Source organism: Macrosteles quadrilineatus, unplaced genomic scaffold, assembly GCF_028750875.1.
Source record: "Macrosteles quadrilineatus isolate MER2022 unplaced genomic scaffold, UCM_ALF_1.0 Scaffold_219__1_contigs__length_164744, whole genome shotgun sequence".
NCBI classification, from domain to species: Eukaryota; Metazoa; Arthropoda; class Insecta; order Hemiptera; family Cicadellidae; genus Macrosteles; species Macrosteles quadrilineatus.
In genome coordinates, this window is record NW_026542812.1 from 5,687 (window position 1) to 149,865 (window position 144,179).

General features: G+C 35.2%; 9 protein-coding genes, 1 long non-coding RNA gene and 2 pseudogenes across 10 annotated transcripts in view; 5 read left to right on the forward strand and 7 right to left on the reverse strand.

The window, feature by feature from the left end:
* The first annotated feature begins 661 nt into the window (after nucleotides 1-661).
* On the forward strand, nucleotides 662-10,521 carry LOC128982367 (uncharacterized; annotated as a pseudogene).
* A 322-nt stretch (nucleotides 10,522-10,843) lies between these two features.
* LOC128982369 (leupaxin-like) lies at nucleotides 10,844-11,281 on the reverse strand. The gene has a single exon (XM_054401327.1). The coding sequence runs from the start codon at nucleotides 11,251-11,253 to the stop codon at nucleotides 10,858-10,860; it is 396 nt and encodes a 131-aa protein (XP_054257302.1). The 5' UTR covers nucleotides 11,254-11,281; the 3' UTR covers nucleotides 10,844-10,857.
* A 558-nt stretch (nucleotides 11,282-11,839) lies between these two features.
* On the reverse strand, nucleotides 11,840-12,923 carry LOC128982365 (leupaxin-like). The gene has a single exon (XM_054401323.1). It carries the CDS (start codon nucleotides 12,835-12,837, stop codon nucleotides 11,890-11,892), a length of 948 nt encoding a protein of 315 aa, XP_054257298.1. The 5' UTR covers nucleotides 12,838-12,923; the 3' UTR covers nucleotides 11,840-11,889.
* A 4,593-nt stretch (nucleotides 12,924-17,516) lies between these two features.
* Nucleotides 17,517-23,983, reverse strand: LOC128982366 (28S ribosomal protein S17, mitochondrial-like). Its single transcript, XM_054401325.1, has 4 exons — nucleotides 23,861-23,983; nucleotides 22,209-22,367; nucleotides 19,685-19,878; nucleotides 17,517-17,730 (listed from the first exon to the last, which is right to left on the reverse strand). The coding sequence occupies exons 2-4, from the start codon at nucleotides 22,326-22,328 to the stop codon at nucleotides 17,562-17,564; spliced, it is 483 nt and encodes a 160-aa protein (XP_054257300.1). The 5' UTR covers nucleotides 22,329-22,367; nucleotides 23,861-23,983; the 3' UTR covers nucleotides 17,517-17,561.
* Nucleotides 23,984-26,182: 2,199 nt separating this feature from the next.
* Nucleotides 26,183-30,528, forward strand: LOC128982360 (tax1-binding protein 3 homolog). Its single transcript, XM_054401320.1, has 4 exons — nucleotides 26,183-26,548; nucleotides 27,131-27,259; nucleotides 28,689-28,766; nucleotides 30,118-30,528. The coding sequence occupies exons 1-4, from the start codon at nucleotides 26,492-26,494 to the stop codon at nucleotides 30,226-30,228; spliced, it is 375 nt and encodes a 124-aa protein (XP_054257295.1). The 5' UTR covers nucleotides 26,183-26,491; the 3' UTR covers nucleotides 30,229-30,528.
* A 1,633-nt stretch (nucleotides 30,529-32,161) lies between these two features.
* On the reverse strand, nucleotides 32,162-49,497 carry LOC128982368 (mutS protein homolog 5-like). Its single transcript, XM_054401326.1, has 17 exons — nucleotides 49,332-49,497; nucleotides 48,781-48,896; nucleotides 47,777-47,889; nucleotides 46,843-47,007; nucleotides 46,243-46,381; nucleotides 45,539-45,601; nucleotides 44,047-44,118; nucleotides 42,070-42,199; nucleotides 40,617-40,807; nucleotides 39,565-39,610; nucleotides 38,006-38,144; nucleotides 37,479-37,695; nucleotides 35,695-35,844; nucleotides 35,034-35,246; nucleotides 34,330-34,467; nucleotides 33,225-33,298; nucleotides 32,162-32,255 (listed from the first exon to the last, which is right to left on the reverse strand). The coding sequence occupies exons 1-17, from the start codon at nucleotides 49,495-49,497 to the stop codon at nucleotides 32,162-32,164; spliced, it is 2,226 nt and encodes a 741-aa protein (XP_054257301.1).
* An 8,393-nt stretch (nucleotides 49,498-57,890) lies between these two features.
* Nucleotides 57,891-63,326, reverse strand: LOC128982359 (uncharacterized). Its single transcript, XR_008489658.1, has 3 exons — nucleotides 63,239-63,326; nucleotides 62,411-62,549; nucleotides 57,891-57,959 (listed from the first exon to the last, which is right to left on the reverse strand). It is a non-coding gene; the product is annotated as an uncharacterized LOC128982359 (long non-coding RNA).
* A 5,850-nt stretch (nucleotides 63,327-69,176) lies between these two features.
* LOC128982363 (glucosidase 2 subunit beta-like) lies at nucleotides 69,177-96,732 on the forward strand. Its single transcript, XM_054401321.1, has 12 exons — nucleotides 69,177-69,308; nucleotides 69,543-69,755; nucleotides 71,168-71,340; nucleotides 72,478-72,552; nucleotides 80,190-80,338; nucleotides 84,552-84,630; nucleotides 90,136-90,252; nucleotides 90,738-90,785; nucleotides 91,534-91,684; nucleotides 92,170-92,360; nucleotides 93,610-93,750; nucleotides 96,039-96,732. The coding sequence occupies exons 1-12, from the start codon at nucleotides 69,212-69,214 to the stop codon at nucleotides 96,177-96,179; spliced, it is 1,575 nt and encodes a 524-aa protein (XP_054257296.1). The 5' UTR covers nucleotides 69,177-69,211; the 3' UTR covers nucleotides 96,180-96,732.
* A 1,209-nt stretch (nucleotides 96,733-97,941) lies between these two features.
* Nucleotides 97,942-110,149, reverse strand: LOC128982358 (GTPase HRas). The gene is made up of 7 exons (XM_054401319.1): nucleotides 109,945-110,149; nucleotides 107,918-107,966; nucleotides 107,423-107,451; nucleotides 105,637-105,721; nucleotides 103,036-103,178; nucleotides 102,056-102,216; nucleotides 97,942-101,399 (listed from the first exon to the last, which is right to left on the reverse strand). The coding sequence occupies exons 1-7, from the start codon at nucleotides 109,973-109,975 to the stop codon at nucleotides 101,328-101,330; spliced, it is 570 nt and encodes a 189-aa protein (XP_054257294.1). The 5' UTR covers nucleotides 109,976-110,149; the 3' UTR covers nucleotides 97,942-101,327.
* A 5,947-nt stretch (nucleotides 110,150-116,096) lies between these two features.
* LOC128982361 (E3 ubiquitin-protein ligase Topors-like) lies at nucleotides 116,097-134,465 on the forward strand (annotated as a pseudogene).
* A 102-nt stretch (nucleotides 134,466-134,567) lies between these two features.
* Nucleotides 134,568-139,661, reverse strand: LOC128982364 (probable dimethyladenosine transferase). Its single transcript, XM_054401322.1, has 6 exons — nucleotides 139,464-139,661; nucleotides 138,687-138,873; nucleotides 137,150-137,453; nucleotides 136,477-136,698; nucleotides 135,652-135,758; nucleotides 134,568-134,685 (listed from the first exon to the last, which is right to left on the reverse strand). The coding sequence occupies exons 1-6, from the start codon at nucleotides 139,519-139,521 to the stop codon at nucleotides 134,637-134,639; spliced, it is 927 nt and encodes a 308-aa protein (XP_054257297.1). The 5' UTR covers nucleotides 139,522-139,661; the 3' UTR covers nucleotides 134,568-134,636.
* A 590-nt stretch (nucleotides 139,662-140,251) lies between these two features.
* The window catches only part of LOC128982356 (non-lysosomal glucosylceramidase-like), a gene marked incomplete at its 3' end in the record, with an annotated part of 9,604 nt that continues 5,676 nt past the window's right edge, over nucleotides 140,252-144,179 (forward strand). The window contains exons 1-3 of the mRNA XM_054401318.1: nucleotides 140,252-140,365; nucleotides 143,264-143,415; nucleotides 144,135-144,179. The exon at nucleotides 144,135-144,179 is cut by the window's right edge and continues 44 nt beyond it. Of these exons, the coding sequence (XP_054257293.1) occupies nucleotides 143,282-143,415; nucleotides 144,135-144,179 (179 nt within the window). The remainder of the gene's footprint in view (nucleotides 140,366-143,263; nucleotides 143,416-144,134) is intronic.

Consider the following 144,179-nt stretch of genomic DNA (forward strand, 5'->3'; position numbering starts at 1 on the left):
AATTATCAACACAACATTAATTGTACCATCGCAATAAAATAACTATAAAACACTTTTTTGGGTAGACAGAGAAAATTAGTGCAACCTTTTTGGTATCCTTAATTTGTTTATTTTCTAATGCAAAAATACAATCACGAATTATAAAAACCAATTTTCACACAGCCGATCTATTGTCCTTTAATTTGTAAACTATTTCAAATAAATTAACAACTCTTTCAATTATTTTAGCATATGATTTAAAATATTCAAAATAATTACTACACCATTTAATCGAGATGAAACGCTTTCATGAGATTATAGCAACAGCTTGGGTATTCTCAATTTATTGTATGATAAAAAGAAATACAATTTTGAATTGTTAAACCCGATTATTTTACATAATCTATCTAGACCTATTGTCGTTTATAAGTTTATAAGCGACTCTCAAAACAAATCAACAAGATAGTGTAATTTTATTATTTTACAATAGGTTGAAAAAACATTTATTCAAAACCTACAACACACCATTAATCTGAATTTAAATCGTGATAAAACGTGTGAGACAATGAGCTCCACCTTTCGGCCTTCAGTCAAAACAAAATTAATTGGGTTTTTCCTGTGTCATCCATACCCAATAAACCAGCGTGGGCTACAAAGAAAACTGTTTACATTCGGTTTAAATCAAAGCCAAGTGTGTCGATGAATGGATTTGTTTGTCCACCAATGACAACATCTAGATCCAGATACTTGACCTAAGACCTCAGTATCCCACCGACCATGGAGTGCAACGGAGCTCTAGTGTTGTTACTGTGTTTAGCTGCGCACTGTACCGCATGTAAGTATTTTTATAATTTTATGTTTATAACAAATATAAACATTTGTATTAAGTTGTGGTGAAAAAATATTTGTTGAAACTTTGGTAAAAAAACTTTAAATTTGAAAAGTCTCATAATAGGAAACAATCATGGGTTTTGAACAGTTTTTTTTTTTTTTTTTTTTTATTAATTATTGTTGTACATCTTTAATTTTTATTGCAATGACCAGCAGTTTATCTAGTGTCCATTCAACAGCGGGATTATAATTATGCAATTGATGACTTGCTGTTTGTGTATGCTACAGTGTGATTGAGCCAACGGGTTACGTTTAATATAATTACAAAAATTGATAAAGTTGAAAAACAATTTTATTGTGATTGATTGAAAGGGTAGTCACAAAATTTAGTTTACAAAATGATTTTGAAGTGGTTTTAACAGTTTTGAGATTTGAGTTGAGTTATTCCTTTTTTATTGACACAGTAAAAAACTTCCTAAGTAAATAATCAATACTTTGTACGTTTTCCCAATTTTTTGCTACTATTTATCAAATGCAAATTAATAATGACAATGAACTATGTCGAATCAACATTCACTATGTAGCCCCTGAAATGATTAACTAGACTATTATATGTTCATACTTTCACGTAAACAGATCTTAAATTATACCGAACCAATAAAAAAACACTTATGTGAGAAGTGTAAGATACAAAATAATTTGTAGTTTTTCACACAAACGAGGTTTCTTTTTTTTATTATGTACACGGAAACACTCCATTAAAAAATCCGGTGTTAATAAATAATAAAACATAAAACCAAACCATAACTTTCAAAGTTACTAAATACATTTTTTAGACCAGGAACCTACAAAAAACCTAATTATACTCGTAGCTTATTCCCTAAATGGGAAATTCGCTAATAAAGTCTAGATAAGTAAAAAAAACCTAACAATTTGCACCTGTTGTGAATATATTTATTTATTGATACTATACGTTCTCTGTAGCTATTTCAAAATACTCCCATTTATTTGCTTTAGTTAAAAAATATTTAGATAAATATAAGTTAGTGCACTGAAAATCACACAGCTTTGTGATTTCAAATAGGCTAAACTTGCAAAATTATTATCCCTCAAAATAATTGTTTGTAACATTTTTTTCCAGTGACACGTTCAAATGAGTTACCTATGATTAAAAATGTAAAACTTTTTTCTTAGAAAATAAATCCAATAATTCATGTAATTTCATACTGTTGCATAAATAACGGATATAATCAACACACGATTTTACAAAAATTTTCTCAGGAAAGAGGGGACAAAATTATTCTATTCTATTCTAATGCTGTATTAAAATGCAAATATCACGATAGAGTCAATATGGTTTTGTTCCCAACTGTGTGTTTTAAAAGCTACAATCAACAAGAGCTGGTTAAAATAACAGTTTTGTATTATCAGTGACGATTGCCCACTGACTTATCTGCGCGTAAATATTAGTTTGGACCAAACGTCACCGGGAAATTCGATCTGTCGATCTCCAATTGGATTCCAAAAACATTTTCGTGGAATTTTTACGAAATACTACTTTTATTTACATCTGTCATAGCAAATTGATTGGTTACATAATCATTTTTATATGTACAAACTATTTCACCCACTAAGACTAGTTGTAAATGATTTATAGAATTCTATTGGTAAACAAAACGTATGTATTTGTAAGCCTTTGGTTGACATACTTATTATAATTTACAAATTGAAAATATATAAGCTCACAAAAAATGTTATATACTAAAAAAAGGTTGCAAAACTTATGAGATCCAGCTAGCTTGACCATGCTACTGGAACGAATTACACGCGGGTTGTGCCAAAAGAAAGGTTATTGGTCTTGTAGGTTTTATTTGGGGTTTTAAAATATTTAAGTTAATTGGGTCAAAAATGGAAATTAAGCTTTTCTTATGGAGATTTAACTTGGGTCTAATTCTATATATATTAATAGAAGGGAAAATATACGCATACTGTTAGAAAGATATTTGCCTGTAGATGTGCAGAATCCCTTTATATGAATTTAAAATTCAAAAGAAATTAACATTGGCCTTATGGGTTGCCATGATGGCGACGAAATAACAAAAAATATACACAGAAAATCAAAACAAATGGAAGAATACCGTATAGCGTGGGGTGAAAATAGAGAATTTTGCACAATATGTCTAAAATTATGATAAAATAAGCGAGAAATTATTAATAACCACTGAGTTTTTTACGTCTATATAGTAATATCCAGTTAACCACGATTTGTTTCTTTTATATGATAAGCCATGGAAAACAAAACATGCATGCAAGAGTTATGACTAATCAAAACAATGTTGATAAGCAAGCTGTAAACTCAGCTGTTTCCTGTGTGACAATGTTTATCTGTAATGCAGCTAATTAATCAACCTAGATTTAAGTACAAACACAAAATATAAAGTTATAATGCAATCCATGTGCAATAATAATACCGTACATCATTACAGTTTTTTATAAAGGTCATATCACTTTAGTTACTTACAAAAAAAGTTTTAGTCTAAAAATCTTCCTTTATTAGAAGATATTGAGTCATTATAGATTTATTTGGTATATTTGTAGGGTACACTCCTTTTTTACAAGGTTTAGGCATAGACTTGGAGTATGTTTTATCTATGGTTTAGGTTAGTTTATTATGAATATGTTTCCAATGCAATGTAAAATTGTCTACAGGAATCAAGATTATTAATATGAGCGTATTTTATTTAGCTCTATTTGTATATCATTTAACATCTACACATTTTGTTATTATGGGATCCCATCGATGTATAATAACTCTTATGTTATTATACATCGATGTGGGATCCAGCTGTTTCTGTAGTCAGTACCATTATTAGAAGCCCAATAATCAGAATCAGAGTTAGCTGGGGAAATACTATTTCAATATCAAATTACTATACAGGGTGTCCCGGAACTCTCTACCAATAATTTAGGGCATTGTTCATGGGCAAAAAACATTATATGTGAACGCATGTACTGCAACTAACCTCCAGCGGTCAGGTATCACTAAAGCGGCCATATCTCAGTTAACATTCGTCCAATCTTAAAATAGAAGGTGTCAATCGATTTTTAATCAAATTGCCTTGAAAAAGTTATTCTTGTAAAATTTTAGCAAAGTCAACGGTTTTTGAGTTATTAAGAAACAAAATTGTAAAAGGCCGCCATTTTGTTTTATGAATTTGGAAAATTGTCTCAATTGTAATGTAGCTTTGTCTTACGAACTGTAATAAATGTTTTGTGCAAAGTTTTAATTTTGTATGTTTAACCACCTTTTATAACAAAACTAGCAGAGTACCCGTCCTTCGTACGGGGTTGGCATATAAGTTTAAATTGCTTAATGCAGTTATACTCAAGCTTTGCGTTTGCAATGGGGGAGGACAAAGTTTGATAAAATTTGCTACTTTAAATTGACGGTATACTATGGTATTACACATCTACCATAGCCATAATGTTCTACCTCTTCACCTAAACAATAAAGAAAAATAAAGTATCACAAATTTAAAAAATCCCAAATTATTCATGACATTAAAAACATAAACATAACTGTAAACAATCCTACTTTGACAGTTCTCATTGCGTATCACAGTTGTTTGTTGCTGCTTAGTTCAAATAAGCTGTTTACATAAATGCAAAAAAATATATAGTGCTGCACCCTGTTGGTAAATCTTATAACTTTTTAATGCTTTTGTATATCATAGAACCAACTTTTTTAGTTGAAGCAGCTGACTAAATTCTTTAATTCCCTTTAAATATGAATACTCATAAGGTTAACATGGGGAACTAAAGAGCCACTGGGGCGGAGCCCGAAGGGATTTTTGAGATAAGAATATGCCTATATGTTAATCGGGAATGTGAGCTATCATCATGTCAAATTTCAGCCCAATCCATCCAGTGGTTTATGCGTGATTGACCTTCAAACACACAAACAAACACACAAACTTTCACATTTATAATATTAGTAAAATAAAATAAGATTAATAAGTGAATAAAACAAAATGGCGGCTGTTTGAGTAACTAAAGACTTTTTGGACAATTTAAATATGATATTTAGATATGTTTCTTACCCAGGAACAATGCTCTAAAATATTAGTAGAGAGTTCTGGGACACCCTGTATACAATCGTTATGTGAATAGTTAACATGTATAACAACTAATTGGGTTGGTAATATTTAATTTCTCTCTCTCTGTTAAATGCAGCATCAATATTTATGAATATTTAGGTTTAATAGTTAATGTTTTCTTGAATGTTGATCGATTGTGTAAACTTGAAGGGAAATCAGTAATATTGTGAAATTTAAATGAAGCAAGCTCCATGATCTTTTGATCATTGAACTCTTGATTTATTCTCTACCGTTATTGATACTGTATATCTTTTAATATTTAGAAAAAATATGGTGTTAACCTGTTGGTCAATTTTAAAAGAAAATTTTTAACAATGTAAAACACTAACTCAACCCCAGTTTTTTATTTTTCTCTCTATAAATCTTTTCTTTGAGATTTATCTTCTCCTCTGTTTAGAGACAAATGTTGATTATTTTGGCTTGATGGTGTTACTGTACCTACTAAACACATATATTTTATTCATGATAATCTAAGTATGTCAAGTTCAAGAACTGATAAACTAAGCTATTAAATAACTAAGCAGCTGTGTCTAAGGAACATGTCGGCCTTAGTCACTAACAAGACTACAAGATCGCGCCACTCATCCTACACTCATCCTTCACTCATATTTGGGTTAAAATACGCACATAGTGGCGTCCCCATCTTAAATAATTGATAATTGATATAATTGATATAATTGATAAAAAACTAAAAATATATATAGTTCAAGGTTTATGGCAGAGTCGAGATATGTCATTGAATGTTCATAAATATAACATTTTTGGTAAAGATGGCTTTATCTGTGTGGTATTTTGCTGTAGCAAAGATATTTTGCAAACAAATTTGTAAATTACGTGTTTTTAACCATTGAGAAGAAAGCAGTTGATTCTGTGCATGTACTGATTTTAAAGCACACATTTCTTTTTGAAATTTTAAGTTTTCTTTTTTGTTTTTAGCTGCAATTTTCTCAAAAGATGGAAAACTAGCGGACGAAGAACTTTTGGATAGATCAGAAGTCAATGATTTGCAGCAGAAAGTGGACACTCTTTCAACCGTTATTCTATCTAAAGACAACCAAGAAGACTCAAGTTCTTCCCAAGAGACTGAGTCAAGTGAAGAAATTAAAACCTTTTCAAACGGTACAAAAAGTTCAAGCTCTAGCAGTTCTAGCAGTTCAAGTTCAAGTTCAGAGAGTAACGAGAAAACAAAGGAAAAGAAAGTAGTAAAACGATCTCTAGATTCTACATCCGACTCTGTAAACTCTTTAGGACAAAATAATCAGACATTAAAAAATAACGAACAAGAAAAAAACACGACCTTACTTTCAGAGCCAGTTTCACCTGTAGAAGTAGAAAATCACAATGAAGATGATCCAGAACCGACTGTTGTTGCTGAAACAACCACACAGAACGATCCTGAACCTACCACAGAGCCTGAACAGAATGGCACAACGGAAACTGACCAAGCTGAAACTACAACAGAAACAGAGGCTAGCGAAACGACTGAGACAGCTGAAACCGAAACTCAACCAACCACTGAAACTGAATCTGAAACAACAGAGGTAAATCCTAGTACCACTCCTGAATCTTCTTCGACGACTGAAAGTGAAACATCAGAGAAAACACCTGAATCATCTTCAGAAGATGAAGATGAGGAACTTCCATATTACAGCCCAAGCAGCACTGCGACGCCTGAAGCTGCTACGCCAGAAAACAAAGAAAAATCAATGATAGAGTTTACAATGGACAAAGTGAACAAACTAAGCGACCAGATAAGGTTGGTTCTGATCACTTACAAAAAGGTCGGAGAAGTAGTAATTCCAGGGCAGAGCTTTTTTCCAGAGCCGATGACGATGCAAGACTTCAGGCAATCACTCTCGGTCGGCACGATGGATTTCAAAGACATGAAAGTTTACGGCCTTTCCAAATTTACGGTGGAACATATAAACACAGATGTGGACAGAATGCAGGTAAATCTTTTAACTAGTCAATCGTTATGTAAGCTATGTTGTTGCATAACTATATTTATGAAAAAGTTGTGGTTTGAGAACACTGTTGTTGCCCGAGAAACTTCTAGGGGAAAAATAACCATCGGGAAGTTTTGTTCAGTTACAACAAAGTTTGGTTGTAAACAGAGTTAAATCTTACGATACTTTATAATAACTTTATTCTCAGTTAAATTCTTGTAATTGATTAGGGTAAATGGCATAATCTTTCAATCAATAACCATGGCATATTTGAATCCTTAATTAGGCTGGGAAGTACGTGTTCAAGGTACAAGCAAGCCTCACGTTGGATTTCATACAATGTACCGTAAACACCTTCCCGGATTTTCTGCGTACAATATTTTTTGCCACAGTATTAACAAATAAATAAATGAACACGCAATATCTATACAAATAAATACAGAGTAAGTAAAACACAATCCATACGTACAATGGCAACACATTTTAAAATACACAATTCAAACTAAATTTTCAACCAAACTTTCAGGTCTATAAAGAGACCAGAATACTGCTACCACTATACTGCTAACTGTATAGTGTTGCAAAAATACCAAAACGTTAGCAATATTTCGATACAAAACGGGTGCCGGAATATTTTGAAATACTTAGATTTTTCTAGTTTCCCCCATGGTAAGTGAACAGTATACTAAAACCAATTCAGCAAAAAAGAACTAGTATTACCTAAATACTCCTTTTCAAGTAGATCTTACTTCACAAGAAGTGACTTTCAATTCATCAACTAAATTTGAACTTGTTTCTTAGGTATACATCCTCCTTCACATGAAGAGATTGGTGATTCTCGGCAATTACACTCTACGATCATTCTTCACCAGAGCGGCAGGACCGTTCAATGTCACTCTTCTCGATGTGGATTCGGAAGGCGTTGCTGAGATCCAAACAGCTGCTGAAGGATATCTAGAAGCCGCTGACTCTCAAATGGACATGATTACAAAGGACAATGAGAATAGACTTCAAAAACCTCGGCTTCTTGGTTCGTAGCATTTGCCATTGAAATTTAAAACTAGTACTGTCCACTGAAACTACTAGTATTGTTTTTTTTTTATTAAACTTGATTTAAGTTCTAAGATTTTTACTGTCAAGGTTAAAAACCCCTCCTTATATAGATTAACACAATTATTCTTTAAACTAAATTTATTGACTGTAACATCATGAAACTAAATTCACCACAACTCAAAACAAACTGAATCAAAACATAAACAAACAACAATAAAAATAAAATAAATAAATAACATATATTAATAAACATATGACTATTGCCAACATCTTCCATTTTTTCAAATTGTTTCTAATGTAAACTAAAAAGGTAAATTTAGTATTATGAAGAACTATAAATATTTTGTTTTGTTTACAAATACGCAGGTTACATTTTTTAATGATTTTTATGTTTCTTTTTGTTTAAGGAGTGTTCATACCTCGGTTCCTTCTTTAACATTGTTGTTTGTTGTAAAAAAATATATAATACTAGTACACCTCTGTTGCTCAATTTCGAGCAATTAATTGCAAACTACTACAGGTGTTATTTCAAAACGAATAACAGTCATAATTGACTTAAAAGAGTAAACTCAAAGATAATGTAATCAATCACTCCACTCCAGTTATCAAAATTGAAAACGAACGCTCTTGTGTGTATCATGTGTTTAGGCCCTACTATGAACAGCTATAATTAATACAAATTATTCGTCTGTTTAAGTAAACAATATCTTTTCTTCATAAGAAATACATTGGGATTTTGATGGCCTGTGGGGCAAAGCCCGAGGAATTTTATTACAGGAATTGGTGAAAGGGGGTTTCTATACAAAAAATACTTAATTTTGACACATCGTTTGTAAAAATCCGTCCATTATTAACGGAGGGGTAGTGTTTTGTAGAAATCGCCTTCACGTATCTGTATTATATATAAGGATAATCCGATAATCACTAACCAGTAATTATCAGCCTAAGAAATAGATAGCTTTATCCAGAACCAAACCATCTCCGAATTAAATCAGAAATTATTGAATTTAGAGGGAAATGCTCAAACCACTCGACTATGTCTCTTTATGCCTGCAATGAACTATATTCAGTGGCTTGTTTAACAACTACTTCTTGATTAAAAATGAATACCAACGCTTGGTAAGGTAAGGTGAATGAGACTCCCAAAACATAAATGAAGTTTTACTAAAGTGATTTGATTTACAGGTTCCATGTTCCAAGGAGCAGTCAGTGCGGTGGGGGACGCTCTGTTCAACAGCATCAAACCACAAATCCTCGAGAGAGTCAACTCAGTCATCAGAACCGACGTCAACAAGAAACTCAAAGAGTTCTCGACAAAGTTCATCAACAAAGTGAACCCCGTGGATTTAGCTTTCTCCGAGGGGCGAAGGTATTGCAAGAACGCCGGTTACGACCCGTATCACATCAACGATCACACCTTCTTACTTGGAGGTCTGGTGTACGTCAACATCACCGACTTCTGGGTGGAGGGGTTGTCCCGTTTCCACCGGGTCGGCAATCTGTCGCTATCCATGGATGCGGGAGTGATTGAAATCGGCATTCACGTAATGACAGGAAAACTCTCCGGGCAGTGTCAATGGAGCGGACAAACATTCGGAATAGTGAAAAGCGGCAAAACCAACTTCACCGTGGACCACCTACAAGTCAGGGCAATTGTGCACCAATCTCTGGACGTAAGGAAGAAACCACAACTGTTCGACTTGGACCTTGAACTGGGATGGGTAAAGGTCAAGATGAACGAACCGATGACACTCACCATGATGATCGAGGGAATAATAAACGCGTTCCCAAGACTGATACGGCACATAATAGTCGACACTCTGGAACAACCTTTGAAGGAGAAAATACAGGAAATTCTAGATAAAATCAACGTAGAATCAATCGTCGATGAAAACCTGCCTCGACTGGATACCTTCGGCTTGTGAGCTCAGAGATGTGATTAGTCAATTGATGTGATTGGTTCATTAATCTGTGTGTCAGTCAGGAAACTAACAATTATTGTCACTCGTTGAAATTGATTGTTGGGCAGAGAAACTAGAACAAGTTTGGTCTACATTGAACTAGTTTTTTTTTCTTGGACTTTATCCTGTAGTGGAACAGTTGGGTAATGTTTAAGTAAAAGATTACTAATCTAATGGTTTAGTCCAAGACTTAAAATGGTTATCTACATCTATCTTAATTAGGTTAATGTTAAATCAATTATTTAACCCACAATAATTTGTTATTAAATGTACACTAAAACCAAACCAAGTAACAGCAAGCTCAAACAAGTCAAAACAGTTAGAAAATATTGTTTTACATTTAAAATATAATGTAAAAGTATTCATTGCTTGTAAACTCTGTAATGTAGTCTCAAGTTTATTTTATTTAATTGACATATTTTTTACGTTAAAGGGAAAACCTGCAGTATTATAACAATGTTAGTAGTGGTTTTAAACAGAAGGGTTGAAAAACATAAATTATAAAAAGTGTATGGATAAACATTTGTGCTGTACAATTATGTTAAAGGTAAACCCCATTTTCATGTAACATGTCAAAATAAAGTATGATAAAATAGGTTGTTAACTAATGATTCTTATTCGTTAATCAAAAATATTGACTCTACAATAACCAATTTAAATTGTAATCTAAAACTCCTCAAAAAAGCTTGTGGTTAAAAAAAAAGTATCATTTAGAAAGGAAAAATTATATCTTTCTCAGGGTAGCTAGCTGAATGATCTCTTTTCAAAACAATTCCCAAGTCAGCCACATGGTTTTAATCAAACCAAAAACAAAATCATACAAAAAAATCATTTGGTTTTAATCATTCAAAATCATAGACAACGTTTTGGAACTAGTTAAGCACTATTTTGTTACAAATTTATTTTAAAAGTTGTTATTTACAATACCAGTTATCTCCTGCTACAATCTATACAGTAAGGTATGCCACGCTTCTCTACAAACTCCTTGGTTGAAATCGGGTTGCTGCACCTGCGACAGACAAAACAGCTGGGATGCCAGTGTCGGTCCAATGCTGTGTAGATTGTTTTGTCAATCAGCTGATTGCAGGCGGAGCACTTCTTACCGTAGAGTCTCTTGTAGTCGTCTGCACAGTGCGGCTTGCCTGCCACCACGTAGAACCCACTCTCCCTGATGGACGCTCCGCACTTGACACAGGTGAAGTGATCAACGTGCCAAGTTCGGCCCATTGCTGCCAACACGGTGTCCGTGATGGGTTTCTTGCAGAGAGAGCAGATCTCAAGTACGTCAGAAGCTTGGTAGATATCTGAACGTTGTTCGGTAGCCATTGCCTCTTCTGCTTTTACACAATACTTGAAATTTTTGTATTTCCTTATTTGATGGTTTCATAATTTTACACTTGTTACTATGGATTTTGCTTGTACAAGTTATGGGAATTTAACCGGTTAAAAGACTGCAACCACTGGACTAGCATAAAACCAGTCTTGACGTTATAGCTAAATGCTAGTGATGAATTCAAAACAGTGTTAGGTTGTAATAGTTTAGATTCAGTTGAACACATTCCTCACAGGTCATGAAGCTCAAGGTCCCCTGTCAATTACTATTTAAGTTTTAGTTAGAGAAACCATGTATTTACAAAGATTTATCTTACATTCGCTAAGAAATACATTTCATCAGGAAAACCCATTCACCTGAATTTTACCCTAAGCTTATTGGATAACTTGATAACTGTACAGTTTTTAAACACAATAATTTGTAGTGATTGTTAATTTTAAATGAGTGGTGACAGCTTTCTTTAAATATTCAAAGAGTAAAAAGCTCTAATTAAGTTCCAACTTGTACTAATTTTTTTTCTAATTTCTACTTGTGTCTACATTTTCAGAAGAAAAAAAAATATATAATTAGGTTCTCAATTAGATATAATAACCAATTTTACCCTTTCAAAAATTTTACAATAAATGAGCCTACACTCCACAACCCATACAGAAAGGCATCCCATTCTTCTCTGTGAACCCTTGCTGTGCGTTGATGGGTTTCTTGCATTTATTGCAGGAGAAGCACTGTTTGTGCCAATGCTTGTCCAAGGCAGTCAGGACTGTATCCTTTATCAGCTCTCCACATCCTGAGCACTTCTTCCTGAACAGTGCTGTGTAGTCCTTCTCACAATAAGCTTGGCCGTCCTTGGTGCTAAACTCTGCCTCGGTGATGGGCTTCTTGCAGTGAGCACAAACAAAGTGGTCTTTGTGCCAATGTTTACCGAGCGCTGTCAAAACCGTGTCCGTGATGGGTTTGTTGCAGTGAGCACACAAAGGGTTGGAGCCGGAAGCACAGTTTCCAGAAGGGAAGAGTTTTTTATGATCGTCTTCGCAATACGGCTTCTCGTCCTGGACGAAGAATGACGAACCGTTGAACGGTTTTTTGCAGTGAGTGCACACAAAATGTTCTTTATGCCAAGTTTTACCCATGGCCTGCGTTACGGTGTCCGCAATCGGTTTGTTGCACTGAGCGCAAATCGCTCCACTCGAGCCTCCTTTTTGAAACAAAGCTTTGTGGTCTGCCTCACAATAAGGTAGTCCGTTTTCTGTCAGGAACTTTGAGTCTTTGAACGGTTTTTTGCAGTGGGTGCAAACAAAGTGATCTTTATGCCACGTTTTCCCCATGGCTGTTACCACTGTGTCTTGGATGGGCGAGTTGCACTGTGCACACTGAGGTAGGTTCGGTGTTTGAAACAGGGCCTTCCAGTCTTTTTCACAGTACGGCTTTCCGTCTTCTTGTATGTACTTGGCATCTTTCAGGGGCTGTTTACAGTGAGCACACAAAAAATGCTCCTTATGCCAACTCTTGCCCAATGCAACTACCACTGCCTCGTTGATAGGTTTGTTGCAATGGGCACATATGTGTTTTGAAGACATTTTGACTGCGGCAACTAACTGGGTTTTCCAAATTTATAATACTTGAAATTTGTCTTGCACTAACTTGAATTCTGGTTTCCTGATTATTTCTGATTGGTTACCATGACAATGTTTTTACAAAAAATGGCAATAAACTTTCCTATTTCATAACACAGAAAAAAATAAAATTAAGAATTTTTGTTCATGAATTTACATTAGGTTATGTACTTTACATTGCAGTGCCTGATAATAACAATGGTCATACACCATCTTTGTGTTAATAGCATGGATAGAGTTCATTACATTAAACAAAAAAGTTTAGTTATTCTCCAAAATATAAAGTACATTTATTCATAAAGTTTAAGATTCATTGGAGTAAAAAATGTTTCTTTAGTTCTAATAGTTTACCATACACAAATTAAAATAGAAAAGTCTACTTCATATTAGTATCAAACATCAAAAGTTTTAAGACTAAACCACACACTTAATTTTAAACCCCTCTTAAAAATAAATTTAAAAGGCTTGGTGATAAAGAACCAGTTACTTTTAAAAGCTCAATAAGGCTACTGTCGTACTGAAAATAATTTTTAATCGGTTTCAGAACAAAACGCTGACCAACAAAGTAGTGGGCAGTTTAATTTTCCATTTATTACAGAATGAGCCTACATATTATTTATTTTCCACAAATTGTTCATGATCCAAATACTTTATATGCCCTACTTTTTTACTTTATACTTTTAATTGAAATGGCAACCATACAAAGGTAGGTAGGTATTTTAAGTATGAATGGAGTTGAGTGGTGCGATCTTGTAGTCTTGTCATTGACTAAGGCCGACATGTTCTTTGGATACAGCTGTTAATTAATAGCGCATAAAGCCAATGGCAACTAAGGGACCTACAGTTTATAGTGGAATACGAACCACATTTTTGCCTTATAATTTTACGAATTGGTCTAATTATCAGGATAGTACTGCGGATAGTCGTAGTAATCACTAGTGTGACGTTAATCCACACCATGGAGTATCGCATCCACAGATCATGACTAAATATCCACAATTAGTGACCTTCAAGTAGCTGGATATCAGGACGACGCCACGGTCCCAGTCAGAAATAATCATTTCAGAACGGGCTTTGATATCGTATCTCCGTACAAGCTAGTCATTCTACTTATGCCTTTCGAACATAAAAAATTAATATTTTTTATGTTTAAATTAAATCAATGAATTAAAACTCCTTTATGAATTAACTCTCTGGCAGTCGGTCGTCAGTTTTTAGCCGTGCACGTGCCTTAATGTTTTCGTGTCGTGTCCGTGTTATGTGTTGTATGTACTATTTATTAAACTTTGACGCAATGAAAATGAAGAAACCACGTATAAAATGTAAATATGTAAATAGATCAGATTAGTGTATGATGACTACGCACCCGACGATGGAGTTATCTCCGAAACGGCCGTAGTGCTCAATTAACAGGATTGCAAAGACTGTAAGTAACCTTTATAATTAACTCTCCTAAATCTTTTTCTAATTGATTTAAAAAGTTTGCACTTATATGGGCCTACTTTAGTGGGGAGGCAAATGTAGTAAAATATGTCAAATTCCAAAGTTGGCTCACCCCGAAAGGTAACCGGTGAACACTATGCTAGATGATATTGTATAGTAGTACAGATGATATTTTGACCGGTGTTCACTCTGTATGAGTGGGACTCTCTTATCTGGACGCCATTTTCCAAAATGGCAGATGTCAACGTTTGATCTTTGAATAACTCAAGCAAAAATGATCCGATTTTGATGAAATTTGGTATAAACGTTTAAACTTACATTTATTCGAATGAGTTCGAGAACCAGCATGATTGGACCATGGGAGCGGGGGTTTATGGGGGGTTTTATGGGGTAAAAATTGGATTTTCTTATTTTTTGCCCCCAAAGCACAACATTTTCCAATTTCTCTCTAAACCATTTTAAAGAACTTAAAAAAAGAAATAATTTAGTATATTAACGTTTTTTGTACCCTTATTGGTTACGGAGAAAATTAAAAAAAAGTGTTATTTAAAATTCCCATGTTATTTTTATGAAGGATATTGTCAACTCTTGTAGTTTGCTTGTTTATGGATATATTTTGATCAAACTTGGTAAACTTATTTATTTATACTAAACTATTAATATTAATATTCTACTAACATTCACACTTTATTAGCCTCCCTGTGGCAGCAAACCTAGGTACTCGTTAAACCTTATTTTATTTAAATTGAATTAATTGATATACAAATCAGGCAAATGGAAATTTACTTAGTCTGCAGGTTCGCTGTGACGGGGGTGTTTTATTCTTGACATTTCTTCCTAACCCTAGTGGTTCAGGAGATATAAGTATTTAAAGTTGGGGTTTCCTCCATGATAAATACATTGATCCGTTTTAACTGTCACCCTAATGCATTTTCTGTGCTATTCCGTTGCATTTCTTAAGAAGTGCAAAAACCTTGGAATTGGCATAATAACAAAGCTAGATTATCAGGCACATCTCAGATTCGCACGATGCGTTAAAATATTAAAATTATTGTTTTATTTAAGTGTTTTTCTCCATGAATTGTATTTTGGCGGCCATTTTGTGGGATCAAATCAAATTTTAATTTGCAGATTTAGTTTCCCCACCCTTTTAAACATTAAAAACGATATACTACACACTATATCTAGCAAAAAAAATGTTTTTAACTATTTTTCTCTGGGAGCGATTATTATTTTAATTTAAATACCATAATATCAGGTACTTAACCAAGTCGGATTTTGGTAGACTTTTTTGTTGTTGTGTGGAGGTATAAAAATAAAAGTAATGAAATCCGTCGAAAAACCTTTTGAAACAATTTTGTTGGACCTTCACTATATATATCTCTTTAATGGCCGGACTATTACAACTCCACAGACTTTTCAGGCCGTAGTTTATGTTTATCAATATTGCTCTTATTGCAAAAACTGGCATAGCAACTTGTTTTATGCAATTTCGGATCTTTTAGCTCTAGTATTTCTATATCTGGCTTGAGACGCTTCAATACATCCAAATTATTTACATCACTGTAAGACAAACGTTTATAGTAGCATTCCAACTCGATTGATTCCATCTTTGCCAACATTTGTGAGATTTTCATTAAATACAACAACTTGGTAAAATATGCATAAATCCCAGTTTGTTAGCTCCGAAACTTTACGCTTCACTGGCAATCTGGCAACAGGTATCAATGTCTGATCCATTTAAGAGATGTTTCATGTAATATTTGTTTTGTATAATTATGTATATTGAAATACCACCACTGAAATAATACACTAAACTGAAATACACAAAACTGAAATACACTAACTGAACAATCAAACTGAATCATTTTTATCACATAATTAAACAGATACAAAAATGAAACAATCATCTTCAATAATCATATGTCAGCGGTCAACAGCTGTTAAACATTACCAACTGAAACCCTGTGCCAAGTTGATTTTGCTTACTGATTCTCTTAAAATCAGCTGTCTCAATCTTCAATAATTATACACCAAATAAAAACTTTACTACGATACTTTTAATATTTTAACCCATCGTGCGAATCTGAGATGTGCCTGATAATCTAGCTTTGTTATTATATGCCAATTCAAAAGTTTTTGCACTCTTAAGAAATGCAACGGAATAGCACAGGAAATACATTAGAGTGACAGTTAAAACGGATCAATGTATTTATCATGGAGGAAACCCCAACTTTAAATACTTATATCTCCTGAACCACTAGGGTTAGGAAGAAATGTCAAGAATAAAACACCCCCGTCACAGCGAACCTGCAGACTAAGTAAATTTCCATTTGCCTGATTTGTATATCAATTAATTCAATTTAAATAAAATAAGGTTTAACGAGTACCTAGGTTTGCTGCCACAGGGAGGCTAATAAAGTGTGAATGTTAGTAGAATATTAATATTAATAGTTTAGTATAAATAAATAAGTTTACCAAGTTTGATCAAAATATATCCATAAACAAGCAAACTACAAGAGTTGACAATATCCTTCATAAAAATAACATGGGAATTTTAAATAACACTTTTTTTTAATTTTCTCCGTAACCAATAAGGGTACAAAAAACGTTAATATACTAAATTATTTCTTTTTTTAAGTTCTTTAAAATGGTTTAGAGAGAAATTGGAAAATGTTGTGCTTTGGGGGCAAAAAATAAGAAAATCCAATTTTTACACCATAAAACCCCCCATAAACCCCCTCTCCCGTGGTCCGATCATGCTGGTTCTCGAACTCATTCGAATAAATGTAAGTTTAAACGTTTATACCAAATTTCATCAAAGTCGGATCATTTTTGCTCGAGTAATTCAAAGATCAAACGTTGACATCCGCCATTTTGGAAAATGGCGTCCAGATAAGAGAGTCCCACTCATACAGAGTGAACACCGGTCAAAATATCATCTGTACTACTATACAATATCATCTAGCATAGTGTTCACCGGTTACCTTTCAGGGTGAGCCAACTTTGGAATTTTGGCCATTCGCCTCCCCACTACTTAAGAAATTGTTAAATGTGATAAAATGATGTTTTAAATTGTCTAAATGTTTTAAAACTTTCATATTTTATCAAACTTAATATCCAAGAAAGTAAGGTACTTCGTCTATTGATAGAGCAAATGTTTTCTACAAATGCAAAGGGTTATATGATTGAAGAGCAAATAACTACTAATAATTTATATTTACAAACTCTAACTATACAAAGATCTACTTGGCGTACGGCTGGTCATCGTCTTCAAACACGTGGTATTTCTTGTAGACAGGTTTGGCCGTAAAGTCCTTTTTACCCTCTTGCCATCCTCGAGGCGGAGCTTTTTCATAGTCAAATGCCGACTCTACCTCTCCAAACTGTTTTTGAGATTCCTTCATGTCGTCTCTGAAAAATATCAATGTTCCATTGATAAGTTCATTTTTAAACGTAATATGGTGATCACGTTAACAGGATCCCTGGTGTAAAATAGCTTTACTTAACCCTGTGAGTGCTATGCAACGATATATCATTGTTCACTAAAACCTCTAAGGGATATAGAGAGGAAGGTAATTTTAACAAAAAGTAGCAAAATGACCATTGGTGACCTGCATGTTTATAGGATACACTAACTAGCTAAAAGATTCGCCCAATCCGATGATTCAAGGTGTATGTCTAAACCAAGGATTATGAACACCTCACTATGCCCCAGTGGTTGTAGTATATTGCTACAAACACACAATCAACAATTATTTGCCACACGGGACGGGAATGGAACCCGAACAAATGAATGCCACAGGCCAAGTGACACATGACCTAGCCTTCTCGGCTTTCTTTGCTGGGAGAATATGGAGTAAAAATTTTTATTTGAGCTGACCTCAACAAGCGCTAATAGATAGCGCTACCGATGGCACTACAACCTAGTTGTTGACTGTTTTGATGATTTTTTTTCAGCTGAACCACGACAGTGATCATAAATTGTGCTACTGAGGCTTTACTAACAAACAGGGTTTTCCTAAAAAGTCTATTAATAACCTTATCAAACTAAATCAAGGTTTAATTCAATATTACGTTCTAAATAAGATGTCTTTTGATTTTAGAAGATTTAAGTTTCAAATAATGCTATCAAAACATTGCAATTTATAAGAAAACGTAAACAACAACAAACACAGTGTTATTTAATGTTTACTGCAAATACTAAGACTTTGCTTTGTTTATTTGTTATTTACTTTCTATTATTCCAAATTAGGCTGATTAAAAAAATAGTGAGAACAACGCAGTTACAATTCAAGAACAGCTAATGGAATTAAAAGGCAAAAAAGTCTTACAAAATAAAAATATGAATTATTGGCCTAGCAACTCAAAGGGTTAAGCATTTCCACTAATAAAATACTAACGTTACATTATAGCCGTGATTAAATCATCGGCAGCTGTTCTAGTGCCGTGGTTCAAGTGTGGTACTGGTGCTTTTGTCCTAAAGGTTTTGTTTTCAATCTTGCCAATCGATCATCAACGGCTTTAAGCTAAACCGACCATAAGGCTATTACCATAACTTAACATGTTAAAAAATAGGAGAAATGAAGAATTGGTCTTTCAGGTGACATATTTTTCTCTGCAATGGAAAACTCCATCCACTAAATACCACAAAATAAAAAAATCAACTGTAAAAAAGGTAGGCCTACTCTTTGGTAATGGGATAGAGACTATGGATGCTTAAGTAAACGTCCCATTTATGTGGACCAGCTGTAGCCAGAATTTTTGCTCAAAGAGTCCTCTATAGTTGATCTATTTTAACTATATTATAGTTGAATGATCTTCTTGCAGTTTTTCTATTGTCAAAATGATATTTTCTCCCTTAGGTTTCAAGTCTAGTTGATATGGAGTGAAAAGTTGCTGTAGCATAAAGTTGTTCATTTAGTTTGACACGGTTTAAAAGTTGGTGTGTACAACACAAATCAACAATAGCTAGCCCACAATCTGTGGTGTTTAGGTGCAGCTAACTCATTTGCATTTATTTTCATCCCTATGCAAAAGCCTTATCAAGAAAATGGGATGTCTACTTTCAAGCTATGGCCAAAAGTATGTCCTTTAATATTATTTTGTTTAATACATTGCAGTGTTTAGCTTGCAATGTATATAAGCAGTTTTCATAGGTTCTATCATATATGAACTAACTCGCTAGTTAGAGATAGGTAATTATGTGTGTGGTGGCTGCACTGTCAACAGTGTCAACATCTGATGTCAGCGGCCACTGCTCAACCCTCAGTCTCAGTCTACTATGATCAGTGTGGTAAGCAATAAGTCTAAGTTATTGTCTATGCTTAGTTCCGTATATAATAGGTTCACAGCTTGATCGGCTCACCTGTATTGGTCGAAGACCACCTTCTTGCCTGTGATTGGATCAGTAACGTCTCCAAGAGGGAATACAACTTTCTTGACTCTATGTTGTATCATTGTTGTTATCTTTTCTGGTAACTTCTCCAGCAAGACAATGTCTCCTACTTTACTTACTTTGTTAGTATCTTGAGCATAAACAAGTTCGACATTTTTGAAATACTGAAACAAAGGAATACAATACGGTATTCTTGATTCTGGTAAAATATGGTACCTTAAATATAGTGTTAGCATGTTTGCTCCAACGTTCACACCGGTGGCGCACAGATTTAATTTCAATCAAAAGTCAATGTTTACTAAAGTGTACTAAAATAACCACAGACTTAAGAATAACAAAATGGATGTAAACCAATCTATTTTAAACTCAACATACACTACTTATATAGTAACAAATGATATTTGAGTTATGCCAATAAAAACCATGGACCACCGTTGTACACATCTACCTGTTGTATATATATATATATATATATATATATATATATACATATATAAAACAGCTTTTCGATGTGCGCCACCTGTGACCTCGGTAAACCAGTACATCATGAAGTTCTAAATGATTTTTGCTTGAGAAGCAACTCTAGAGACAATCTGGCAAACAATTAGCTAATGATTGGGCTTCCAAAGCCAAAAAGAAACAGATTCAGACGGTGATCCAGCCAAGTTGTTTGGTTGCGTTTGCTGTTTTGAAAGCCTGATTTGAACGAGTTTTCATTTAATTTTACATAGGCTACTTAAAACAGTCTGATGTGTTATAATAAATAATAACAATTATTCGTTAACACGGTGCTTTGCACGGTTAACACGGTTTGAATTGAAACACAATGTATTTCATTGTAAGCTACCACAGAAACTCCATAATACTGTTTTGTAGTGTGTAATCGCCACAAAAAGAATAGGCCAACGGTATCTCTTCGAATATGTAAATAACGAATATTGTCTATTGTCTATCTACCAGTGGTACATTTCAGAGTTTTAAGGACCACTGTGCTCACCACCAGTGGTACACTTCTTAAAAACTTTAAAAATCGCAGAAGATTTTGTCAGAGCGAACATGTTAAACTTTTAGTCATACCATAGCCTACCTTACGGTGAGTTGATCTTTGAGTACCTTCTGAGTATAGAGTACAGGTTAACAAGTATTTGTCTTATTTGTATTGAGAAACTATATACAGTAGACTCTCGCTCATCTGGATCGGCCTTGTCCAGACTCCCGCTAATCCAGATTGGCAATTGTGATTTTTTTAGTGGCACAGTATACAGTAGAATTCCAATTATCCAAGCTATACGCGACCGAGACTACCTCGGATAGGCCTAATCAAAAACTCGGATAACACAGCGGTAAAAATCATAGGTGAGGCTATAATTAAACAAATACCCCCGCCGCAGCAAACCTGCAGACTAAGCGAATTTCCATTTCCCTGAATGGATTTACACTAAAATGTCTCCTTAAAATTATCACATTTATTCCCTATTTAAATAGAATCAGTTTAAAACATACTTAGGTTTGCTGCAACAGGGAGGGTAAAAGTGTTTTTTATGTAAAATGTTAATAGTTAGTAAGAAATAAAAACATTTTTCAAATTTGGGCAAAATATGTTTATAAACAAGCAAACTACAACAGTTTACTTATTCTCCATAAGAATAACATGGGAATTTTAAATTTACAATTTTTTGGAATTTTCTCCGTAACCATTAGGCGCATTATAACGCTTCAATATACTAAATTATTTGTTTTTTTAAGCTCTACAAAATAGTTTCATAAGAAATTGCAAAATTTTATGTTTTTTGGGTCAAAAATGGGAAAAACCCATTTTTTCCCCATAAAAGCCCCCATAAACCCCCGTTCCCATGGTCCGATCATGCTGGTTTGCGAACTCGTTCGAATAAACGTAGGTTTACACGTTTGTACCAAATTTCATCAAAATCGGATAATTTTTGCTCGAGTTATCGCGCTAACGGACACATATATATATATATATATATAAATATATATATATAAATATATATATATAAATATATATATATATATAAATATATATATATATATGAATTTGAACGGATGGTGTTTTTGACCTCTAGGGACCTCAAAACGAAAAAAAAAATCGGTCCCGGGTCCAGGTCTTACCGTGAGTACTACGGTAATAGCTTATTCCCTATATGGGAAATTCGCTAAAATCGTATTGAAACTGGAGGGTATGGTTTATTATTGCAGTACAATAATAAGTGATTTATTATATTAAATAAGAAGACATTTCTCTACCAACTAGTACCAAAAATTGATTTTTTACTGGTGGAACTGCATTTGCATGGCTATTAATACTGTGGACCTGGAACAAAATTGATATACAATCAACTCTCGATAGTCCGGATTTTTTGTAATCCGGACCGGACGTCCGCCACATTAGTCCGGATGAGCGAGAGTCTACTGTATAAGGCATCTAGGATTATTGATAGGTACTCTTAAGAATTTTAACTCACAAAATACTTACAATATTGAGGTATTTATTCAGTTCAAATCTGCTGATTGCAACTTTCACTGCATTTTCTTTGGCAGTAGGAAGACATTTACCCATAAGTAAAATGGTTTTTGCTGCTTGACTTGCAGACATTGTGTTGATAGTTACAGCAATTAAGTTTCAAACTGCAGCCTGAAACAAATCACATCACAAACTGTGAAGTCATCCTCAAGTCTTAAATTACTTAACAAAATCAAACAGTCAAGCCATGTAGGCTACTAATATTTAAAAACTAGATATCACCACTGATTATTCAATTAATTTCCAAAGTTGGCTAAAGCTTATGAAAGTACAGTGAAAAAATAAAACACAACAAAATACTTACAGGATTGATTTGAAAAAATCAGTGAAGTTCAGAAAAGCTAACAAGAGCTGAACTAACGAGTGCAGTAATCGCTTTTTTAACCACATCGTGAAACCAAAACCTGGGTTAACCAAAATCATGGAAAAACTGGAAATTAATTGGAAAATTAGCTAGGCAACAATGGTTGTCTGTCATGACGTGGGTAGTCCGCGAACAGAATGTAATGGAGCAGATGACGACACGGATCTCATACCATGGTAAGATCAAAATTAAGTAGCCCTACCAGTAACGGTAATCTATCTTGTTAATTATTAAAAGAAAGAAATTTTGAGTAGGCCTACAGTTGTAAATGTTTAGACTGTAATTAAAAAGGTGTAAAACAACTATTGTAGACAGGGCCGCGTTAAGGGCCAGTCGAGCCCTAGGCAAACTCAAAAGCAGCGACCCCATTTTTTCTAGTGCGGGTGGGCAATAGTTGTGCGACGCCCGCCAGGCGCCCCTGGACATATGCCCAGTCTGCCCATTTATAAAAGTGGGCCTGGTTGTAGATCTAAACAAAATAGGTACATTTAACAAGTTATTGAATGATTTTTGTGCAAGAGGGGGATGGGTTTGGTGCATTTGGGACCGCTTTCTTAATAAGCTTTTGTGTTTATTCTCTGCAACTCTTTGAAAAATGACACAGGTGTAATAAATAGGTTGACAAACAAAACAAGACAGAATACATAGTAGGTTACCGGTACGAGTAATGGCCTCACCCTCATTGTTTTGGTTGGTGGCGTTTTACAGAACGAGGCCTAGGTTAGATACTTTACTTACTATTGTATTGCAGCAGTAATTCTGAACGGAAACAGATTTTATTCAGTTCTAACATTCAAGGGCTGTTAACTTATAAACTAATGAACTCAGTAGAGGCCATTGTATTACAGTTTTAACATTTATTTTAATTTAATTTTATTTATTTATACATGCCAACGGCTAAGCCAATAAATAGATGATAATACAAGCTGAACAATAATTCAATACTCAATAGAATACAAAATACATAGCCTAGATGAAAAACAAGCTGAACAATACAAAAAGTTACTCAATAGAATACAATAAATAATCTGACAATGAATAAGTTAACAAAGACTATGGATATAACAATAATAAACATTGAGGACAGTAACCAACTGGTCCCATCCCATTACTGGGCCAGTCAGTAGGCCTAACTTAAACTTAGTGGGCCTTTGGCTAAAGCTAGGTAGGCTACTAGGCCTACAGGAACTAACAAGAGATTAACATTTTTAAGTAAATAAATTAGTTTGTAATTACCTACCAACATGTATTATGACAAATTTTCCAATATAATATGAATGCTTTTAAATTGTGAAAAAAGTTTAAGTGATAAAGTAATTAAATAAATTGAGAGGTTAAGACCGAGAGTTTGTTTACTTTCCTCTTGCTTGCTACTTTTTCTTTTTCCCGACCCCGACTTCTCCTTTTTTTCTGTTCCATGTGCTGCTATTTACAAATTGGTGCTATCTGAAGGTAGGTTGGCTAAAATGTCATGTAGTTTTATGGTATCCTCATAGAACTGTAAACACGGCCACCTTTAACTCCAGGCTGTGGCCTTCGAAGTGGCAACATCGCAAGTAGGGTTGTAACAGCCGTTTTGTTTGGAGGCAGCTAATGGTATTATTTGTGTATGTTTTTTGAATAATAAAGCTTGGTTACTAGTCTATAAAAATATTGACTTCACTTTAAATGTGCAAAAATAGATTTTCAATTAAAATACTGTTTTGGCTTTCAATTATAAAAGTTTTATTTTAAATCTTATAATAAATTTATGTTGATAAATTTAAATTTAAATTAACAACCCGCGAATTAATGAGCTGGTGTCGCCTGTCTGCCATGTTATCTTATGGGACGTCTGGCGCTAGGCAACACTACTTGCAACGTTGACAATTCTACCAGGCTGAGGCCTGGAGTTAAAGGTGGCCGTGATTAAAGATATCTGCTTTTATTCTTAATTTGCTACATTATTATTAATTACACAACAGAACTACACTTTTACCAATGGAACAATTGCTATATAGTGTAAGCCTCTCAGAATTAAGTACAAAAACGACCAGTTTGATAATTGTGATATCGAAACATTACATGCAATAATTGTCATTACCATCAATACAAAAAACCAATTTATTTGTTTGATTGTGTCCGAATTTCAATTTACAGATATACGTTTAAAACAAACTGACACACAAAAAAAACATACATTGTCGATCTTTGGCATGAGGATAGGTGGATCAGTAAGAACATGCGGAAAATGTGTCGTCAAAGCAAAATAATCCTTGTATTTGAGAAGAGGGGCCAGCTTCTTTAAAAAATAAAAATGCTTCACCTCTCAAGATGCTTGATAGAGTCAGGTAGCTTGTTAAAAATTTATAAAGAAGATATATAATCAGTAATTTCATCAAGGGGCTTGGACTTGGACTGGGTGTGTTAATTTACGGTAATGGCACGTCAAACTTTTTAGCATCATAAATTCATAGCCCATGACAACTGGCATCTCTGGGTCTCGAAACGATCTTGCTTGGAATCGAACCAGCAACCTTCAGGTTTGAAGAGAAAGAGTCTTTGTTGCACAATCTTAAGGGTTAACAATGGGGTCAAAATACATTTAAAAAAATAAAACCTATGATCTAAATTTAAATTTAAAAATTTGGTCAGTCCATGAATTCACTCACTCTATAAAATAGATGCTGGAGTTAGTTCGTAAAGTATTCTCTTGAACAAACCAGGGGAAGTCCTCTTCAATTCGGTAGGCAATACGTTGGAATCTCGACGTGTGGTGTACTAATCCTGAGCATTCCCACGGCCACCTTTAAAACGGGGCCTTCGAAGTGGTAACATCGCAAGTAGTGTTGTAACAGCGGTTTTGTTTGGAGGCAGCCACGAATACTAGAAAATTTTTTCTAGTAATCGTGGAGGCAGCTAATTGTATTTATTTATTTTTTGAGGATACGAAACCTTTATTACTGGGCTATGAAAATATTTACTCCACTTTAAATGTGGAAAAATATATTTTCAAAGACTTTGTTTCGACAAGCTGATGAGCTTAAGGAGAAGACCGACATTTTAAATTAGGAAAACCTACATCATAATCTCCCCTAGTTTCTCCCCGGCAACCCCTAACTGAACTTAAACTATTTCATGATTTAAATTTGGATTCCCTGATAATTAAAACAATTACTTAGATACTAATACTTATGTATAATTTGGAGCTATCAGCTAAGATTCCGGCGATGTTCAGGTTCAAGAGACAAAAAGGGAACGAGAGAGATTTCTCGTATGCTCGTCGTTTTTACCTCTATTGCCGTTGGCAGCTATTACGCTTTGGCCAGTAAGTTATTGCTCGCACGCTGAGTATATATATATATATAAGTGACGCGCACGGCACAATGTAACTCGTAAACGCATTAACTGACTCTAATAATACAATTTTGTTGGATCTCATAAACAATATAAAAAATAAGGTATGATAATATCTTAATCTATGACAATATCTAGAAGATACCCCAAGAACTGCTGTGACACGCCTGGTAAGCAGAAGAAGAACTGCTGTTCCATTTCCATTCTGTAAACTCGAAACGTCACAACACAACCTCTAAACTAAACTACCTCCTATCAGTGTTTAGGGTGTTCCACATTTAATTAAATTGCATATAGTTATAAATTAGGTCCGCTAATATTATTTGCCGGATAGTATTTGAATTCAGCTGCTTTGATTGTACTAAAATATCCTTTTCAATACAAATCTGTTTTGTTATTAATAATTTTGTTAGGGAGTGCCAGATGATTGTGTGATTACTAGGCCTTCCTGGAACTGTCTTCTTGAAAAGAATATCTATTTTTATAGGCCTAGGTCATTTATTCCTCTTAAAAAGTTCTCTAAAAAGGTTATGAAATGTGTGCTAAAATGGCATTTCAGCACCAAGCCGGAACGGCTATGGAATGTCTCAGCGTAAGTAACTTACAGTGATATGCTGTTGTTTGTGTTCTACACAATAAATCAGTTTGTATTTTTTTAATAATCTGTCAGATTTACATGTTTTTGATAATGACAGTTGTACTCTAAGGGCCCTGTAGGCTGTAAGCTACGTTGTACGAATGAAAGTAACTTAAGTGTTATTAGGTTAGTCCCTCAATAAGTAGTCTAACCTTAGATAACAATAGATAAGTAGGCTAAACTATTGTAAGGTTAGTCCCGACCTGACGTAAAATTCAACTGCCAGTTACTTTACTCTTCAATATTTTACCTTGGTTATCTTGCCCTTTGACTAATTAGATAAAGTTTTACTAAAAACAGGTTTGTTGTTGTGATAGTAATTTGATTAACCTCGTCAAAAAGGCCTAACTTAGGTAGTTTTATGTGGTCAACATGTTTTGGGATAGACTGTGTTTAATATGCTAAATTAGTTTTTAAAACTAACTTAATATGGTAAGTTACAGTAGGCTAAGTTAATAGGCTACTTATTTAATGATTTACGTTAATTATTTATTTAATTATTTTGTTAAATCTTTATGACTTTCTGTGTTATTTTAGATTCCAATCACTTTACAAAAGGAAGCTGGTGTCGATCATGAAGGCAGAGAAGTCTTAAAATGTGGCTTCAAAATTGGAGGTGGAATAGACCAAGATTACAGAAAAAGTCCACAAGGCTATACAGATAACGTAAGTTGGCAGTTTCGTTTTACAGTTCACTCAAGGAATATTAATAGGCTACTCATTTTCATGAGATTAGCTTGAATGTGCATGATCAATAGGCCTAGTGATAACAAAATATTTAAAGTTCCAGTTCAACTCACAGTACATTTTCCAAATTCAAACAAATCCTCATATGATTTTTGCTGGGACATTAAGTAGGTTAAGTTGTCTGTGGAGTTTTGCATGAATGAATACGGTTTGTGTGTAAGTTATGATTCCTTGCATTATTAGTTGTTATGCCAGATTGCCGGGATAATCTTCCGCAGTTTGTGCAATGTGCATGGCAATAGTTTGAATGGAACCTCAATATTTTAAATTTATAATGTAATTATCATCCAGTATATTATAATCAAATTGAACACAATATGGTTTTCAAATCCTTATTACGGAAAGTAAATAAAAGAAACGTCTTATAACACTTAAAACATATATGTTACTGAAAGACGGTAAATACAAAAAAAAGATGGTGTAGTGGTGATCAATTTCGATTGGACACTCCAATCATCATCGGACCCAATAAGCGAATTTCTTCACAACATTCGCTTATTGGGTCTGATGACGATTGGAGTGTCCAATCGAAATCGATCACCACTTACCATCTTTTTTGTATATTTACTTTCTTGTGAGTAACAGTATAAGCGTAAATTTATGTTTTAAGTGTTATAAGACATTTCTTTTATTTACTTTCCGTAAATTTAATAACACGTACAATGCTGATCAAGAAGTTATTTAAATCCTTATCACAATAAGATCTTAATTTTCTGATATTTGGTTACCCAACCTTCGGTGTTACCTATCCGACTCTGTGGATGATTGAGTACCATGAAATCACATACTATATCCATGTGTTGTGACAGTAGGCCTTCTATGCAGCCTGTCCGTCGATACGACTGCTTTGCTTCCTCTGACTATACTTGGAATATGGCCATCAAGCCTTAGGTACTTGCACATGACTGTAATTATGGAGGATAACATAATAAATCAACGTAAATGAAAAAAAAATACATATATATTTTTATGGAAGATAACATAATAAATCAACGTAAATGAAAAAAATACATATATATTTTATTTGGGGGGCATTTCCCCTCTTGAAAGTAAAAAGGGGGGGGTCGTAGGGGGCGGCGATGGTTCCATAAGATTCCTCGCCCCAAAAATAGGGGTTGTATATGGGTTTGTACTGCATTACCGAAAAAATAGCAGAAATACCAAAGAAAAGGGAAGTAGTTTTAACAAAAGACAAGTTTAGAACCTCAAGTAGGTTTAAAACCAAAGAAATATTATTGATTTTATGATTCTCAACATGTTTTCAATTTGTTTGACTATTTTCCGTGTTACCTGATCTTGCTACGGCCGGCCGGCTTAGTTTAGATTGTTAATTATTTCATATTTCCAGGGTATATACGTAACAGAGGTACATGAAGGGAGCCCAGCATCAAAATCTGGTTTGCGGATGCACGATAAAATACTACAGGTAAGAGTCCTAAACTTATGCTGAACTTTTCTTTCTCATTTCTAGATGAGATCCATTTTCATGAAGAGTGTCTTCTTATGTATGAATTTTTGTAGTTTTTCATAAAATATCTTTTACTAGTTTTTGTTCAAAATTAAATAACTTTTATTAGGATCAGTTTGTAGGAATTATTTTAAACATAAGAGAAACAATAAATTAGGAAATATAATTGGAAAAGAGTATGGCCAAAAAAATTCTAATTGAGCTAACAATTAATGCCAGAAAAGTATGTAAGAAAGCTGAGCTAAAGGCCGGTCGTTGGCTAAGACACAGGCTACGCAACGCAACAAGCGGCAGAAAACTGTGTCCTCATGTTTTTTTACTAAGCCACGTAAGCTGGGGCACACACCTGTATTTGTCTGGAACATGCATGATAAATTTTGTAGCAAAGACAAAGATTTTACGCCACTTGTGAAATCACTCAGACACAAGGTGTGTGCCTTTGTGATTGAGTTGGTCCGTGCGAATTATCCAAGAGATTAAGAGATGCAAAATAGTATTGGATCAGACTATCAGAACGGGGTTTTATGGATGTTGTAATAATTTGAAAATATTTTTTTTTTTTTTAAGACTCAACCATTTTGTATAGGCCTGGGCAGCTTAAAACATGTTCTGTGAATGCTGGATTTTTTTGTAAGCTTAACAATTACGGAGAAAACTCCAAAGACCTGTAGGTGAAGTTTCACCTACAAACAAGCAAAGTTTTGCTTGCGTGCATTGCGTCACCTGCATCTCAGCATTCGCTCGGCTATATTCTTCAAACTAAATACAACTATCTCTCACATATCTTATATTACATACATACATATTCTCCATCGTTCCAGTTTCCAGGTCTGGGTGTTCACTAGGCCTCTCCTTCTTCTGGCCCTCCACAATTATTCCTCTTCCTCCACATACTGTCAATGCACTCTTGCTTCCATATCTCTCACCTTGTCAATCTACCTTCTTCTAGGTCATCCTCTTGGTCTTCTTCATTCAGGAATTCTATAATTTTCCATTCTTCTTAAGTGGTCGGATCATCTCAATCTCGATTTATCTACTTGTTCTCTCAAACTTTCTTCAACTATTCCTCTTCTCAACTCTTCATTCTTAATTCTATCCAATCTTGATACCCCTTTAATACATCTTACAAACTTCATTTCCCCCGCCTGAATCCTACTCCATACCCTCTCTATTCCAAATTTCTGCACATCTAATTTTAAGTAGGCCAAATTGTGATTCAAAACCATATACCATTGCCTAATTTATTAAAGTCTAATTGTATATCGTTACAAACACCTTTACCAATAAAATGTATTTGATCAATTTCCAGTGTAACGGCTATGATTTTACGATGGTGACTCATAAAAAGGCAGTAGACTACATCAAGAAACATCCGATCCTAAATTTGCTTGTGGCTAGAAAGGGCGTCACTTCCACATAAAATGTTCCTCGTCACAGTATATATCGTACCTGCTTGTTGTATAGGCAACCCATACCATTGCATACCAATAAGTCATACATGTTAAGTGTTCCAGGATATATAACCTTGTGGTGTATTATATGTGAAAACTGCAATTATATCCCACCCAATTTTGAAATTTCATCCAATATTAAATAGCATTTATTATATTTGTACTTATATCAAACTGTATAGATGTATATTTTTGAGTGGTTTCTTATTCTAAATAAGATAGTGAGAGTTAAAATCAAAATGGGATTTGTTAAATTACAATTAATTAGTCTGTAAAATAACTCTTTAATTGGCTCAAGTCCTATCAGTTGTAGAACAATCGGATGTGATTTTTATAGCTACTTCCTTATTTCCCATTGGCAGAAAGAGTCTTACTATTAACAGCCAGGTATTAAAATATGGTTTAGCCTAATACTGTATACATATGTTTGCCATAATGTGGATGATACTCAATACTCTATAATAGTGGCAATTTAAACTACTGCATATGCATACAATTGGTTTAACTTCCCATAGTTTTTTTTTTTTTTTTTAATCTTCTGCAAACTTTACTTCAGTGTAGCTGAATTTTCAAAAAGAACTCCGCTGGTAAAGACAAATGAAATGAAAAAAGTACTGCTCATCAATCCGAATTTTGACTCGCCAAAACTTTGTGATTATGAACTGTGATCTGGCTGTTAGAATCCCACCTAAAGATATATTTCCACCAATTGAGAAAATAATAGTGATTCTCTGTGATGAGGATTCTTTCGGCACAATTTTGAGTAAAAATCACAATCAGGATTGCTTCAGTTACCATCTGAGATTTATCTTTGCTTTTTTGATGGGGGCAGAAGCTCTAGAACTCAACTATCAAGTCTGAGTGAATTTTACGTTTTACATATTTACCCAATTATTTCTAATATAGTATCCTCCAACAAGCTTCATTTTAACCGTCAAACCCTACATTAAAGTGTCACTGGAAATTAGTACATTGCATTTATGTAGTTATAATTTTTAATTTTTTACATTAGCTTGTATTTGTAACAAAACTATATGATCTTTTATGTTTGAATGAGTATCCTATTTTTGATAATCAGTAACTATGCCACTTTGTAAAAATGCATGTAGTAGCCTATTCATGTTTTAATGTGTACATTTTCAATTGTTGCTGTCTGTTCATGCTTTACTGAAAATCAGAATTCAGAATGTTAAATAGTTTAAAACGGTTTTAAATCCTAAAGACTCCTGATTGAAAACCTAGTTGTAAAACTGTTTCTTGATCAGTCAAGAACCCTTTTGCATGTGAAACACAATGTAAGAAAATTTTATTGTAAAATTTATTGTACTATAACTGTGTGCAGCAAGTAAATGAGAAAAATATTTTAACAATTATTGATGGCAAACGCTTCATTTAAGAACAAATTGCATATTTTATAGCTTATAGACTAGATGGATCACAATCTTATTTACATTTTTATTGTACATTGTTTTATGTAATAAAATGTTTGAATCATTATGCTATTTATATTTAACCAATTGTCTGCAACACGCACATTCCTATCACCTCAGTGCATTAGACATACCTCTTGACAAACAACTTGACATTGGAGAACTCATACTATACAAATTAAATTATTCTTAAAGAAATTAAATCACTGTCAGACATTTTGTTCTTAAAGTAATTAGTTTTCCGAGAGTCTAGCTTTGAACTTGATGCACTCGTTAAAAATATAGATTATAAAAAAAAGACACTCCGTAAAAAATTAGATGGATTCTGAACAGAGTACTTTAAATTCAGACAAAACCACTAAATCAATACACTGCTGAATCATACACACCAAATGTGTAAAATTACAAAGAAAAAAATCACTTTAAAGATAAGTCATCTCATATAGGAGGTCTGGTTTCTTTATTGGTGTGTTTAAAGGCGAAGACCGACCAGTTCTTTCTTCAGTTCACTCAGTTTCTCCTCAGTTAACACTGCCTTACTGAAGTCTTTCAGGAACTGACTCCTCCTGAAAAAAATGTTTGGTGATAGTAATTGGGGGATTAATGCCTTGCCGAGCCTATTTGCAATATTTGGTACAATGGAGTTAGGTGAAGAGGACAATGAATAGTACAGTCTATCAAGGTAGGCTGAGGTATAAATCAATAGATTGTTGACAAAACCAAGTTTACATCAATGGTCAAGTCGAGTTAATATCACCTGCTCTAAGATGGTTTCTCAAAAGATCACAAAGTAGTTCAGAATTATGTACCAGGTGTCCCATAATAGTCCCCCCTGGTTAGCTTTTGAATGGCAGCATAAATTCAAACGAGCTTTGATAGACGTTAGGTACTAGGGTAAGTGAAATCAAGAAATGCTACGGACAAGCCTTTTATGAGGCTTATGTAGCTTAGTGTTATAATGCCCTTTTGTCATTGTGTTGTTATTGAATAAATAAATTGAATTGAATTGATGTAATGTACTTTTTGGTGGTATTTTGAAATTCACTCCCCGTCCCCAAATAGTATAACTTAAAAGCACTTAAGTGCTGGGGGTAACTTAAAATTTTCAATTGGCAACCCTTATAAAGTAGCACGTCATTTAAAAAAGAAAATTAATGCCACAAATCTGACTTTGATATATGACAAAATTTCAAAAAATGATGGCAAGAAATTTTATACATTAATTTATCTGAAACTTGACATTCCATCACTTTTATTTTTTCATGGCTGTGATGATGTCACACACTATTATGGGACATCCGGTATACGCCATTCTGGATTATCTTAAAAAATTTCCTACACATTTTTTAATCGTTAATATTAATCCATTTTACCCCTCATTGCAACAAGTATGAAACTTAATATTAAATCTCTTATTATTATTTACTTTACCATAAAATTATATTTTGATAACGGAGTTTAATATCCACCTGTCACAATATACAAATTAAGTTATATATATAAACATATATATATGAAACATTGGGAAATCATACTTAGCTGCCATTCGAGTAAGTCTGTTGTCACTGTCTGCGGTAAAACTACCAGAGTTCTTCAGAGTATGCAGAATCTGTTAGAAAAAAAAAACTATACTATTTTGATGATGTTTGAAAATAAAATCCATACATATCATACTTCATTGCCATGTCCATGTGAGCTTCAAGAACCTTACATGAGGAAAAGTACCTGCCTAATAGTGTCAAGGTGATTTAACATTAAATGATTAGATTTAACTCACTGTTTATCACATGACAAAAAAACGACTTTATTAATTTATAGACAAAATATTAACCCAAAATCAGAAAAGAATATCAATTATTCAGCTCCAATCTCTCTACTACATTTCCAACCCTCCTTAAGATGGATTACTAATTAACTTACTGCTGCTAAACAAGTGCACTGGAGTTCTGCTGAGAAAAAACCCGCTAATAAGAACCACCTGTTGGAGCAAAAGGTTACCGTACGAACCACCTGTTGGAGCAAAAGGTTACCGTACGAACCACCTGTTGGAGATAAAGGTTACTGAACAAAACACCTGGAATCGTGCATTAATTTTTATGACTGGGAAAAATCTGTGAATTTTGTATGGAACAGGGAAATTTTAATGACTATATGTCCAAGCACCTATGACAGGGTTTTGCTGGTTCTCTTATCAGATTGTCACTTTGTAGTAAGAAGAACAAGTGTTGCCGTGATCACAATAGATTTACGTGGATATTAGGAAGATTGGGGAAGATGATCACAGTGTGTGCAGAAATTGTTACGATCTTGTCATGATTGTATGAGAAAATCATATTGTTTTTGTAATTAGTGTTGTATTTCTGTGATAAGAATATATCATTGTGATTATTTTAAACAATTTCCGGCCAATCCAAACAATTTGGTACCAAATTAGTTCAGATTGGCGGCAACCACCACACTATTTATCTCTGAATAGTTCACTTCACACTATGGCTAAAAGAATATTTTCTGGCTCCAGAGCACGTTTAGTTGATACATTTTTGTTTTCCTATTTATACCAATTCAATCAACACAATGACATTGTGCTAGAGTGGTTGAAAATAATGGTGAAACTATTTTCACTCTGCCATTTGTTTTCACCTGAGCAGCTCTGTCGGCCCATGGACGTGTCAGTACGTGATTCTGCGCCACTCTCAGTGCAAAGCTCTCCCCCACCACCCCATCGCGCAGTCTGTACAGGAACACCAGCTCTCCTTTGTCCAACATGTGCTCTAGATGCTGCAACAAAGAGGGGAAAATACAAACTACAGTGAACCCTCACCAGTCCGGCCCAATAATGTGGTAACTAATTAGTGCTGGGTTAGTGAAAGTGCCCAATTACTACATTGCAATCCGGAAATGGGGAAAATGTAATTTGAAGTGTACAGCCATATTCATAATATAGTACCAATCTAAAATTCTAGAGACTTCTTATATTTTCAACTACGCAATTACACACAGACACTTTCTGATATCATAAGAATAAAGTCTTGGCATTAATTTATGATTTGGTGCTCGACCACTCAGATTTTAGGCTAGACTTTTGATTCTACTCACATCTAATCGTGGGAATATAACTAGTTAAAAAATTAATTTAATTCTTCAAAGCTGCCACTTTTTAGAGTTTCAGTCTCCAAATTACCTCCGTGCAAAGAGTAAAATAAAATATTTTTTTTCTACAAGGACTTATTCTACCTTACAGACTTTATATTAGTCTGAATACAGTTTTGCCGTTCATTATACTGGTCTGATAGTAAGGAAACAACTATTTACTACTTTCAAAAAAGGTAACCATTTAACCTTACCTGAAGCTTGATGTTATCTGATGGGGGAAGCAGATTAGCCAGAGAGTGAAAATGTGTTGACACAAAGAGGTGGGGACATTCGTGGTTCTTAGCTACAAAATATTCCAAACAGGCCGCGAGTAGCCCTAGGCCGTTGACCTCCGGAGTGCCCTTCCCAAACTCATCGATAATGACCAGTGAGTTGGACGTAAAGTTCCTGATAGCAATTGACATCTGAAAAAAATGTTTGTAAGGTAATAATGGATTAATAATATGTATTTTGAGTGATCTGTTAAAAATTTATGTTTTTTGTCAAATACATTTTAAGACGGCAAAATATGCCTCCCACTAGAAGTGTGCAAGCCTGAGATTTTCGATTGAACCAAGTGTATCTATCACAAACGTCATTTTCAAAATACAATTCAATGTTATAATGTAGGGTGAAAAAGGTGAAATATTTTCTTAAGTACATAAGTTTGAAACAAGGAACAACGTTTAATGTTACCTCATTTTATTTTCCTCCAAAGTAAATGTTTTCTAAAACTCAATGTGGCCATAAGCTTAGATTAGATATTTGAGAAATGAATAGATTTACTCATTCTTAAAATTTGAAATCAATGCATTAACATTAAACAACCTCACACTTTGTGTGTTTCACATGTGTTTTGTTGTGTTGGTATACCTGTCTGAGATCCACCATGAAGGATGACAGTTGTGAGTCTACAGCGTCTACAGGGTGTATCCTAGAGTGGATCTGGTCCACAACACCTACAGTAGCACTCTCAGCTGGTACATAGCTTCCCACCTGTGCCAAGTAGACAATCTGGGCAACCTGTATACAAAAACCTTGGTCAATAACGCAAACAAAATGTACGCATCTATTTATTAGCGGTATTTAACACGTTGGCTACTGCAATAGCAGTGGCGGCTATAAGAGCCCGCGGGCCCCCCCGCAAGTTCGTTCACCGGGCCCCCTCCCAATAATCTTAAAAAATATTATATCACATGTTTTACCGCCTAAACTTGCACTTTAGCTTGGTACGGCGTCTCCCTAGGCGTCATCATCCTCTTCCATGATCGCGGAAAAATGACCTATGACATTATCAGATAACAACATTATCGTCTCCCGCGTTCACGGCCCAATCCTTAATAACTCCCGCCCCACGACCCGTGGTGACGGGGAAATAATTTTTTCCGCAATTGCGGCAAAATCCTTAATATATCTCACTCGCAGAAAAACGTCAATAACGTCTTCCGCAATCCGGCAAAAGATTGAACGTCTCCTGCGGCCGCGGAGACATCGTCATCGTCACCCGCGGGGAAATGTTCTCGTCGATATCCGCAATCGAGGCAAAAACGTAGGCCTAATCTTTCAATTTCATGAGCGTGATCCTCGCGGACATAAAAGCTTTAATTTTAACTGGGCATTATTGTACTGAGAAAATCGGCTTGAGCTTGATTTTCTGACTTTGTGCTTGATCTCTCAAGCTTATATACAGGCTCTGCTCGAATGCTCGGCTCGAAAATCAACATTATATAAAAATCAACAGTTTCCAAAGCAAACCGATTTTGAACCGCTCTGATTTGGCCCGAGGCCTATAAGTAAGTAAATTTTTTTACCTGACTCGAAGTAAACAAATCTAAAGTGCAAAGTAAACAAATCTAAAGTGCAGCCTCCTAATAGTAAGAAATGAAGTGAAATGAAAATCCTTCTTTAGCGTCAATAAAAGAATGGAATTATTTATTAGCTAGTGCATCAGGCACCTAGGTTAATTATCCGATTTGATCGTAAAAAATTGTCAAGTTCATTAAGTTAAATCAGCATTGAGGGCCCTCTCTGGTGTGCCCCACCCTAGGAGGATTAACATTAATGTTTTATCCTCCTAGACCAGGGAAACACTGGTTCTAAATACGGCCCTATTATAAATAGCGCCTTCACGCAGTCCATGAGGACTGTTGATGCAACCTGCAACCTGCATGACTAATGACAATTCTTTTACTTAGGTTGGTAGAGAGTTTATATCGATCGGCCAAATAATAGTGTCAGTTAAGCTGTTTCTACTACTTGTCCTAGTGCTCTTACTAAATTTTCGGCATGAAAAAACTTATGGTCATTTTCATCTAAATATTGTTATGATAGGGGGCCCGTGTGGCTGAGCCTGTCACACAATTGTGGGCCAGTGTCCCGGTAAAATTTCCCGAAAAATCCCAGTCAGGGCTCACGGGCCTCCATAGCTCGCGGGGCCCCCGCGTACCTTGTTACTGACCAAGATCAGCTACGTCCTAGCCAGGACCATTTATAACACCAATGATCAAGGGTAGCTGGGTAAAGTTTCAAACCATTATACAAACTAATGACAATTCTCAGGATTGAACCAGCCAACCTTTGATCACAAAGTAAGCACTATGCCCACTCAGCTACCCAACTTTAAAACAATTTTGATGGTGATTACTAATTACCGGTACCTGTTTTAGATAGACAGTTTTGCCGCTGGCGTTAGGACCGTTGAGTATCTTGGCGAGCCCGTCCTCCACGCTAGAGTGTGTGTCGTTAGGTACGAACATCTCCACACACAGCTCCTGTAGAATGTTTCGCCCTCTCTTGATGTGTATCTGCTTGTCCAAGGTCATCTGAGGCTCGACCAGGTTAAAGTCTCGGGCAGCTCTCGCCAGCGCCAACAGACTATATTCATTTGAAATTTATAGGCAGTCAATATGGTGACTATGAGATTTGCTGAAATGATCTTTATAAATAAAACATTGAATCAAATCTTGGATTGCTTTGACGGGTTTTCAAAAATTATTTGTGACCTAGCAGTGTGTTTTCTTAGTTGATTCTACAGACCAATCAAATTTGTTGATTGATTTTCACTTCGCTTAAACTAACCTTTTCAAAACAATAAAAGCTTTTTAGCTGCCTAAAATAGCTTCTTAGCCTAAATTTTATGTTGACCAAATAATAAAGCCGAGTTTGCTGTTATCACTCTATGTACCAATCGAGTTCAGCGATGAGCGCAGTCAGTTTCACCAAGGGTCCCACGTTGCGCTGGATGTATTGCACCAGCTTCAAAATTATCTTCGACTCTATCTCCATCCCTTGCATCAGCCAGTCTCCTAACATGTTGTCAAGCTCTGGAAAATAAAACAGGAAACAATTAAATGAAAAGCGTAAATTGTTTCTCATAAATATTTACAAAACATAACATATTTTTAATGTTTGAAGCTTAAAGAAACAGAATTAACTTCTGAAAATGGATCATAATTTACTTAAATGAGAAAGAGAGAGAGAGAGATTCTACAAGCGGAGTGTGTTTGCACCATGAATGTAGGCGTGATGTCATGATACGACTCGCGACGGTCACAATAGCTAGATGCGCACGCACCCCCAAATTCGCCGGGAGACAAGCGCAAGAAGGAGTCAGTCAGTAGTGTGTGGTAGCAACCTGCGGTGGACATCTTCAATCGGATAAATAGCCTTAGCATGAGTAGATAAAATATTAGGGGTTGGAGAAGGGTGTAGACTAGGGCAATGAGATAGTATTTGATTATGTAGATGTAGAATATTAAGTTTACAAAGCCTCTCGTGGTCCATTTTCCAGTAAATTTTTATTTAAGAGTAATTAATATTAGAATTTTCACTAGCTACTTGTAGATGAAATCAGATTAGTCCACTTATATCTCTGTTCACTATTAATTTATTTGATGTATTAAAGGAACATAAAAGCTGGCTGTGATATGCAGCTGAGGTATTATTTTGCACTTTGACGAGGTTGTTAGGCTCACTTGAATATGGTTCGAGCAGCAACAGGAAATGTGAGTGATTTAGAGGTGATTGGTGGAAGATATATTGGGCCAAGTTATCTTAATTAACATTCATTCACCCGCATTTCGCCACACACAAAGAGAAAAGTCTACAAAAGCAATAAATGTGTATGTGTAGAATGAGTAATTTGTGTTAAGATAATCAAGAATTTATTATGCTTGCAACTGTATAATTAACTGTGAAAAATGTAATGTGTAGTCAAAATAAAGAGAAAAGATTGTGATTGTGGTGGAAATGATGATGATAGTGGGTACAAAGTGGTGTTTTTATAGTCAAAGTACCTATGGTAGTGATACTAGAAATTAGTATTTCACCATCCTAGGGCACTTGAACCTAGCCTGGAACTATTTCACACATTATTCCAGGCTGGGCCTAAAGGGTTGTAGCATTGTCAAACAGCTAAAATCCATTTGTGATTGGCAGGTTTTGAACCTGAGACCTCGGGGACTGAAGTCGCTCCCATGTAGTAGCATACAGTGTCTACCATCATGAGAACAGCCTTAGTGTCCTCTAACCCCAACCCTACAACCAGTTTAATTTTTTTTTAACCGACAGATAGGGTAAAATGTAACCCTGTGTGTAATGTATGTAAAATGTAGGGTGTTTCTTAAAACCTACAACCACATTTTCTTTCAATGGTGAAAGTTATGGTTGGGCTTTGGCATTTATCATAGCAACAGAACAAAGATGAAATAGTTATTGCACAATAACCAAACAAGTTTATCTTACCATGACATCTTGAACTCTTGTAGTGGGCTGAGTCTTCATTAATAAACTGAAAAGTGAGAGCAAATTAAATTCCATATAATATACTGTTGATAAATAGTAGTTTACGCAACGATTGCGTGATGATAGTGTTAACAACACGAGTAGAAATTTAAGGTACGAGTCTTAAAAAGACAAGTGCCTTAAAAACTTCTACGAGTGTTGTTAAGACTACGTGAGTTGACTTCTTTACCTACGACTGTTGTTCAAATGACTGTACTAACAATAACTATAGGCTACTCATAACTTCTATGAGAGGTTATGTTTACGTTTATAACCTCTCATTGCCACTGACAGTGACAACCACCACTCACCCCAGTGTGTGTTTTTGAGTTGTTGGTGGTTGGTGAGTGAACGACTCATTCTACCAACCACTAATTGCACCGATCATATACAATTAAATTGGTAAACAGCTGATTAGTTGAAGTTCTAAGCATTACGATTTTACTTCTTTTCTCTCAATCTTTGAACCTCATTGATTTGTTGATCGTGTTGTAAAAAAATGCTGTTAAGTGAATCTTGTCAATTCTAAGAACTGAACTGAAACGGCTAGTTTAAAAACAGTTTTCAAATCCTGATGAGGGGTGCTTTGATAGGAGTTTATTCATCCTATCAAAATCAACTGAGCCATCCATTCTTGATTGTAGGTGGAACTTTGCTACAGACAAGTTTATTTCTTATGAGTCGCACATCAAGCCATGACTTGAGTCGGAATTTAAACTCCTCAATCTACAGTCCTGACTCCTTAACAGGAGGACCATGTCGTAGACCACTCGGTTATTAATACTTTCGCTACAAGACGTTACACTGATGATCTCTTGCCACCTGGTAGTGAATGTGTCAGCCTGATCTACCTCATTACTGGCCAATCCTAAACCCTCTTGTAGTTCTACGTAGGTCCTGGATCTAAATTAAGGTATTGTTACGTTTCTCAGTATATTGGCGTTTTGGCCATGAAGGGTTAAAACAGCAAAAAGCCATCAACATTGAATTTTAAAGTAAGAACTATTATTTACCTGAAAATGCATGTCAGGCAGTTCCAAGTCTTCATTTGTAAGGTCCGGACGCCAGAGCGGAACAGCCAGGAAAAATCCGGACTCTGGGATATAGCTGAGGGAGCAAGACTCTACATACTCTGGCAAATCTTGCAGTTCTACCTCTGCCAGCTGGTCCATCAGAGTACACAAGCGAGATCGGTTTTCTGTTACTTGAAAATAAAAACTCACATGCATGAGACATTTGAGGTTCTCATAACAAATTGCTAAAAACATAGTGCTAGGCCTACTTGCTATGCAAACTATTATTTTTTTAAGGAAGTTGGCAGAGTCTTTGGGGGCGACCTTGCATATGCCCGTCCACATAGACTACGGATCTGTGCGTGGAACAAGTCCAACAAAGCAAGAGGTGTGTGTTGGTACAGTACAAGGGTGAAGTGTACTGATAAAAAGTCGTGGCAGATACTAGGATCCAAACCCAAGACATCATTGTCTTGGGTCCGAAGTCTGTGGTGCTAGTGACTGAGCCACCGAATCACCAGTTATTTGTAATTGTCATTCTGTAATGCAAGACACCCAAAACTGTGAGGTTGAAATCACATCTGAAGCAAACATAGAATATAAAGCATAATCAAAAACTATAATCACAGAATACAGATCTAACCCTAAAGTCTAACTGAGCAAAAAAAAAAAAACGTCGTATTGCTGCTAGTGTTTACTCCAGAATCTAAGAACACTGCTGCTGTGATTTTTAAAAAGCATTATACCACCCGCACGTTAAAATACTACGACAGCAGCACTCCTAAACTCTGGCGTAAACTTCAGCAGATTAAAACGCAACTTTTTTTAAGGCTCAATGAGAGTTCTAGGTTAGGTCCTAATTCCATTACTTAATTGAAATTCTGTGGCTAGGAAAAGAATAAATGTAGAATTGGCACATAACGTAAAATGTTTATAAAAAGATAAATGAAAATTTCAATCCTTAGGTGGGAAACGGGTTAGCAAGGTCAATCACCCAGAATATGATTTTCTGCTTATCAACTGTATAAATAGATGTCTCTAACAAATTATTAACATCCGAGATCCAGTCGGAGATAAAGAGTTATGGAGTAGATCCGAAATCGACGGTGTTGAAATCATAAAAGAAGAAAATACAGATGGATAGGCAACACCTTAAGAAAATTTGAACAAACTGCAAACTCTGGATTGGAACCGGTAAGAAAGCAGGAAAATTGGAAGGACAAAAAACGGCTTGCAGAAAATCACTTGAAAAAGAACAAGAAGAAGGCAGTAGCTGGAGATAAATAAAGCAGACGGTCCAGAATCCTGTGCAGTGGAGAGCATTTGTTCTAGCTTACCTATAGATTCCTTCAACTTGTTCAATGGTATAATATAAGTACATGATCACACTTACCCCAATCTTATTTAACAACGATACAAGGCTTAAATTCACATTTAAAGACCAAATACTTACGTTTGTCCAAATCATCAGAGATCCCTTCTTTTACGACTATCCTGCCCTGAACGACAGACTTTTCAAAGTCCATTACTCTGTTAATACAGTGAGACATCAGGTATATTGAGTCACACAGACAGTCTGCTATCTGTAAACATATATCAACAATTATAAAGTTGAATAGTTTGGAAAATAAGTTATATATACAGTCTGTCCCAAAAGTCCCGGACCGGTTTAATATTTTCTAAACGACAACAGATAAATCAATAAGGTTTGGTACATAAACACCACACCTAAAAACCTACTTTTTTTAAGGAAATGTAAATTTTCTGTCACATCATGGGGACGTCCCGCAAGGAGTCAGAAGGAAATCTTAAATAGAAGCATAGGTTGAAATGCAAATTAAAGGTCTTTACTAGCAGAAGATAATGCCACAAATTTGAATTCAAACGGACAACCGAGTCAAGAATGACAGTGGTTCAAAGATTCATTTAATTTGTATTACTAATATACGCTTCTTCCTCAGGGGCGCAGCCCTAGGAATCGGAAGAAAATTTTTAACCTAAGCATAGGTCGATATCAAATTAAAGGTCTTCACTAGTAGATTACAATTCCGTAAATTCAACCTCAAAAGAAAGCCTCAGTAAAAAATGGCAGTCGTTCAAAGATTCAAAATGGCAGATTCAAGAAATCTTTGAACGGCTGCCAAATTTTAATCAGTTATCCGTTTGAGTTCAAATTTGTGGCATTATATTCTGCTAGTAAAGGTCTTTAATTTTATGTACATCCAAACCTATGCTTCTATTTAAGATTTTCTTCTGACTCCTTACGGGACGTCCCCATGATGTGGCAGAAAATTTATATTTCCTTAAAAAGGTAGATTTTTAGGTGTGGTGTTGATGTACCAAATCTTATTGAATTATCTGTTGACGTTTAGAATATATTAAACCGGTCCGGGACTTTTAGGACAGTCTGTATATCTTTTTTTGGAGCAAGATTAAAACTCTTTTGTGGTATTAAAAATTTAGTAGAAAATCTGGGTACTAATTACATCTCTAAGTGGGCGCTAATTATATCAATTTTTTCAACAATTGAGTGGGGAGTAAAAAATGGGAATAAAATATAAGTTAACAATCAAAGGTATAGTATGGTAAATAGTAAATTTATATTTAATTCAAAATAAAAATTTTGGTGTGATTGGAAATGCAAATAAACACTGAGGACATCAAAATGAAGAATTTAATCGGTCCGAAGTCCAGGTCTTACCATGAGACCTAATTCTTTTTCCCTAAAACAGTAATCCTTATTTCCTTACATAAGAATTTTGCTAATAAATATTTGTATATTTCCGTGGCAAGCAGACTAAACTAATTCTTCAGTTTGTAAAAACAATGATGGAGGTGGAGTGAAGCAAACTCGCTTACCACCTCATCCACTCTCTCTCAGCTGGTTGTGGTAAAGAGCAGATTTTCTGGTGCTCATTACGCAGTTTAAACAAATAATGTGAGACAAGACATTACAGAAATAGAAAATCAATCGAGACCTGTTTGCTCGACAAGATCACAGAAAACATACTACTATAACCCAGAATTCCAACCGCATAGTAAAAAAGCGTTAAGTACTTTGAGAGAGCTTTGCCTGTCAATTCGTAGGCAAAGCTCTCTCCAAGTACTCAACGCTTTTTATTATGCGGTTGGCATTCTGGGTTATAGTAGTATGTTTTCTGTGACAAGATAGTTAAATGCTTACCGATTTGTGAATTTGAATATAAATTAATATGGGAAAAATAGACCTACTGTTAACAAACTAATTTTTTCCTAGTTTGAAATAAAAATTGCAATAAATATCACAGCATTGCGTTGGGTATTTTCTACTTACACACACGAATACCTCAAAGTGAAGACCTCACAAATTTTTTCTTATAATTCAAAAATATTTGAGTGATGAAAAAAACAAGTAAAATTAAATCAAAATAATGTTTATTTTATTTGTCACCTCTCTGAAGAATATGATGTCAGTAGAGTTCGCTTTGCACACTTCCCCAACTAGTACAGCGTTATAAATTGTCTGAAAAAAGAGGAATGAATTAAGATTCTATAAGGCATGCCTTACTTGTTTTATGAACTGAACCAGGAAAAAAATATTAGTGATATACAAAAAATCAACAAAATATTTACAAATTATTCTGACTAGTATTATCAAAATTATCTATCTTAGATGTGTTTATTTAAACAACATCCTCTGCATTCAGAGACAAAAATGTAACTGACAGGTTAAGTTCACTCTATTAAAAATGTTTACACCACATGTACAATATTACAACCAACCACTGCCCTGCCCCTATTGTGGATCCATCCCTACCCATAATCCTCATCAATCAACATTTGGATCCATCAGGAAGACAGTACTCATTTAAACCTCCAGCGTGATAGTAGTCTGTATTACCCAGGGTCGTTGACTCTAAGGTCGTGGAGAAGACTGCATTTATGTACGTATGTATTATTTATAAAGTCAGGTAAAAAGTGTAAAAGATTATTTACAAATCACCTACATAGGCCTAATTAATTGTGACTTTTTTGGTGGAATTTAATCTTTATAGAAAGGGACCTTAGTTAACCATACAGCAAGTGAAATGTTTGAATCCTGGAGTTCAAAACCCCCCTGGCTGAAAATAAAGAAGACTATTCCTACTATAATACTTCAAGTTTAGTGAAATGAGGACTCAGCGTTTGCATCATGGGGCAAAATCTTACTACATGTATCCAATACTTTTATGAAACAGGTCATTATTGTATCATTTCAAGATTAGTTTGAAACCCATACAATACAGGGTGAATCAGACCATCCGTACACAACGGTTTGGCCCAACAAGCATTAAAAAACTAAATTTTTTAATTGAAAATCCACCATAAATAATTTTTATAGAGGGTTACAATTTTAAAATGTCACTTTAGGCACTTTTCTTTCAATGTTGGTATCATTAAAAGCACAAATATATGTCACAAAAGTAATTTAAAAATTAAAAGTACATCGGAAATCCAAGACAATATAAAAATGTTAGAAGTAGGGTGTTTTTTGCGATTTTCGAAAAACTCTTAAGAGTGTCTTGTATAAAATTTAATTCCACTATGAAAATCCCACACATGTGAAATTTTGACTAATGTGAAATTTGACTATGAAAATTCTTTCAAATCTTTGCTAGCTCGTACCGTTTTCAATCTATAGCAGTAAAAAAAACTGTTTTCCTCAAAAAAGGGGGATTTTTTGTGATTTGAAAATGTAAATTTGTGGACTTTCTGGGGGGTTTCAGACTAAGACAGACCTACACAAAAAATTTCAGATCACTAGCTATTCCAGAAGTGGGTAACATATGTATACCTGATCAGTGAGTCAGTCAGTAAGTTACACATCTGATTCACCCTTTAGCCTATATTTATTGATAGGTTTGTTTGTAAAGTACAGAGATTACTTGAGGAAAATCTCTTACATTGTAAAAAGTCTTCCACTGACTCACTGAAGCTTGAGCGTTGGTCATTCGTGTTAGGATTTTCTGAAAATAAAATAAAAGAGAAATAATTACAAAAGTAGTTACAAAAAAAATCTTACTTAATCTAATACATTATTGTTCGAGATTGATGTTGAAAACCACTTTTGATTCTAAAGATATTACCCTTCCCAAATGCTTCGCAATTAATTTGAAAAATAAAAGAAATTGATTTTGATGACGTGATTTATTTCAAAGAAAAGTTATAAGAAATAATTGGGTTATGTTTATTTACAGTATGCAATATACAAGGTCACAGATCTTCTGCAGAGCACCGGTAAGTAGTACCAAAAGTGTCCTGAATCAGCTATCAGCTGTTCTAACACCAACAAAAATGTCTACAGAATCGGCAGGAATGTCCACTTTCCATCCACAAAATCTACAAACATACTATGTTCATCTGCCATAAAATCACCTGCCATTCTTCGCAAAAACATAAATTGGATAAAACAATATAACTGTAGCCCAACCTGGAAGGGGTCTCGAGTAATGCACCTGGAGGGATAAAAAAATAGTTGTTCGAGTAATAAACAAATACATTATGCCCACAACAGTGTAATAAGACTGTGTTAAATGGTTTGGAGAATATAATAAGGGCAAAAATACATAGATTACTAAAGATGCAAATCCGTCCACCTTGTATTTACCATTACAGACTTGACATTAACTATAGAGTCTGCCAAGGACTTGACGGTCTGCTCGTTGATTGACCTCAAACAGAAAGCAATGACCTGTTGTCTCTTCTTAATCACATTGATATCTTTGGTTGGTTGAGACAGCATCACTCTGAAAATACAACAAAAATGAAACTTTGTAAAATATACAAGTTGATTTTGTATACTCTGAATATAGAACATTTTGGTGGCAAGATGGTGGCACTAGCCCTGCCCACTGCCACGCCTACTGGCCAAAACTTCCGATGATAATAATGATTCTTTTTTAGAAACTTCAAATAACTTGAACAATATTATTTTATTTTTTTCAAGTTTCTAGCCTGGAATAGTTTTTCCCATTAATTCAGGCTGGACCTAGAAGGGGTCGAAGCATTATCACTTGTATTTCACTTTTTTTTCTTTTTTTTTATATCCATTAATGAGATCTGAACATGGGACCTCAGGAACCAAAGTCCCGCAGTATACTTATATACTAGCTCGCTCCCCCACTGGCTTAGACAATAACAATGACCAGTTTACAAGCTCACAGCTTATTGTGTTACAAGTTATTGTATTTACAAGTTTACAGGTCACCTCATGTGTTTGGAGCCGACAGTGGAATAACAATGGTTGAGGAGGGAGAAGACGCAAAAGCCTTCGTTGGCTTTGGATGACCATTTGAACGAGGACGGATGCAGTCCCGGGGAGAAGATGTTGAGAGCATGCAGGGTCTCATTGTCAATCCAAACTACGTCCTTCCTGAAAATAAAAGAAGCAATGAGTGAGTACCTAGAATTCGGTTGCTACATTCCAGGTTTCAAGGTTCCAAAGATTTTTATTATAAAACATTCTCATTTTGTCAGTGAAAAGCTACTACAGTTGAATTGGTTGGCGCATTCCTGTTTATTATAGGGGATAGTCGTAAAACAACTGTTATTAAATCTATTTACTTACTTCTCCAATGACCTTTTACATAGATATGTTTTACGTCACCAGTTAACCTGCTTACTTAATCTTTTCCACCTTTTCTCATGCTCCAGGAGATCTTCTTCTCTATTTGTTTTAGTTTTTGTCCCCCTCATTGTCACATGATCAGTCCATCTTAAATATCAGTAGTTTTTTCCTTTGGCAATCAAATTGGTTTTTGAAACTGGTCAAAAGGCTATTTTACTATTATCCTTCTGTCTTTATTTTATTTTGTCATTAATTTTTTGTTCTCGAAATTAGGTTATTTTCTAATAGCATTAAAAATCTCCTCCGAACCTCAACTAGTTTTAATATGAGAAGTACACTTTGTCTGTACGAGTTTGACAACTGCCTGACAACAAAATTATCAAATACCTCAACATTAAATTGTTCAAAACTCTGACTATAATATCGAGAAGAGGTTGAAGTTTTGGCAATATTTTTTTTGCATTTGTTGAATTCATAATATAGCAATAAAGCATGAAGTTACAATAAAGAAGAATTCAGAGCTAACTAAAAACACTCATTACTGACTCGTACGTACAAATTTTAATCAACTTACATTGAAATATATGAAATCCTTAGAATGGGCATCTCTATTGAAGCAACTAGTCTGATTTTGGTCAGAGAACGCTGCAAGAAATACAAAAGCCCTCCAATTGCCGCCACAAGACCCTGTCAATAATAACACAGGGGGTTATAATAATAGATAATAGATTATAGGTTCAGGTTTAACTAAAGAAGAGTTGCAGGGAGAATAATCTAAAGTATAAAGTCTTACATCACTCATTTTTTAAATCCTAAAATATAAGATTTGAAATACAGTATGTCCTTTAATGTTGGTATTATAGTGGTAAAATTTCTAGCCATTAAATGTTGCAGAGTTTAAAAATAACACATTTAATATACTTTTTTGACTATGGGAAGAGTATAAGCCGAGAAAGAGTTTGTCTGCAGTGCGGAACTAGTACTCTTACAAAATTATCTAAATTACCCTAAATTCCCTTGGTGAGTAAGAGTAATGAAGAGAAGAGCACAAAGGCTCGAATGAAATATTCTTGAGATCGACACCAAACCTTTGCAAAAGATTAACCATATGATATGAGAATTCTTCAGCAGCGGTCTAATCTCTTCTTTGTATTAGTCAAGGCATATTGTTAAGTGGTATTTTATAATTTTAAAAATGTTACAATATTTTGTTATAAAACTTTTAATTATACCACGTTTACTTGTAATTAATTACAGACCTACTCTTTCAATTATATCATTGCTATGCCTAAACTGTTGCCAGACGTAGCCAACCCTTTATCCAATCCAAAAACGATTTTAAGGTTCTGTTAAACATTCGAGTAGCCATCTGTAGTAGATGTGAGCTTTTGTGAATCAGCCCAAATTATCTTTACATCAGTTTTGTTCTTGCCAGCATGATAATTTTTCCAAGATTACTACATTTTCCTTACAAAAAACATCACAGGAGATGAATTATGTTCCTGAATTTGTCTACTAAATATGCAAAACATACATTAAACTCGATAAAATCTACTAAACATATGTTCTCCACTTTACCTCCGAGCTTAGGTCTATCTGAGACATGATGTAGGTGTGTCTGTCCTCCTCTGAGACGTCTTCAAGTTCCATCGGAAGTTTCAACTCCAGCACACTCCTTTTACAGGTAGTGTAGCCTATGAAACATGTTACTGTTGTAAAGAAGACACAGCATTGTATCACAGCCTTTGGCAACGCTTGGGAAATCCAAGATTTGCAGCGCAAACAATTATAGAAGAAGAAAATACATTTTTCAAATTTATTTTGATACTACCTACACTTCTATCAAACATTTTACAAAAAAAAAACACTATTACTTTCCCTGTGGCAGAAAACCAAGTAGGTACTTGTTGAAATTAATATTTTTTAAATAGAGAATAAAACTGACATTTTCAAGGAAATATTTAAGTAAAAATCTAACCAGACAAATAGAAATTCGCTTAAAATTTTGATGAAAACAATACTTTTTCCATACCATGGTATTGGGGAAGAAAGTAAAAAATGCAATAGACTCTTAAAGATATTATTATACATTGGCATAATGTTTATGGCTTTGTTAAACTGTATCTTACGGAACTCCTTGGCAGGTATGAAGTGCAGTCTTTCAGAGTAGGTAGGAGGATCAACAGACGGCGTAACTGACAGATCCTGCCCAGTGATAAGGCCGTGGACCTTCAGTAGGAACGGCTGCGACAGTGACGAACTGGTCACGACGTGGCTGTATTTAAAATGATGCATTTTACAGAATGGTTTCAATGAACTTTTATCATAATTTTACACAACTATGATTTAGCTAAAAAAAATATGTTCACTACGATAATGTCAATAAGACTCATTTTACATTAGAATTTTGTAGCGAATATCAAAATATATTGTCACATTTAACTTTTCTTTTTAAACAATGTTTTTGATCGTTACCTTTTAAGTTCAACAATGGAATCAAGAATCAAGAGTCAAGAATAACCTATGTTTCTGTGGACCCATCACATGGATTTTCACTGAACCATTTTAGCTATACTGCTCACTTAATAATTAGTACGAGAGGTCGTCCAGTGGTCGAAACTCGACCAAAAATACGTAATGTACTCACTTATCTATTTTCACCCCACACTGTAAATAAAACATGTGATTTGAGTTTCTTCCATTTGTTTTGGTTTTCTGTTTATATTTCGTTGTTATTTTCGTTACCAGCATGGCAACGCATAAGATCCATGTTAATATTTTCAAATTTTTAAACTCATTTTTTGTGCTTATCTTTGAGCCTATTTAAATTTATAAAGGGTTTCTGCACACCTACAGAAAAATATCTTTCTAACGGTATGCGTAGATTTTCCCTGCGATGCACACGAGCTGAGAAAAAAGGTTTTAAAGAAACATGCTTGCCTATTAATATATAGATAGATTTGGCACTATTCCTTGTGAATCTATATACTTATTTAATACGCAAGCAGGATTTTTGTGACAATTACTCCTCCGAAACTACTGAACCGATTGACATGTTTTTGGTGTCATTGGAAAGAGCGTAACGTGAAGTTGTGCAGGAAACTTTCTTTTTAGGTAAATAATTAGAGAGTGAGGCCCTGGGGCCCTTTAAATTTTCGTATTTCTCCATAAGATTAACATGGAAAACAAACATTGTTTTGAAACTCCAGCTGTTGTCAGAAATTAAATATTACATTTGCTTTGATATTTAAATGTAAACAACCAGAACTGTCAAATGCCTGAAGAAGAACACATGTTGTTAATTGTAAACAGTCAATGTGTAAATTATCTATGTTTTATTAAAAATGTGTATAGTTTTGGATGTTGGTTTGTGTTTAATGATATAAGCTATTAATTATTGAATTTTTATTTTAAGGATTTGGCATATGAGTATGCCTATGATAAATAACTCCGTTTCAGGGTTCTGCCAGTATTTACCTAACTCTTTTCTGTAGAGTTTAAAGTAGCCTACACCCTACACCTACAAATTGGCTAAATAACTTAGGTATGGTACATTATAAAAGCTGGCAGCCTTTTTACGTTGACTTAAATTGTTAGCTTACCTTTTCCCGTCCATGGAATGGACAGTTTGATAGTTAAACATTAACCATTTAAACTGGAATATGACTGTTATGTAAAATGTGAGTATTTTTATCAGTTAATAATCTTTTGGTTGACTCTTTTAAAATCATCGGAAATTATGACTGTTATTAGTTTTCAAACAAGTAATTTGTTTATTTGTAGCTCCTCAACTCCTGTACTTATTTTAAATTGCTCGATTTCGAGCAACATGTACACTAGTATATATTTAATAGAGGATAAAAAAAAATATTTTGATTCAAAATTTCAAATTGATTTGTTCTAAAATAACACACTGCAATATTTTTAATAAATCTGACCAAAGTAGTTATTTCCTGTATAAAACTGCATGAAAAGAAACAACTGGTTCAAGAAACTAGTTTCAAGTTGAAGGAACAACTGACTGGAACAGTGGTTGTGCACAAGGAGTGAGTGAGAGGGAAATACTGAGTGATAAGGGGACTCTGGTGAATGACAATATGCTGGAACTTCCAGTTGGACTATGAACATTCATTGTTGACTTTGGCCCTTTAATATTTCAGCTTAAATTGAAGATTTTATCTCTATTGTTTTATTAATTTTATATTAACTTAACTTCCTATTTGTCACACTTTATTGTGATGGACATTTTTTGCTCAATTTGGTGGTGAACTGAGTAGCCACCTCATCCTTTAATATTATAACCAAAAGTAACTTTCTTTATAATTTAAAATTGGGTATCACAATATATTATATATTGTAGCTATATTGTTATTATATTGTTATGGCTTGATAGTTCGATGGTTTATGTATGTAAAAGTGTGACATAATCCACCCAACCTAATTATGGATGGAAAAAAAGAAACAAAATTCAAAATTGGTGACAGAGTTTTTGCCAAACTGAAAGGGCACTCTCATTGGCCAGCCATAGTAAAAGGTATTGACTGTAAATACAAAACCCCTCGATACAATGTTACTTTCTATGGAACAGGTGAGGAAGGATGTGCAAAAGAAATAGATGTATGTTTATACAGGGAGAATAAAACCAGATATGGGACTCCAAAGCTAAAAAATAAAGAACATTTCTTAGTAGCTATTAAGGAAATTGAACTAAGTCTGAACAAGAACAACTCTTTAATAAATAAAAGTAATTCCTCATCAGTTACTATAGTGAATCTGTCTAGCTCATGTGAGTCCATACACTCTGCCAAACAATCCTCCACAGAGAATAGTGATGAAATACTGGTACCGTGTGATGGCATTACACCTAGTGTAACTGAGACAACACCCGAGACAATTAATACACAAGCGGATGAAACTCCCATTTCACCAAAGGGTTTTAGCCTCAATAAATCAATCCTAAATTCCAATCCACAAGAAAATAAGCTGAATAAAAAGGACATTTCTCTGGCTTTATTGGAGTCCAAGTGGGTAACAGATGACACAGTTCAAATTGTTTTTGACATCTTCAACAACAATATTGCACACAAGGATGTACATTTCATCAGTCCAGTATTAACACTAGCTATTAAAACCCTTGATAATTTTGGGGAAATTCTTTTACCCCAAAATCTGGAAAATAAAAAGTTTGTCTTCATCCCTGTAAATGATTCTTCTAAGGTTCAGAGCATTGGGGGATCAGGGACACACTGGAGCCTTCTTCTGTGGGATAAGGATCAAGACAAATTTTATCATTTTGACTCACTAGAAAATCTTAACCACCTGCATGCTAAGTGTATATACGAAAGGCTGGCTACATTTTACAATGCCGACGCAAATAATTCCTTGGCTTATGTAAGGACAGCTCGACAAACCAACAGTGTAGATTGTGGAATACACATGCTCCTGACTGCTGAGTGCATATCTTCAAAAATTAATGCTGGGCTTTTTGCCTCCTCCAACTATAAACTGGAAACAGATTTATCAGTTCCAACATTTACAGAATCGGATATCTTGACAAAACGAGCACAGCTAGCACTTATAATCTACAATGACCAATATACAAGGATAAATAGAGATACATTAACACAGCTTCTATTAAAAAAGGAAATAAAGAGTAACTTGACCCAGCAAAACCCTAACGCAAACCATGTACCACCACTTATTGTAGCACCTAATCCTGAGAATGTCAACCTAAACAAACAAAAATGGACAAAAGAAAAAAGACAAAAAACATTTAAGTCTAAAGTTTTCATTAGATCCAGTCCCATTGTAACCGAGAACAAATTCGATACCTTGTCTCAAAATGTTCCTAGTCTATCAAAGGCAAATAATCAGTGTGTTAGCCTAAATAAAAAACCTCAGATAAAAAAACCTCAACATAACAAAGATAAAGTTGAAAAGGTGTTTACAAATAAAGTTAAAGTGACTGTGTATGGTGATAGCCAAAGTAGAAATGTAGGCTACAAACTTAACCAAATTAATCAGGATGAGATCACTGCTGTTGGAACAGTTATGCCGAATGCATGCATTAATCAAGTGGCAGAAACAGCGCGGCTTTCAAAGTCCAATGATGATGTAATTATCCTCATTGCAGGAACTAATGATGCACTGCGGAAAGATCTCTCTCCTATATACTCAGCCTTAGAAGAGAAAATCAAGAGTATTAGCCAAAATAAAACTCTCATTGTAACTACAGTACCACCAAGATTTGATGTAGGCAAGAAGCATGAAGTTCATGATGAAATTTGTCTTGCTAACAATTACATAAGAGAGCTAGTGGATAGAATTAATAAGGTACACCTGGTTGACTTGGATATTTTGAGCAGAAATCACTTCACCCGTAAAGGTCTTCACTTGAATAGCACAGGCAAGTACAAATTAGCGAAACAAATTTATTTCAAACTTAAACAGGTTTTTGGAAAAAAACAAAGAAAAATCACGCCCTCCCAGCACTACTGTGGACAGTACAGCCAGCAACTCAAATATAAGGATTATTGAGACACACATGTCTTCTGTCATTGAGCAGTTTCAAGAGGACAGATCTGTTGGATTTGCCCACAGCATTTCTGGCGACTTTAATGATGAGCGACGTATGACGGCAGGTGTAGCAGTTGTGTTTGCTAAGTACTTCAAGAAGCCTTCTGCTGACCAGTGCATCACAGACCACCTTACACTGCAGGAAAGTCAATCTGGAGCTCTTGTGTACAGTCTTGTTACTAAAGACAAGTATTATGGCAAGCCCACCCGTCAGGACTATGAAACCGCTTTTGAGCATCCAACACAAGACTTCAAAAAGAGAAACCTGAAACACCTAATATGCTCTCCCATTGGGTGTGTGAGAGACAATGTGCTTCCAAAAGACTTTATGTCCAATATAATTAAATTCCAAAAGCATACTCTAGCAAAAATTACTATAGTTTCTTACTTTCAAAAGTCTTTTAGAAAATTAAGAAATGGCTTGTCACACAGAGATTTTACAAGTGAACTTCATAAGCTAGTAAATGAATTGGCTCCTGCACAGACTTCAACTAACACCCTACTCAACACCACAAACGGCCCAGCTACCTCAACTAGAGCAAATATCACTTTACCAGCAGACAACTATTCCCCGGTTCCATCTTCCACAACTGCACGTGACCAGACAAGCGATACAGATACTTGCCACTCTTCGACACCCAAAGTGAGGGGTCACCACCTGGAGAGCTATGCTGCTGCACTTCAAGACTGCCTGCCTATATCGCCAGTGATAAGTGGTCAACAAAGTGAGAGTGAAAAGCAGAGCAAAGTGTGTTTTTTAGGCTAATGCAAGTTAATGTATGTTGTATTAGAAACAAAATTTTAGAGTTGGAAGATTTATGCATTGATAAGAATGTCAACTTAATGTGTATCTCTGAGCATTGGTTACAAGAAAATAATGTTAATGTTTTTATTCCTAAAAATTTTATTCCTGCAACTGTAGTCTGTAGAAAAGCCAGGAAAAATGGTGGTGTAGGAATTTATATTTCAAATTCAATTAAATATTCAGTTATTGATGTTACACAGTTTTACTCTGAGATGAATTTTGAATGTTGTTGTGTTAAATTACTCGATAACAATGTTACTATTTTAAGTATTTACAGATCTCCAAATGGTGATGTTGATATTTTCCTGACTGAATTTGAACATGCCTTGAAAAAAATACTAAAACATGATCAAAAACTTATTATTGCTGGTGATTTCAACATTGAAATGGGTGTTGGATGTGAAAATAATACAGTTTGCCTAAGATTTTTAAACCTTCTACGATCTTTTAATCTCTTTCCTTCAAATAATCAACCAACTCGCAATAACTCCTGTATAGATAACATAATTGTCAATTTTAATAGGAATCTGTTTGACATCACATTGGGAGATCACTGTTTTTCTGATCATGTACCACTTTTATTTAATGTGTATTCTGCTACCAACTCTCTCAGAAGTAAATACAACCTGGCAGTACATATATTAGATTACAAAAAAATGAAAATGTTGACTTATTTAAATATAATTTAGAAAAACAAAATTGGCAAATGATTGATGATTTTAAACAAAATAAAATTAATGTTCAGACGTTATTTGATGATTTTTTTAAGAAGTATGTTAATTTATGGCATTTTTGTTCTCCTTTGATTAAAGTAACTGATAAGGTTGCATGTAAAAAATCCAAAATTATTAATTGGTATACTCCTTCATTAGCAGAAACAAAAAGTAAAATGTTAACTCTGTACACAATTTATAAGAATATGCTTAAGCAAGGTTCAGAGCACTGTCAGGCTGCTTATAATGTTTATTTGCAACAAAAAAGATTATATCAAAGGGAACTTCTGCAAGCTAAAAAAATTGCTGTAGAGCAGTATATAAGCAATGCCTCAAATTCCTGCAAGGCTGCATGGAAAGTTATAAGCAGTGAGTTTTCTCCAACTCACAGTTCTGATGTCAATTTAGATCCGGATGAATTTAACAATTTCTTTATAGACTCAATAAATCAGTTAAGCAAAGGAACTAATCTCGGTCCCAATAATCCAGTAGAACTCTTGAGTAGTATTCCAAAAAACACAACAATGTTCACATGGTCAGAAATTTCCTCAACTGATGTAATACAAGTAGTATCTAAATTCTCCAACTCTAATTCAATGGATTATTATTGGCTGTCTAACACAATACTGAAACAAACCATCCATATAATAAGTGAGCCACTTGCTTTTATTTTTAACAAATGTATGTCAGAAGGATACTTTTCCTCATTGCTCAAAATATCTAAAGTGATTCCAGTTTTTAAAAAAGGAGATAAAAATTTACATCAAAATTACAGACCTATCTCTATTATTCCGATATTCTCTAAAATATTTGAATCTCTAATGTACAATCAACTTAGTTATTTTTTCAAGTCCCAACATTTATTTTCTGAATGCCAGCATGGTTTCCGTCCTGGTAAGTCTACCACCTCGGCAGTACTTAACTTAACAGATTTATCACTAAATGCATTTGAAAATAAGGAGTCGGTTTCGCTAGTTTTGTGTGATCTCAGTAAAGCTTTTGATAGTGTTCCTTTTGATGTATTACTACGTAAATTATCATATTATGGCATTGAAGATGGCACAATAAAAATTATTCAATCATATTTGTATGACAGAAAACAGTATGTATCAGTTAAAAATAATGTTCTGCTATGAAACCTGTAGAGACCGGTGTCCCTCAGGGTTCTGTTTTAGGCCCTTTCTTTTTCTTAGTATACATAAACGACTTGTCTCAAAATCTCAATATCCATTCAATAATTTATGCTGATGACACCACTTTACTAGCCAGTCACAAAAACTTAGAGTACCTGAAACAGGTCACTGCAGAAGCTGAGGAACAGGCTCTTGCTTGGTTTTCTTCAAATGAGCTACATTCTAATCTTGAAAAGACACAATATTTGACATTGAGTCTCAAGCAGGAAATTAGTCTAGATTCTGTCAAGCTGTTAGGATTTCACATTGATTCAAAATTAAGTTGGTCAAATCATATTGAGGCGGTTTGCAAAAAGTATCAAAAGTAGATTGCTTATTATGGAAATTAAAAAATTTGTTAACCAAGAATATTTGAGACTATCGTACTTTGGTCTGTTCAGTCCCACATACTCTATGGCATTCTAGTTTGGGGACATTCCCCTCATGTAGCTGATATTTTGACGATTCAAAAAAAGGCAGTTCGTAATATTGCGAATGCAAGATCCCTATCTCATTGCAAACCTCTTTTCATACAATTAAAAAATTCCAACAGTAATTAATTTGTACATTTTTCAAGTTTTACTCTACACCAAGTCAAACTTGCATTCTTTCCCCCTTAGATCTGACACTCATGAGTACAATACTAGGGGTGGAGGCAAGCTCAGCATGAAACCTCATAGATTGGCTAAAACGGGTGACTCTTTCAAAATTAACTCAATTCGCTTTTTTAATAAACTACCTGATAGTGCAAAATTTGTTGATTACAATATTTTCAAAAATAGAAGTTTATAATTGGCTAATTCAAAATCCTTTCTACAGCATAAGTGCCTTTATAAAGTGTAATTTTGATGTAAATTTAATTAAAATAAGCTATTATACCTAATTAATTGTACTTTTTATATTATTTGGATGTACCTATCAGAAACTTGATTGTATTTGGATGATTATTTTTGTAATGTATATGACGTGTCCTATTTCTTTGGTAAAAGATCAATGGAATAAATGATTCTTATTCTTATTCTATCTTATTCTTATGCTCACCTAGGTTTAAACTGTTGATAGAGGTTACAGAGCAATTTAAAATCAGGAGCTAAATCTGTTCACTGGACATAATCTGCATCTAAAATTGAGAGAGAATTCATGAAATATTAATTGGGCTATAATCTCTTTGTATTTCAAGAATTATGTGAAAACAAGTAATTTTCATTAGATGAAAGGATGAACAATTTCTGTCATTTGAGAATTCTAATCGTTATAAATCTTTAAAGGCTACATGTCATAAAGAAACAAGAATTATATCAGTAAAATGTCCTTCAGAGCAAAATAAAAATAAAACCTTCAAATCACAATCAACCAGGAAATTAAACTTCGATGAATGAGGTTAAAAATAAAGGGTTTTCTTTAATTGATATAATTAATTACCTCCGATGTCCCAGTGTTGTACACGGCGGCAGCCAAGGCCTCAGAATGGTAGTAAACACATAACACAATCTAAAAAGTATCAACAAAATTAATTGTTGGTTTAATACATTCCCGATATGAAAATTAGGATTCAAAACCATTCTCTCATCTTATATAGGCCTACAGTAAAAAATGCTAAGTTACTGAGGTTTAAATTACAAGATAAAAATTGTTATGGACATAAACCCTGCCATGTCTTCACAAACAAACATTTGCCAGCTTTTTTGTAGATCGCAGTATTATTATTACCATTACCGATTGAGATGAGGACGACACCTGGGAGCGTATTTCAACCCAAACATGAGTGAAATATGAGTGTTAATGAAGTGAGGTGATCTCTGTAGTGTACCATTGTTACTGACTGAGATCAGCCTGTTTCATTAGTAATAAAATCAGGTGAACCATCCTGATTTTATTATTGTTCCCAATAATAGTAATCTAATCTTCACAAATTCACCTTAAAATGTTCCATGTCCTGTGGCAAACTGTGTTTCATAATGGCCTATCTCCCAAATTTTGTTCCAGTCTCTTTCTGATGTTAGGTATATATTCAAACGTTTACCTTTAAAAGGTTAACATAAAACACTCTGCTCCCAACGCATTTGCCACTTATCTAATATCTCCTTTCCTCTGTTTCCGATGTAGTCCTACCCGGCTCCTTGTCTTCCAAAATCAACAGCTTATGCAGTGATGTGAAATCTTCAGGCAGCTGTTGGAGAGCACACTTTAAACCCAACACGGAAGGGTGCTTGCTATATTCGGCTATCAACGACAATAGTATTATTTGTATTTCTTTCTCGTCTACCAGTTAAAGGTTAAAGGTCGTCGGCCTCTTCCTATTGGCCGTCCTGGTCAACGTCTTATAGTCTCCATTATGTCGAACGTTTTTTTGGTTATGTTTTGATTTTGTGCAAAATTTTAGTATAACCAGCTGTTTCAAACATTATTGTCAATTTCAAAGTATTCATCTGTTCAAATGTAATCAAACATTTTCTCCTTAAGAATAACATGGAAACTTTGAAGGCCACTGGGGCAGAGCCCTGATGGAATTCGAAAGTTTTTTTGTTTGATGGCAAAACTACATGCTAAGACCTTTCTAACGACACCTTGGACATTGTGATCGGTAGCACCACCACTCCAAAACAATTATGACAAAAATAAGAGTAGTGTACCTATTAAATATATAGATTAGGCTACGTTATAATAGTTAAATGTAAATTTTAAAACATTGCAAAATTTAAGGCATTATTGATAAAATAAGAAATGTAATAAAAAATAACTAAGTTAAATTAAATATTTAATAGCCCCGCCGCAGCAAACCTGCAGTCTAAGCGAATTTCAGCTTGTCTCATTACATTTTTACTAGAATATTTCCATAAAATAAGACATACTTCTTTAATTTATTCTCAATTTTTAATAACATTAGATTTAACGAGTGCTTAGGTCTGCTGCTACAAAGAAGATAAAGCTTAGTGTTTTTTTTTGTTTTTTTTTTTTTTTACCAAACGTTAATAGCATAGGATGAAATTAATAAATTTGCCAAATTTTATCAACATATGAAGTTATTTATAAACAAGTAAACTACAACAGTTTTCATTTTCTCCATAAGAATAACATGGGAATTAAAAAAAATAAATTGATAATCTAACTTAAATATATTGAAAAAAATTAAAATACTGAGAATATACTTATAATTTTTATAATGGCCTCTAGGGACCTCAAAACAGAAAAAAATTAATCGGTCCCAGGTCCAGGTCGTACCATGAGACATATAATAATGGCGTATTCCCTATATGGGAAATTTGCTAAAAAGGCTATACTAGCTTGGCACATTTTACAAAGTGGCAGGCTTTGTAATAAAGGATGTAGGTGTATTTAGTAATAAGGGATGACTGGGTAGCTGAGTATTTATGGAGCTCGCCTATAGTAATCAAAAGGTCGCCGGTTCAAGCCTGAGAAAAGTTTGTAACTTTACTATGGTTCAAAACAGGACCCAGCTGTCCTGATCATTAGGCTTTCAATGATCCTGACCACAGAGAAGTAAAATATACAGAGGAAACATGCTTATGGAACAACTGTGCGCTTTTAGCTCGGGAATGGTGGGGCGGAAATATATTAGTACCGAGCCAGTAAGAGCCCGAACGGCTATTGTTTACAACAGCAAACGTACCATACCGCACTGGCTCTTTCTACAGCGTCAGTGCTATAGACGTGATGGTGAGGGGGAGAGGAGAGCGAAAGGGGATGAATAGAATTTGAACTAGACACAAGCGACTGAACTGGTGCTAGACACGATTCTTAAGTGTACCATTGAATGTTTCCTCTGTATCTTACTTCTGTGTCCTGACTAATGAAACAGCTGATCTCAGTCAGTAACAATGGTACACTACAGAGATCACCTCACTTAATTAGGCTAACACTCATATTTCACTCATGTTTGGGTTGAAATATATACTTCAACGCTTTATTCATTGTCTTGTGCATGCAATGAATGTGATAGCATTACAGTTACTATCATTAATACATTGATAGTATCTTAACTTATAATGATAACTGATCCAATATTCTTATAACATTATGTTATGTGTATATATGTAATTTAGGATGGTTTTATTACAAGTTTATTAATATTTTTTTGGGCATGGTGGAAGAGAGGAAGTATGTAGATGTGGAGAAAAAAAATCACGAGTTACTTATTTATAAATTGTTCATTTCATGAGACAAATAGGAGAGAACAGGAAGAAGTCTTGGATAAGATAGGTCTAGAGATGAGAAAATAAAACATGATGAGTGACAAGAAAACAATTGAGACGTTTAGAAAAGTAGCTAGGGAAATAGGAAAAACCACCCATGTAGCACAGATGGTTGGGCCAACGTTGGCCAACTGTGGGACAGTTGGTCGAAGGTTGGTTGGAGCTTCCACAACCAACCAACCGTTGTCCAACTGTATATCTCGTAGTTGGGCCAACCAATATTTACAACTGTGGACCAACATTGGTTCATTGTTAATGAAATACATTAATATGCATTGCTGGGTATCATACATCAAGCCAACCGTTGTCCAACCGTTTTTCACTCCGTTGGACCAACAAAAGATACTTTTGTTGGACCAACGATGGTCCATAGTTGAGTTTACACGACTTTCATTCTCTGGATCTAGCTTTCACAACATAATTATAATAAAATATCTGGTTTTACAATACCTTTATCAGTTCCAAAAGTTTCCAAAAGTTTTTGGAACTGATAAAGGTATTGTAAAACCAGATATTTTATATATTACAGTTCCGGGGCTACAACAATGAATTTTAATATTTATAATAATGCAAATATTTTTTAAATTAATATTCTCTTATTTGCAACAATTTAAGGGGAAAGAGTAGTTAATCATATAACAGTCAATTATAATAGCATTAATAATCTAACAGTAATTAATTAATCTATATTCAAATACCAGTATCCTCTCTAACTCAAAAAAAAAAAAAAATAAATAACTACTTATGATGCCTTAACAGATTAACAGAATCATATTATACTGTGTAGTATCAAAAATGTTTGAAGTATTGCGACCATTGCAACTGTCGGCTACTCTTTCACCACTTGAAAACTCTCTATTTCAACAATCACAGATAGCTCAGTGGTAAGGTAAGAGGCTCATAAGTCGAAGGAACCGGGTTCGAGACCCGTCTGGGCCAAAAAATTTTGTTCTAGCTTTTTTTCAAAATTTGTTTTTATGAACTATTTAATCAATTTACTCAACTAATAATTATGCTTTTCGTACTAAATCTTTATTATTTTGTGTGAAATAAAACGGTTGGTTGGATATCAGTTGTGTTATGGTTAGTTAGGCATCAGTATTTTTGGATGGTTGGGCCATTGTTGGACAATGGTTGGCTGGAAAACAGTTTAAAGAGGTGACATTTCTACCGTTGGCCAACTGTGTGGCTCCACAATTTACCAACGTTGGCCCAACCATCTGTGCTACATGGGCAGGGATACATACAGGCGTTAAAATTTAATAAAAGAAACAAACAAAACTAAGAAAGAAAAGGAATGAAAACTTACCCATGAAGGGGTGAGGAAAGGTTAGAGCGAATCTCAATTATCCCTATCGCTCAGGGCTGTATGGGGAAGAGAGTCGTGTTAGGCTTTGGGACACATAATGTGTCTGGAAACCTAATGCGGCTATGAGTAAGGTTATTTGCAGAAAACACTATTTACAAAAATTGTTAATTATATTGATCTGTTATGTAGGCCTACATCTTGAGTATTTCCATAATCTTTGAGTCAAATATTTTGAAGTCATCAGAAATTATGACTGTTTTTATTTTTAAAATAATGCCCTTTATACTTAGCAATTGCTCAAATTCGAGCAACAGGTAGGCCTACACTAGTATTTAGTATAATGCTTAAGTTTTTTATGTCAATAATTGCTATAATATCAGCCTTTGGGGCTTAAAAGGTCAATAGGCTAGTTAACTTACATCATCAATATTGGTTGAATCATCTAGATCATCGCTAGCGTCAAGTCTGACCCTTGAAGTGGTATCTTCACTAGTATCAATGGGATTCTCAGGCAGTCCTGGATCATCTACCAACTCTTCTAACTCAGATGAATACATCCTTACAACATAATCAAACAAAGTTACAAAAAGTTCTATTGAAGTGTATAATGGTGCAAGTAGCCTTATAGGTAAGGATGCCAACAAAATAAAGTTATAGCTGAAGCTAACTTATGTCTTAACCATCTAAAGGTTAGTTGGGAATTCTATCTTCTAAAATACCTTAGACATCTCAGGCGATCCCCAGCAATTAACAACGAAGACTCTTGAATGCAATAAAAAAAGAAACCGCTAGGAAAACCTATAATATAAAGTACAGACTGTTGTTTATTTTATTAACACCTATAAATGTTCTGATTAAACATATAAGTTAGTAGCTTTACATCTCTTTGACTTAAGCTAAAACCATGAGGGGTTTCTAGGCAAAACTTTGATATCCGACTCCATCGTTATGTATTGATAGTTTGTTTTTTGGTTGGGCTAGATGTAGGCCTGGTTATCAATCTAATCGATATTTTGATGTTCGATAAGTTTGATAAGAGTTGCTACCTATCCAAGTTTCACAGGTTTATAAACATAGGCTAGGCTAAGTTATAAACTCCAAGATTTAACTTATAAAATAGCCTATACCTTTTCTTTGAGTTGATTTACCAGTAAACTAGTGTTATTTCATACTACTATAATATAAGGCCAATACTTAACCGGAATAAAATTACAATAAAATTAAAATAATACATTAAACATGCTTACATTTATTCACAATATATGGCAGCTAAATAAATGAGAAACTATTAGCTTTTGTCTATGCTATTAGTATTACTACTTAACTAACTTATTCACCAGTATTTATAAACATTCACTTCCCTTTCCTTTTCCCTCCCCCTTCACAAGAATCACAAGTCTTCAAGTTTATTAAGTTCCAGCTGCTCGAATGTGGAAGGAAAGAACAAAAAGAACACAAACACGACATAGCTTTCCTTGGTGAAAAAAGGAAAATTACAAAAACAGGATAGGAGTACAGTAAATGGGTATGGACAATGATTATCTGCTACTTAGTGTATATATGTATATGATGTAGTATGGGCTTATAACAATTAATTATTTAGTACGGTTTTATAGCATTCACTACTAACCTACAAGTGGTAGGTCGGTAGTCAATAATTATAGTTTCTTTATAAAAAAACTATTATGTTTGATGGATTTAGACCATTTTCTGCTCCTCTCTCTCCGACTCTGCATGGACCCAATGACTATGGTAAAGGTAGGCTTAATTATTTATTTTATCTTAGCATGGCCATTTACTGTAACTGTAATGCTAACATAAACTGATCCTTTTTCCCCATTAACTTACGCTTGTAGTATTCGTGCTTGTACAATATAATGTCAATTGCCAATATTTTTTATGGACAGCCCCTTTACTCGTGGATGTAAGCAATTGGTTGGGTTGTTTACGTTTGGAGGTCTTTGATTTTAAAATTTTCAATTTCTATGGTCCCCATTCCAACCAATTTTTTCACGAGACCTTGCCGTCAGACCGTCACCGCCTTTTTTTCGTCTGTCTAGAAACGGGACAGCGGAATTGAAATCCGAACTAAACATCTGACCGCGGGTTTCTGCTTCTGTCATCACCGAGCTTGTTTTAAATTACGCGGGAACAAAGTACAGTAGCCGTTTAATGTTAAATATAAGTCTAAATATGTTAATGAAAATTATTTCTAGAATAATTATTAAAAATTACAAATAGCTATATAAGTCCAAATAAAGATGAATTACATAAAAATCCTAACTATTATTACTTGTTGTTTACACTGTTTAAATAACAAAAGTATAGAAAGAAAAAGTTTAATTCCATGTCATTCTAAATTATAGCTTACAGGTAGGCCTATTTTCAGCTGTGAACATTTTAAAACTAGTAACATACCTTGTGTTAAAATTCCTGGTCTTCGTCTTCAAAATAAATTCTTCTTCAAAAGCGACAATTTAACACATATTATATTACACACTAACACACACAAATAATATTTACATTTATTTACAACATTTTCTTCATCTTGGAAACTGTAACAACAAAATGAACATAAAAATTAGGCTATTTTAAATGAGAAATATCTTATTGTGAATTTTCTATAGGCCTACTTGTTTATTTTGTTTGTTTGTCAGTGTCACAAGTTACTCAACATGGGTCTACGTTTATGTTTGTAGGTTCTCTGTGAAAATATCTGGGATGTCAGTGTGTGTGTTCAAGTTCAAAAACTTTTATTTCAGTAAAAGATTTCACTAGCATACCACTGGGCCGAGTGAATACAAGTACAGCAAGTATTTACTTGCGAGTAAATACTTGCAAGTATTCATCGTTCAGGTAATCTCTTGTGAATAAAAGCGACTCTTTACTTGCAAGTAAATCCTATACTCTAATACGAGCAATGTTTGCTTGTATGTATGTATGCTTGCACCAAGATCTCGAAAACGGCTCCGACGATTGTCTTCAAATGTTGTAAATAGTTTATTTTTGGTCTAAAAACGAGTTTATTGCAGTTAGAACTGCCAACAAAATTCTAATTACGTAGAAAAATGAAACTGAAAGTCTTATGGGTTGCTAAGTAACCATGTTAGTTGAATTGAATAACAAGGAAAAAGTAAACAAAAGACTTGTTAGTAGTCTATCCACAGTATACTAGCAATTACAAAATACAGTACAAAAGGAAAAACATCAGTTGTTACTATTGAGCAAAGATGATACTGAAGATTACTGGATACATTTTAGGAGGACTTTTTTTATCAATAATAGTAAAGGCTAGCAGTGTGGAGTGTGGGAACTGTTTATGACGATTAGATTAAGGTATCTGCAATCCTCAAATGCTATGGGAAGGGAGGGAAACAGGTCTGCGACGTAGGAAGTGGTGAAGGGAGTAGTAAAGGTGAGCAGTCTGGAGTGTGGGAACTGTTAATGGGGATTAGATTAGGGTATCTACAATCCTAAAATGCTATGAGAAGGGAGGAAAACAGGTCCATAACGTAGGAAATGGTGAAGGAAGTAGTAAGGCTAGCAGTGCAGAGTGTGGGAACTGTCTGTGGCATTTATAGATCTGCAAATCTAAAATGAGGGCAAACAGGTCCACAACGTAGAGAATGGTGAAGGAAGTAGTAAAGGTAAGCAGTGTGGAGTTTGGGAGTGGATTAATGTATCTGCAATACTAAACTGTTTTCAGAGTAAACTAATGATTTTCCCCGAGCAAAGCTTGGTCCCCAGGTACTACTTCCTAAATGAGGTGGTATACTGATCTATCGGATATGAGGGTATACTTGCAAGTATGTACTCCATTTTAAAGTAAACATTATACAGTACAAGTATATATATATATATTATAGGCTATATATGATAAATATATATATTATTGAAGGTCTAAGGCCTTCATTTAAACATGTAAAATGTGAAGGTTTTGCATTATTGAGACTTGTGGATGGATTTTCATTAACAAATAGCTTGAACATAACGAAGGAATACCACAAAGGTTCCATCTTCAACCCAAGCATTATTTTGCGGAAATCACTAGTGTCATACATAATTTAAATAAGTGTATTACACCATACTGAATGTGTTACATGCATTTATCAACAAGTTAACTTAAACAAGCATGGGTTACTGATAACTAGTTGAAAAACAAGTATTTACTCTTTAGGCAAGTATTTGCTGGTGGTTATTCACACCAAATTTATAGGTTTCTGAGGGTATATACTTTCTTGGAAAGGCTTTTTAGAAGTACAAGTAAATACTCATGCTTATTCAATTCTGTTTAAGTAAATACTCAAATTATGAAAATTCAAGGCAAGTAAAAAAATTTGAAGTACAAGAACTTTAACTTAGAAAATAAGAATGTGTCAGCTGTTACTATTTCATTTAATTTATAATTGATGGTTGATTATTACCTAATGATTAAAAATTATTAAATATATTTCTTTTACAAAGTTTTATTGGTTTTATTTACAATCTGTTTTAAATTAAATGATAAGTAAATATGATGACATTTATATAAATTAAATAAAAATTGGGGGAAAAATGTATTATTAATAATAAGACTACAGTTAATACAATAATGTATTACTGTTTAAAGTTATGGATTAAATAAACTAGTCTTAATATTGATCTTAGCCTACCGTACCTGGTTAAGCAACTCATGGAGTTGAAGGTTCAACCCCTGTACTGAGCAACAATGCTGTTAAAGCAATGTGCTGAGATTCTTCTCGTGTAGGCCGGGAAGTTGCTTTCAACCCTTTTTTCTTTTTGTTTTTGGTTGAAAAAAAACGCCTTTGAGGCTCGATTTTTATCTTTTTGGTCTTGGTTCTTACTTTTAAGGCAATATTCCTTTGTTTTATCGATGTCAACTTTGCATCTAGGTTTTTCAGGCATTGATCAGCTACTTTTAAACTCTCCGGGTTGTCAATTTTATTTAAAATTGACTCAACACGTTGCCTTAGTAGAAGTTTGTCAGTAGGTCTCACTCTTGTGGGCAGAACAGTTTTAGTTGAGACTTCTGCCAATATTGATTTTCTTTCTTCCAAACTTTTGACTTGATCTTGGTTAAGGGCTTCTTGATTAAAGGCTTCACCTTGATCTTCCGACATCAATTTCCGACATAGTAGGTGCACATGTTTACACATGTTAGATTTAATGCATGCATCAATGCATGTGCATGTGAACTTGTGTATGCATGCTGTACACTGCTTGCAAATAATGCTACATGGACATTCTTCTTTTATCTGACAAATCGTGTAAATTTCTGCAGAATTTGATGACGCCACGTTCCACGAATTTTCTAAAGTTTCGGACTTAACAATTAAGTCTGGGTTCATGGACAAAGAACTTTTGTGACGGTTTCTGAGAATTTTTATTTTTGACGTTAGTTTTCCCTTTTCAATTATTAGTAATCTGTCAAAGAGTTTCTGCCTAATGAGTTGCATAATTGCACTTATCGCTTTATCAAGTCGATTGACAGTTTTTCCTTCCAATATAAAATGCTTTATTGTTTTATGCATACTTTCCAGATGCATGTTAGTGTTAATTCCTACATTTACTCGAAAACAGTATGCCCATGAATGGTAGTTTGACCCGTAATGTTCCTTGAAGTAATCACCATATTCTTCGGTGGCTTGGTCGCTGCGAAGTTCGTCAATAACTGGTCCCAGCATTGCCAAGAATGCATTCGGATCTGTTTCTTCCAGCAGAACTCTTAACTTCTTGTATACTGCTTGTCTTTTATCACAATCTTTTATCTTTGACAGATTCTTTTGCCATGCACGGTCGACATGCCATGTACAATAAAGTCTGTTATCAACTGGGCCCATTACTTCTTTCCACGCGTTATAAAATGATTCAGCCATGTCTGACATGAACGCATTAGGATTTATCATTCCAACTTTCTCTCGGATTGCTGAAAGAAATTCACTCACAGCAGATTTATCTGTTCTGTTTGTGATAAAAAATGCACACGGAAATCCTTGTCTCATATTGTCAATTACCATAACGGTTACCACTTCAAAATCATAAGCGCCCAAACCGTGAGTACTGTCTATACAAATACAGTCTGAACCAAACTTTTTCAAAAGTTCTCCTTGTGCCTCAGTCATTATTGCAAGAGCGAAATCATTCTTGGTGAATGTGGCAGTTTCATCAACCCCTTGTGGTTTATATAACAAAACACAGTCATTTTCACCCTTTTGGCCTTGTACCCATGCTTCGACACTAATGGCATCGTTCGAATGACGCATAGTCTCATTAAGACCGAATTCTTTTTCAATATTATACAGATCTTGTTTCGTCAGTAAATGTATTCTTTTTAGCGAGTTTGGTTGCAAAGTTGACCGAACTTCTTCAAGTATTGTGCCAAAAGGAATTTTATTTGATATTTTTCCGGCGATATCTTGACGTTCATCAAAGGTCAATGGTTTGTGAGCTAGGTCAAAAGTGTGGCCTACATGAGTCTCACAGTACTCTACTTCGACATTTCCATTTTCAAAAAACGTTGCCTTTATTGAGGAAGGACAGAAACCATTTATTTTAGGAACCCTGTATCTTTGTTTCCCTTTTTCTTTTGCTGGATATAGGCTTAGGTTCAAAGTTTCCCGATCTATTGCACTTAAAATAAATTCTCTTCTTACCAGATAGAATCCTCTGTCCTGTTTGTTTTGTGAACAACACATTTTCCTTTTCCTCCGTCTTGCTTTTCCAAGTGTAGAAATCTGACGTACTAGAAAAACTAAGAACTGACTTGACAAGTTGAATTTTGTGCAGATCTGCAAAATGTGTCTCTATCTCTGCTCTACTAAACGAGCTGTTGCATATGCTGCAAATGGTATTTCTTGGTACATCCTTCTCCTCCTCAATTAATTCGTGAACTTCACGAAGGTGTCTATTTAAAACCCACCTATTCACAAAAGTCTTATCGCAAACCTGGCACACATTCATTGTTGACAGTTGACACCACGCGACCACGCGACAGACAGCATCGAATTTGACGTTTAAGTTCGGCACTGCTCGGTAAGATTCGGAAGCGTTCGGCACAGCGCAGTAGTGGGGGAACCGTCGTTCCGATTTCAAATTCCGCTGTCCCGTTTCTAGACAGACGAAAAAAGAGCGGTGACGGTCTGACGGCAAGGCCTCCTATTTTTTCAAGTCCCTCCGTATCATAACCTAATTTTCTAAACCGGGATACTTTAACAACAATAATGATAAATATTTCGCTTAAGATAGGTAGTATGTTAGTTTTGTTTAATATAAATGTATTAAGTGAAATTTTACGACCAAGGGGTGTTTCAATATCAAGTAAGTACAGATATTTTGTTTAAACCTGCAAAATGAAAAACCCTATCTTTGGTTGTATTATCCATTCTTAACCTAGGCCTATTAATTCATTTAGGTTTCTCTTATTAGTAAATTCAAAGAATTATATTAGGCCTGAGGTAAATTACTTGATTTTCGTTGCTGATTTTGTGTGATCATCAGAAAGTTGTTTGAAAATAGCCTAATTTATGGTCTAATTGTAATTTTTGTTTTCAGAAGTGTCTTTGTATGACCCGAGTACTGAATTTACATGTTTCGATGGTTTGCGAAAAATACCATTTAAGTATGTGAATGATGACTATTGCGACTGCCACGATGGAACGGATGAGCCAGGCACCCCGGCTTGCCCGAATGGTGTCTTTCACTGCACTAACGCTGGACACAAACCTCTCAACATACCTTCATCCCGAGTCAATGATGGGATTTGTGGTGAGTTGTACAGCATTTTACTTCAGTATTTCTAACTGCCTTAATTTTAAAAACTGTACCACTAAAGTACATATTGATTAGGTATAGGTAAGTTAAGTTACAATTTAAGTTAGTTGGATGAGCCACCAAATTTTCACATTGTTAAGACAGAGATGATGAATCCTAAGTTTGCGAACAAACTAGTTATTCACCATGCAAGATAGGCTAGGCCTAATGTTTTTTTTACTATGAGATAGAACCCTATCATGAGGGTTCTAGAACTCGCAGTTGTAGGCCTTTTGTTTATCTTTTACCTAACGATTATATAATCAATCAGTTTATCTAAGTTAGTAACAATTTAACATTAGTTTTCTCTCCCACTCCAAATGAACAGACTTACTTAACTTAGTTTATTAATAAAAGAGATGAATTTTGATTTAATGTGAAATTAGATTTATAAGGCACCTACAACAACCTAACCCAGGGAACAAACTTAGGGCACCTGCAGTCCTTTGTCAAATTAACCCGAGCAGCCTTCTTGTGCATCTCCCTAAGTATAGGTGCAACCTACCACGATCATGGCACAATCATGAACATCTCCTTTAGTCACAGAGAAATTATAAGCATCTGCGATTGAATGGACATAAAAATCATCATCCGTGAACACGGTGAAAGGAATATCTCTGGGATCAGGGGGTAGGTCTACTTCATCATCACCACCCACGACCGCAAAGAAATCGTGAACATCTCCTTCGAGCACAGGGACATCATCATTGTCATCCACAATCTTGGCAGAATCGTGAATATATGAAAAAACGGGTGGACATCATTATCATCAGGCCCGCCCTAATCTAATCTCACTTAATTAAAAAAAAAAAATTTTTAGACCTACTAAACAGTGCGGGCTCCCTTTTGCTTACGGCCCTACACGTGGTAGATCTGGCGCTGTCTAGGGTGCGTATTTTAAGGCAAATATGATAGAAGAACGAGTGTTAATTAATGAGTTAAAAACTTTGTTTTTTGGTCAGATCAGCTGGTTCCTGTAACACCTGATGATTAAGGATAGCTGAGTCCAGTTTTTATAACAATATCAAAGAGGTTCTGACTTTTCTCAGTAATCAAATTGGCTTCCTTCTGATTAATCGAAGAATGACTTAGATATCAAACCTTAGATTAGTAACCCTGGTCAGAGTATTTAGTATTTATTATTCGTGGAATAAGTCTATAAAAGGCTACAATTTATTGAATAATGTAAATTTAAAACCATTATGATGACAAATGTTGGGTTTGGTTTTGAAAATATACTAGAAATTGAATAATAAACCCTTGAACTCCTTATTTATCTTTAGACCTTTTACATATCATTCAAAGTTTTGCAACCAATTCGTACTTTAGAATTTGTGTCAATGAAAGTTTTTGTCATATTACAACAGATTGCTGCGACGCGTCGGATGAATACTTGACGGGCAACTGCAGTGACACTTGTTACGTTTTGGGAGAAGAAGCGAGACAGCAGGCCAAGCAGAGAGCGGAATTGTTGCGGCAAGGTGGCGAACTGCGGCAGCAACTCATCTCTCGCGGCAAGCAGATGAAACAGGAGAAGTTGGTAAGTAGGCTTGTCTGTGACTAGTCAAAACAAGTGATAGGCCTATACTTTAAGTAGCCTGAGCTTCAACTTGTTGAACCAAAGTTTTCAAAGTCTTAGTAGAGTATACATAGTCAACATTCTGTCAATTTTCTTTCTTGCAAACTTATTTAGCATTAAATGTAGGATTGGAAACTGAAGAAATGAAGTTGATTTTAAAAAGTGTGCTCCTATAAGTTATTCATGTGATTAGCTTCTAATAATTGGTGTGCTTCTTTGGGAAGCCTAACTTAGTTAGCCCAGCTTTTAGTTATAGATCTTGTTGAAAGATCTATGAAATTGGAAATTACACGCAAAACCACATTGATAAAAATGTGCACTCTGAAGGGTTAACTGGTACTGTAATTTGGACCCTATTGAAAATTTTTGTTGTTGACTGTGCTCAATTTGTAATTGTTGAATATTGCAACCCAACTCATCTAGTCTGGATTAGTGATGGACCATCATATGTTTTTACATTTTACATGCTGTTGTTTACAAAATATAATTCAGTGTTGTGTTGTGTTTGTAAGAACATAAAAAAGTGTATAACAATTTATTCTTTCATTTACTTTAATTTCACCAACAGTAATAAATGAGGGCCGGAACTGTAACCAATTTAATGTGATTAGTACCTATTTATACCAATATTTTTATCTTTCCAAAAGAGAAATACCGGAACTCCGTTCCGACATGTTCCCCCGCAAATCGAGCACTGGTTAACCATATAAGGTCTAAGGTGTAATTCTTTCCTCAATAAAGGCCTGCAGTAAGGAACTTCATTATGCTAGTTATTATAATTTCAACTAGGCTAAATTATTACCACTTGTTATAACTGAGTACTCCTTTGTAACTGTAAATAAATTGTTTAGGAAAAGTCTAACCATATCCTAGTTTACGTTGTCATAGCAGTAATTTATGTTCTGACAAACCAGGTTAAGTATGTCAAATCGTTGTAGGAGGAATTTGAGATGGTTTTTGTCCAGTTTTACATGCTGTCTGGTTTTGTTTTAAATTATTACAAAATATGTGATGAAATTAGGTATAAAAATATACAGTAAGTTAGCCTAGACTAGTACTGGAAAATAATAATTTTTTCCCATGTTAAATTTTTCTTAGAGCCGAGCACAGTCACTGGAAAGAGACAAAGCTGAAGCGGAAGCAGTGAAAAAGGAAAAAGAAATATTGAAACAGGTGAGTGGATTTTTTAGTGAGTTGAAATTTTAAGATTCTTATGTTTGTCAATTCCAACCAAGTGGTAAATACAGTATAGCCCTGACGTGACCCCTCTAAACCTCTCTCTTTCGCTCCTAAAGACATTGGAGATACAAGCAAGCATAAAACAACACAATCTTAGCACTAGTGTGTACATTATCACAAAAATAGTTATAGCTTCCAAACACTTTTTCTATAGAGGCTCTAAAACACCACCCGTCTCGAATCTAGTCCTGGTTATCAGTAGGTCATCAAAGCTAAACCAAGAGCAAAATTTATCTCAAATGGACATTTTTATCAAGATAAATTTACTTAAAGGTTTCTTGGTGATGATTAACTTATAGCTGTGAATCGTTTCTCTTGTGGATGTCTTTTTGTTGTACTTCAACTTTTGACACTTTTTGTTTTTTAAATGAGCTGATCGAGCTGGTCTGTGACTCAGTCGAGGGTTTGCATCCTAGTGATGCCACTAACATATCAGTACTCACTCTTGTATTACCGGTATATTGACTCACCCCTTGCTATACCTGATACGTTCCACCCACAGACTAGAGGTCCTTGTGGATGGGCCAATGCTAGCGTTAAAGAGGCCACTAACATCTTTTAAATTAAAATGAAGTTGTAATACATTTAGATTTTACAGTACAGTTACTTGTTTTCACTTAGTACTAATGTTCCTGAAGAGTAAGTTCAATTTCTTGATTTTTCTGAAATATCAATAGCACTCTGTGATTAATTAGGTGAAAAAATATAAGCAAATTAGGCCTTAAAGGAATGTAAAGTCCTAAACTTGCTGGCTGCAAGTAGCCTACATGGTAGTAGCACTCACTGCGTATTTACTAAGGATTATTAGGCTAAGGAAAGTACCCAGGGTGTCTACCAACCGGGAAATCCGGGAAAACCGGGAATTGTACTTAATTTTTTACTGGCCATGAAATGTACGGGAATTGTCCTTAAATGCCAGACTATGTCCATAAATTTTTAATGGGCCATAATTATTGATCGCTAGTTGGTTAGGAGCACATAAAAGGTTTATCAGATGTTTGTTTACATTTTCATAATTTATTACTAGAGTAATTATGCAATAAAAATCCCATTAGCAATCTCAAACCCATTAATATTTTATCACGACAATCAAGTGTCAAGTCAAGTACTTCCAAGAACTGTTGACTCAGCAGCTAGCTCATAAAAGTTGTATCACTTTTATTCCTTTACAACTTCTTTTTTTATTACTAGGGTAATTATTATTAGATCCCAAACCTATTTTATCGTGAAAATAATAGCTTTATAATGGCTGTTAAATTTCACTTCTTACTTGTACTTTCGGCTTGAAGATTCAATTTGCCGCGGCCAGTGCCTAGTGCCATAAAACTGTTTATGGTTTCATATTAAATATGTAAATAATCTACAGTCTTATTTTGTGAGTTAAACTTTTTTATGGATATTTTATCTTTCAATTGTCAAAACCACAAGCATTGTTGTTTGCATTACTGTTTTATCACTACAGTATGTAGGCCTGCTTGGTTTCAAATTATGTCATTGCATTTTCTGTATCTTTGTCTTATATTGTTGGCTATTCAGGTTTCAATGTTTTTTGTTTCCCATATATTTATTTATTGAGTTGTATGCTTTAAGCAATCTAAATCTTATGAACTAGAATGATGATAGTGACTTTGCTGCTATTATAACCTCATTGTTTGTTACTCAGTTTATATAGGCCCTCCTAAATAATTAGGTCTAGGCCTGGGTATTTTGATTCTTGAAAGAGCTGTATATATATGAAGAAAATGTAATTGAGCCTAAGATAAACCTCTAATGATTGCTATGTGTCAATATTAACTTTGCAAATGAAAATACAATAATCTTACTCTGTGCTTATTGCTTATCGGTAGCCGCAAAGCAAGTAATAAGCAAGTAATAACTGTACTTAGTAAATATTAATAAGTTAAAAGAACCCGATACTTGGGACAACTTACTAATTAGCATGTTAACTCCGACTGACGTTCCACTCCGCTTCGTGCCATCGTTCCTAGTCGGTGACGTCACTCAGCAGTGCAGCCAACCACACACACAAACTCAATATTCTTCTGGCAATGTAATATAGCCTTATATATTACACTCGCCCAAACTTAAAATAAAACTCTTCTCTATCGGCCTAACCTTTTTCTTCTAGGCTAAGCCAAATTAACAATTTTTTTCTTTTCTTCATTTACCATTTTTTTTGTTTGTTTATAAGCTTCACAAAATATTTCAATAAACACTAAATAAACTTTTCTTCTTCAATAAAATAAACTTAAAATCTTCTCTCTCTAACTCGGCCTTTTTAACTTAAAGGTCGAGCCGCTTCGGCTTTTGCACAGTCCTTTGAGATCTCCGAAGTGGCGGCGGGCTGCACTGCTGGCTGGGCTGCACTTCGGGATGCTCGTCTGTAGTGTGCGTAGCTGGAGACTTAGGTAGGCCTACACTCCGTTGTTGTCTTGGTGATGTATTCCGAGTTTCCATGACACGAGGTGATCGCTCTGGTGGAGTTTGTTTCCCACAGCAGACTTGTTCTCAGGGGATTTGATCGGAGACTGCACTACCGGCCTATTGACTGTAACTTCCTCTTCCTCAGTCAACTTACTAGATCTCAAATGATCAGCGTGGCAGAAACGTATTTTACCTCCCAGGACGCTCACCACATAAGTAGACGGACTTTTCCGCTCCAAAATTCTCCCAGGAATCCAAGAAATGATCTCCTGCCGTACTGACTTCACAAGCACCCTTTCTCCCTCCACAAAGGATCTGAAACTTCCCCGATGGTTATCGGCTGCTTCCTTCTGCGCCTCCCTCTTCTTATCAAGGGCTGACAATAAACAGGGTTTAAGCATTGTCAACTTAGTTCTCGGTTTCCATTGAAGGAACAATTCCGCAGGGGTAACACCAGTGACAGTACTGGGTGTGTTGCGAAATGCAAAGAGGAAATTATCCAATTTATGTTGTAAAGAAATGGTCTCAGAACCACTAGCCATAACCTGTCTTTTAAGGTTCTTCTTGACTTCCTGTACAAATCTTTCTGCAGCCCCATTCGAGGCAGGATGGTAAGGAGGTGAGAGCGTAAACTTAATACCGTTGTTGCTCAGAAATTCTCTGAATTCCCCACTAGCAAAATTGGGACCATTATCACTGACCAATTCTTCCGGTAGGCCAAAAGACGCAAACAGCGTACGCAGTTTTTCAATGGTTTTAAACGATGTAGTAGATTTCATGATAAACACTTCTAGCCATTTGCTAAAACTATCAACAACTATGAGCATTTGTTGTCTTGTTAGTGGGTCTTCCGCATAATCCACGTGGATGCGCTGCCACCTACTTGAAGCTCTAGGCCACTGACATAATGGCACCTTAGCCACAGCATTCCTTGTACACTGACACACATGACATGAGAGAACAGTCTCTTCAATGGTTTTATCAATCCCCGGCCACCAAACAAAGCTTCGGGCTAACATTTTCATCCTATTTATTCCGGGATGCTGATCATGCAGCAATTGGATAACTGCACTCCTCAGTTTCTCTGGCACCACTACTCGACTACCCCATAAAACACACTGGTTCTCTACGGACAACTCATCCCTTCTTCGAAAATAAGCAACCAGCTCAGAATCTTGACTATCACGCCATCCATGCCAAATGAAATCTCTGACCTTCGTCAAAACAGGATCAGTATCAGTAAGTCGAGCGATATCCTTAGCAGTAATAGGATTGAGATCACTCACCAATTTGAAACAGTCAAAGGCCTCTACCAGGGAAGAAACATGAGAGATGTAGTTGGAATCCAGCTCCAATTGGTCGTCATCAGGTAACGGTAATCTCGAAAGAGCGTCCGCATGTGGCAAGTCCAAGCCACGGCGGTACTTTACTTCAAAACTGTAGGCGGAGAGGATCAGGGCCCATCGTTGAAGACGCGCAGCGGCGACACAGGGAACTCCCCGCTTATTTCCAAAGATTGTCACTAAAGGAGCATGGTCAGTCTGTAACACGACATTTTTCCTACCGTAAATATATTTATGGAATTTTTTTACTCCAAAAACAAGAGCCAAAGCTTCTCTATGCAACTGTGAATAATTTCTTTCACTAGCACTCAAGGATTTCGATGCGAAAGCAATAGGCCTCTCTACTCCATCAATTAGGTGCGAAAGCACGGCACCAACACCTCGTGGACTTGCGTCACAAGTCAAAACTAATGGTCTATTTACATCGTAATGAACTAAGACATCTGAAGACAATACCCATGTCTTACTTTCTTGAAAAACAGAAGAACATTGGGATGACCATACCCACGGTGCATCCTTACGAAGTAGATCGTAAAAACAGCTAAGTTTGTCTGAAAGATTGCAAATAAACTTCCCATAATAATTTATAAGGCCTACATAGGCTCTTAACTCTTCCTTTGAAGTTGGCTCGGGTGCATTCCGAATCGCCTCCAAAATACCCTCCTGCGGGCTGATCCCTTTGGACGACAAACAGTAGCCTAGGTACTGTACTGACGGCTGTAAGAATTTACATTTAGAATCATTTACCTTGACTCCATAACTTTGAAGACGTTGAAGAACACTCTCCAAGCGTGACAATGCTTCCTCTTGCGAAGATCCACCCACCAGTACGTCATCCAAATATGCCACTGACCCAGGTAGGCCACCAATAATTTTGTCCATGGCCGCTTGAAAGAGAGCCGGAGCCGAAGACAAACCATACGGCAGACGTCGCAAACGCACTAAGCCTTTGTGCGTAGTTAGAGTCAAGAGTGATTGGGACTCCTCCGCCACAGGAAGTTGGAGATACGCTGCCTCCAAGTCCAAAACTGAAAACCAGCTACAACCTGCTAGAGTAGCAAAAATGTCCTCCGGTTGAGGCAAGGGATAGTGTTCCGACTGGATCACTTGATTAAGGGTTACTTTAAAGTCCCCGCAGAGTCGCACCCCACTTTTCTTCTGAATCACCACAATAGGAGTAGCCCACTGAGAGCTGGTAACGGGATAAGCAATACCTTCAGCAATCATCCTATCAATCTCATCTTCTACTGATTTACGCAACGCGTAAGGAACAGGGCGATATTTACAAAATTTTGGCACAGCATCCTCTTTTAGCACAATACGTGCCTCAACATCCTTAATTTCACCAGGACCTCCTTTGAACACAGAGGCATACTTTTGTTTCAAACCAGAAACGACTTTAGGCTCATCGGCCTTACCTAGGGTTAGGTTAGGTTCACCACCCTTAGATTTAACACTGCCTGATAGGCTATTAACATTACAAGTAAAAATAGATTTCCAGTCAAAAGCGATATGTTGTAGCCAACTACGGCCTAGAAGCATAGGCTGATTCGTACGATCAATCTTAACGACTATCATAGGTAACTGATTAGTCTGGTCCATGTAGGTTACTTTGACTAAAGCTTGTCCAATAACATTGACTTCATTGCCTGAATATGTAAGCAACTTGATATCTACAGTACTCAATTGTACATGAGGGAAATATTTGTTAAACAATTCTTGAGGGCACACAGTTAGTGCCGAGCCAGTATCAATTTCCATTAATACGGATACATTCTCTATTTCTAGGCTTACCTTAAAGGCAGAAACATTATCACCAGAATTCATACTGTACAAAGACAAACTTTCAAACTCCACTTCATCTGGACCATCACTAGGCCTAGGCCTATTTTCCTCTTCCATCTGATGGATTTTAAATTTACCACTTTTTATGGAATTTTTCACTGGATTTTCTGATTTGAACCTGCAAACCTTACTGATGTGACCCAACTTTTTACACCCATGGCACTTGTAATTACTATACGGGCAATTATTAGCCCTATGCTCTGGATTGCCACAACGAAAACACTTATTTATCTGAGACATATCTCCCTTCACATCACTTGAATTTGATTTAGATCCCGCACTGTGAAAATTTGAACCTCGGTTGGAAACACGTGGATTCTTCTTGACCTGAAACCTGGAAATTTCCTGAACACTTGTATTCGAGAATAGACCTGTCTGTTTCTCGGCCTGTTCAAGCCTGAGTGCAAGAGCCAACGTTTTCTTCAAATCCATTTCTTCGGAAAGTAATTTTTGACGGATTGCTTCATTTTTAATTCCCGAAACTAACTTGTCTCTCAGTGCGTCCGATAAGAATGTTCCAAAATCACACGTCGAAGCCAAATGCTTCACTGCCACTACGAACTCGGCAATACTTTCAGATTGTTTCTGGCATCGACTATAAAAAGTATAACGCTCAGCGACCACAAGGCGTTTAGGAGAATAATGATCTTCCAAGATTTTGCTCAAATTATCGTAAGATTCTTCATCAATCTTCTTAGGAGAAATAAGATCGGTGAGGACGGCTAATATTTTAGGGCCTATTACAGTAATCAAGATGGAGACCTGCTTCACGTCCTTGACCTCGTTGGCCTTGAAAAAGTGTTTCAAACGTAACAAATACGAACTAATATTTTCTTCGTACGGATTAAACTCCGATATCCGACCGATACTAGACATTTCACGCACACGCGGATTTAATTTCGTCGCCAAATGTAATAACTGTACTTAGTAAATATTAATAATTTAAAAGAACCCGATACTTGGGACAACTTACTAATTAGCATGTTAACTCCGACTGACGTTCCACTCCGCTTCGTGCCATCGTTCCTAGTCGGTGACGTCACTCAGCAGTGCAGCCAACCACACACACAAACTCAATATTCTTCTGGCAATGTAATATAGCCTTATATATTACACTTACCATACCATGATTTTGTACTAAGAACTGAGTAACAATATGCATTAAAGATTTTTTTTTCAAAAGTAGTCGAGAACCTAACGTTGTGCCAGGGCAAATCATGCCAAATTAATCCGCCTGTATCGGATAAGCTATGTTATGAAGTTTACGTGACCGACGAAGATATTTGTCGCTATCGCAGGAGACAATGATTGCGTTTCTCTGTTACACTATAAAAGCTATACCTAAAGTATAGGTAGGCCTATGTTTGTTTACTTTCAATAAATTTCTATTTTGAAATTTTTAACTCTTATCTATTATTATTTACTTTTCTCTCTGGTACAACTACTGTACAGTGAATAACAAGATTAATACAGTTTGACAAATCAGGAAAATTATTCGGTAGGCCTAATGACACCGATAAAGGTTACGGCAAAGTGTCCTTAAATGTACGGGAATTGTCCATGAATTTTTTATCCAGATTGTAGTAGACACCCTGGTACCCTACTGCAAAGGTTAGGTACCCTATAATTCCAAGTATGTGGTAAGTGAAACAAGCACTTGCAGACCATACTGCCAAGAGGTCTCTAGAGATGGTCTCTAGAGGTCTAGAAACAACTTTGGGTTTGTAAGGTAAGGAAAATTTTGACCCCAGTTGTTTTAGAAAATGTACGTTAAACAGAAGATATTCTGCTTTTGCAAGTTTGTACTTTCGGTAGTCTCATGCCAAATGCATGGCCTATTCATAAAGTTATCTCATTGCCATTGCCAGCTTAACAAAAGTCAACACAATATCTAAACAAATATGTACTTAGGCTAATATAGTTTTTTAACTACTCTAAATAAAGAACCCTCTCCTTTAGGAAGCAGAAGCGGCTGAATCAGTTGCGTTGGAAGCATACAGACTGGTGGAGGAAGCCGAGAGAGAGAAGAAACAAGAAGAGGAGAAGGCGCAGGAACAACAAGAAGCGTTCGAACACTTCCAACTCATAGACTCGAATCAGGATGGAAAGTAGGTGGATTGATTATTTTTGAATTAAGGCTATTGTCTAATTTACCCAGTTGTAATGTTTGATAAAGTTTGATACATGTTTGAGATTTTACTTCAGTTGATAGCTTTGGTGGTTAGAAAGTTGAACTAGCTGCCCTTGATAATTAAGTCACTTTCAAATCTGAGAGTCGCTGGTTCAATTCCAAATTATATTGATTCTGGATCCAGATGCTATTATTTCATTGCATTTTTTGCATTATCTCCTTTCACTCCTGCACGGAGCATAGGGCCTCCACGAAACAACGCCATCGAACTCGGTTGGCAGCCAAGGCTCTCACTTCCCTCCAGTTTTTCCCTGCATCTCTTATTTCTTCTTCTATAGTTCTTCTCCAGGTCATTCGAGGCCTTCCTCTTCGTCTATGCCCCTGGGGATTCCAGCTCAAGGCCTGCCTCTCTACAGCATCTGGATCTTTACGAAGAGTGTGTCCAATCCATCGCCACTTGCGTTTTTTAATCTGTATCTCTACAGGTTCTTCATCTGTAGCTTTCCACAGCTCTCTGTTTGAAATAACCTCCGGCCAGTAGACCTTCAGTATTTTTCTCAAACATCTGTTGATGAAAACTTGGAGCTTTTGTGTCAAAGATGAAGATACCTTCCAAGTCTCACACCCATATAGCAACACAGACTTGACGTTGCTACTAAATATCTTCAACTTGGTTCTGGTTGAAATGTCACGAGCCTTCCACACTGGATACAGCTGTACAAAAGCAGCATTAGCTTTAGTAATTCTTGACATTACATCTTCATCAGCTCCTCCGGCTCTTGTTAAGACACTTCCCAGATATGTAAATCTGTCCACCTCTTCGATTTCTTCATCTGACATTCTGAAACTGTTGTTATTCGCTACATTTATCCTCATTGATTTTGTTTTCTTTACATTTATTTTTAAGCCTGTAGATTGTTCACTTTCCAAATACTGCAACTTTGCTGTCATGTCATCAAATCTATGGGACAGGAAACAAATATCATCAGCAAAGGCCAGTTCTTCAAGCCTCTGTTGTAGTCCCCAGGATATGCCTCTAGCTCCTTTCTCTGATATTATTTGCAAAACCTGGTTTAGAACTATCACAAAAAGTGTTGGTGACAGAACACAGCCTTGCCTAACTCCTAGCTTTACCTCCAAAGGGTCACTTAGTTTGCCATTATGAATTACTCTACAATGGTAATTTGTGTACATCTCCTTTATAAGAACTATTATTTTATTAGGGATCCCAAATTTCCTAAGTGCTTTCCAAATACTCTCTCTTTTTACGGAGTCAAAGGCTTTCAGGAAGTCAATAAAAACAAGATACAAACCAACTCGGAACTCATTACTTTGCTCGATTATTATCCTCATCGTATTTATTTGGTCTGTGCATGAGCGGTTCCTTCTGAACCCAGCTTGCTCCCTTCTCAACTTCCTATCAACAACCTCTTTGATTCTGTTCAAAATAATTCTTGCGAATATTTTCCCAGGAATTGAAAGCAGAGTAATACCTCTCCAGTTCTCACATTTGGTTGTGTCTCCCTTCTTCGGCAGTTTACATAATAATCCTGCTTTCCAGTCTTCTGGCATTGTCTCTTTGTTCCAAATTTTATGAAATAAAGGCTTTAAAATTTTTGCTGCCAACTCTGGATTAGCTTTCATAACCTCCGGAGTAATGTTATCACTTCCAGGGGCTTTCCAATTCTTTGTTTCCTTCAGTGCCTGTTTTATTTCTTCTTCGGTAGGAGGGCTTATATTTATGTTTTCTTCCTCGGCTTCAAAGTTTTCTTCTAAGCTTTCTTCTATGTTGGGATTATTTTCTTCAACTTCCATAAATAGTTCAGTAAAGAACTCATGCCACCTTTTCATTTGATCACTTTCACTAGTTAAGATCTTTCCATCCTTGTCCTTAATCGGTCTGTCAACCTTCATTCTTTTCTTTGACAATTTTTTAGTTATATTATACAGCTCTTTCATGTCACCTTTTCTTGCCGCGTCTTCAGCTTTCTCAGCATACTCATTCGTCCACTTTCTTTTGTCTGCCCTTGCACTTCTCTTCACTTTGATGTCTGCTTGTCTATATTCTATTTTCAGATCTCTCTTTTGTCCTCGAGTCTTACAATTGTTCAGCTTATCCTTCACTTTCTTCCTCTCCTCCACTTCCCTCCATGTGTCTTCAGACATCCAATCCTTCTTTCCCACTTTTTTCACTCCCAAAACTTCATCTGCTGTGTTAGCATATACTTCTTTAATGCTCATCCAGTGATCTTCTATATTGTTGCTGTCCATGGATCCGAGAACTTCAAATCTATTCTGTAATTCAACGGTGAAGTTTTCTTTATACGCTATGTCTCTAAGCTTCAATGTATCTATTTTATTCGATGTTTTCTCGATTCGATTCAATGATGCCGCTATTTTTAATCGTACAGATGCAACCATCAAATGGTGGTCACTTCCAATATCAGCACCACGTTTATTTCTCACATCAAGCAGGGATTTTCTCCATTTTCTTTGAATCATAAAATGGTCTATTTGGTTCTCAGTAACTGAATCAGGAGACACCCATGATCATGATACCTTGTGACAGTTTTTGTGAGGGAATATTGTACCTCCTAATACTAGGTCATTTCTGGCACAAAAATCAATAAGCCTTTCTCCATTATCGTTTCTGGCTCCTACCCCATGCTTCCCCATCACATGTTCTAGTCCAACATTACAATGGCCCACTTTTGAATTCAAATCCCCCATCAGGATCAAAATATCTCTCTTGTTAATGTCTTGTAAAGTTGCTTGTAGCTCTGCGTAAAATCGTTCCTTTTCAATTTCTTCATTTTGTTCTGTGGGTGCATAACACTGTACTATTGTAACATTCCTAATTCTTGAATGAAATCTTGCTGTAATTATTCTTTCTGAGATAGGTTTCCAGTCTATCAGGCTCTTCTTTGCATTTTTACTAAGTAAAAATCCAACTCCATTTTTGTGCTCATCTTCCTCATTTGCTTTCCCAGAGTAAAGAAAAGTTGTGTTATGATCTGATTTTATTTCTCCAAATTGATTCCATCTAACCTCACTCAATCCCAAAATTTCTAGTTTGTAATTTACCATTTCTGCCACTACTTGCTTGAGTTTTCCAATCTGGTATAATGTTCTTACGTTCCAAAAACCAATTCTCGTTGTCCATTTCAAGCCAAAGGTCGTTGCCATAAAGTCCTTCCGGTTGTTTCTCAAGGTTTCAGTAATAGGTTTTTCTCGAGTGAACAGGTTATTGGCCTATCGCACCCAAAGCTTGGTGGAGGGGCTGCCTCATGAGCCTCCAAGCTTGCTCTAGAGTTGCTTCAGCTGTCGGGGCTCATGACATAGCCTACTTCCTGGGACGTGCATTCTGCACCAGCCAGGTTGCAACTCCTAAGGATCATCCACAAGATTGAGCGATCCCCCCTCACTTGGTTCAGTAGGTGGGCCAAGACCCAGTGGCAGAGGGTAGCTCTTCGCAGCTAACAAGTGAGAGTTGGAGTTTAGGTGTGGACCAGTCTGTCGAACCAACCCCGCATGCAAGGTTTGGCCGGAACGGCATGAAAGGTACTACCACTCCCTAAACTCCCTGACCCTCCCTTTTCATTGGGATATCAATTATTGATGCTACCTAACAAAAGATGGCCACCAGGGTTTGGAATGTTGCCTTATATATATATATATATAAAAAAAAAAAAAAAAAAAAAAAAAAAACAGAAAATGCCAATACTAACAAATAGGAAACACCTCTGGTCTTAGTAAAGAACCTTCCAAAGCATATTATTCAGGTTAAATTAACAGAATTTGTGTCACACTGAAATGAGACTGAAAGATACTTTACTTTTAAGTAGGTTTTATTTGTGTGGTAGACACTGCTCTGGAATTAACTAATTAGTTAATCACTTGATATAGAATTTCTGAGTCAAGTTTCTTGCAAAGACATCCAAAGCGCCCTCCTTGATAATTTTGAGCCTACGACTAAGAGGTATTCAATTTAGTTTGTTTTTGGAATCAGGAAATTTCAAATGGTGATGAAGTTGATTTGGCCAGTTTGTTTTATCGTCAGTTTGATTCAGTATTTGAGCAACAGTTAATGAAGATGAAGGTTGTTTTGGCTGTGTGTTTGTTTAGTTGTGCCCTACTAATCTCATACGCTGAATAGTCTTTAATACAACTATATCATGGAACATTTTCAGGATTACAGCAGCCGAACTGGAAGCGAGGCAGACGTTTGATCAGAACAAAGATGGTGTGGTGTCGGAAGATGAAGTCAAGGTACCTAAAGTTTGAAAGTACATCTAAATTAGGATCATGTTTGGAAACATCCATGTACCTTTGGAAACGAACTCGGTAAGGTGTGTTCGCTTTTCCAACGGTTCTGTGAGTCAATGGCAAAGATTGAGCTTGCTGAATACTTAGAGTAAGGCGATTGGAGGATAAGAAAGCAGGAAACAGAGCAAACATTGTTATTGGGAAAACACTCCTGGGCTTCATAAAAGGAACAGGCAATAGTTTAAACTAGAGCACCTGTTGCTCGAATTCGAGCAATTGTAAAGTATTACAGGCGTTATTTCAAAACGAATAACAGTCATAACTTCCGATTATGACTCAAAAGAGTCAACTCAAAGATGTAATCAATCGCTCCACTCTAGTTATCGAAACTGCAAATGAACTCACTCTGAAAACAAACACTATTGTGTGTATAATGTGTTTACTAATGAACAGCTGTAATTTATACAAATATTATTCGTCTGTTTAAGTAAACAAAATCTTTTCATCATAAGAAATACATTGCGATTTTGATGGCCTGTGGGGTAAAGCCCGAGGACTTTTATTACAGGAATTGGTAAAAGGGGGCGTCTACACAAAAAATACTTAATTTTGACACATCGTTTGTAAAAATCCGTCCATTATTAACGAAGGAGTAGTGTTTCATTGAAAACGCCTTCACGTATTATATATAAGGATCCATTTAGCAGAAAAATAATGTAATGTAAGCTATAGTTGGACCTCCAGCTAGTGTGATCCTCCCTACATTATATTACAGTAAAGCCATCTTGAACCTTTACAATTTTGAAATTCATGAACAACTCATTAATTCATAACCGATAAATACAGAAGTTTATTGACCCAAACAGTCATTTGACAGCTGTCTGAAAAAAATGTAGTGTAGGCACAGGTATGTACATTTAAAAATACACAGTTTTATGGCACAGTTTAAGTGCTTCACTAATTTTACTATTTAAAATTCAGAATACCATATATTCAACCTTTTTCTAAAAGGTGTTTCATTATATACAAAGACACAAAAAATCCTAGAATGAATAACGAATAACCCTCTCTTTCTTCATATGTTTATTTTATTTTATCCCGAACCTGCATCCCCGATTAGTTTAGATAAAAAAAATCATTGTTCTTGAATGAATTTTCTCTTCACAATAAACAGACGCAATGAAATAATACAGCTTTTAAAATCAACTAGGCTAGTAGTGAAATAATGGCCAAAATTGGTAAGAATAAGAATAAGAATAAGAATCGTTTATTGCCGTTAAACATGTACATGCAATGGGCAAAGTCACATTTTTAAAATATCTTAGCCTACTTAATAATAAACAGATGTATAGGCCTAGACCTTAACACAGAATGGTAACATTGAATCGTTGAAAGTCATTTTCAAGAACTCGTTAACACTATACATGGGGTTTTCCACTAACCAATCTGACAAAACTCTCTCAAATTTACTATTGCTAACTTCTTTTGCGCTATGAGGCAGTTTGTTAAACAAATTAATACTAAGAACATTGAAAGAATTGAAGGTTTTACTTAACCTACAATGTTGCCTATAAATATGATGACTAGATCTTGTGAAATGGTTGTGGATTTGGTTTGACAAAGTGAGGTTATCTAAATTCTTCTTAACATAACATAAACACACAAAAATATATACATTTATCACAGTTAAAATCTTGGCTTGTTTGAACAAGGGCCTACAGTGCTCATCAGGGTCTACATTAAATAAAATCCTCACAGCCTTTTTCTGGATCACTAAAACTTCACTTATTTTTGAACTATTGCCCCAGTACAAAATAGCATAGAGCAAAACACTATGAAAAAAAGCAAAATAACAAGATCTTAAGTAATGACTAGGTAGGCTAAATCTAAGGCGACGCAACATGTGAACAACTTTGGACAGCTTTGAACAAACCTTAGTAACATGATTATCCCAAAATAACTTAGGATCAAGATGGACACCTAAAAGTTTAACGCTACTGTCATCATCTGCCTCTTTCGGTGCTCTTACGTCTAGAGAGAAAGTAATATTCTGTGTCTTATTCAAGTTAAGGAGAAATTTGTTAGCTGCATACCATTCAGCTGCCTCTTCAAGAACTACTTCATTCATGGTGCAACAAAGGTCATTAAAACTTTTCTCGCTTCTAAAAAAGGTCGCATCATCAGCAAACATGACAGTACTAGCAGAGACATTATCAGGCAAGTCGTTAACCATAACCAAAAATAGGAATGGGCCCAGGACCGAGCCCTGCGGTATACCGTACTCAACCTGGGTAGCGACTGACATTGAACCCTTAACACTAACTTTTTGTCGCCTATTTGTTAGATAGGATTCAAAAATTTTGATTTGGGGACCGACTATCCCATAATACTCAAGTTTTTTTAATAGTATGTCCCGGTCAACGCAGTCGAAGGCCTTGCTCAGGTCACATAACGAAGCTCGAGTGGCTAAGCCTCGCTCAAAACCCTCAATTACTGAGGAAGCAAGGACCCCGACCGCGTCGGCCGTTGACATACTAGGCCTAAAGCCAAACTGATCAGAAGAAATTAAACCATTGGATTCAAAGTAGTCACTAACCTGAGTTTTCATTACCACTTCCACAACCTTAGCAATGACGGGAACCACAGATATCGGCCTGTAACTGGCTGCCTCCTTTACATCCCCAGATTTATAGATAGGTATGAGTTTGGATAACTTCAATTCGTCTGGAAAGATTCCTTCGCTCAAACAAGAATTAACAAGCAAAGTTAAGGGCAAAATTACAACATCTGCAACATATTTCAAGAGATCGTTGGACATATCATATATATCCTTGGTTTTGGATGACTTCAAGCTGGTTAACACTTTCAACACTGCACTAGGCTCAACATTTTGCCACACAAAGCTCTGCTTTACACTTAGCACTTTATTCCTCAGAAGATCTTCAGCCGTTGTGGTTACTGGAGGGATGGCATTACGTATCTGGGGGATGACCTCCATGAGAAACCTGCTGTAGACCTCTGCAGCAGGTTGACCTCTTTCCCTCGGAGCAGCATGAAGTTCATCTCTCACCACTTGCCATGCAGCCTTGGTCTTGTTCGCAGCAGACTCTATGAAGTTCTCGTTAGATGCCCTTTTGGCATTTTGAATGGCTTGCTTGTACAAGTTTCTTGCTGCTACGTAAGCCCTTCGATCGGTAGCACTCTTGGTATTATTTGCTATTATGTACAGGGACATAACGTAGTTCTTCTGTGCTTCAAGCTGGGGGGTATACCAGATGCCTGATTTACCCTTAGGAGTAGATAAGTGATTTGTCGACCTTCTGGGGAAACACCAACTCATAATACCAATTAATACATTAAAAATTGTAGTACAAATTGTATTGGTATTTTTGTTATAGAGTAGGCTCTCCCAGTTAATAAGGGCTAACTGTTCTTTGAAAAGTTCCATTTTGTTATAGGTTATAGGTCTCACAATAACATTAGGGCGAGTTGCTTTTTTCTTGTCAACTTCACTGGGAAAGAGCATATCAGTAAGAATGACATGATGATCTGACAAAGGAAGTTTAACAACATTCGCCGAAATCATACACTGTTTCACATTCGTAACAACATTATCTAGGCAAGCAGGTCCTCGAGTAGGTTCCCAGACCGTGCATCGGCAACCGACCAACTGAAGCGCATTATGAAGAAGTGAACAATTACTATCGTTCTTAAGCACATCTACATTGAAGTCACCACACATAACAACTTTGGCTTCAAACTTAGTGAAATAACTCAGTGTAGCTTCAAGTTGTTGCAGGAAAATTGTCATGTCACCAGCAGGAGATCTGTATAGGGATAATACTATAATCTTAAAGTTGATTAGCTTCACAAACCTATATTCACTTTCATATTTCAAAGTGAAGTTCAATACAGAAGGAGGATGTATCCAAAAATTCGAAGTCCGTAGCATTGGAGATATAAATTGCCACACCACCGTGGATAATGCTTGAGCGACAAAAGATGCTCCCCAGGCTATAACCTTCAAGGTTATAAATATCGTAGTTGCTGCTATTAAGCCAATGTTCACTAAAGCACAATACTGAAAAATGTTGCACCTTGAACAGCATGTCCAATTCGTCAATTTTGTTGATTAAACTTTGAATATTACTATAAAATATTGATATTTTGTTTAAATTAGCCTGCTGACCCTCTAGACTAGGGCTCGACTGTACTGCTAAAGCTGAAGCTAGGCCTACCCCTTCGGACTGGGAAACCCTAAAAAAACCGACTGGTCCTTGTTTTCAGTACTAACATTATGAAAACTTTCACTATGTTCAGCTTTACCAGCTGGAGTCTTGTATCTCTTGCTCACGAATTTTGAAACAAAAACTTCGCTTGGCCAAAAATTTGGAGTAAAGATATCGTTCATTAGTTTGTAGGGCACTCCCACTTTGTACGACGAGTACTTATCCGGATATCTAGAGTTAAGTTTTTCTACGGTGAACTCCTCTTCTTGGTAATGCCCTTTAAGATAGTCCGTTAAGTCACTTGGTCCAGTTGAAGGACTCAGCCTAGAAACAAAAAGAGCTACACTTCTCTCGACAGATTTAAGGTTATGAGTCTTATCAGAAGTTTGCAGGCTCCCTGTAATAAACTTATTACTTCCACGCACAGATCTATTGTGTTGAATGTTGCTATGCTTGTCGTCAACAGACTTTTGACCCAATCTTGATTTATTTTTTGGTTTAAGCTCTGATTCATTGGGCTTAAGCTTAAACCCACCAGACTGAAGCCTAGGCCTATTTATGTTGCTACTCTCCTGAACAGCCGTTTTTTGGATGGGTTTCTTCATTGTGATTTCTGAGTAACTTGGGACACAATTAATAGAGTCCTTAATACCCACGTTATCGTTTACAACATCGGTGATAACCGATTGAGTCGATTTTTTAACGTTTTGAGGTTGGGATGGCTGATTTAGGTTATGTTGTGAAAGTTTGGATTGAAGTTCATCATAGTTCTTTAAAACTAAGTCCAATTTACTTGTAATTGTCAAATTAGTAGTCACTAAACCATTCACTACGTTAAAGAGTTTTCTTAGCAGAGTCTTGTCCTTGTCGGCAGTTGAATCTTCGTTACAAGTTTCCCTCATGTCAAGGCGGCACTTTTCACAGCACCAGAAAACACTACTTGAGAGTTTATTAATCACATCAAACTCTTTAACCAGTAAGTTGGCGCATTTAAAATGAAATTTTAATCCACAAATGCCACCGCATCGCAGTGATCTGTCATTACTTTTAAATAATATTCGGCAGCTGCCACAATCCAAGTCTTCACTCACCGCCATCTTGCAGACCGGTAAAAGAAACTAGTAACATTTCCTCAGGCTCATAAATATTAGGCCTAAACAAATTTATGAGTTAATTTGAATGAATTAGGAGTAAACAATTAGTCAACGGCACTCCTATGGGGAGTAATTATTTTTGTTATCTAAAGTTTTTAAACAGTTAATCTTGGTGAATGTTTTAGTTTTTCCTGGGAATCGTTGAAGAAGCGGATTGGGATCACTTCCTGGCTGAAGTTTATCCTCGGATGAAACCGTTCTTCATGATGGAGAAAGGGCTCTTCCAGCCTCCATCGGAACAGGTGATGATTCTAGGATGTACTTTTGCATGAGACTGTACACTTTGCAAGAAATATGTTCACTTTTTTAACAAAACCAAAGATATTTTATGGTCCAAGGGAACATAGTGTTGTGTATTGTGTGGATATTTTATCAACAATTTCATCCTTTAGGTGAGCATGTTGATCCAATTTTAAGGTGTGTGATCCAATTTTATGTGGCTAAAGAGAAACAGGTGTTCTACAGATGTTGGGATTTGCTAAGAGCCTTAGGTTGACGGACTGATTTAAGTGGTGCCACAAACGGTGGAAGTAGCGAGTGAATGCTATAACAGAAATATAAATCCCCCACCCTCCCCCCACACACAAAAAGTGTGTAATCATGTGAACCTTGAAATTCTTAAAATCTATTATAAAACATTCTCTACTATACATTGACCTGTCCTCTTCAATAGAATTAGGCCTAATGTGTTTGATTTTCACTAAAGAATATTTCTCATTTTTTTCAGAAAGAAGAAGATGATGCAGAGCATAATTCAGATCAAGAAAATCCAGAAGTAAGATAAAATAAATAATTTGTTTGGTATTTTTAGCATATGTGGTAGAGTAGCCTCTCACCTATGAACTGGAAGTAGGACCTGATAACAATGTGGTAGAATAAATGTGCTCTAAAACTCATGCTTAAGTTTCCTGATCAAAAGCAAATACATTTTCAGCTTTCATATCCGGCAATTCACGACCGGTCTTATTATAAAGTGGCAAGTTGAAAGAATACCAATACTTTGACAACAACGATCCGTTGAAGTGATGTTTGGTTGAAAGGTACTCGGATAAGAGAGAAACTGCTGTAATAAAATTTCCTGTCTCAATAAAATCACTTAACGATAACTTAAACTAGCTGTATTCACATTATTTGACTTTGGCTTTGTGAATCAATTTGAATTCTTCGAACAAAAAACTTCCTGTAAATGTTCACTTGTGTTAACAAACCATAGAATAAAGACTCGATCAAAAATGGCAATGTTGAGTTAGTATCAACTTTACAGGCCTAACTAGTGGTTATGTGGTCAGTACCTATATCTTTTTTTAAATCTTACTGCGCAATGAAAATCAGTAATACATACTTTCAACAGGTAACATTTCCTTTCCTTTAATGAATTTAAACTTCTCTACTTTACAACAAATGGTTAGTTGGCTATCAGTTGGCTATTCAGTTTGGAAATCTGAAAAAAATATTCATCCAAACAACTCTTGTGCGTTAGCAGCAAAACTCCATATGTACTTATTTTTTAAACTTTTTACCAGGAATGGGGAGAAGAAGAGGAGGAAAAAGAAGAGGAAGAGGAACAACCAGAAGATGAGGAAAAGGAACATAAGGATGATGCGGAACAGGTTGATCTGGAGGAAGACGAGACAAAACAGAAATATGACGCTGCCACACAGGGTCTAATAGACGGTGAGATAACACTTCAAACACAACAATGCCATCTTGATATCATGTGTTGGGGTTGACATTTATTGTAAACCTGCTGATTTATGGTAAATATTACTCGTTGCAACTTTGCTTGGATACGTAAACGTTGACACGACCAGCTCGACAATGATTTAAATTTTTTCAAGTTGCAACCTGATGATGATGTATATACATTGAAACGTGTAGTCCAATATAGGAGCAGAAGAATCACTAGGCAGTAACAGCAATTTTAACCTTTTTACAACTTTTAATTTGTCTTGTTTCCTGGTTGATCAATTGTACACTCGGTTTACAGGCAGTTAAAATTTCATAGACTAAAATTGCAGAATCTCCACATCTGATGAGTTATAACTGTTAATAAACGTGTTTCCTGTAATTAGACAAAGCATAACGACACTGCTTTTGAATTAGAAGCTTGGTTTTAAGCAGAAAAATTGGAATAATGTTATCACACATGTTTGTTTTAGACGCGGACAAAGCAAGGGCTGATTTCGAGAGTGCCGAGAGAGCCCTGAGGGACGTAGAACGAGAGCTGAAACATCTCCAAGAGGGCCTGGAGAAGGACTATGGACCTGAAGACGATTTCTCAGCTTTAGATGGGGAATGCTTCGAGTACAGTGATCGTGAATACACCTACAAACTCTGTCCTTTTGACCAGGTATGGTAAACTTTTTGGTTTTCTTTTATACAGTTGGCGATAATCCGACATTTACCACACTTGGAGAAAACGAACCAAAAACGGTTTACTGTAAATAATTTCAAAACTAAGCTAATAGCAGGTTGACAAGAAAACGTCGTAACTTTTAATATTATAACCGATTGGAGACACCATCTAGGTGTGTATTTTAACCTAAATATGAGTGTAGAATGAAGTAGGATGCTTTGTACTAAGACCAGCTGTTCATTAGCCAGGACCAATTACAAAAACAAAACTGGGCCCAGTTTGAACCATCAAAAAGCTAACAATTTTACTCAGGATCGAACCGGTGACCTTTTGATTACGAAGCGAGCATTGTAACCACTCGGCTACTCAGCTATATAGTACGAAAAATAATGTTTATTGAATACATAAACTATTCAGATTATTGGGTATGTCGGCCTATCAAATGGCAGATTATGGAAGAGCAACTAACTGTAATGCAGGAAAATGTAGATTGGTTTTAGTGCTTGATTTTTATTGCACTAACTGGAAGAGTTGTAAACTATGCATTAAATGAAAGAACAACTCAGTTTTTGTTATGTTTGTCGGTGCAAGCAAGGCCACACTAAAAATCAGGCCGTAATGCTCGTCTAGCATGACGTCACGATAGAAGACGGCAATGACGTATTTTTGCCGTTTGTGATCAGCTGCTTGTTTTAATCTTTTCATGGAAAACAAAAATATAACCTTAATTACGTCATTGCCGTTTTCTATCGTGACGTCATGATTGACGAGCATTACGGCCTGTTTTTTTAGTGTGGCCTTGGTGCAAGGCACCATAAAGACATTACTGATTTAAAGTGATTATTGACCCCTGTGAAATAATGGAATCTGGAAAAATAAACATGTTATCTAGACACTACCCAAGAAGTTTTTATCATTCTTGTTCCAGTATCTTCATCCCGTCCTGGTAAGTATGCCACCCCAACACGATTCCTTAAAGCCTAGGCCCTCATGTGATTAATTGAATATGTACATGATTTCCGTACAGGCCATTTTCTGCAAAAGGCTCAATGGCAGATTGTTATGACCTCCATGTCCGCCAAATTTGACGCTAAGTAATTCCTACATTTGGAGGTTTATAGAAGTCTGAGCTTCAGCTGATACTCCTAAATTAAAAACCAGAATTGAAGCAGCTGCCACAATTAAGACAACTCCTGTAACTACTCCAGACATTGAATGTTTAGAGATTTGTTTACTTTGGCAGGTGAGTCAGAAGCCTAGGTCAGGAGGAGCTGAGACGAGACTAGGCTCGTGGAGTGGCTGGGCTGGAGCAGGTGACAAATACTCCGCTATGATGTACGACCAGGGCCAGTCATGTTGGAACGGGCCTCAGCGCTCCACATATGTGAGTAACTCGTCTATCATAGAATGTGCGATATTCCTCACCAGCTATAAACTGATCTGAGTTGATTTTTGGTATTAAGCTTTGGGATAAATTGACGGAAAGTTAACATTTTTGACTTTACTGAATTGAATCCTAGACATTTGATAGGCCTAGAGAATCTTTTTTGTATAACACCACTTCTGAAGGAGAGTTACTCCATCTACTTACTAATTTACGGATTTTCAAAATCATTTTGTAAATACTTAAAGAAACAATTACGAAGTTTCAGTTCATCCAGTGTATAGTTTGGATCTTTATGGATATTTTACAGTTTATTTCAACTCAATAAACACTTGCAACGAGGTTCTTTTTTGTAGGACCATGTTAACGTGATAGCAGCCGGCGGGTGGAAGGAACCCTCCTAAATACTTTACTTACTTTACTTTACTGCTGTGGCCACTGGTACCCTAGATGGTACTTGGTCTCCCCAACACACAGTCTCCATAGGTCTCTGCTTCTTGCATCTTCCTTCCTTCTCCCTAGCTTCCTCAGGTCTTTCTCCACTTGGTCGAACCATCTAAGTTTCGGTCTTCCAAGGGGTCTTCTACCTTCTGGGTTATTCCTCAAGATGTTCTTTGATAGGGAGTTGTCATCTTTTCTTAGAATATGCCCTGCCCATCTCAGTCTTCTGCTCCGTACCTCAGCGACAATATCCGGATCCTTAAATAATTCTCTAAGTTCCCAATTATGTCTCGATCTCCATTGTCCATCCTCAAAAATCGGTCCTATACTTTCCTCAAAATCTTGTTCTCAAATACAATAGCTTTCCTTTCTGATTTCTTGCTTAAGATCCAATTTTCTGAACCATACAGGAGAACTGGTCTAATGATTGTCTTATAAATCCTGAGTTTGGTGGTGTGGGATATTATTTTTGAAGTTATGTTTTTAGGAAAAAGCATTTAGCTCCGAAAACGCATGAACGGCCATCGACATGATGTTAAAACTAGCAAAGAAAAACCAGTTGCACAACATGCCTTATCCCACCAACTTCTATTTGATGACTGTTTCACCATAAAAGCTCTAAAATCATTGCCAAAGAACCAATGCAATAGTTCAATGCTCAGAAGATGGGAATTAGCTTACCAGTTTGTGACCAACTCCAGAACCCCACCTAACCTCAACATTAGATAATATCCTCATATCCTCACCCTCACAGCTAACTCTTAAGTATTTATTTTCATGGACAAAACTAATTTGCTTTTCAATGTACATATTATATGTAAATACAATATTGCAATGTGCCTGTATTTAGTGCTTTGTGCAGTGTCAGTTGGACAACCTGTCAGACATTTTGAATTCAAACTGTGTCATCCTATTTAAACTGTTGTTTTGTAACTACCATCTAGGCCTACTTCTGAAGAAGCCTCTGAAAGAGGCGAAATATTAAGTAAATTATGTGTGTGATTTTATGTGTTCTTTGACTCATCTGCAACCTTTCATCAGGTGAGTTAGCTGTGTCCTCTCCATCCTATATTTATTTTTGAAGTTAGTAACTTGTGACAGGCCGAAAAACTTTTTTGTGCTAGGTTTAATCTATTTTGAATTTCTAGCTCTTCATCATTATCACTGGTGAGGATGACTCCCAAATACTTGAAATTTGTTACTTTTTTAAATTTATACTCTTCAATTTCAATGTAGGCCTAGTTGTTATTTTGGTATCTTGGTTGGTCATCATCTTGTTTTCTTCCACATGTCATAAACTTGGTTTTCTCTTCATTTATGTATAGCCCCATTTTTCTTGTAGGCTATGTTCAATAAGCATTTTTGTTACATCTTTCATTTCTTCTATATTATGTGTAATTAATACTATGTCATCTGCAAAAGCTAGCAAGTTTATGTTTGTTCCTATCTTAATCCCTACTTCTGTCTTTCTTATCTCCTGAAGGGCTGTTTCTATGGCTAAATTGAACTAAATGAACCCTCCTAAGTAGTGTAAAAAATTATGTGTTATGTCCAAATTATTTTCAAACTGAGTAAACGTAATGTTACTGTTACAATGTAAAAATCAAACAAATCTTTTACCCTAAAAGCCTATATGAATTTTAGTATATGTACTGCCGAAGCAAGTACAATACATTATATTTAAGCATTATATTTTTTATCATTATATTTACATTATACATTATATTTGCTCAATGAACTTTTTAGAAAGAGAACGAGTTGTCTAGCTTGATAATGTCAATTGAGAATGATGAGATGTGTTCCTTTTACTGTACAGTTGTGGTTGTAATACCTGTATGACTTACCAGGTGGACGTAATCTGTGGGCTGGAGAGTGCAGTAACGACAGCGTCAGAACCTAACCGCTGTGAATACCGACTCACATTTACGACTCCTGCGGCCTGCCGAGCTGAACAGCCGTTAGAACCCATCCCTCATGATGAACTGTGATTAAGGTTATGGTATAGTGTCGCACCATAATGAGCATTTACGAATTCAACAGTGTGTTCTTCAACTTCTTTTTAGATCAAATTAAGTTAAGATTTGAAGAGAAACGTAAAATTAGAGATGGTAACAAATCTAAGTGTTGTATGTGAATTTTTAAATTAGTGTGAACTTTCTATTTGAAAAATAGGTGTACAACTTGGATCACAGTAGATATTATAAGTTAATTAGGTTAAACAGTGAGTCATTTTGGTTCTGTAATATCTTTCTTGATGTTCAAATTCCATTAAATTTTATATTTCATTTATGGTCTAAAAGAGCACAATTATGTTAAATGGTTAATTCTGCAACTCATAAATGACAGTAGATTTAATGCTTTTATAGAATTTTAAATTCAATAATTTTATTTTTAACGCGGTTTTTGAATACTAGTTTTAGCTCAGATATTATTTTTGGTTCTCCAATAGCCCAATTAATTATAAGCAACAGGTTTTCTTTTATACATTCCAGGTCACAATTATACGGTTAAGACTGACTGTAATAAACTATTGTTTATAAACTGTGCTTTCCTTTAATTTCCTTTGTTGCGAACTTTTGGCAGAGGTTAATAATATAATACCTAAAAATTTGGTAATGTTTAAGAACTACTTTATCAAATCCTTTATCTTCATGTGGTACTGTATGTACATACAAAGACTAATCAAATATCATGCAGAAAATATCTTCAGCCAAGATTCATTAAGAACCCAAAAGTTCACTTATGACTGTCAATAAAAATTGACTTTCCAAGAAATAGTTGTATATTATTTGGAGTTTTCAAGGAAGAAAGAAAGAATTATTCATGCCTGAGCTCGCTGATAAGTGATAACACAGAAGTGTACACCCCCTCAAAGGAAATCTACAAGCAATGCAATATCCTAGTTAAAAAATATGCTGCGACCTGGTATGTGAGGTGTGGTCTCCAACAAGGTTTGTTTGCCAAAACTTAAAACCTACAGAAACTGGAAACCTAACCTCAAATGTACGATAACAATGTAAATGCCTGACCTCACATGGTAAATGACAAACAAGATCACCTTCATTCATGTTTGGGATTACATGATTACGGAGTATCCCAACCGCGGAACGGAACCCCCCCCCCCCGGTTTCACTAAATTCTGACTTCTAGTTACTGCTTTGCCCCGGGCTGGAGGCTGAACTGAGGCGGACATACAGACAGTAAGTTCGGCCTGCTGATTTATCGGTCTGTTTGATTTAACAAAATTTTGTCAGGCCAAATCTTGCATACAGACGGTCAGTTTTATTTGTCAGTCTTAAGTTAAAACTGACCGTCTGGGAGTTCAGGAAGGCCAACTGAACTCCCGAACAGACAGAGATGGGAATCAAACACTCAATCTTGCTGGAGATCAAGGAATATCAATCAATCAATCATTGAGATGGGGATGCCACTTAGGTGACTGAGTAGGAAGTCGCAACTGAACTCATTCTACATTTTAGTCTGCCACAACTGCTAGCTTCAATTCAAACGTCACATTGTCAGTCTATCTATCAAGCTAACAACACTGGTCAACTCTTGACTCCATGTCAAGCACATCTTTCAGCGGTGTTTGCTGAATTACTTGGATAGTTTGCTCAAGTCAGATTCATCAGACTTGGAGCAAGGGTTGACAAAACAGCTGCTAGGATGTAGCAGTATTTGTTGGCTTGCTGAAACTTGACTAAGTAGATTTATTCGAGGGAAACTAGGAATGATAAATGAGGCTGAATATAAAATAAGAGAGTATTTATATAGAAGCTAAACTGTATATAATATTACAAATAAAATATCAGTAATAAATCAAAATCTATATAATAATACAACAGAAAATAGAATCAAGATGGGAAATCTATGAGGACATTTGAACAGTTTTTACTGAGTCTTTCCCACATATGCTTGGGACAGGTGTTTCGTAAAGGACTCGTGAATCATGGCAAAGATTGAAAACAGAAACGTATCATAGCTGTGTCAAACCGGTCCAAGTTAATTTTACAAAATTCACACACTTTAGACAAGTGAACTTAAAAGTTCAACAAATTTCTATACCCTTATACAATTTATGTAAAATTTCACTTGTAATCAACTATAAAAATAAAACTATTTAATGGTGATTTAAAATCCAACACACATATTTAAGTCGACTTACAACTAACACTCTAACAGGCACAAATCAATCAAGAAGAGTTACCAAGTATTGATGTAGCATTTCTTAAGTAATCAACTTGAATATAAATTTAGGTGATATTTATTGTATTCAAAACCAGCCCCAATCACTTAAAAGTTAAAAATCACTCCAATACACATAGGACACCAAATTATAGCTGGGAATGAGTTTACAAGATTGATTCATCGCTGATTGCGCTAACAATAACAATTTACTAATCATTAATCAACCATAGTAATGTAAATGCTAGCAATACCATCAACACACTCAAAATGAATTTTTTGTTCAACTGACAATCCATTCAAAGGTGCCCACGTTCGAGAAACTTACACTCTATTTCCTGGGTGGTAAATTTATTTACATATTTTCACTTTCCGTCAGGTTAGAACAGAACGTAACTAACATTAACTAGACCTACGTAAAGTGAAGCTCATGCTTCACTCTTAACTATCGAGTTTTATATACACAATTTCTTATTCACAGTAAGAAAATATAAAATTACTGACATTTCTGAGATCTCACAATATGAAAGACTTGAAACAGTTGACCAAGACACCCTACAAAATCAAATGAGGTTTGACCAGACTTTTGGAGGGGTTCTTAGCGATAAAAACTTGTGAAAACTGTGATTCCCAGATTTATACATTCAACATACACTATAATCAAAAGTAACTAGGCAAACTGAACGTATTAAAATCTTCAACTCCATTTAGAACTGTATTAAGGAATTTTTAATCTAAATTTACATCTTATGAATTACATGCAAAAGACAATGTGCGTTTAATAAGTGCAACTGATGTATTTATAGTTTCAAATAATTTCCCTGTAAATTTGATGACTTGGGTGTTTATTTTAGTGTGGTGGAATAATAATGTATGCACTTACAAGTAAAAAATATGATACAAAGTCACAAATCTCAAGTACCGGTATGAATGTTCTAACTTTTCAAACATAATCTTGGGTTTATAAATACTTATTTTTTGCAAAAATATAATATTGCATAGTTTTCAGTCAGATTCCTCATAGAGAATAATTGTTGATCGGTTATTCAAATTTAAAAAATTTTTAGAAATCGAGCCAATTATTATTAGTTCAAGGATTTAGGTGAAACCCTTAACATCAGCAGTCAAATCAGCATTTTAAACAATCTTTGACTGGGAAAACTTGTGCAAGACTTTTTCAATTAATTATGCAACATTGATACTGAAACTATTTTAACACCTAAAACAATATCTATAATGTAGCATATCTTAAAGAATTTTTAGTTTATCAATAATATTTTACAGAAGTGTACAAAGAATGCTTAGATATCTAAAGCCTAACCTAAGCAAATATGTAAGACAAATTGCAGCAATAAATGAAATTATTTTATACAATTTGTGCAAAGGTTGTTCTTGTGCTTCTACTTCAAATAAATAGTAATAATGTGCATAATGATAAAAAGGTCTAAAAAATATCTCAGTTGTAAAATAGTACGGAAGTATCATAAGGTAACTTTTGATGAATTTTTCAATATTTCATAAATACTAATAATAAAATACATCTCAAGGTTTTTCATGTTGTTTGCAGAAATTAAATACACTTTACCACTCAATTATTGTTTGCAGTGTATTGAAAAAAATACATATTTATCCATCCATGCTATTTTTGTTCTGCATCGTTTCTACTTCTTAAAATCATTCTTTCCGATTATTATGAAACCGAGACAATATAACGGGTAGAAATCATTTCATAGAGAGACCTTAAAAATAAGTGCTAAAACTTCCTAGCTATCTATGTTAAACTAAAAAAAAACACTTATTCCTACCGTCCAAAATAAAATATTTGAGTTCATTAAAGATTAAACCAGAACTCTTTTCAACAGCATAAAATAAGTATAGAGGTACAACAAAGTATCCGTGGATAAAACACGACACTGATTTTAAATGTTGAATTTACACAACTAGTGATATTTAAAAAGGTTTATCTCAGAAGGCGAAAGTGCAGGTTGGCACATGTATTTACAATTAGGTTGAGAATCGTTAGTAGTAAAAACAAAACATTTTCCTGATTTATTCAAAGAAAACTGTGTTTCTTACAAGGGTGAGTATATTCTATCAGTTAAAATGTACACGAATATGTTATACTCCTTGAATTAATTTAGCACCTCAATGAGTATGATCTCTAGGTAGGGGGTTAACAGTCAAACACCTGTCCCAAAACAAACTGTGCGCAGTGAGAACAAACCACTGAGACTGAGGCGTTGATTCAACGAATGCTCACCTAGATCGTTCATTCAACATAGTCTGCGCTAACCTTGTCACAAAAACCAATTACATACTATAAAGGCTGTAAGGATTTAACAATAAACAGTTTAGACGGATATATACAATGGTTCAAGACTTGATATTGAAAAACGTGAACCTTTTCTCACTTCGTAATTGGGCGATTTTAAGACTTTTTACACCTTTTTGGCTTTAGAACGAATAAAATCTGTTCTGCACTATTATCAATAGTAATCTTATTGGATAAGAAACTCCATGTGCGACAATAGTTAGCTCTTTGAGGCTGGGATACAAAACAAAAGCTACTAGCGACATAATACAACCGATATTGCTCATCCACGTGATATTGGTGGTTGAAATACCAGTTAAACCCAAGCTCTTTCTGTATCCTGCAAGCATCTCTAAGATCCTTTATCTCGCCCAAGCATTCTTGCATAGAGAAAGTAATCTCTTGAAAAACCATGAGTCAAACAGTAAAATGTGTGTAAATACCAAGTGATACGAGTCATACGACACCGCAACTGATGTGGCCTCAAAGCACATTAGCAAGCACTCTCGTCCCCACCCAGTGTAAAAGTGATCTGAAAATCGCCCACAAGGTTCCTACACGGTAACGCACGATCGAGGTGTAACATGTCCAGGCTGGAGCGCCTTGCGTTGAGTCTCTACATTACGCGGAATGTGCACTTTTAGAACAACTGACAGTATTTTCTTTTCCCTTTTCCGCCTCTCTTTCCCTTTGTCTTGCCTCTGTGCTCCTTCTGCAAACATGACACATGAGTTGCAACTTTTCATTCTTTTCACTGATATTTAGTAAAACCTAATTTCCTCTGTCTTTGAGCCTTGGATCCCCCAAACATGCCGTCATAACCTGGCTAGTTGGGTAAAATGGGACAAGTAACTTCAGTTTCAAGGCTACATTGCAGATTGAAACATATAAAGATTTGACCACAGGTTAAAAATTATTATGTAAAAAGTTTTAAAACAGATTAATCATACAAGATTTGTTAATAGTTAAAATGAAAGCATACAATGTTTTTAACAGGTTCAATAACAGCTGTCAACTCCTTTGTATGTGCAGTCTACTGACACTCAGTGGTGATTGTGTTAAACTAAAAAACTAAAGCTAATTTGTAAAATAAATGTTAATTTTGTATGATCAAAATACGTAAATGATTTAATTGAGAATACTTTCTGCTATGACACATTGATTTACAATAAATTTTCCCTTATATCCTTAATGTTATCGTCTTAGATCATGTATGAAGTGAATCATCAAGAAGGAATGAGGGAAATGCATAGGTTTTTCTCATTTACTAAAACTATGTACCACTGGGTGGTTTTAATTAACTTCTTCTAAGCTCACTTATTGCAAAATATTCTTACAAAATAAGAAGTTTATAACTGTTGTACTCACATCTTTCCTAATTTCCCGTACTAGTGTGTAGAAAGCATCATCAACGCCTTGTCGTGTTTTGGCCGATGTCTCTACAAACGGGATACCGTAGCTTCGTGCGACGTCCTGCGCTGTCGAGATCTCCACCGCCCGGGTCGGCAGATCACATTTGTTGCCCACTACTGTTTAACAACAAACTCACAATAAACCAACTGTAGGAGTCTGTTGTTGGTGTACAATAACAAAGTCACCTAAACAACGCTTCATTAAACTAAATTACATTTCAAGCCCTACAAATGGTTTAGAATGAAGTCCACTTAGTGTAAAATAATCTCACGCTGAACCAACCAGTAGAAACTCCTCCAGGAACCAGCTTATAACAAACAACTTCTAAGTTCTTATTCATAGCAGTTGTCAAATTTTGGACATTGAAAGTTGAAACAAGTTCTTTTTACCAGTTGGATAATATTTAAAAGAAGAGTTAAGATTAAAACTGAGAAAGACCTCTAGTGAAGGAAAATACTATTCATTGGATTAAAATGTAATAAGAGGGTTACTACAGGATATAAATAGAAGAAAGAATCTCTGAAAATCAAAAAAAGGGAGCTTTAACAAAACTATGATCCTGGAAGATTGGTCCAGCAATGGTGACTTGAAGGGCTTAAAGAAATACTCAGGTTTCTGACTTTTAAACTACGATTATTTCAGTTGACACAAAAACAATGGTCAGTATATTGACTTCTTGTCAAAAGAAATTTTAAAATTAAAATTAAGTGGTAGGCTGGTATCAAATTCCAGTACGTCTAGTACCGGTAGGGGCTAAAAATTAATATTTGGTATCCTTGACCGTAGAGGTCGTTTAAACTATGTCCACTGCATTATTGTAGTCCCGAGTGACGATTGCGAATTGATTGTGATTCTCGATAAAGACACAATAAATATTCAAGAACTACGATTGAACTAGGACACTACTAAGTGAAACATTGCCAGGCGATACTTACAAACCATAGGCACCTCTTCCGCGTCCTTTACTCTTTTAATCTGTTCCCTATAATTGCTGATGTCTTCGAATGATTTGGCGTTATTTATTGCAAACACCAATAGAAAGCCTTCTCCTGTTCTCATGTACTGGTCCCTCATTGCACTGAAACCAAAATACCATTAATCAGAGAGTGGCGATATTTTATTTGAAATGTGTATTTTTTGTTTTTTTGTAAAAAGCAATTAGCTTAGGAATATAAGGAAGAAAGAAATTAAACATAACTGTCCTTAATGGCACATGAATATTGTCTGGGATTATTTAAATACACATGTTTCTGTTGCCTATTGGCCTACAAGAGGTTCAGGCAGTATAGCACACGCTACTGTATTGTGACCTATCTGTGTGCTATTACATGGAGTAAAGTACAGAGGAAACCTACTAGTTGGACTATTGTGCGCTTTCAGCTCTAGTATGTGCCAGAAATATACTTGTGACGAGCTAGGAAGAGCTTGTTTAAAATAACTAGTAAAAAAGTTTTTCCAAAATAGAGAAGTCATTTTGAAACCTATCACTATAATAATGGAATTGCAGTAGAAACTCGATAACAATTCTCTTGGGGATCATAAATAACTTTATGTCAAGACAGGCTTCTCAAGGAGTTTTGCACATTTGATCAGAGCTGATGTAAAATTAAGGGTATTTGAAAAAGATACTTGTTATTAAGGGTAATTTGTTATCGAGGGTCTTATTATAGAGGTTAAGTAAACATTAGGATTGTTAATTGTATGTCTGCTAAACCTATAACCATAGACTAAGCAACACAAGTAGACTCCTCATCCCATTATAAATTTTGAAGCTTGTTTTTTGTGTCTAGTTCATGTACGTTCACAGTGATCGCTGGGGTAGACAAACTTTTGTTTCTATTATTTTAGTGTTATTTTCATGATTTGTGCTTTATTATTTGGTTATATAACTAGGAGACCAGTTATTGTTTATGATTAAATCGTCTTATTTGGTTAAATGAGGTTTTAAATGACTGAAATAACAAGAAACAAATTGTAAACAAAACATAACCTCTACAGTTGGACGTACTGAACTAACAACAAAATTGGCTTCAGCTGTTCCATAAGGATGACAAATCTACTAAGGGAGTATGATTTATCTATGCTTATCTATGCTATAACTTTCTGATCACATAACCTCACATGAGATTTCCATGTTTTAATTTTAATAGCAGTTTAGAAATTTAATTTCACATACATATTAAATGTATGGTACTATTGGTACTGTAATTAAATGTAATAATCTATTTTACAAAATAGGAAATTCCTTAGCACTACTAAAGATCCTTTTGAATTTTTTAAAATTATTCTTCATTTGTTTTACTTAATAAAGTTTTAAGGCATTTTGTAATGTTATAGATATAACTCACCTAGTAGATTTATGAAAGATAATATTTGGAGGAAATTTAATAAGGATTAGTTTATCATTACGGTACCGTGAATCGCTGTATAATTATTGATATTGAAAAATTTATGTCACAACTTTACTGTTCAAACTCTACCTCTAATAATCCAAAGCCTAATATAAACACACACGGTAGCAATTAAATGCTCTTCGATACTAAAAACATTAGTGTCCGCCATCTTGACTTGTTGAGCATTGGCCTTGAACTACGCGACGGCACCTCCTAGGGCCAAGGCGGTGGTGGGGGAAGGGAGAGTGAGGCTTCGTTCTCTCCCTCCACTGTTCCCTTAATACTCATGTACGAATATTTGCCGAATATTTACGAATATATTTACATCGAATATATTTACGAATATTAAGAGTCGTGTTTATAACAATGTACTACGTGCTGAAATATTGTGTAAACACACTTTTCATCAAAATTGCATTGTTGCATTGTGTTATGGTGTTGTGAGTCTTGAAATAAAAGGAGAATTATTATATTATATAGTTATAATACAATATTATATATATTGTATCCACTAGCGTAGAAACACAAAAAGAATTTAAAAAATAAAATAATAATAATACATAAAGCGGTAGGACGGGCACCGCTTGTCTTTAGGTGGGAATGGTTTAATAATAATGAATGAATTTATGAATAACATAGTCACTGATTAAGATTAGGACATTCTTTAGCATAACAAATAAGGACAGTTAGGTCTAACTTTGATCATAGATCAAACATACTCCCTCAGTAGATTTCTCATCCTTATGGAACAGCTGAAGCTAATTTTATTGTTAGTTCTATCCGGTGCACTGTAGAGGTTGAGTTTTGCTTACAATTTGTTTCTTGTTATTTCCTCCATTTAAAACCTCGTTTGACTAAATAAAACTATATAATCATGAATAATAACTCTTCTCCTAGTTATAGAACCAAAGAGTTAAGCACTAATCATGATATTAACTCTAAAATAATAGAAACAAAATTTCTAACGCCCTGTGTCACCGGACGTGAACTAGACACGAAAAAAAAACTTCAAAATTTACAATGGGATGAGTAGTCTACCTGTGGATGGTTATTCTATGCTTTGATCCATCTAAAAGCTACAGCATTTCCTCAGGATTGAACCAACGACCTTCTGTTTACGAGGCAAACTCTTTGCACACTCACCTATATTCTTCTTGTCCTGCTGTGTCCAGAATGTCCAACAGGCAAGTTTCTCCGTCTATTACAACCTGCTTACGATACGAGTCCTCTGAAACATCAATTATACTTTTAATACTTTTAACTAAAATGGCAACCATAGGAAAGTATAAGTTAATATGGTAAAATTTATAACGACTACAACATTTGACATCTATATATTAATAGGAAAGCATGTTTCTTTAAAACCTTTTTTCTCAGCTTGTGTGCATCGCAGGGAAAGTCTGCGCATCCTGTTGGATGGAAAGACAGGGTTGCCACCACAGTGGGATGATAAAATTCATGCAGAATTCATGGTTTTCATTGGTAGTTTACAAAAAATTCATGGTCAATGCGCTTATACAAATTCAACACAATTGAGTTTTGCTGATTTCATAAACTGACATTAAAGAGGCAGTTTCTTTGTGTGTTACTTTTGAATAACCTTTCATACTTAATATAAAAATTTTTAGAGTGATTTATAAACATTCAAAACAAAGTTGACAACAAAACTGGTCCATATTCTATATGAGATATTGGAGAAGTATTGTAAAATATATTAAGTCTAGGTCTATAGGCCTATCAGTCTTACCACCGGAATAAAACAAAAATTCCTCACCCAGCCAAAAAAGTCCTGATTCATCCAGTTTTATCCCCCTACATAATTGTCATAAAATGTGCATTCTGGTTTATCTTATTCCACAACGTACCAAGATAAGGTGGTTTTATCCAAAAAGCTAAAAAAATCAGGCGTCAGAGTCGGAAATTCGGTTTTATTGCGCACCCCTTTTAAATTCCGTGCATGGTCTAACTGTTTTTGTGATTGAAGTCCCCATACCCCTTTTTCATACGCAGGGGTTGGCCTACTAATGATTTTTCGAACCATATAGGCTACAGTCCTTGGGAAGTCTCAGCTGACATCAGCATCTTTGAATGACTTGAAATGAAATAGGCTAAGCAATTGTTTCTGACCGTGGAACATGTTAAATAATCATCTCCTACACAGTATTTTCATGGTGTTCGTTTCTACAAACCGTTATTAAATATGAAATATTTTTTATTTGGAAAATTTAATGGTACTGGTTGAATAATTGTTCCTGATTTTGAAAATTCATGGTCCATTTGAGAAATCCATGCATAATCCATGCCTTTTTTCATGGTCACAAGAATTCATGCATAATTCAAGCTTTTCAAGGTTTTCATGGCTGGTGGCAACCCTGAAAGATATTTTCCTGTAGATGTGCGGAATCCCTTTTCAAATTAAAATAGGCTAAAAAAAAACACAAAAAATGAATTTAAAATTTTTAAAAATTAACATGGATCTTATGGCAGGCAAGCATGTTTCTTTAAAAAACCTTTTTTCTCAGCTTGTGTGCATCGCAGGGAAAAACTGCGCATCCTGTTCGTTGGAAAGATATTTTCCTGTAGATGTGCAGAATCCCTTTGTAAATTAAAATCTAGGCTAAAAAAATAAACACAAAAAATGAATTGAAAATTTTGAAAAATTAACATGGATCTTATGGGTTGCCATGCTTTTGTGTTCGTATTTAAGTGTTACCTATTTGACGACTCTGCACAGCCTCAGGGATCAAGAGAATTTTTTACTTGGTTGTAAGATTGAAAATGAACTTTTAAGGTAGGAAACCTTGGTCGCTGAATAAATACGGATCACCGACAGTACAACAAGCATTTCACATTTTTATTATTTATAAAAACGTGATCCAGAGGTTAAACATGTTTATTTTGTAGCAATAAAAACCTCTTGTTTACTTACCAATTGTGGGATCATATTCATCCACGAAGCTGCAACAAAAGAGGTACTTTAAAAAACAGAAAAGCCTAATTGTTTTTTAAATCATTTAGCCTAAAGCAAAGCAATTTCATTGAAGTGTAAGTTAATTGATAATTAGGTCAAACATGTTATACAAAAATACAGATCATTTTCTTTTAATTCACCACCAAATTAACTTAATATCTACGTTTTAGGTCTATCTTTTTTACCGTTCATGTTTGGCTTTGTCTAACATAATCTTACCGATAACTTATGGTAAACCTAGCATATCAGGTGGCGAATTAACGGAAATAAAGAAAATAGTAGGCTACTAACTGAACAAATGGATATGGAATAATATTATTAAACTGAAAAATATATTATGCAAGTTTTACTAGGTTTGTTACTCTTTGCTACTTAGCAAAACAGCCTAATATTTATTTAAATCAAGGGTTTTTTTAACACGGTCTAGTACTATTATTTTTTTTTAGTACTCACTGATTTTGGATAAGCTGGATCGTCAAGGCACTCTTACCAACACCTCCAGCTGAAATAGAAAAGATGCTTGATTCCAAAGACCTTTCAAAATACTGTATAGCTATGGTCTTCCATTTAAATGGCTGATAATATGGGTACTATGGTATTACACCGACCACACCTAATTTGGGTTAGGTTACCACACCTAGGTTAGGTTAAGTTAGTAGGATAAGATAACCTTACCAACTTACCTTACCAAGGGTAACCAATTTAGGTGTGGTCACAATAATACCAAATTACCCTGATATGAAATAGGCCTATTAGTTATTGCAAAATAATATTAACTTAATTGAACTATAAAACATAACTTATTCAGGGTAGACTTCCACAGAGAACCTACGATATATCAAACATTTTTCTTTCTAATTAAAAAGGCATATAAAACATATTTGGTTTACAAAACTATAAACTATCAGGCAACTATAATGTAAAAGCCTTACTTTAGTTTTACTTTTACTTTTAAGGTATCCCACAAAAACCAAATTGATCACGTTCAGCAGGAAATTAAATACAGTGTTACCTAGCTGACTACTCTCTTGATGGTAACCGGGTTCGACATAGGCCTACATTAAGTTTAGTTAGTTAGGTTAACCTAACCTAAATAACCGAATGAAATAATCAAAGAATAGATATATCGATCGACATATTCATTCAAATGAGTGTAGGTCAGATACTTTGCAGCTTTTTTTCTCTTTGCATAAACACATCGGGCACTAGGTTATTGTGGTAGATTTTTATGCTCTGCCTTAAGTCAAACTTAATGGTGCAACTTAAGGAGAATGCCCAGCTTAACCTAACACTAATACAGAAAGCCTACCCAGGCTGACACTAACTGAAACCCCCGGTCTGTGAGACCTCATTTTTTTATTTATTTATTTATTCCAACGGTTTCTCCATTAATACAATTTTTTCGAACTATGAACTAGCCTATACATAAGTAGCAAATAATAAGTTAATATCAGTGGTTACAAAAATCGTGCAATAATAATAAATAAGGAAGCTGGCAATAAATACATGAGTGGGACCTAAAAACTACAATTAATAACAACAAGAAGACTATGCCTAGTAATAATGGTTGATTGATCCATTTGAAAATAATGGAACCTACTTAAAAACACACAAACCAAAACCCTGGGCCTGTGAGGCCCCGCTTTAAAATACACTAACGCTGGGCTTCTGAGACGAGCATGATATGAACAGACAACCTGTCAAGGTCACGGCACCCACGCATAATGAACAAACAATATATCAACAGATAGGGGAGGAAAAGGGGGGAAGGTATTGAGGTAATGGAATCCCCCAAGTAAACAGTGTTGCCAACAAGCGTTTGTGAAATTTACAAAAAATAATCATTTTCTGTAAAATGCAACAAGTTAAAAGATTATCGGCTAGGTAGCCTAGCCTAGGCTATATGGCCTTTTTTAACCCTTCATGGACTTTTAATGTGGTTGTACCCAAAAATTTTTGTTTAATTAGGCCTAAGTTAATTTAACTAGCCTACTGCAAGTTATACAATGTGTAGGCCTAAATCTAATAACTTTTTCACAAACTGGAGATGAACATTGTTAGCCTTTTGGTAACATATGACAAGTTATAGGCCTAGCCTGTAGTTGAAAGCCTTCTACACAATACACATTAGGACAAAAGATAGCCTAGTTAGGGCCTATATTGTTGATGTGATGTGTGAACCAATACACAGGTCTTAGGCAAACTCTTCTATTTATCAATAGTTACCCGCAACCAAGGCTGAGATATTGAGACAACTGGGAAAATTAAGAGACCTCAACAGACACACATTCTGGCTTGACCTTACTGAAAGTTTGTCCCAAAAATATTTTCATAATAATCAAACTGCGGTGTGAAGACATTTAAATTAAAGAATAATCCAAATTTATGCAATATAGGCTACATTTCCATAACAAAGAGCCTACATAGGCCTATAATACAAATGAGTCATTGGATTATTGCTCCTTGTGATGGGTACTTACCACCAACAACAACAAGTTTGTATTCCGTCATTTTTCAACTAAACGAATTTACGGCTTGTTCTATCAACAATACAAGTACTAAATCTGCTTCATTTAACTTAAAATAACAATACTGGCTCTTAAAATCTGCACTTTTAACTACTTGTCACGCCCAAATGTTTACTACTACAGAAAAAAATCATAAACGTTTGTGGCTTGTGCTTGTGTAGACAGAACACGCAAATTAATGAACTTTTACTGGTAAATACAATAATGCCATCTACTGGGTACTCTTGCAACTACTTGACAAAAGACAGGCAAACTTAAAAAACTGTTCTTCGAATATCGTTAATAGTGTATATAAAATCCGGTATAGTTATTAAAAGGGATTATAAGGAATTTTATTTGTTGTAGCAACCATAACGCATAACACTTACGAAATAATTGGAATTCATGCATGCGACCCCCCATAAAAAAGTTGAGTTATTGAGTCTGATTTGATTTGTTTTCTATTTATTTATTTATTTCCATTCCAACGGCCAAAGACCATATATTACAATCAATTATCAATCATTGAGATGGGAACGCCACATAAACAACAGATAAATAAATAAACATTTTAAGAGTTTAACAAGCCTTGTGAACGGGTTCTAGAAGGCACACGGAGGTCCACTTGGGCAAGTAAAGCGGGGCAGTCAATTTGGTCAATGAGAAGTTTGTGAATAAGGAAATCAACGTCTGCCACATAGCGTCTCAAGTGAAGATCTAGCAGGTTTAAATTGTTTTAGAAGACGGTCGCTGGGACTTCACGGTACTGCATGCCTTGACGGAAACAGAGAAATCTGATGTATTTCTTCTGGATACCTTCGAGTTTGTTGATGGGCCCTAGATGGAAGCCGGGTGGCCAAACTGGGCTGGCGTACTCCAACAGCTGTCGTATAAGGGAACAATACAGAGTCTTGATTTTTTAACAATAAAGTATTTCTCTCTCTCTCTCTCTCTCTCTCTCTCTCTCTCTCTCTCTCTCTCTCTCTCTCTCTTGAGAGTGATGGCATTTGTTAGTCCACGGGTAGCCCGAAAAAGGAAGCCCAGCAGCTGGTTGGCTCTTTTACATGGAATCCACAAGCTCGTCGAGCCCAAACACATACTTATTGAGTAAAACCACATACCTTGACTCTCAATATCTCTGTTTTAACCACTGTTTAAACATAGTGGCACTTGGTCCACTTATGCATATAGCCGTCCAAATATTATTTACCTAATGCAAACGCATTTAATTTTGCCAAGTGCAGCTATTTTTAATTCACTTGTTCCCGCTAATTCAATCCCAGACAGCACAGGATATTTTAAAAATATATTTTTTTAATTTTTAAAGTATATTTTAAAAATGCATACTATATCACCCCTAATGTATCCTAAAAATATTTTAATAAAATATTTTGTTTTAATATTTTATAAATGTTATTAACAATTATTAAAAGATTTATTTAAATATTTTAAATAATAAAGATTTAGTATGAAAAGGCTAATTATTAGTCGAGTAAATTGATTAAATAGTTCATAAAAACAAATTTAAAAAAAAACTAGAACAAAATTTTTCATCCCGGACTGATCTCGGACCTGGTATCTTCCACTTATGAGCCTCCTACCTTACCTCTAAGCTATCTGTGTTTGTTGGTCTTGAGGGTTTTCAAGAGGTCAAAGAGAAGCCGACAGTTGCAATGGTTGCAGTACTTAAAATATTTTTGATACTACAGTATATAATATGATTCTGGTAATCTGTTTGGGCATCAAGTAGATGAATTGTTTTTCTGGGAGTTGGAGAGGATACTGGTATTTGAATAAAGATTATTTAATTACAATTATCTTAGTAATGTTATTACAATTTATTATTATAACATTAGTTAATCTTTCTCCTTAAATTGTTCAACTAATAAAAATAAACTCAAATAACTTAAAGAATATCCATTAAAAAAAAGCATTATTATAATTATTATCATTGTTCTATGTTAAGCAGGTGTTCCCCACTGTATCTAGTAGGGCACAACTATCACAACATCATCTGACTACATTATTTTATTATGGATCCAATTTATTATAGATCCAATTTACTATGGATCCCATAACCGTGTGCCGACCATTTCCCAACGTTGGGCCAACCATAACAATGTGTGCTACTTGGGCGGACATCCGGTACCGGTATGTTAAAAGTTTACTTTTAAAAGATAGACTAAACATTTTGTTTAACTGTTTGGGAAAAAAGGAAATATTTTTGGAGTGATTTTTAAGACTACTTTAATTAATATACATGCGAGTTTTAGTATAGGCTACTTTAATTATTTAAAAAAGTCTTTAATCATGGCCCTAAAACAATTCTTTAAGGAACAAGAAATTTGTTGTCAAAATATATTTTTAAAAAATGTGTGGGAAATATATTTTACCCAGCTCCATGAAACAAATTACCAAAATAAATTTTTAAAACTTAAACGGGCTATTTATAAAATATTTCTATAATATTCTTTATAGAGGTGTTAAAAAGGGTTTTAAAAAATATTTTTACAGTTACAATTCTATAAAAACATTCTTAAAAGCTATACTTTTTGGTTACTAAAATATTTTAAAAATATCTTTTTCATAAAAAACTAAATTATTTTGTCTTAATATATTAAAAATATTTTGTAAATATATTAAACTGATAAATAGAAAATATTTACAAAATATATTTTTAAAACCATTCATATTATCATATCATCATATTCATATTCATATTATTTATTTATTCATGTTCATGTTCATGTTATTTGTTCATGTTCATATTCATTATCATCACTTCATATTCATATTAGTTTTAATCATTTTAAAATATTTTAAAACTATTATGTTAAAATATTATAAAAAAATTAAAAAAATATATTTTAAAAATAATATTAAAATGTAAAAAATATTTTAAATATATATATAAAAAAATATTTATAAAATATCCTTGTGCTGTCTGGGATGTTAATTATATCAAAGATTTATCATTGTTGGTCAACATTGCTCAGATTTTAGTTTGTTGTTCTTGTTGTCAAGTAGTTCCCTCTATTAAGTAGAATCTTAGACCCCTTTGCATGTTTGGCTTGACCCTTAGTTATAGGAACATTGAGTAAGCATTATAAAAATAATAATTGTAAATTGGTTTGTTTGGACCGTTGGAAGCAAAATATAATAAAATAAAATAAAACCTTTCAACAACTGATGCTCGATCCTCCCGCTTCAGAGTTCAGACTAATCAGAATAGGTCGGATATCACCGTAACTACGGCGAAGCAGGGGAGCCGGCACGCTGAATTTTTATTTCAGGATTAGTGTTGCCTACAGTATTATTTTGAGGCTTCTGATTGGCTGAGAGAACATCATTACCGCCGCACCGCGACGATACGGTTGATGCCAACGGCCTTGGTGGTGTAGTGGAAAGAGTGCTGGGCTGATGATCCGAAGGACCCGGGTTCGAACTCCTCCCGTAGCACTATTTTTTTGTATTGGATTTTTTTCATTATCAACAAGTTTGGTTGGTTTGGTTAGGTTATAACGGTTTAATTTTATAATTAAAACATTATGAAATTGAATTTGACCCATTTATAGTTTTATTTTATGAACAGAAATTTTTTTTTTTCGGTTAAACCTTCATTTGATTTTTCATTATAAGCAGGTTTGGTTAGGTTATGATAGTTTAATTTTAGAATAAAAAAATATAAAATAGGATTTGAGGCATTTATAATTTTATTTTATGAACAGAACTATTTTTTTCGATTAATAAACCTTCATTAGATTTTTCCATTGTCAGCACGTTTGGTTGGTTAGGTTAGGTTATGACGGTTTAATTTCATAATAAAAAATATAAAATTGAATTTGAGGCATTTATAATTTTATTCTATGAACAAAAATAATTTTTCAATTACTAAACCTTCGTTATAGTCAATCAGAAGCCTCTAAATGACACTGTTGGCAAAATTAATCCTGAAAAACAAATTGTGCAGCCGGCACTATGGAATATCATTAAAAAATATTGTTGGGTTGTTGATTGGCCAAATAAAATCATTGTATTCAGTTAACCTCAGTTCCTCAAAATTATTCCATCCTATCCTAGCTGCCATTGAAAAAAATGATCAGAAATGAATCGTGAAATAAGACAGTGAAACACTGGAAACGAAACTTACGAAACAGAAACAGCCAGTCGAGTGTTGCCACTTTTAGGGTAATTACCCTTTTTTAGGGTAATTTACTGGTCTTAGGGTAAAGTTTAGGGTAATGGTAGATTTAGGGTAATTTTAGGGTAAACGTAAAAGTTAGCATAACCATGGAAATTTTACTAAAAACATGAAAAAAACTTCAAAATTTGGCAAAAAGAGTTCATTACATACTATGGCCAAACCATCATATTCGATTCAACCGGTTTAAATCGATTGCTATGATGAATTTTTCATCAAGTTATCCTAATCGATCTTATCAATAGTTGGGAATTATCTGTTTTAGAATGTATTCGATTCTATAACACGTTATATGCCTAATAAAATATGAAATATTAATATTATTAATTACTGGGTTTATATTTTTAATTATGTCATTGAATTTAATTAAACTGGATTATTTTACAAATTGTGTCAAGAAATTACTACTAGTCTATGTATAGACATAGATAAATCATTGCTTAGTCTATGGTATAGATTAAAGCTTTGGTGGTACCGTACTGTATTACTTTCTCCCCCTATACCATAGTATATGGAGAAAGTATTGTTTTCGTCAAAATTTTCGAGTTTTGAGTTTTGAGTGAATATATTCGTTTTGGGTCCCCCTGGACCCAAAAAAGTGGTTTTCGAAGTGATGTCTGTGTGTGTGTGTGTGTGTGTGTGTCTGTGTGTCTGTGTGTCTGTGTGTCTGTGTGTCTGGATGTGTACAGAGCTAGAGACTACACCTGTGGTCCGATTTCGATGAAATTTGGTATGTAGGTTCTAATCCATGGTATCTCCAGGCGTTTTTTTATTTTTTTGAAATTTTGATTTTTAATGGGGATTTTCCCATAAAAACCCATATAAAACCGGAAAAATCGGATTTTCTCAAAAATGGCCCAAACGATTTTGATAAAAATTTAGTATGTTGTAGCCCTTTAAATTCTGAAAAAATGGTACAAATTTCATTTCTGTAAAAATTACGGTTCAAAAGTTACGGTAAATTATGTTATTTTCCCATAAAACCCCATAAAAACAAAAAATAGGATTTTAGACAAAAATCCGGTTTTGATTTAACATAGTACTTATGTTATGGTCCTTACAATTTTGATAGTTTTTCATTTTTTTAGAAATTTTTATTTTTAATGGGGATTTTTCCATAAAACCCCATAAAATAACGGAAAATAGGATTTTCCCAAAAATGGCCCGAACGATTTTGATAAAATTTTAGTATGTTATAGTCCTTTATATTCTGAACAAAATTGTACAAATCCCATTTCTGTATAAATTACGGTTCAAAAGTAATTGTAAATTATGTTATTTTCCCATAAAAACCCCATAAAATAACGGAAAAATCTGATTTTCCCAAAATTGGCTCGAACGATTTTGATAAAAATTTAGTATGTTGTAGTCCTTTAAATTCTGGACAAAATTGTACAAATCCCATTTCCTTATATTTACTCTCACCGCTTACACATGATAAAGGTTGTTGTCAAACTTATGGGAGAAAGTATGTGTCAGAATGCTGATACCGTTTATTTTAAAGATATGATTGTCCAAAAACAGTTGTAATGGGTCGATACAGTAAAAAATACGATAGTTTTTGAATGATTCGATATTTTCGTTATACGATAGAGATAGAGCTGATCAATATCAACATTTTGTTCTTCTTTCGGGTGGTTTTTTAGAATCGAGTATAATTTTACGTAAATTGATTGATATTGGAACTTCATTTAGTATAATTAACCACCTTAAATAAGATTTATATGATTTTAACAATGTTTTATAGCATTAAACGCAAATATTAACATTTAGGGTAATTTTTAGGGTAACTCAAAGTATATTTAGGGTAATTTTAGCCCACCTTTAGGGTAAAATCGCAACAACGCGGTGGCAACTGGCAACACTGGAACCAGTAGTACCAGCAACCAAACCAAACCAGACCGAGACCAGAACAGAACAGAATGGCGAGTTTGTCAAGGAAGAGTTTCGATTTCTAAGTGCATAAGCTTAACAATATATGGTTAATAGCACATGTTGACGAGTTAAAATAGTATTTACATAAGCCAATCTTTTGATTTAATGCTGCTTTAGGTAAATTGTTGTTTCCTTACATAATTGTATTTTACATTTATTTCATTTAAGTTAGGCCTGGGCTATTCTTATTTTTTAGATGTTGTGTCATCAAGGGACATTTAATTTCCTAAGGCTGGTAAGTAAGTAAGTAGGCCTACCTATGTTTTACGATGCGTCAGCTCAATCTTTTAGTTTTGTTTTTAAAGTGTTTAAACAGTTAATCTTTCACCACAGTTTTCAAATGCTAATTAGGCTAACTTAATGTTAGCTTACATGCTCCAACCTAAGTTAACTTAGGCTAGGTCAATACACCATGAAATTACCAAGGGTAATTACAGGCTCCAACCTAGGCTAGGTATGTCAATAGATTGGATGCAAGGTTACAAACAAGACATTTAGCTAGGTGTTTAGTTTTTGACTCTTGCTTGCAAGTTACTTTAGGTTATGTTTTCAAACATTCAACATTTATTTTGTTTTAGGCCTATATGACGATATGGTATCGGATTAAGCCTTTGTGAGATATTGATATGTGAAATTTGAGACCTTACTTATATAATAAACCATAATCTCGACTCACTAGGGGGATTCAGGATTTTGGGTGGATAGACATCCAACGTAGTTAAGCTTAAGGCCTAATCATAGGGAGAAAAGGGTAATTTTACAGGTAATATAACTTAGGTTAATGGGTAACCAGCCAGGAGGAATGGAACTTTATATTGAAACACCTAGGCCTAAGTTATGTTTTGTATTGAGCATGAACTCATTTTAGGCATGTGGAGAGGGCAGGTCGGGGCTTATGCTGATTCATGGCTGCATTAAGTGTTTTGAAGTTTGAACAAAAGTTAAATATGATTACAATAACTCACTTCTAGCCTAAAACTCAAACCCAATCCCACTACTATAATTTCCATATTAGGCTATATTTAAGGAGTAACCATACCCCTACACTTACTTTACTTCCCTTATTCTTTGTTCATGAGGGGCCACATTGTAGTAACTTATACAATGTGAAGTTCAAAACAGTGTAGGCCTTAAACTTACAATGACTAACCTTGCAGGAAAAGCATGAGTCTGGATGAAAGCCGCGCTGTTCACTCTAATGTGGCCGAGTCGATGAAAGAAGAAGTTCCAGTTGTCAATAACAATGACGACGCAAGTTCATCTCCCGGACGATCTTCACCTGATGCTAACTGTCCCATATGTCTCGGCAAACTTGAAAACAAATCCTTCACCGACAGCTGTCTACATCAGTTTTGTTTCAAATGTCTGTTGGAGTGGTCTAAAGTAAGTAGTAAACTACACACATACATCAATTATTATACTTCTACTAGATTAAGGTTTCATGCCTGGGTTTTTTAAACAGTTAGCAGCAAACTTAAAACATCAATATCCTTACTTTCTACTTAATCATTACCTACCTATCTTGGTAACCCATGTACGGTAGGGTACGGTTTCTTTACTGGGCTATGCTAGTATCGATTGAAACTATCGAATTGAAAATATTGATTAATAATCTACCTTATTTTTAACTAAATAAAATGAAAATGACATACCGGTACCCTAACTTAACCAAACTTGCAGACAATGAAAAAATCGAATGAAGGTTTACTAATCAAACCGATAGGCCTAGTTTTAATCGATATTAACTTAGCCCAGTTAAGAAACTGTACCCCCCATGTAGGCTACATCTTTTTGTAATTAATAATTAATCTTTTTGTCGTTTTATTTCTTAATGCACATTTTATTTATTTATTTATTTATTTGTATACGGCAAACACCATTTTACATTTAACATTGCAATTTATACTACAGATGGCAAAAAAAAAGATTACATAATAATACATGCGACCATTACAACTATCTCCCATACCTACACTCAATTAACAAAACACAGTTGAGAAAATAAATATATGATAAAAAATATCACAGCAAGTGGCAATAAAAACTAGTTAACATGCAGGAACAATAATACTATAAATAATAACGAAGTAGAGACTAAATATAAGCAAACCCAAAAATATGAAACACTACAAAATAAATACATAGTATGGCGGCAAAAACAGCAAATTTACAGAAGCGAACAATGTACAAAAGGTACGGTAAACTCTGAAGAAAAAAAAAACTTAACAATAAAGGCAACAACAAGATATACCATGAATATTAATAAATATTAAAAAGTAATGCACAGAAGTGAGGGGAGTCGACGGCCCCAACACTACCACATACTCTTGAACCACACACAGAAACATTGCACTCACTGGCTCGGAAGTGAGGGAAGTCGACGGCCCCAACACTACCACACACTCTTGAACCACACACAGAAACATTGCACTCACTGGCTCGGAAGTGAGGGGAGTCGACGGCCCCAACACTAAGTCATCGCCACACTCCTAACGGAAAGCTAATAAAAAAAAAATCAAACATGCACATGCTCCTCTGACGAGTAGAAGTTGGTTAGCTCCTTCCTAAGACGATTCTCGGAGAACTGAATCAGGTCGATGTAACTGGGCAGCGTGTTTCCAAGACGATGAACGCGAGGCAGAGCACTGTGGTAAGAGTACAGTGTCGGACAATGAGCTCTCTCAAGAGTCCTCTGATCGAACCACCCGAGCACAACGAAAATCAACCCTGCTTAGCAAATCTGGTGAATCGACCGAGGCTGTGATGATCTTCCTTAAGAGCATCAGATCAAGATTTTGCGTCTCGAACTCAGAGGAAGAAGTCCAAACCGACGTTCCATCTCATCCAGTGGTACTTCAAGGTAGCGAAAGCCCAGACTCACTCCAAGTACTCGGAGAAATTTTCTCTGTACACCCTCGAGAAGATCAACATGGCATATCAGGTATGGTGACCAAACTGGCGAGCAGTACTCCAACAAAGGGCGGACCAGCTGCACATACAAAGTCCTTGGGGCATGAGGTGAAAACCCATCTCGAGACATTCGGACAACAAATCCCAGAGCAGAATAAGCCTCTTACTTAATGTTTCTTAAGTGAGGTTCAGGACTTAGATTCGAGGAAACAGTTACTCCGAGATCTTTCACTGTAGAGGATCGGTGGAGAGTCGAACCAAATAAGGTATAGTTGAATACGTTACATTCGTGCTGCGAGAGAAAGAGAGTACAACGCACTTAGATATGTTCAACTCCATCTCATTCTCCGAGCACCACCGCAGCACATTGTCCAAGTCACTTTTTGTATATATTGTCAAAAAATAAATAAATAAATAAATGCACATTTTGAAGAATAATTAAAAGTAGGTACCGTTATTCGTTATTAACCTTTTGTGTTGGAACAGCCTTTAACATAGCCTACCGGTACTTAAAAAAAGATTTTGTTCAAATCTTAGGCCTATTATTTACTTTGTCACCGGGTAGGCCTACCATGAAAACCTTTTGAAAAGCTATTCAAACTCTGGTTGAATTTCTTTGAATCTAACTTATAAGATTAACTTTGATCAATTAGACATATCAAATTAAATTTGTCAGATGTCAAGGTTAAACGTTTTTCTTTCAAATTAGGCTAGATTACTCCAAGTAGTTTTTTTATGGTTCAAGACTGATCTTGGCTGTCCTTAATAATTGGGGACTTAGGCCTAATACGACTCTTATTAAAAAAAGCTAGGTAGTCTTAGTAAAGCTACACAAGGCATCTCACTCCATTATACCCTCATCCATCCCTCGTAATTGACACTATAAATACATAGATGCGTCCCCATCTTAATTGCCAATAATAAGTAGAATTTGTTGACTCCTTGTTTTAGGTAAAAGCGGAATGTCCTCTTTGCAAGCAGAGCTTCAAATCAATTATTCACAATGTGCGCTCAATCGAAGACTATGAGCAGTACTACCTCAGCACAACGTCTACTGAAGGAACTCTCTTTGTCTCGCGGGAAATATTCGCACGGCTGAGAGCCCTGACGTTAACAGGGTACCTCCTAATGTCAGATTCAGGTATGCAACTCAAAAATATAATAGTTTATCAACATTACATGATGCACCTAGGGCTGTATAATATTTATTTATTTGTAAATGTCTATTTAATAATAATCTGCCTACCAATCAGTAAAATAAAAAATCATAAGTTTTACTAGGGTCCATAAAAAAGTCAATGATTTCAACTAGAGAATCACATAGGCCTATTTAATTTTAGTCATTCTAAATTATACTGTTTTATCAGAACAGAAAAAACCCCTGTATATAATATATTTAGATTATCATTCTGTTCTTAATTTTTCAGTGTGGCAGATTGCGTGTATAAATACTGTATACCGGTAATTTTGTTCATCCTTTGAAACTATACGCAACAATGATAAAGTGGTTTAAGTTAGGTTTTTTTTAAATGAATTATGTTAAGACAAAACTAAAGTAATCGTGGCCTTATATTGTAGGCATATCTATACTCTCTAACAATTTAAAAGCAATAAACTCATGGTTTTTGAAATTTAAGATTTTCTTCAACGTAAGATTACCTTAAGTTACTGGAAGAGTTAATTCATACATTTTTATTGAAGGTATGTGATCAACTCATGGTTATGTAACTCAAGGATTTTTTTCCATGACATATTCTAAACTTCGTAAAACTATATCTATAAAAGAGGAACTATGCATGTGTGTACCTTATGGACTCTGAAACCGCTCGACAGATCGTAATGAAACTTTCAGACTTTATTTAAGGATGGTTTGTTTGAAGTTTTGTGCAGATCCATCAAAAGGGCTCAGCCCCAGAGGGTTTTAAAGGGGCTCAATGTTAGACTTTTGGAACTACAATTCAGAAAATTTTTTAATACATTTTATTTTGATTCTTGTTTTTATAGTAGGCCTAAAAATACCTATAGTCAACTGTCAAATGTACACCCGTGTGCTCCTTGATGAGGCAGGTGTGGGAGTAGTCTTAATCTCTTCGTTTGACCTTTGAGAAATACAATTTCGATGGTGGCACTCTTGAAAATTGTGCGTTTGAACGCTGTGGGTAAAAAACAAAATGGCCGCCATTTAAAATGTTTAAAGTAAAATTCCATGAAAACCAGCTATTAAAACAATTTTCGCAACTTATTATTTAAAGTCCTTTTATTACAAATCGAATGACACTTTATTTGCGAAAATCGGATAATAAATAAAAAAGTTATGTTACTTTCATTATTAATAGTAATTATCAAAATGGCAGTCATTTTGAAATGACAAAGTTAAATTCCATAGAAACTAGTGACAAAAAAAAATAAAAGTTACATAACTTTTTTATTTATTATCCGATTTTCGCAAATAAAGTGACGTTTGATTTGTAATAAAAAGGACTTTACATATTGTGTTTCAAAGTTTTGTTTTAATTGCTGGTTTTCATGGAATTTGACTTAAAAAAAATTTAATGGCCGCCATTTTGAAATTCGATGAGCCTGATCAGAGATTTGTTCGGAGAATGTTTATAGTTGTAGACTTAAAGTTTATACTAAGTTTCATAAAAATATCTCCAAGAGCTTTTGAGTTATGAATTATTTTCAAAAAAATACAAAATGGCGGATTACGACTAAACTAAGCCGAAATCGAAAAAATGTTATACAACATTTTCGACTAATTTTTGCACATAGAGTTTGAATCTGCATAGCCCGTTACGCTTTACTGAAACACCCTTTATTACTTTTAGAAATATTTAACTGTCCTGGGACATTACATCTACCCTGATTAATTTTATTTATGAAAAATATAAAATTATGTTTTACAGTTGAACCTCTATAAGACGAATTTCAAGGGGTACGGAAAAATTCGTACTATAGAGGTATTCTTAATAAAGAGGGTCGTTTAATCGAGGTTTAATGCTGCTGTTATTCTTCTTATAGAGGTTTCTCTTCGGTCCAAGGTTCTCAAAACAATGACTGAGGAAGGAGGAGGGATGGGTGGGGGTTTCATGTTGAGACAAGCTTCTGTTTGTTTTGAAAACTACGTACTATGGAGGTTAAGATTATGATAAATTCGTCTTATAGAGGTCACGTTCGTCTTGTAGAGGTTTTGTGCTAAGAATATTCGTTGTATAGAGGTTAATCAGTCCTAGCCCATGTCGCAAACAAATTCGTCTTATGGAGGTTTTTAACTTAATTACTACGTTGTATAGAGGTGTTTTTTAGCATTAACCTATATGAAAGTGTCAAGGGGATTAAAAAAAATTCGTCTTATCGAGGAATTCGTTTTATCGAGGTTCGTACAAACGAGGTTCAACTGTATCAAAGAATAGTTGATCCTACATAAAAACTGTAACAATCTTTTTTGTGCCGATTTAAAATAGCTACATTTTGATATCAACAATTCTTTCATAACTCTAACGGTTACTGATATAAGTAAGAAAAAAAGTTTGCGACGGCGGCCATTTTGTTTTTTACCCACAGCGTTCAAACGCACTATTTTCAAGAGTGCCACCATCGAATTGTATTTCTCCAAGGTCAAACGAAGAGATTAAGACTACTCCCACACCTGCCTCATTAAGGAGCACACGGGAGCCTGTATATGTACATTTGACAGGGGACTATATATATTTAACTCATTATTGCTCAACTCAATATTTACAAATAAATATAATTTGAAAGCAGATGTTTACTAAACCAACTGTTTTGTAGGTTTTAATAACCACAACATTCTGTATTAGTCATGATTTGAAATAGTGCCACACTGTTTCCACAGAATGCAGCACGGAAAACTATTTTACTTTTGGATAAGTCTAAATATATTAAACCCCAATCGCAGCACACCTGTGTACTCAACAACGTTTAAATTCTCCACTATTAAATATGTAAACATAAAAGGGTAACTTACACCTAAAAAGTTACCGTATATTCATTGTTTATCCCCTATCGATTAAGTAAAATGAATATTCTATATTTTTTGTCTACATTTTTATTATTCATGGTACAAAACAAATTACTAATTAAAATAATAGTTGTTAAGCGCAGCAGCGCGCGCCGGGTAACTGCTAAGTTAGTTACCCATAAATAAAAAAAAGTATGTGTCAAATAAATTTTATCGGTGAAACACTTAATCCAGTTATTTTGTTTAATATAGTGCTAATAAGTGCTTAATAAGTGTGTTGGCTGAATTTGATTGCTTTGATGATAATATTGGCAATGTTTTCAGAACAACTGCGGTTTCGTCGTACTTGGACTACTTTGTTAGATTGGAGGAAGCTATTTCCCATCGTGTTCTTCCTCCCGGGCCGTCAGGACCATCTATTAGCAGTGGACCGATATGGCAGCGCCGTCGCCAACGTGGGACCAGCGACTTCCGCCGCAACATCTACCAGCTGGGCATGTGGGTTCAACGAACTTCCGACGTCACTGGTCGGGTGAGAGAGTGCTCTCCTGAGTTTTACAGGTTAGAATCTTCTTACTTTTGTGTGTGTGTGTGTGTGTCAAGTAGGCTTCTTTCATGAACTAACTCAAATATTTTTAGTTTTCAAAACATTGGACATCTTTATGTTAATTCTATCAGTCTTATCGTGAAAGTGTTTTTGACCTTTAATAATTTTTTAGGTCAAACCCAGCACAAGTGCATCGGTTAGTTCCCTGGCTCAACAGAGAACTGAATGTTTTGTTGTATGAGAACAGTCCACACATCCAGCACGTGATGAGTCGCATTCTGGAGCTTATTACTCAGGTATGCTAAATAATTAGATTGTCTGTTTAGGCAACTATAGTACATTAGGTTGTTGTCGGACTTTTAAAGTGTAACGTTACAGATGTAAAACATTAATTGACTTAAAAGAAAGTAATGAACGGTGAAAGTAAATTGAAAAAAAAAAAACATGTCTTAGGTGTATGAATTAACTGCCAAAAAACATAGAGACCATTTAGGACCTGGGCGTAAATACTAGCTGTACCTATCATTGACTTATAAAAAGTTGTGAGAAAAATTATTTTGCAGAAGCAAGGCGATGACTAGGCCCTCCATCTTTTCGTATCCCTCCTCATACAGTTCCTCTAACATCAGCCATCACACTCCTCTCTTCTTTCCCACATCCCTCTTCAATTAATCTATTCACCTTCTGGGATTTTCTCTGTCCTCTTTCCTTCTATCAAAATTGTCATGTCCTAAGAATCCTCCCCTCTATTTTTTTTTTTCAAAATTCCAGACCATCTTAGTTATTTATTTTCTCCTGTCTCCCTTGTCTTCAACTACTTCTCTTCTAATCTCTTGTACTCAAAACTATATCCCCACCAAGGTGTCTTTAGAGCTCTTAAAAATCTCATTCCTTCAACTTGTAATCTCCTACATTCTTTTTGTTATATATTCCATACTTTAAATCCACCTAGTAGTAATATATGAAAAATGTCACTTGATTGCACAAATATAATTAAAAGTGTACAATTTTAAAAATAATTTTACACTTTTGTTCACAAATAATTGTAAATTGTTTGTCAATGTATTGCGTGAAAATCTTACCAATACTGTTTGATTTGATTGACCTGCTCGGATTTTGTTTCGGTTGTAACATTTCACTTGTAAACTGATTTGTGTTTCAGGTGCCCATCCGCAGTCCTGGGTTCGCAGCAGTGATGGCACCCTACATCGGGCGCAACACTGAACACTTCATTCACGAGTTCCACAGCTTCGCTATCTCGCCCTTTGACATAATCGGTTATGACAGACATGCCAACTACGTAGGCCGCAGCCAGATCAGTGATTACCATTCATCACATGATAGTGACAGTGACGTCCAGGTATGTAGCCTAGCATAGAATTTTGAAGGGTATTCAAAGAGTGAGAGGGTTAAAAGAGATTTACGCCAATAGAGTAAGTTGTAACATGATTGTGACTTGCATTCAGGTGGAGGTGCCAAGGAAACCAAACTGGACAAATAGTTTTCTTTTTTGTGGTAATTGTTAGTTTAAAAAGTGAAAGATAGCTATTGGTTTCTTTCTGACTAGAGGTTACATCTCTGACTTAAATGTAAGTTTCAGTCATACAATTTAAAAAAAAATCTTGTCTCTGATATATACTTTGGGTAGCTTTATTTGGAATCTACTACCGGTATGGTGTACAGTTCAGCCGTCTATCTGTGCGCGCGAACCCTTCGCTACTACCCTTCGCTACTACCCTTGCAGAAAACCTACGGTAGGGGCGACTGAGGGCATTGTTCGCTCATTTCCACCAACCCAACAGTAATTCACAACTGATTTTGCACTCGAACTTCATTCATATTCACCTTTAATATGCACTTTAGAAGTGCTTTGGTACCTCATAAAGGTATTTAAATTTTACTATAATTGTGCTGTCTTGCTATTCCATGTTTGTATAGCTAAAGGTCAAGTTAATAAGAATAACAAAAGATATTTTATAAATTATTTAATGAGCTAAGTTAAAATGTACATATATACAAAATAAAAATAAAATGCTATATACAACATGTTAGTTACAGTGTTATTCAAAGAGAACAATAAAATGTAATAAGCTAAATCGTAGTCTACAAAAAAAGAAAATATATGAACATACAAAAAGAAATACTATTATACAACGCGTAATTTATTATTCAAAAGAATAACCAAATATTTAAAAAAGCTAAATTATATACATTATACAAAATAAGATAATATAAACAAGAAGGAAATGTTATACACAACAAGTAGTTATTATCGAAAGAGAATGATAAAGTATTTAGAAAGCTAATTCAATTATAATGTACACCAAACAAAAGTAGAAAAGTTGAAAATAATAACAAATATATATACTACATACAAAAATGATAAAATATCCAATAAGCAAAATTATAATGTATGTTAAACAAAATTAGAAAATATGAAAATACTCAAAAATAAATACTAGATACAACGTCTAATTTATATTCAAAGAGAACTATGTGTGACTCATGACACATGACGTAACCCGGAGTCAATAACCCTGCGTAGCAAGTGGCTGCAACCCTTAGGTCTGTGACTCATATGGTAAATATTACTGATTCACCATAACATGACCAATTTTAACACTGCTCTAGAATATATTTTCAAACATCATAGTGATTGGTGTGTTGTTAATAAACACAAACTTGTGCTGGGTTATTCTTTTTTTCAACATTTTAATAAGGTAATAACCTTATTGATGTCGTTAAAACTAACAATTGAGTAAATAATATATGCAATGTGAATATTTTACCGTTTATTGTTGCTGTAAAACTGCATAATATGTCCGATTGGAATGTGACAAAAACATAAATGATTGCTATGCCACTGTTAATAATATAGGATCATGACCTCGTATTTCCTAAGTAAAATTTACATAATTCAAAATTGTACTAGGTCGTACACGGAAGCGTCACTAATAGGATTACCTGCAGGCCAGTTTGGGCTGCCTCAACTTCCCGTTGCCGTTTTGGGGTAGCCAATGTTTTTAGAAAAGAGCCCCCTCCCACCCTTCCGCCATGCAACCTGACCACCGGCCCCGCGCGCACAGATAGACGGCTGAACTGTATGTAAAGCTCAAACTCCAAATGCCGGCAATGACCGAAGTTTTTCCGAATTTTTTGCTTCGCGATGTGGACAGTATGAAATACCCACGTCTCCGCGTGAGAGCATTTTATCTGGACATTGGCCGAAGCGAAATGCCTAGACTGCGTTCTCGGTAAACTGATTTAGCCTACTCAAATTAAAGTCAAAATGGTGGTTGAGCAAATGCAAAATACCCACAATGCGATATGATCAAAAGTAATTGCCCTCGTCGGGTTGTGGGTATTTCTAGTTTGAGCAAATGTCGAATAGCCTGTATAAACTACCGCTTACACTAAAATCTACATGAAATCCACAATCATGAGGTAAAATAAAATTTTATTTCTAGGTATGTTTGAAATTATATTTATTTAATATACGAGTATAAATAACATTTGAGAAAAATACAGGTAAACAGCAAATTACCGAATAGGAAAAATTGTTAAAAGGCCCATAACAAATACACAGACATTAAAATAAGGTTTTTTCTGCCATAAGGACAACCTTAAATCTGTGACCATTGTACAGTTCTTGTTACATTTGTATTTTACTTTTTGGCTCAGGATGTGCTGCAGTGGCATATAGAAATGAATTTTATGTATAACTTAATACATTTTCATGATTTACCTAAAGAGTTCCTCTTGCAACATCTGACAAAACCTTGCTTGGATCCGGATGACATCATTGTTTCTTTGCATTAGTTTAGTTGCTCATCCTTGGTGCAAATAAATTTATTTGGTGTCACCTGGAATCGGTTTCTTGAGAACTATTTTTCCAGAAATGAACTTCATATTTTGTAGCCTACCTAGAGTGTAGTCATTGTTATTATTTACAAACTCTGCCAGTGGTCCCCAGTCAACATTAGGAATATTGACCATCACTTTGTCCCCAGCTGAAACTGGCTTTAATTTTCTTTCTGGGTTCCTCAACATTTTTTGTGCTGGACTTTTAAGGAAGTTAAAGTTTTCCCGTGTTTTATCAATAGATTTTCTTGAACAAAGAGAACACAAAGGTAGGTTAACTGCTCTCTATTCAAGTTAGGTACTCATTATGAATGTCCTGTGAGAATGAAAATTATTCGGCTTTTGCTCAAACTAGAAACCTTACATTGGCAATTACTTTTGCTCATGACCGGGTATTTCACTTCGGAAAAAATGTTCCCAATGTCCGAATAAAATGCTCACACTGCGACGTGTGTATTTCACATTGCCCGAATTCAGAGTTTGAGTGTAACATATCCAATAGAAAAATAGTTACTGCAACAACAGGATGAGCCTTAGTTGACAGCCAGTTCTTAGTGACGTGGTAAAAATTAGGCGTTTAAATATTATGCTTCATCAATCTGTTACTACTTATAGTCTATGTTTAATTTACTTAACCATATACCGTTGATCCCTCACCAAGCTTTTAAACAAATGAATTAAAGTAATACGCTATTAGTTGCTATTACGATATTAGTTGCCTAAGTAGTGAATAATTCCTGGTATTTTTTCATTAGGTGTTGGAGGAAGGAGTACATGCTCCATCTCCCCTGATTCAACTCGTAGACACGGACAGTGATGATTGTATTGTGTTGGATACACCGGTGAGACCCCAACCTGATGTGATCACTTTAGACTCAGACGGTGACGATGTCGTACAGATAAACATCGAAACTCACCAGCCAAGTCAGTCGACAAGCGGTCAGACATCAACTGCTTCTACGAGTCAGCAGAGACCTTCTACATCGCGTAGGCCTCGCCTTAAGCGTAACTGGCTCACTGTCAACAACATACAAGTACCTTCCACGTCTACTAGCGACATCAAGGGTTGCGAGATTTCCATCAGCATCGCTCATTCCAGCCGCTCTCTCAGCCCAACAGTTTCGGAAGATTCTTCATCTTCATACTCACCTGTTAGGAGGAGACCGTCCAAGCCCAAGAAGAAAGCTCCTAAGAAGAAAAGTCGCAAAGGTAAACCTGTAGAAGTGCCAACTTGCTTGAGGGTTGTAAGCGAGAGTGAGCCAGAAAGCTTGCCCCGTCCGGTGACCAGGCGTAAAGAAATGCCAAAATTGAAAGTTGGAAGCGAGAGCGAGCCAGAAAGCTTACCCCGTCCTGTGACCAGACGTAAAGAAGTACCAGCATTAAGAGCTGTAAGCGAGAGTGAGCCAAAAAGCTCATATGGTCCGATGACCAGGCGTAAAGAAGTACCAACATTGAAAGTTGAAAGCGAAAGCGAGCCAGAAAGGTTACCCCGTCCTGTAACCAGACGAAAAGAAGTGTCAACATTAAAAGTTGTAAGCGAGAGTGAGCCGGAAAGCTCACCTGGTCCGGTGACCAGGCGTAAAGAAGTACCAACATTAAGGGTCATAAGCGAAAGCGAGCCCGAAAGCTCGCCTGGTCCGGTGACCAGACGTAAACCTTCAGTGGCAATTGTAAGTACTTCTTCTGAAAACGGCAGTGAAAGAACTAGCAAAGAAGATGTAAAACAAGCTAGCTTCAAACGGAGAGAACGTAAGCAATTACATTCTCCGATAAGCAGTGACAGTTTACAACAAGCTAGCTTCAAACGGAGAGAACGCAAGCAATTACATTCTCCGATAAGCAGTGACAGTTTACAACAAGCTAGCTTCAAACGGAGAGAACGTAAGCAATTACATTCTCCGATAAGCAGTGACAGTGTAAAACAAGCTAGCTTCAAACGGAGAGAACGTAAGCAATTACATTCTCCGATAAGCAGCGACAGTGATGATGACAGATTGTATATGGACACAGATACGGATTTGAGCTCAGATGTAGAGTACAAGCCACGTTTAAAGAGTGTTGTTGTTAAATCTATTGTAAAACCCGAACCCCGAACAGTTTCCCCCGATTTCGCACCTCCCTATGGATCAGAGATCCGCGATTATGAATCTTTATCCTCACATTTCTCCGACCTCCCTAGTTGCTCCCGGAGCCGGTCAAACTCGTACAGGTCCATTCACAGCCATCGTAGCCGACAGTCATCCACTTCCTCACCTGAGAGATATAAACGATGCAAATACTCAAAAAAAAGATCAAAGTGAGATAAGTAATTTGTAAATAAATGGCACATCGCTTCAGTGTCCTAGACTTTGTACATTATATGCGTGAAAATTGGTAAAAAAACATTCCAATATAGTTAAAACACATGACATAGTGACTTAAAATCTTGTACACAGTTATTATTTATATTTACAACACTGTTAGGTTACATATATGACAATGCTGTTTGCCGAAATTGCTTGCACAATTTTATTTATAAGATAATAGCTAATATTCTTGATACAGTAGACCCCCTCTTAACTGACCCTAACGGGACTGGACCTATGTTGGATAGCTCAAAAGGTCGTTTAAACAGACAAAAGTGGGCGCCATGTCTTTTTTCCCACCTATCGAACCATCCGTTACTGGCAGTGAAACTGCTGCAATTTTCAATCTTAGAATGAAGCATGGTTGCATTTTCCTTTAAAATTCAGCGACTTAATGGGGCTTTTTCCTTTACGCCTCTCTTGCGTAAACCACAACTACAGTGCATAAACTACAAGATCATTTGTTAGTTAATGAACACCGTGTCGCCAACGCTGTCAGATTTGATCTGAGTACAAAAATCTTATAAAGATTTCCCGTTACGGCGCCAGTCTTTGACGGTTGTTCAACACCCAGTTCGTCCCTAATTTGTTTCACGAGTGCACCTTTGTCAAAACGGTCCAATGCGCTTAACAACGAACCGTTTTTGTTTCACCGATGTAATTTTGATGTTTAGAATTGTATATACAGTAGAACTGTATATATGTTTTAAAAAAATACACTTTATGTTTTAACACCTTTTTATTTTTACAGAGTTAACTTAAGTACGGTTCAATTAAATAGAATAAATGCCTAAACACACATTTCAACACACTTTACTGTTATTATAACTTTGCCGCACAGATAATAAATAGACTAGATATACTCATGCTACGAACAATTATGACAAACCTGCAAATAAGCAATATTTCTTAGGATTAATGTAAAATAACGTATTCTTATTAATACCCTGTAGAGTTTAGTGTAGCCCTATTGTTCTCAAAGCTGAGCAAATATTCAGAGATTCATAGAAAGTGGCGGTTAAACCGAACTCTCAAAACAATCTTCATTATTTATGAGCGAGGGTGAATAATCTGATTATTGGTTATTGCGAGGTCAGTTGGGGTCTACTGTATAAGTGATCTTAACAGAAAAAAATAACATGTTCTAGAGTTGTAGCATTTTGATATATTTATTTCTTAGAATTTTCTTGTTCTTAAGAGTTTTAATTAATAGTTTAAATTTATTTGGAGTTGCCTTGTTAATCTAAACTATACAAATATCATGGGTTGTTGGGTTAACAGGCTTATCAGAATGTAAAAGAGTTCATACTGGCATTATATCATAACAGTTTACACTTTACACTGTGGACATTTCATTGTCGCTGACAGCATTTTTAAGAAAAATGGATTGAGTTTGGGAAAAATACATAACTCAAACTTCCCTAATTAAATTGTCAGTGATAGTGAAATGTTGAGCCTACCTCTCAACGTAATCCTTGTAACAAGGCTCTTGCGTTCTTTGTTGTATCATATAAATGTTCATTATAAGAGATTGATTTGTTCCCAAGATAGGTGCCTTAAAACCTTTGATTCCCATATGTAGGAACTTGACACAATTTTCCCAAACTCCTTCTCGGTTTCAAAGTTTGGTACTTGTTTAGTCACTTGATGAAATATCAGTTCTGTGACCAGTATCCACAACAGGCCCCTGGAAACCCATAATATGTTAAATGGTAGACTTAAGCCCTCAAAGTAATAGCAGTAAGTTGCGTCTGAGTTATGGGACATAGTACTGTAATTTTCCTCAGTTTAGATGTATGACAAATAAATAAGGTTACCTTTGCCTGACTAAGATAAAAGTGTGAATACTCAAGTCTTGGCAATTAGCATCACCTCATTTTACTGGTCTAATGTATGAATCATCATCAAAGATATGATTAAAGCTGTTAGTTAAATGCAAGATGCATGATAAAAACTGCAAGTAAGTAAATAAACTGGTTTTTTAAACTTACTGTCCATCACTATAGTCTGACTTGTCTGTACAGTGGTGTAAAGACATTGTCAATACGGTGTAAGGCGGCTTATAGACGGAAAAGTAGGGATGGCAATTATCAGCCAGTTGTGCTTATTACATAATTACCAAGGAAAGTATCCCTATAAACAAGGTAAGTATGTGATAAGTGCAACTGCCAAGTACTTGCAGGAAATTGCCGTCTCTACTTTTAGTGCCGGATTTTGGGTACTTGTAGCGCAGTGCCAAAATAACCTGTGCGGCCCCTGCATCTTAGTTAGAACTTCCCCGCGATCAAGGCGAAATCGTGAACATCTCCACTCCAAGGACATTATCACCTGCCATTGCCGTAAAATAGTAAACATCTCCCGCTATCATGGTGACATCAATTATCACCTTCGGTAGCAGTAAAATAGTAAACATCTCCCGCTATCATGGGGACATTGTTCATCACCTGCGATGGCAGTAAAATAGTAAACATCTCCCGCTATCACGTAGACAACATTTATCACCTGCGATGGCTGTAAAATAGTAAACATCTCGTGCTATCACGTAGACAACATTCATCACCTGCAATGGCAGTAAACTAGTTAACATCTCCCGCTATCATGGGGACATCGTTCATCACTTGCGATGGTTGTAAATAGTAAACATCTCTCGCTATCACCGAGACATCATTTATCACCTGCGATGGCAGTAAAATAGTAAACATCTCGTGCTATCACGTAGACAACATTCATCACCTGCAATGGCAGTAAACTAGTTAACATCCCCCGCTATCATGGGGACATCGTTCATCACTTGCGATGGTTGTAAAATAGTAAACATCTCCCGCTATCATGGGGACATCGTTCATCACCTGCGATGGCAGTAAAATAGTAAACATCTCCCGCTATCATGGGGACATCGTTCATCACTTGCGATGGTTGTAAATAGTAAACATCTCTCGCTATCACCGAGACAACATTTATCACCTGCGATGGCAGTAAAATAGTAAACATCTCGTGCTATCACGTAGACAACATTCATCACCTGCAATGGCAGTAAACTAGTTAACATCCCCCGCTATCATGGGGACATCGTTCATCACTTGCGATGGTTGTAAAATAGTAAACATCTCCCGCTATCATGGGGACATCGTTCATCACCTGCGATGGCAGTAAAATAGTAAACATCTCCCGCTATCATGGGGACATCATTCATCACCTGCGATGGCAGTAAAATAGTAAACATCTCCCGCTATCATGGGGACATCGTTCATCACCTGCGATGGCAGTAAAATAGTAAACATCTCCCGCTATCATGGGGACATCGTTCATCACTTGCGATGGTTGTAAATAGTAAACATCTCTCGCTATCACGGAGACAACATTCATCACCTGCGATGGCAGTAAAATAGTAAACATCTCCCGCTATCACGGGGACATCGTTTATCACTTGCGATGGTTGTAAATAGTAAACATCTCTCGCTATCACCGAGACATCATTTATCACCTGCGATGGCAGTAAAATAGTAAACATCTCGTGCTATCACGTAGACAACATTCATCACCTGCAATGGCAGTAAACTAGTTAACATCCCCCGCTATCATGGGGACATCGTTCATCACTTGCGATGGTTGTAAGTAGTAAACGTCTCACGCTATCACGGAGACATCATTCATCACCTGCGATGGCAGTAAAATAGTACTTAAACATCTCCCGCTATCACGGGGACATCGTTATCCCCCACCTCTAAGTCTGAAAAAAATTAAATTTTTCTTTTTAAAACAAGTTTTTTTTTTACAAAACGCTGCGGCCCTAGTGGTAAATCTGGCACTGTCTACTTTCCCCGTTTATAAGCAGCCTAAGCCACGGGTAAGCCAGTAGTGGCTGCAGTACTAGATTTCACTCTGTTGTAGAATTTCTTCTATATTTCACTGATAATAGAATTTATCCCAATCTCCATTCCATTTGGCAAGTATTCTCGAACCAGCAATTTGGTTTATAAACCCAAGAAGCTTTCACTGTACAACCAATCTCAGTAGTAAGATGATAACTAAATCTTAAGCTGTAATAATTACCGTATTTTATTATGTACCAAATTTAAAAAAAAACAACCGATGATCCAACAATTGGGATTGTAAACATTTTGCATCTTACCCTCGATTGCTTTAAGACATGTAATTATTTATTTGTAGACTTCTTTCTTTGTCTTGACAATTCTTTTAGATCAAGCTCGTTACTACCTACTTTGTTCAGTGTGGTTTGAAAATTTTATACATTAATTAATAATTTGTATTTGTAGTTTTGAAGCGTTTTTAACTTTCAGGGGTTTTCCTTTAGATATATTCAATTGTTCATTTCTTAAGGAATGATTTGTAGTGTCTTAAGAATGTTTAAACTTGTATCATAAAAACACTTGATGTGCAATAGTATTTACAACATTTTTCTGGGTTTTCTTTTTAGGCTGGAATACGTCCGTGCAAGTCACTCTTGATTGAAATTTGTTTTGATGCAACATTTCCTACCTCATATCTAATGAACTGAACTGCCTTATTTCTTTTAGAAAATTCAAATGGTTCGTATGTGTTAGGCCTATTATAGGTTTTTGATTTAAAATATAATTGTCTACATAATATGTTACATTTCGGCTGAATTGACATAATAACTATCCATAGTAACATGTTATTGTAATTATACTGTGTATAAACTTTGTTATTTGTTTAGAAAAATAAATTTACTTGCATTTTGTACCCGAGTTATAAATTTCCTGAAATACATCTTGCCTTACATTAAGCCTACTCAAAGAGTTGTATGATTGAAAGGGAAATGAGTTTTCAAAATTGTAAAAGTATTTATTATTTATTGTCACTTAACCTAAGACTTTGTACAAGATTTGATGAAAACCTGTTTCAACAACCAGCAAAGTGTATGCCTTTGACGTTGAACGCGTGGAGAACCCTGAAACCAGTAAAAGATAAATAAATAAGCAATCATGCTGAACACAGACTAGGTTTTTTTAAATTTAAGGATGTAACAGAGCACAATGTCCTAGGTTTTTACTGTTTTTAGATATGATAGCTGCTTACCTGAATGGAAGAGAATGCAAACTGGTTTGTATATATTTAAAACATTGTAATATTTCACTGTCACTGACAACATTTTAAACAAAGAATGAGTTTCTCAGGCCAGATAGGTAATTAGCCACGGCAAATTTATTTAAACAGGAATTTATCAGACCTGAAAAACTAGCTCATCCTTGGTAGAAAATGTTGTCAGTGACAGTGAAATATTCTAAGGTTTTGATTATATGTAACAGTTTTGTGTTTCTTGTGCCAGTTTGGACTCGTTCCTATTAACCTATTCAGGTGTGTCTGCATCCTCACTAAAAACCCTGAAAACCTAGTTTTTAAATTTGTATGAGCTTCAGATTAAATAGTCTTAAGGGAAAGCAATGAATATTATGTGGAACTAATTAAACTATCAAACCAAAGATTATACGAATAGGCTATTTGAGACAAGTTTAGATTTTTTAATATTTAAATCATTGTACTTTCAGAACATTATCCTGAAGAAATTACACCAGAAAGTGGAATGAGCCTCTCATGGAAGCAATTAACTTTGCTCAATAGGCTTTACTGAACAGGTAGATGTAGATATTGGAGATTTAAATGGATGACATTCAATCCAAGGTAGTTAACTACGAATCAAATAGTTGCCCGTGATGGCACTTGGAGGATTGGTCAGCCTGCATGGACAGAGCAAGGCTGAATCACAGTGGCTTCGCACCTTGGATTGGTGTTATGAAGAAGATATCTTCTTTGTTATAAAAAATTACTTAAACATGTTCAGGTACAATGTGAATTTTAAAATTGTTCAGATTTAGATCTTTCTCAAGCTGACTGGCTGAAGAAGTTTGAAACTTACATAAGAAAGTCGTCTACGTCCATGGTTCTCGCTCTTTTTTCAGCAAAGCCACTTTCCGCTAATATGTCATCTACGTACTGTTTGATATCAAAATCTGCAGCAATTTCCTAAAAAATCATAAGAGTTTAGTTTGTAAATTTTATTTTGTCTGTACATTTTCTAAAATATGATAGGATATTCCTAGATGAGAATATTCTACAGCATTTTTGGGAATGAAATACGTATGTTTTTATTTATCAACCTAGTCATGTGTAACAATTATTATGTTTTATCATAGACAAATAGAATTAAATAGACAGACAGCAGTGCTGTAGCATATGTTCTGGCGTCCACCACTAAGAGTGCCGTGTAGTTACAGCGCACACGCTACGTAACTACATGGCACTCCTAACGATGGATGCCAGAACTAACCGCAGCACTGCTGTCGGTCTACATCTAATTCTTTTTGTCTATGGTTTTAAGTTTTACTTAACACTTCTTAAACCTTGAAAATACAAAGTTTTTGATTTGAGCTTAAACATTTGGTTTAGTATTTTCCCTTCGCAATCAAATAAGATGGAAAAAATAATATAACACCTTCAATACAAGACTTCAAGTTAAGCATGTTGTATGCAAGAATGAGTAGAAATATAACATAGAAATACCAACAAAAAGTTAAAGAGAAAAATTTAACATTATGAGCACAAACAGAAGCAAATAATTTGACTTACTGTTTTATTTCAATAAAATATTTACTACAGTTGGTTCATATTGATGGGATGTCCACTCAATGGTTATGCTTTTATACATCTGTAAATTATATGTACAATTAAAAAAATATATTACCTGATTGCTCAAAGAACAGTGTGCTTTGTAGTTCTTTTCCAACGTAGTTAACACCACGCTCTGTTTGAAAGCTGCTCTAAGTGACTTGTTTTTCCGCACAAAAACTATTCTCGTCAGGCCGTCCCACTCTTTGAAGTTGATTGGTGGGGGAGGGTTTCTGGGTTCAATCCGCACTACGCTCGATTCAACCTTGGGTGGTGGTCGAAAATTGTTTTTGCCAACCTGTGGTAGATATATTAATTTATGAGATTTTTGACACATTTTGGAACTATACTAAGACTTCGAAAGCAATTCTAAACACTTACTTTGTCTACTTATCAAGGTTTGTGCTGTTAAGTAATAATGTTCTTTATATTCCAAGGGATTTTAAACTGCTTTTGTGTTAGGTAGTTATCAGGTAATTCAGTGGAACTACGTACTTGGGGCCATTTTTTTTATCTTATCAGTACATTTCACCCTTGTGGTGTACCGGCTTACATCTTGCTTCTTGATTTGCTAAAGACACCCCATGCACAGGCCTATGTGGACTGCAAATGCAAGGTTAAAAGATGCCGCCAACCTCTATACAACAAAATTTATGATGCAACATCTAACATAGTTCCACTATTTAAATAAATCTTAAATGGATAACTTCAGTGCCGAGCACATAGTGTATATACTTAGGCCACGGTACCTTCATCAAAATATCCACTCGGGCAAGGAGCTGAGTGTTGATAGACAAACGACAGTACAGCTTGTCTCCTGGCTTGGCGACAAGACGCTGGGCAAACTCTCGCTGAACCATCAACACTGCACAGCGGAAAAACGGCCGATGTAAGAGCAGCTTGAACACCAGTGGTGACGAGATCTGGTAGGGAATATTAGCCACGCAGATGTTGAAAAATGGAAGTTCCGTCTTAAGCACATCTCCGACCAAGATCTGCAGCTGAGACTGGTACGGAGTACCTTGGACACGCTTCTGGAGCTCAGCGACTAACCTGCAAAACAAGTGTTTGTAAAACCTGGCATTAACAAGCTTTTATTCTAAGCCTAAGGATAATTATTGTTAGTCTACCAATTCTTCGATTTCATGTCTCGGAAAGGAATTACATGGCAATATTATGTTTTGTCACACAAAGTTTTAATACTAAATAGTTAAAAAATACATTACCTATCCAAAGTATTATGATGATAAGTAATATGTAATTTTTTTAACAGCTGATTTAATTTAGACTTAATAAACTCCTAAAGGCACGGTTCAAGATTCTTTATGACCTGAGTTTGTGTCGTTAGTCAAAAAGTTGTGAGTTACAATTAGGATATTTGATTCTAGCATGAGAACGATGAATGAAAAACTTCCATTTGGGGTTTGGGTTAGTATTACGCTGCAGCACCAAAAAGGTTAGCTACCTAGTAGAAAGAAAAGTTTTATGAGCAAACTTCGTAAAACCCTCGACTTTAAAACTATCACTGGACAAATAATATTTATAACATCAGTAAATTTTATCTTTCATTATTTGATATGCTCCTGAATTTGAAATAACTAAGAGGGCTAATTTGTTTCAAACAACACTACAGCTTGTGACATGTAAGGCGGCACTCGGGCCTTCATCCTAACAGCTTTCATCCTATCTTTAATGACGATTCATACATTAGACCAGTAAAAAGAGGTGATGCTAATTGCCAAGACTTGAGTAATCACACTTTTATCTTAGTCAGGCAAAGGTAACCTTATTTGTCATACATCTAAACTGAGGAAAATTACGGTACTATGTCCCATAACCGTTTCTGCAAACATTTCTTCTGACTCACTGGGTTGACCTACCCGTGTTTCATGTACTTGAGCGCCTTCATGTGGGTCAGTTAACGCAGCCCGCATGACGGCACATAATTTTTTGAACCAGATGCTAGTAAGCATTGGTCAAGTGCTAGCTTACATGTCACGAGCTGTACACATAAGACATAAGAAATGTTTATTTCCAGTAGATATATTACAATATTGGAAGAATCAAATATTTTTCATACAGAGCAGTTTTCAAATTGAAGTCTAAGAAGAAAAGAAATGTCTACCGGTACAGCTAATATCACAGAGTTTATCACCTATTCACTTATTTTACCTATTCGAGACTTGCAACAACAAAAAATGAACTAAGTTTTACCCGTTTGAGGAGAAATCTCAGGTCTGACAAACCACATTAATTAATTGATTAAAACGAACTTATGCTAGTTACCTTGTATCAATTTCACAGGCGATAACTTTTTTTGCTTTCTCTAGGAGCCTCACGGTCATGTTACCTGTTCCAGGCCCTATTTCCAAGACAATGTCTGTGGATCGAACAGCAGATTTATCTACCATTCCTTGAATTACTAATGGGTTTTTCAATATGTGTTGCCCAAATCCTTTGTTGAATAGGATACCTTTAAAACAAGAAACATTCAAGTTATCTCCAGTGAACATGAAAACATAAGGTAAACTTTGGCGTACTAGTTTGGATATCAAAACCATTCAAGAATAAAAAATAATGTATATTAGCTTAGAATTGGCAAAGCAAATTTATTTGTAAGCAGAACTGGCAGCATTATGTTACATAAACTATGTCACTAGCCATGGGCGGCCAATAATATGGTTGGGGGGGGGCTTGAGCCCTCCTTCAAGACTTAAATCCAATTATTTGTAGGCCTACATATCGCCAGTGGTGTAGGAGTGCGGGAACGCATGGGAACAGCGTTCCTGATACGCTTATACTTTTCAAAAACCCCTGTATTTTAATAGGCACCATTTGGTTTTCCCGAGATGATGGTGAGCGTTCCCGCATGAGAAAATTTTCCAATAAATTACATTGTTGTAGGTACTGAATATCGCCAAGATAAAATAATAGCCTATGCCTATAAAATATCAAAATTTGTATGTCATAGGTGTGTCACTTATTTCAACATGCATATTTAATAAACATATTATTATTAACTAAGACTATTTATTCTTGCCTATGCCAAAAACAAAATCCTACCTTGCTTGGCAACTTCTTGGTGTGTTCTTGATTTCTTTTCTGTTTTAACTTTAGGCATGTTTAGGCTTATTAAATGTAAGATCGTCAGAATAAAAAGTGTTTCAAAGTATTCTGCAACCGATATGTAAATATTAAATTAGAAGGATTACATATTTGAATATAAACACGTTTTCCTACCAGAAACATAACCTAAAACTATAATTTAATTGACAATTGACACTTGACAGACAGTTGAATTTTGGTCTTTGGATATGGCTGGATGGATACTTCTTTCTGCTTTCTGACAGGCTTCAATAAATGCCATGTGGCTTTGTGTAATGGAACCAATAAATTATTTTACAGCAGTTGGTAATTAATAATTATTAAATTATCGGTTTTATTATACAAGTGAATGATAGGCCTTCATCGCCAAATATCTGGAACAGATAGTTTTATTTTTTAGACACAACACCTAACAAGAATTTTATATTTGAATTATTTTTGTAATTTTGGCTGCAGACTAGAGAATTGCAATATTATGAAATTGTATGAGATTTTATAGCGGGTCAAAGAATTGGTTGCGAGAATATAATCTACTCTTACAAAACCCACTACTGTCCTATATTCAAAGGTACATGCAGCATTGCTTACTAGCTTACTCAAATCACTGGATTTAGTCAGCTGAATAGTTATGCTGTTGACGTTGACTTTGTTTTTTTTTATTGATAAAAATAGCGTATTGATAAAAAAATGGCAACCTTGTTTATGAAATGAACATGAACCGAACATAACAAAATACAATAACTAACTCTTTCTTAAGTAAAGTCTAGTCTATGTGATAGTACTCATATAGTCTAGATCTAGAGGACTAGGATTATATTATAAGATCTTTTTTTATTAAAAATAGTACATTCATTAATTTGGTAAGTAAAATTTCGCTTTATCAGTTTGTCTAACTTTGAAATCTATCTGTTGAAGATTAGGCCTAGATTTGTAAACTTTATGAAGTAGGCTATTAAGACCTCTTAAGTAAACTGTAAATATATATTTTTTTTTATTTTAATATTTTAAACTTAAAACTTATCTAGGCCTACTTAGACTGAGTCTTTTTGTATTTTTGTTTAACCTATTTGCCGGTCCCTAGAATCAAGAATATTTGTTGTCATGAAATACATAAATACAGTGTATTGACAATCGTCACAACTTAGATATGAGACATGAAGTACCTATACAATGGCATACATATGTAGACTCCAAGTATCTAGAACTGAACCCCTCCATTATTACACCCAAACCAACATAGTTTGTTGAAAAATAGATTATCTTAGGTAGGCCACTACAGCCTATAACTTATAACTATCACTGATCCTCAGACATTTTGAATTTGTAACTGTATAATAATTAACCATTTAACTATGCCTAGTAGCAGTGTTTCCACACGACCAAAAAAATAATCCCGCTTACAGGGTCGAAAAATCCCGTTTTATCCCGCTTTTATATCGGTGAAAAATCCCGTTTTATCCCGCATGATTTTTTTGGTACAATTCCTAGTATCAAACTTTACGTATCATTTTTGTAAGTTGTTTAAACATCACTATTATATTTTGCTACAGTATTTAAACAATTTGAGTTAGTTTTTCTCTAAAATTGAGTAGAAAAAAAATAAAAATAGTTGTCACAGCCGAAAATCCCGTTTTATCCCGCATCCCGTTTTAATCCCGCTCAAGGTCTAAAAATCCCGTTTTCGGGATAATAGGTAATCCCGCGAATGGAAACACTGCCTAGTAGGCCTATAGTTTACTTCTTGGAAGAAATAGGCCTAGCTGGAATGGCATGTTGTGGGTTAACCTACAGGATACAGGGTGTTATTCTTTTACAGAGTTACATATCTGTAATACCTGTATACCTGTAGTCCGATTTTGAGGAAATCTGGTATGTACTGTAGGCACTAACCCATTGTAGGCCTATCTCCAGGCGATTTTTCATTTAAAAATTTTTTATTTTTAATGGTGATTTTTCCATAAAACCCATAAAATACCGTAACGGGAAAATCAGATTTTCTCGTAAATGGGCTGAACGATTTTGATAAAAATTTAGTATATAAGTTAGACCTATGTTAACTTAAGTTATAGTGCTATAAATTCTGAAAAAATGGGAGGTACCAATTCTATTTCCGTAAAAAATATGGTTCAAAAGTTATTGTTAGGCTACTTAACTTATGCCATTTTCACATAAAAAACTCAAAAATTGGATTTAATGAAAACACGGTTTTGATCAATATTATTATGTTACCGTTACTTATAAATTATAAACAAAATGGTAAAACCGATTTCTGTAAAAATTATGGTTCAAGAGTTAAGTTATTGGAACTTATATTATTTTCCCATAAAAAAACCTATAAAATAACAAAAAGTTGAATTTTAGGAAATAATTTGGTCTTAATTCAAATAAATGTGTTATGGTCCTTATAGTGCCACCCCCATTGCTGTAACAAACATGGTTCAAAAGTTATTGCAACTTTTGTGATTCTTCCTATAGACTAAATTAGTTCCTACCACCTTATGATAAATGTTATTGACAAGCTAATGGGAGAAAGTATGCGTGTCAGATAGAGAATCTTCCCTAGAAGGCCTACTTTATGTTTTATTTTATTTTATTTATTTATTTATTTGACGGTAACAACCATTTACAATAACATGCTAATATGCTATAAAATGCTAAGAAAACAATAGGCCTATGTATGAACATTTTTATGGCTAACATTGGTGTGGTGCGTTAACATCATGACATATTTTTGACAATAGATAATATAATAAATGTATGTAGTGGTTTAGAATTACCGGTAAAGGAAAAAAATGATAACCTAAATGTAGCCTACATTATTTGGTTTTTTAAGGATCAGTTTTCCTTGAATGGGTATCACAACCAAAAACTCCTCCAGGCTACTAATAAAATGCTCTCAGTAATTTTCCATTATATTTTTACATTGTGCTAGCTCAATAAATCATATTTTTTGGCAATAATTGTTATTTGTATCATGTGTTTTTCTTGTTTTCTGTAGTATAGGTACTAAGGCAATCGTGCATTTTTTAGCTCTATTTGTTAATTAAATCAAGTAGCCTATTCTAGTTTGGTAATCTTAGCAAATATAATAACTTACCATAGGTAACTTACCGTTAAGTTGTCACTAAAACAACTTACCGGTAAATTAGTCAATTTTTAGGCAGAGGGAGCAGTGTGCTCTGAGAAGTCTCCTTGTTTACATTTTACAACTCACTCGATATGCTCTTATATATATATACTTGTTACTTGTGGGTGTTCGCCTCCGCTCTCCTTAAGAAAGGGGGCTCGTCCGGATTTATTTCTGTTCTTCACATCATCTTGAACAGCCTCAAAGAAATCATTTATTTTGTAGAAAGGTCTTGTTACGAAGAAGTCTTTAAGTTTATTTTTAAAGCCGTTTATGTTTTGAATATTTTCAACTGATCTGGGAGTTGGTTGAAACATTTTTGTCCTTTGTTTATATGCAGGTAAAAGATCGTAATTGAAGATGTGAATATTATGTAAATTTGTTTTAAGTTAAATCCAATGCTAATAAGTGTGGCTGAAACCGAGCTATTCACAATGCTCTTATAAACACACATTAAAATGCACAATTTAAAAATGATAGAACAAATAGTCAGAACTTGGTGTTCCAGTGAATGGAAAACCAACATTCCAGTGGCTGTTAGTCTTTTTTCTAATCCTTCTTTGAAACGATGTGAAGGTAGTAAGATAAATGTGCATCAGGCCTATCGCCTAAATCTTTTGTTTAATTACAGCATCCTTAAGTCATTACAATGGACAGCAAATTTTCTCAAGTGCCCTCCTACGGATGGAGCGTTAAACTGGATCATGTTTTTCCTGAAAAACAAAACCAAAAGATGAAGCCAAAGTTACATCAGATCTGGCCTTTTGTCCCACTTTTGTTCCGGTAAGTTTATATTGAATCAAAAGTGTCACAGGTTAGTTGTTATGTGTAATTTTAACTAGTGTTTGATTTCTACAATATAGCCTATCAGAACTGAAGCCCAGTTGTAGTTTAAACACCTCTCCTTTACAATTCAGGCCTTTGATTCCCTTGAAAAAAAAATATTTTGTTAGAACAATAGATATTTTGTTGTAATGATGTTGATGTTCAGTTACCGTTTATTATTGTTGAGTTTGTATGGTTATTTATTACTCATTGATTTTGTGTTTTTATTGACCGTCGCTACTTTTCTCTCGAATTGAACTTTGATTATAACTGTATCCATTCCACCCTTTCCTCATTAAATTATTATCTCCTCTTCTATAAATTTTATATATATGTAGTTGCATTACCTTAATCGCCAAGTGATCCATGTAGTCCAAAAATAGGATTACACGTGTTTTGACTTCAATGCGTCATTGTTAAATCTTACAAACAAATTGTATAAACCATAATGGTCACGTCACAGTCTTTCCGACACACATGTACAAAACACAATAACGGACAAAAATACATTTAAGTAGGCCTACTAACTAATTTGTGGTAAACGGTCGTCACATAATACAGGTCTGATCGCATGCCGAGACTCCACTGCACTATAAAGTTGAATAGAAATAGTGGGCTAAAATGTAAAAAGTATGTAAGCTACTTTTATTATTGAATAATATGTAATGTTCTATTAGATATCTGTGGTATTGCCTGAAAGTGTGGTGGAAAGGACGTCGACC

Excerpts from the sequence above, each read along its gene's own strand:
- LOC128982358 (XM_054401319.1), bottom strand. The coding sequence starts at position 109,975 with ATGACGGAATACAAACTTGTTGTTGTTGGTG. Across the intron at positions 107,452-107,917 it reads ATCCAGCTTATCCAAAATCA|CTTCGTGGATGAATATGATC; the intron begins GTGAGTACTAAA and ends CTTTTGTTGCAG. Across the intron at positions 102,217-103,035 it reads GGAAGAGGTGCCTATGGTTT|TAGTGGGCAACAAATGTGAT; the intron begins GTAAGTATCGCC and ends GTTGTTAAACAG.
- LOC128982365 (XM_054401323.1), bottom strand. The coding sequence starts at position 12,837 with ATGTCTTCAAAACACATATGTGCCCATTGCAACAAACCTATCAACGAG.
- LOC128982360 (XM_054401320.1), top strand. The coding sequence starts at position 26,492 with ATGTGTGCTAAAATGGCATTTCAGCACCAAGCCGGAACGGCTATGGAA. Across the intron at positions 26,549-27,130 it reads CGGCTATGGAATGTCTCAGC|ATTCCAATCACTTTACAAAA; the intron begins GTAAGTAACTTA and ends GTGTTATTTTAG. Across the intron at positions 28,767-30,117 it reads TGCACGATAAAATACTACAG|TGTAACGGCTATGATTTTAC; the intron begins GTAAGAGTCCTA and ends ATCAATTTCCAG.
- LOC128982369 (XM_054401327.1), bottom strand. The coding sequence starts at position 11,253 with ATGGCTACCGAACAACGTTCAGATATCTACCAAGCTTCTGACGTACTT.
- LOC128982364 (XM_054401322.1), bottom strand. The coding sequence starts at position 139,521 with ATGCCTAAAGTTAAAACAGAAAAGAAATCAAGAACACACCAAGAAGTT. Across the intron at positions 138,874-139,463 it reads CCAAGAAGTTGCCAAGCAAG|GTATCCTATTCAACAAAGGA; the intron begins GTAGGATTTTGT and ends CTTGTTTTAAAG. Across the intron at positions 136,699-137,149 it reads GAGTGGATATTTTGATGAAG|GTTGGCAAAAACAATTTTCG; the intron begins GTACCGTGGCCT and ends TATCTACCACAG.
- LOC128982368 (XM_054401326.1), bottom strand. The coding sequence starts at position 49,497 with ATGCATCATTTTAAATACAGCCACGTCGTGACCAGTTCGTCACTGTCG. Across the intron at positions 48,897-49,331 it reads CATACCTGCCAAGGAGTTCC|GCTACACTACCTGTAAAAGG; the intron begins GTAAGATACAGT and ends CATGTTTCATAG. Across the intron at positions 34,468-35,033 it reads CAGATAACATCAAGCTTCAG|CATCTAGAGCACATGTTGGA; the intron begins GTAAGGTTAAAT and ends TCTTTGTTGCAG.
- LOC128982363 (XM_054401321.1), top strand. The coding sequence starts at position 69,212 with ATGATAAATATTTCGCTTAAGATAGGTAGTATGTTAGTTTTGTTTAAT. Across the intron at positions 69,756-71,167 it reads AGTCAATGATGGGATTTGTG|ATTGCTGCGACGCGTCGGAT; the intron begins GTGAGTTGTACA and ends ATATTACAACAG. Across the intron at positions 92,361-93,609 it reads AACTCTGTCCTTTTGACCAG|GTGAGTCAGAAGCCTAGGTC; the intron begins GTATGGTAAACT and ends TTACTTTGGCAG.
- LOC128982366 (XM_054401325.1), bottom strand. The coding sequence starts at position 22,328 with ATGTCTGCAAGTCAAGCAGCAAAAACCATTTTACTTATGGGTAAATGT. Across the intron at positions 19,879-22,208 it reads TGAATAAATACCTCAATATT|TATTTCAAAAATGTCGAACT; the intron begins GTAAGTATTTTG and ends CCTTTGTTTCAG. Across the intron at positions 17,731-19,684 it reads GTGGTCTTCGACCAATACAG|AGACGACATGAAGGAATCTC; the intron begins GTGAGCCGATCA and ends GATATTTTTCAG.